The sequence below is a fragment of the Natator depressus genome, chromosome 1 (assembly GCF_965152275.1).
Source record: "Natator depressus isolate rNatDep1 chromosome 1, rNatDep2.hap1, whole genome shotgun sequence".
NCBI classification, from domain to species: Eukaryota; Metazoa; Chordata; order Testudines; family Cheloniidae; genus Natator; species Natator depressus.
Genome location: NC_134234.1, coordinates 38713834 through 38858012, shown reverse-complemented (window position 1 = coordinate 38858012; position 144179 = coordinate 38713834). Strand labels below are relative to the sequence as shown.

Genomic DNA, 144179 nt, shown 5'->3' with positions numbered 1-144179 from the left:
CATTCATTGTAGAGGAATCTTTTATTATAACATCTTGCAGGGCTGTCAAGCTGTGACAGCCTGAATGAGAGAGAGAGGGGAAAAAAAGTTATGGGTGAGATTTTTAAAGGTCCTGTTGAAACACAATACAAAATCCTTCGCCACAAGAGTGAGATACTTTTAAAAGTGACTCAAATAAAAAATGATAGACATCCTCCTGCTGACCATGGCTCCATGACGAAACAGTGACATTTTTCATGTAGTTGAAAAATGTAGTTGAGGGCCTGATCCTCATCAGGTGTAAACCAACCATGGTGCAAGCTATCTTGAAGTCTGTTAGTTCCACTGAAGTCAATGGTACTTTGTTGATTTACCTCAGTTAAGTATGGGGTTTCTTGAATCATATTGTTTATGGGCTAAATAGCACTCTCCATGATTTATTTCTACTAGGGGACAGGAAGTTTCACATGTTCTGAAACGTGGAATTTCCAGTTGATTGTGGGGGAGCTGGTGGGGTTTGCTGTGCTGAGAGGAAGAGGGTTTGACTTCTGACACCCATAGATCTCTGGAGATACCCCAGAGGCCAGGCCCATCTCTTTGGAGACTCTGTGTCTCCAACTAGTTCCTACCTCATTTCTCTCTTGGCAGCTCCCACAGTGTTCCCCACCAGCTGTTGGTTCTCAAAGCCCACTTGTGGTATTGCCTCATTGTAAGGGAATCCAGGTTGACTGATTTGGCATTAACCACCTTGATAATGCCCCACCTCCATTATCTGATTGAATGGTGACAGTGCCATAAAGTACAGCAGTCCTCTGCCTGTGGTCACCTACAAGGCCACTGAACAGGCAAGCGTTGAGTTTGAAGCCAGCATTCTCCCCTCTTCTCATTCCCACTCCCAGATCTGCTGCTTTTCCCCCTCCCTTCTACAAGAAGAGGAAAACATTTAGTGCAGTATGTGTGACCTAAAGAAGCCTGTACACTCAGTTTTTCACTTGTCTAACTGAAATCTTTGTTTTTTGCTAACAAAGAGATCAAGATCCTAAATGTTCTCAATGAATTTACATGATTATTTCTTTATTAGTTTTGCATACCGGCAGGCTAAATAGTATAATATTATGATAGTACAAATATGGTACATGTGCCATCACCTGGCTTCTTTGAATCACGATTGGATTCCTTTCTAAAAGATGCTGTAACTCAACTGCAACTTATAGGACTCGATGCAGGAGTCACTGGGTGAAATCCTCTGGCCTGTGTTATACAGGAGGTCAGACTACATGATCTTAATGGTCCCTTTCAGCCTTAAAGTCTATGAACTGTGAATTAAAATATTTAAAATATATGAATAAAAATAATTTTAAAATTAAAAAGCAAGTGTGCACCTGTATGTCCAGGCTTTACATACTACATAGGCGTGTGTGAGCTTATATAGTATTTTTCAAATATTGTTATAACTTGCCTTTCTGCTACTAGCATAACATTGCAACTATGTGTAATGCATAAGCCAGAAAGAACTATGTTTGGGTATGTGCAGTGATCGGCCTCTGCCAACTTTTTTCTTTACATGTTCAATATAACTAAATTGATATTTTTGTCATGTGAATTCCATAAACATTAGAAGGAGACACAGAGTGAAATTTCCCCACCTGTTTATAGATGTAGGAGGTTTGCCTTTGCCTTCAATACTAAAGACAACACATCAGTTATGGTCAGTGTCAGTTTTGATTTTCTCTACAGTTATGTAAACTTTTTTTGTTTTGGTCTAATTCACATAGACTTGTGCTCCTATCTTCAATTGTCACCTTGTGCAACTGTAATATAATGGCAGTGTGGGTTTTGTCCCTCTCTAATGGCTGGTCAGCTGAGGGATAACAGCCTATTATAGTGACCCGATGGTGGAACTGTTACTTTAGCTCAAGTTGGTGAGGCCTGTGCTTTCAGCTCTAAAGGTCCCAGTTTCAATCCTTGTTGCTCACTCAGGCAAGGGCTTGTTTTACAATTCAGTAGAAACCATCATAGCAAAAACATGCATTATTGCTAATTTGCAAAATCATAAGTTGACCCAGAATTGAAACTGGACACTAAAGGGTTTCAAACATTTTTATGACCCTAATTTTCCACCTTAAACTTACTTTGGCCTATGCAGAACTATTATAATTAAAGTAAAAAGGAATTAGCCTTCGAAAATCTACTTAATAGTCTTCCACTTTTATACAGTCTTTCAGTGGAATTATAGCTATGTATGTATACCACATGAAACTGTGATGCCTTTTATTTACATTACACTGAACATGTTCATTTCTAAATATTCTCCCTGTGTGTAGAGTTCAGCAGCCATTTTGTTCTGAGAATTGCTGTAGCCTGTAACAGGAGAGAGGCACGTACTGCACTCTCTCATGCAGACTTTACTTTTGTTCTTTCTTCATGTTGTTTTCCTTAAAATAAATACAAGTAATTTTAGAGAACCTGTGTTGCACGTTATGTATGGAAATGTAACAAGATTGATAGGTTCAAAATTTAACCTGCCTTTCCCCCACATTTGTTTGTAAAGACTATGTAATCTGTGCATATGTTTTTCCCCAAAAATACTACTTGTGGTTTTTTTATTAACTTAAGGGGGGAAACAAAACAAACAAACAAAAACCCAATCCTGGCACCCTATCATTTACCATGTACAATAACACTCATTATACTCCAGGATGGAGGAAAAACATTTAGCAAGGAAACCGATTTCAGTTTCAAGTTTCCAAACCATCATTATAAACAATGAGGCCAGAAAATATATTTAAAAACGTTAAAACACTTTGACAGCATAATTTTAGGTGAGATTCAAGAGGATATGTGGATAATGCTTGTTTCTTTACACTAACGCTGTCATCCTGCTTCTCTTGAAGTCAGTGGGACTTTAACTATAGATATCAAATAAAGTAGTGTCTGGAGCTCCATGATGATTAGTTTTCTGATTAAATCAAATGAGCAAAGGGTCATTGCTGTTTAAGTAAATACTTTCTGGCAGAAATCTAAACTTGAATTACTCCAAGATTTGAGCTTCATAAAAAGGTTTACTACTGAATCAATGTAAACCCTCTTTAAAAAAAAAAAGGCAGCAAATTATCAGCCCTCGTGGTTTACTTTATTAAAAATTAGTTATATAGCACAAAATGACCAACAAAAAACTAAACTAAATGCATCACCACTTGGAAAAGACTCATTGTGTGGTTTAAATACATTTTATAAAATTCTTTTCTTTCTGTTACATTACTTTTGTTGGCACTACACTTGAATTTTGTGTGCCAGAATAATCTTCCTGCTATAGTCCATATATATCTTGCTACTGAAAAGACTATTTTCACATACATTATTTTATTAGTCAGTTACGTTGCTCTGTTATAAAGAAATAACAATTTACTGAACATATGGAGTTTATTTTTCCTGTCCAAGAAGCAAAACACTTAGCCCTTGATTTAAAAAAACAGTGAAGGTAGCAAAAGCCTTGGGTGTCCAAACACTTAAGGACATGCATAACTTAATGCATTGGAGTAGTCCCACTGAACCCAAAGGGAATAAAGCTATGCAAGTGCTTAGCATTAGCAGGGTTAGGGCCTAAATGACAACTGGGTAGTTTCCTCTTACATCCTTTACAAAACCTAAGCATTTAAAAATAGGAAAAATGAAAAGTTTAGGGCATGTTAAAACTTACATTGCCCACATTATATATAAAATATATTAGGGCTGTCAATTAATCACAGGTAACTCACAACATTAATTCAAAAAAATTAATCACGATTAATTGCAGTTTTAATTGCACTGTTAAACAATAGAATACCGATTGAAATTTATGAAATATTTTTGGATTTTTTCTACATTTTTAAATATATTGATTTCAATTACAACACAGTATACAAAGTAGACACCGCTTACTTTCTATTGTTGTTTTTGATTACAGATATTTGTACTGTAAAAATGGCAAACAAAAGAAATAGTATTTTTCAATTCACCTCATACAGATTGTCATAAATATAAAGGGAAGGGTAGACACCTTTAAATCCCTCCTGTCCAAAGGAAAAACCCTTTCACTTGTAGAGGGTTAAAAAGCTAAGATAACCTTGCTGGCACCTGACCAAAATGACCAATGAGGAGACAAGATACTTTCAAAGCTGGAGTGGGGGGGAACAAAGGGTTCTCTCTGTCTGTGTGGTGCTTTTGCGGGGACCAGAGCAGGAATGCGGGTCAGAACTCTTGTAAAGAGTTTAGTAAGCAATCTAGTTAGATATGCGTTAGATTCTGTTTTGTTTAAATGGCTGATAAAATAAGTTGTGCTGAATGGAATGTCTATTCCTGTTTGTGTCTTTTTGTAACTTAAGGTTTTGCCTGGAGGGATTCTCTGTTTTGAATCTGATTACCCTGTAAGGTATTTACCATTCTGATTTTACAGAGGTGATTCTTTTACTTAATTAAAATTCTCTTTTAAGAACCTGATTACTTTTTTCATTGTTCTTAAGATCCAAGGGTTTGGGTCTGTGTTCACCTAGGCAAATTGGTGAGGATTTTTATCAAGCCTTCCCCAGGAAAGGGGGTATAGTGCTTGGGGGGATATTTTTGGGGGGAGACTTTCCAAGTGGGCACTTCCCCTGTTCTTTGTGTAACACTTTGGTGGTGGCAGCTTTAACCTAAGCTGGTAAGAATAAGCTTAGGGGTCTTTCATGCAGGTCCCCACATCTGTACCCTAGAGTTCAGAGTGGGGAAGGAACCTGGACATGGTGGCAGAGCGGTGGGATTAACTTGAAATCATTTTGAGATCAATTTGAGATTTTTTTTTTTTAACCGGAAGCACAGATTTTAAAAGGACATTTTTTTTTCCTTTGGGCTGCTTGAAAGCAGATTTTAAGCTGAAAGCAGTTAGAGGTTTTTTGTCTCTGCTTGGGGGCCAGAGCAGAGACAAAAGGGATTTGTCTTTTGTGAGCTGGAGTTTTCTCCTACCTAAAGGCAGGATAGTTAACCTCCTGCAGGGAAATTCACAAGTTCTTCACAGACCTGAAGAGAGGGCTTTTTTTTTTTTAAAGCTAAGAGCAACTAGAGGGTTTTTCTGTCTATTTGCCTGGAGACAAAGGTGTTAGTTTGTGGGATTTTTTTTTTTTTTAAAGATTTTTCTGTAGGCTGACGATCACTATCAGAGAACATCAGTATCCGGTTACAGTGCAACCTTTTTTTTTTTTTTTTTTTTTTTTTGACAAGCCAGGTTTTTGTTTTTGTTTTTATTTCTAAGTCTTGGGTGTAAAGTTAATTAAAAACAGAGAGGCAAACATGACAGAGCCCAAGGCGGAAACAGCCAAAGAGGCTGCCCACAGGAGAGAACTGGAGGCAGCGAAAGAGGCAGAAGAAAACCAAGAGGCTGCCCACAGGAGAGCAATGGAGGCAAGGGAAAGAGAAATGGAGAGGAAGGAAAAAGAGAGGAAGCATGAACTGGAGTTGGAGAAGGTAAGGGCTGAGCTGAATCTACTGGATAACCCTAACAATCCTTCCCCAACAATCTACAAATGGGAGCAACTATGTCCACAGTATGATGAATCCAGTGATATTGCTGAATATTTTCTCACCTTTGAGAGACTGTGCACTCTCCATAAAATTCCTGAAGCTCACAAGATGACCACATTGGTCTCAAAATTGACTGGAAGAGCTCTGGACATATTCAATAAAATGCCTATTAATGAGGCTTCTGACTATAATAAGTTCAACGATTTGGTTTTAAAGCAATTTCAAATTACATCTGAAACGCACAGAGTAAAATTTCGAACCCTTAAGAGAGGGCCTGGATGAAGTAATGTGGCTTATCTAAACCAGATGAAGGATCTATTAGATAAATGGGTCCAAGGAAGGGGTGTCACTAGTTTTGATGGAATGTGTGATTTGATAGCTCAGGAGCAATTCCTGAATATGTCCAAGGAGGAAATAACAGTGTTTATGGGATAAGGAAATGGACTCAGCAGAAAGTCTTGCTTCTTATGCTGATCGATATGAGCAGTCCCAGACCGCCAGAGAGGCGGGGCAAGCCGGAACAAAACGGATGGAGGGAGGAGACAGGAACAACCCTGGTCGCAGTTGGAGCGGATACCAGAAGGGACAACCTCAGACCACACCCTACTATCAGGGGCAGCCCAAGGTCCCAACTACACACCAAAGAATACTCCAGACACCTTATCGTCCCGCCACACCATTCTCCAGCAACCCACCTCGCCCCAGTGACCCGTCAGCTGGATGATGTTTTAAATGTAATGAACCAGGGCATGTAAAGGCCAACTGCCCCAAGAACCCCAACAGATTACAGTTCATTGCACCGGAATCACACCAGAGGTCCTCAGGCCCAGATACCCTCGGAGCAGAGGGAACTGTGAGTGTGGGCGGGAAGAAGGTTACCGCGTGGAGGGAACCAGAGCACAAGTGTCGGCTATCCATGCTTCCTTAGTGGACCCCAGTTTAATCAACCCAGAGATCCAAGTGACAATTCAACCCTTCAGGTCCAACTCTTTCAATTTGCCTACAGCCAAGTTGCCGGTCCAGTACAAGGGCTGGTCAGGAACGTGGACGTCTGCAGTCTATGATGATTATTCCATCCCCATGCTGTTGGGGGAAGACTTGGCCAATCATGTGAAGCTAGCCAAGAGGGTGGGAACGGTCACCCGCAGCCAGGCTAAGCAAGCCGTCACACCTAGCTCTGTTCTGGAAACTTCTACCAGGACCCAGTCATAGGTGATGGGAACCGGATCCCATGCCAATATCTGCAACAGCAGTAGTGGATCCAGTCCCAGAGACCCAGACAGAGCCAGTCCCAGAACCAGAACCGGCGGAACAACCAGCACCAGACCCGTTGTCAGCACTGAATCCAGTACTTGCAACCCCAACACCAGAGGGCCCCACCAAACCTGAACTGGCAGCAGTCGATAACCCTACACAAGAGGCTCAGCCGGAGCCTGAACCCCAACATAGTGAACCAGCGGAGAGCGGTTCACAGTCAACGGAAACAGTCCCATCCCCTACATCGCTTCCAGAGGGACCAAGCGTAGGTCCACAATCCAGTGAGGAACTGATGTCTCCAGCATCAAGGGAACAGTTCCAGACTGAACAGGAAGCAGATGAAAGCCTCCAGAGAGCTTGGACAGCGGCACGGAGCAACCCACCGCCTCTCAGCTCTTCTAATCAATCCAGGTTTGTTGTAGAAAGAGGACTTTTATACAAGGAAACTCTTTCTTTCTGATGGACACCAAGAAGACTGGCAACCTCAGAGACAGTTGGTAGTTCCAACTAAGTACTGGGTCAAGCTCTTGAGCTTAGCCCACGACCATCCTAGTGGCCATGCTGGGGTGAACAGGACCAAAGACCGTTTGGGGAGGTCATTCCACTGGAGGGAATGGGCAAGGATGTTTCTACCTATGTCCGGTCTTGTGAGGTATGCCAAAGAGTGGGAAAACCCCAAGACCAGGTCAAAGCTCCTCTCCAGCCACTCCCCATTACTGAGGTTCCATTTCAGCGAGTAGCTGTGGATATTCTGGGTCCTTTTCTGAAAAAGACACCCAGAGGAAAGCAGTACATACTGACTTTCATGGATTTTGCCACCCAATGGCCGGAAGCAGTAGCTCAAAGCTGATGAGTTGCTCATAAACTTCTCAATGTGTCAATTGCTTCAGGTATTCACTGTTTGTAATGGGTCTGATCCAGCAAGGTGCTAAACACTTCAGGGGGAGGGGGGCAATGATGAGCACCCTCTATTTGCCTCAGGCCAGCCCCAGTTTGTAACGTGTGGTTCATCGCTCAAGACACACAGCACTGTTTCTGCTCCCTGAGTGGAGGATTCTCAAGCCTACAGGCAAGCTTATTTCTGGCATTTCCTCACTTTTGAGTGCTCAACTTTGCAACTTTAATAATGTTGTTCTAATGTAGGTTTTGTGTGCAACTTTCTAGGTTTTTAAAAAAAGCAAACTGAAAAAACATCCCAGTTTCATTCTCCTCACAACCCTGGGTTTAGCAGGCCAATGTTCAAACCACTGAGCTATCCCTCCCCCATCAGTCTTGAATACGGCTGAACCATTAGATCTGAAAAGTTCCAGAAAAATTCAGCCTGATGCAGATAACCATCATGGGAGATTTCAGAACAAACAGTTAAAATCTGGGACGTAATAAGCAACTGAAAATAGGACCTAATAATGGAAAGTTCTGAACAACCTTAATAATAGTCTGTGCTACCAGTCTCCTCTATAATGTACTGTAGACGAGTGCAGCACCAGCTGGCATGTCCCCTTGTGGCTGGGTGCAATGTTTCAGGACTGGCTCATCAGCTGTGCCAACTTTCACAATTTTTTTCACTTGTGACATGATTTTGGCTGGTGCCGGAGCCAGTCTCGCAATGACGGGAGAAGTTCCAACTCGCTAGTGAATTTGAGCTCTCTGGGTGGCTGCCTACCCTATTTGCCCACCCCCTAGGGCTGAGCAACCAATCAGAGCTTCTACAAGAAGTGTGGTCTCCTGGTCCTCCTCCCCTGGGCAAGCTGAAGCTGCTCTCACAGGAGGACGGGGGAAGGAGGGAGCTAAAAAGCCCAGCAACTCAGTGCAGCTCTGCACCCTCTCCTCTTGTGAGCAATGGGAACAGGATGGTGGCACTGCTCCTCCTCCGCATAGCCCCTGGCCTGGGTACGGCAGAGGGGAGCAAAGAGCCCTGGAAGGGGCAGAGGGTACCCTGCTGCAGCTCCCCACCAGGCCTGGGAGAGAGGGGTGAAAAAACCAGTTGGAGCAGAGGTGAGGCAGGGTGGGGGCGAACTGATGTGGGGGTTGAACTAATGAAGGGCTGGGTGATGAAGAGATGGGGGTTGCACTGACAGGTTGGAGGTCGAGGGGGGTGCTGAACAGATGGGGAGGGGGCTGAGTGGGTGCAGGATTAATTGCTGGGCAGATGTGAGAGTGAGAGCTCTTTCAGCAGGGGCCAAAATCACCTTACCCAATCAATCTGGGAACGAGGGCAGCACTATCTGTCATGCACACACTGGGGATGGGTAGGGGGTGTTAAGTAATCAACAGACAGACCAAAAACACATCTTAAAAAACATCATGATTTGGGGGGGTCTAACTCCTGGTTTTTGATCTCTTGAGGTTGGCAGTACTGTGTGGCAAGCAGCCAAGGTCCATCCACTCGGTTCCCTTGCTTCCTCCCTGAACCACTTCCTGCCTGGGCCTGTCTCCAGGCCTTTCCCCACTGTCCCTTCCTGGGATCAGTATATGTTCTGTTTTTAACTGCAGACGTGTAACCAGAAAACTAAACCCGATTTATGCCTTGTAATTGAAAGGCTCTATTCTGAAGCAATTGAGCGACTCTTATGAGGTCCTCTGAGAGTCCTGTCCTCTCACTGACTTCCGCAGCAAGGGTTGGATCCTAACTCCTCAGAAGTTTCTTGAAGAGGATCCTAAATGCCCCTGAAATGAGCTCAAATTAGAGTCACTGAGTTAGACGACTGATCGGTGGCTGTCTGCTGTTGGATGACAATTCAGCCTAATCAAGTACAAGTTTAAACTTAAAATGTGCATATTCTGGAAATACTTGAATACTTGGTGGTATGTTTCCTAAAAGATGGCCTCCCATTTTACAGGGGCACCTGCATTTTGTGCCCATAATTGAATTGTAGACACTGTTCTAAGCTCTTGGATTGCTAGCCACTTGGTTGTGAGCATAAATCGGGTAGATGAAGAAACAAGTACTCAGATTTACCCTAGACATTATACCCATAAATTGGGAAAACTAGACCTAAGCTTATCTGAAACGTTACCCTTTAAAGTCTAATACTTGGCTCATTTGCCAGTTCTTAACTTTAAAACTGTAATTTTTAATTTGTAGCTGAAAGTGTAGTTTTAATCTGTAAAGTGACTGTACAAAAATGGCACCTTGTCCCTACACAGATTTTCTCCATGTGTGTCTGAAAAGTCCTAGCTGCTTACTTTAGTGACACAAACGATGTTTTACTACTTTTAATGCTGCCAGACCAACAGAGCCAGTACATTTCTGGGAGAGGGAGCTGTAGGCTGCCCTTGTGCATCAGCAGCAGAATTGGGTCACACTTTATATTAGCAGTACATTTATAAAGAGTCAATAAATGATTAACAGCTGCTATAAGTTAAGATGAATATGAGCACTGCACTAGAAAATGTTATAGATGGTTTTAAGCCTTGTTTATTGGACTTTATAACAGATTAACTGTTTGTTAAGACATCCATTAATTTTTTATTAACCCTTTTTATAAACTACTTACAAATCTGTCCTTACTAGAGTGGGTCAGGGGGAAAAATATTTCACTGCAAATTTTGATTTTTTTCAAAAAACCAATATTTATTTGACAAAACATTTTTCTTTCACTCAAATGTCCACAGAAAGCAGACATTTTCCAAGAAAAATTTCATTTTGTCAAAAGTCCAATTTTCTATCAAGCAGTTTTGATTAAATGTTTTCAACTAGCCTAGCCCATACTATATAAAGTGTGACTGACAAGGGTTTAGTGAATTCCATATTAGTTACATTGTGCAAACCCATTAAAGCATGGTGTGAAGATAGGGTTGCCAACTTTCTAATGCCACATCCGAACACCCTAGCCCCGCCATGCCCCTTCCTTACCCCTTCCCCAAGGCCCTGCCCCCCGCTCATTACATTCCCCCTCCCTCGGTGGCTCACTCTTCCCCACCCTCACTCACTTTCAGTGGGCTGGGGCAGGGGATTGGGGTGTGGGAGGGGATGAGGTCTCCATCTGGGAGCACAGACTCTGGGATGGGGCCAGGGATGAGGGGGTTTGGGGTGGGCTCAGGGCTGGGGCAGAGGGTTTGGGCTCGGGGTTGGAGTGCGGGCTTTCCTCTAGTGGCTCCTGGTCAGTGGTGCAGCAAGGGGGCTAAGGAAGGCTTCCTGCCTTTCCTGGCACCACGAACCAAGCTGCGCCCCTGAAGTGGCCAGCAGGTCTGGCTCCTAGGCGGAGGCATGGCAGGCAGCTCTGAGCACTGCTCTTGCCCGCAAGCAGTGCCCCCACAGCTCCCATTGGCCATGGTTCCCAACCAATTGGAGTGCGGAGCTGCTGCTTGGGGCGGGGGCAGCGTGCAGAGCCCCGTGGCCCTCCTGCCTAGGAGCCAGTCCTCCTTGCCGCTTCCAGGTGCCTCGTGGAGCCAGGACAGGTAGGGACTAGCCTGCCTTAGCTCCACAGCCCCGCCGACCAGACTTTTAATGGCCTGGTCAGCACCTGCCAGGGTCCTTTTTCGACTGGGTGTTCTGGTTTAAAACTGGACACCTGGTCACCCTATGTGAAGAGGTATAATTGAAGACATAATTTGGTTAAGGGAGGCTTATTGCTGGTCATGATGCATGAGAAGGAAAGAACACAGCTTGATTTTTGGACCCCAACTTGAGTTTACAGGGTTGCCATTTAGAAAAAAAAAAAATCTGAGACAATTTGATCTGGAAATCATTGAAATACAAACAGGGAAACCCACAATGACATTTGCATACAGTCACTTTTCATAGTGGAACTGCACTTTAAAGTGTCACAGTTGAGAAGGCCCCAGTGGTTGTGATGCCTCAACTGCTCAGAGTGGTGCGTGTACCGTCTCTTGGGGCTGAATTCTGTCCTTAGATACATGCATACAACTCCCATTGACTTCATGCGTATAGTAGAGTACAGTTTGGCCAAGATAATGAAATATGGTAAGTCTGAATAGGCTGCTGTGTTGTTTTGTGCGCAAATGACTTTGTGAAGCTATTTAAATTGCTTTATTCTTGGGATATCAATAATTGACTTAAGCTGCTACCAGTAGCCTCCATTACTCTGTGTGTTAATTCACCCACTGTATCATGTAAATTGTTCAAGGCCACATTAAAAAGGCTCTCCACATTGATTTCTGTGATGCAGTGGATGTGATTCAGTGTTAGGAAATCTATACATGCAATGGAAATCTATACTTTTTATGCAATTGTTTTTACTTGGAGTTTAGATGTACTTAGTTATAATCAATGCAGGCTGCTTTTAGCATACAGTACAAACCAAAGAACAACGCGAGATTGTGTGTGATCTCTACATTTGAACTAACTAAAAATAAGAGTAAAAACAGGAAGCTTTTGGGAATCCATCTCTTCATCAGGCCCTGGGAAAGCAAAGCCATGGGTAGAAGTGTATATTTCCCATGGATTGATGAGAAAAGAGTGTGCTTCTTGAAAGCATTTTTTTATGTTTATTTTCCAGTTAGCTAAATAGAAGGGATCACCTATGTAATGATGTATGTCTGACAAAGACAATCATATCTCAGTACAAACCACAGAAACCTCCTGAAATCATCAAACCACAGCAGGCCAACAATAATCATTCTTAATCCTTTTATTATGAGCAATAGTAATAATGTATAAGAATTAGTAGCAAAGTGTAAATTTTCATATAGTCTGCGTATGCGTTGATACTGGGCCAAATCCTGAGGACATTACTCAGGCCTGGTCTATATACAACAATTGTTTTAACTACATTGATTTAGAAACCAATTTTAGTTGACATGGTGCAACTTTTGTGTGTCAACAATGTCCTTATGCAGGCAAACTTCACTTTGTATATATTTCACTTAATTTCCCACAGCATCACAAATCTATGTGTTCATTACAGGAGTCATTCTCATTGAGGGCCAGATTGGGCCAGCCTATCTATGGGTGTGCAAAATCTGAATCAGAAACCCCAGCCTAAATTTAATTGAGGTCCAAGCACTCTCCACAGCGCATGGCTCAAATGGAAAAAACATAACTGTAAAATGGAGTTAAGTGCCTGACACTTCCCGGTGCTCTCACGTTCCCATTTGATACTATGAAGTTGTTAATCAGATAGCACAAAATGATAAGATTGCCTTGGTTCGAAATGTTGTTTGGAAGAACCCCACATTCATCTCAGCTGAACAAAATTAACTGCTCCACATTTAAACATGTTCGAATATTTTGGGGATTTTTAATCAGAGGTTTGCAGATTGCTATGGGGTGGACAAGGCCCTGAGGCCCCCTGCTGGAGGCCTTGTGGCTCTGCCACACCCTGCTCCAGAAAGGGCAGTAGAGAGGTCCTCCAAGCTGCCTAGAGTGGCTGTGTGGGAAGCTGTCAATCAGCGCCCAGCAGGCTAGTATAAGAAGAGCTGCTAGAGCTGGAGAAGAGTGGATGATGCTTTGGACTAGCTGGTAGACTCCATCAGGACAAGGCCCTGAGGTAAGGTTGAAGAATGTGCTGAAGCCACGGGGATATGGCCTAGGGAATTTTTGCAGCAACACAGTGTATTTAAAGGGACATGGTGGATGGCTGCTATCTATGGGGTCCCTGGGCTGGGACCCAGAGTAGAGGTGGGGCCTGGGTCCTCCCCACTGGTCACTGGGAAAGTGGCTGGACTTTGATGCACCCTAGGGTTGCCAGGCATCCATCACTGCCCCCACCGTGAGCACCGGCTCTGCAGCTCCCATTGGCCGTGAACCGTGGCCAGTTGGAGCTGTGGGGGCGGCACCTGCAGGCAGGGGCAGCGTGAGGAGCCCCTAACCATCCTCGGCCTAGGAGCCAGAGGGACATGCTGCCACTTCCTGGGAGTCACCTGAGGTCAGTGCCCCCTGGAGCCCACACCCCGACCCCCCTCCTGCACCCCTACCCCAGCCCTGTGCTGCCTCCTGCTCTCTGAAGCCCTTGGCCCCAGCCTGAAGCCCCCTTCTGCACCCCAAACCTCTCATCCCCAGCCCCACCTAGAGCCCGCACCCCCAACCGGAACCCTCACCCCCTGCCACACCCCAACCCCCTGCCCCAGCCAGGTGAAAGTGAGCAAGGGTAGGGGAGAGCGAGCAACGGAGGGAGGGGGGATGGAATGAGCGAGGGGCGGGGCCTTGGAGAAAGGGTGGAGCAGGGCAGGGCAGGGGGCGGGCAAGGGTGGTTGATTTTCTGCAATTACAAAGTTGTCAACCCTAAACACCACAGAAGGGGAACTGAACTCTTTTAGTGGCCCAGCTGAAGAGCGGAAAGGCCAAGAGGGGCAAAGAGCCTCCAGGGAGGGAGCCCTGAGGGATGTGGCCCCACACCAGGGCTGGGGAGTGCTGTAAGAACAGGGATAATTTGAGGGAAACCAGAAGGGGCTGAGAAACAGTTTAGGCCAGGGTACTGTGATACGCCCTGCTGGACTGATTGAAGAGTGAGCCCTAGGATAAGGCTGCAGATCAAAAGACCTAACAGAGGGTGCTGAAATAGGCCCACTGTTGGACTTATATCTTGGAAGGGGTTTGCTTTGCTTTTATTACACAGACAGACTGTGTGTGACTCGGCTGGAGGGCTGAGTCACTGAAGACCCACCACAAACAGAGAGAGTGTGTAGGCTAATGCACTGAGACGGGGTGCTCGCGGGAGGTGAGTGCATTCCATTACACAGATAGTTTGTACAGTAGCTAAGCATTAATTAAACTTTCCAAGAGGGGTGCTCTTCTGTGTACTTAGGGTCCACTCTATGAGGCAGAACAAATGAAATTTACAAAGAATTGGTCCCTTTAGAAAAAGAATCCAGGAGTGCAGCTATCAAAAGATATCTAGGGAGAGGGTTGCATGGAGCAAGGTGGGACAAGGATTCCAAATAAAGGCCCTGATCCTGCAAACTCTTAAACATGTGCTTAACTTTACACAGTTACTCCTGGGGGGGTGCGGATCACTGTTCATGTAGTGCTCCCCGTCAGTACTCGGCCCAGGCCAGGGAAGCTAATGATCAAACCAGCTGACCAAATTCAGTGATGAATCCTGGTCATGTGCTACCTGATCTCAGATTCGTTAGATTTGTTACTTACATCGCAATATCATCTAAGAAGTTCTGGACAGGGTACAAAGATATAGGAAACACAGTCCTTGCCTCCAAAGAATATACAATGTAAATAGATGAAAAAAAGATTGGATACAATACACAAGCAAATATATCACGGTGATTACTTACATGCATGTTTTTAAAACTCCCGTGAGTTTTAAACCTGAGGTACGTTGCGCATACACTAAAGTTACTCATGTGATTAAAGTGTTTGTGAGCTCAGGGCCAAAGTTATACTAAGATTCATTAGAGAGGGGAGTGTTTCAGAGGAAGCAGTCAGAGAAGGTTAATAGAAGCTAGTGGAGGATGCCAGCAGGTTCTTGAGGTGGGCATAGCCTATAGGTAGGCTTGGAAGCATTTGATTTTTGTCAGTAAATGGCAGTTTCACCACACACAAACCAATGAAAAATATTTCCATCAATAATCATTGGAATATACGGATAAGTAAAGTAAGAAAATGCTGCTTGAGAACGTATTAGAGTTTGATTTTTAAGGCTTTTTTACTTTCTGTATTTTGACATGATATTGACAATTTGTATTTTACCTGTTATAAGGCTGTTATAACTTTTTGTATCTCAACATCTACTGTCATTGAATAATTATTGCCTGACCTCCCCATAAGTTCCTGCAACCGTGAAAATTTAAATAGATTAAAAAAAATGCTTAACCCATAATTTCAGGCAAACAGTGAAAATTAAAATTGATAAAAATGAAAAAGCTTAAAAATAAACAGCAATGATATCTGTTGAAATTTAAAAAAAAAAAATTCTGCCAAGCCTACCTCTAGGGAAAAGGAGTAGGTGGTATCAGAAAGAGAGCTAAGGGTGGGTGAAATGGACACCTGGGCCAATAGAAAAGGAGCTGGGAGAGGTATGTCTGGGGGTGGAGGAGAGCTTTCGAGCAAGAAGAGAGAGGAGTGGAAGGGGAAATGAGGGGCGGGAAACCTGGAGCTGGAGGTCAGAAAGCTGTAATGGCTGTGGTAACACAGAATCCTGGAGCAGGGTGCATTCTTGAGGTCTAATGGAGCAGTCTGACAAACCTTCCAGGCTCACTAGCAACTGTGTGCTGGGAAGGACATTTCATAATCTGTTGTGTGTGGCAGCTAGGGAACTGTAGGTGTGCCATGGCTACCCTGAGTTAATGATTATGAAGTGCTCAGTGCCCCATGTCAGTTTGAGTCATTGCAATGGGACTGGTGCTGTTTCCTGGCTCCTACTGCCTGTGTGTTGTTGGGAGAATGAGTTTGACCTTCCTGCAGACCTGCTAAAGGTAGAGGAAAGTAGTGATTCTTTCTGATGGCCTCTGAAAAGCATTACCGGGGGAGTGGGTCACAGATCATGGCAAACACCCTTTCCTGGGAAACCAACAGGACGGCTGTGAGTGGAATCCAAGACCATGTACTCTGGATCCCCAGAGGGTTTCAAGCCCCTGGAGCCTGAACAAAGTCCAGCCACTACTCTGCTCTTGGGGTCCAGAGGAGCATTTTCAGGGCACAGACCTTCTGTCTGGCACTGCCCTCTGAGTGTTGAAACCCACTGTCCAGACGCCTAGCCCTTCTGGGCACAACACTGACCCTTCAGACTCCCCAGTACTTGAACCTATCCCTCTCCCAGAGCTCTACCGGAAAGTGTGAAGCTGCTGGTTTACACTAAACTCGCTAAAGAACATGCAGCAGTTGTGAAGCAGTCAACACAGACATTGCCCAATCTAATATCTTTATACAATCATAGAACCATTGGGTTAGAAGGGACCGTAAGAGTCATCTAGTCTAACCCCCTGCCAAGATGCAGGATTTGTTGTGTCTAAACCATGCAAGACCGATGGCAATCCAGCCTCCTTTTGAAAACCTCCAGTGAAGGAGCTTCCCCAACATTGCTAGGCAGTCTGTTCCATTGCCCTACTGTTCTTACCGTTAAGGAAGATTTTCCTGAGATTTAATCTAAATCTGCTATGATTTAGTTTGAACCCACGGCCTCATGTCCTACCCTCTGTGGTAAGAAACAGCAATTTTTCTCCATCTTTTTTTATGGCAGCCTTTCAAGTATTTGAAGACCGTTATCATGTCCCCCCACCTTAATCTCCTCTTTCCCAAACAAAACATACCTAGTTCCTTCAGCCTTTGTTCTCAGGTTCTCCAGCTACTCTTCAATTCCCAAGATATGAAAGGGTTTTGTTCCTTCAATAGGAAAACCAGGGATCTGTTTGTCAGAGTTTTAGTTTTGGCTGCCTCTGAAGAATTATGATGGTAATTATGAAGGAAAATAACAGGAAATGGACTGATAGAGGCTGAAGAATAAATAAAAGAGCATAAAGTTTACTTATGTAAAGCACAGAAGAGTACTGATTATACAAACCAATCAAACATCCTACATGTCCCTCACTACCTCACCCTTCTTTTCGGAGTTCTTGGGATGTCATCAGTGTTCACACAGGCAAGCAGGGTCCTCTGCCCCCTTCCTTACCCTGCCCCTGCAGTAGCCTCATTCCTCTTACTCTGGTGCAAAATGGTTCTCTTCCCCAGAAGCACCAACTTAGTGATTTGCCAGGGGATGCTCAACCCCTGCTTCCCCCAAGTCCTCACCCCTGCCCTGCCTCTTCCAGCCCCTGCTCCACTCGCCTTTTCCTGCACTGTTCTGCCCCCTCCCCTGAGCACGCCCTACCCCCGTTCCTGCCCCCCAGTGCCTCCTGCACACCGCTGAACAGCTGATCACTGTTGGGCAGGAGGCCTGGGGGGGAAGGGGATGTGCTGATCAGCGGGGCTGCGGGTGCTGAGCACTCACTTTTTTTTTTTTCTGTGGGTGGTCCAGCCCCAGAGCACCCACAGAGTCACGCCTATGCTCTCTCTAGCTCCACCCTGTGAGTCCCTTAATAGACTCCTGCTAACATCACTTGCTTCTTTTGTTCTCCTCCTGGTAACTTTCCATTACTTCCAAGCCCCACTCCTTTCAGACAAGAGGAAGAAGTGTCATCTTCTAGCTAGAGCATACCCATTATCCCATGGTGTTTTACTTTGGATAGAGTGCTGCTCACTCACCCGTTGTCTCTGGCCTGGCAGAGGCATGGTACAACCCTGTGGCTTATTCACAGTGGAGCCACATACTCCACTTTCCACATACAGGCTTTCCAGAACGCAGTAATTTCATGGTACAATTTCAGCATTGCCAACCCTAAATGTTCAAAAATCGTGAGTCAGGCTCACCAAAAATCATGAGATTATGTAAAAAAAATAATAGATTTGGTGTTCCTTTTTATTTGTCTTCTGTTTTTTGAGCCTTTAGCGTGCCCTGGGGTCCCTAGTTGAAGCTTTCTCCACAACCAGGAAGGCTAGAAACTTACTTTTTCTTTGGGAATGAAGGCTGAAATCATTGCATAGCCATTTGACCCCAGGAGCTGGGGCTTTTAGGAAAACAATAATTATCATAACTCATGACAAAATCATGAGAGTTGGCAACAATGCAATTTCATAAAATCTACAATCCAGAAGTGTTACAGACAAGGGGGTGAGTAATGCTCAGCACCCCTGGAAGATGCAGGGGCTGATACAGCACGTGCATCCAGCACACATACAAGCTATAAGTCAATCCTTTGCTTTTGACGAAAGAGAAATGGCCTGGGGTAGAGGGAGTGTTGTTTATCATAAATGCTCATGTTCGCTATGAACCTGAGCCTTCATGCAAACAAGCCAGTGCAACCCCTCTAGACTGAACCAGTAGAGTTCATGGATCCCCACCAGCAATGGTTTACATAGCAAACCATTTATAACTGCCAGCTACCATAAAAACTAAAGAATAAGAACTGGGCCTAGCAACGAGGTGTCTCCCACACATATCACAGTCTAGACTCAGCTCTATGATGCTCACTTCATTCTGGCCTGCTGGCACAAAGCAGCAGTAAACTCTGTGGAACTGAACAGTGGCAGATTCCCTTTGTGCTTCTGGTGGTGAACAGCTGCTGTTGTATCTCCCATCTCACTCCCTCTCAGATCCCAGCAAAAAGGGAAATGTCTAGGAGACAGGGACATGTCCAAGTCAGCCCTTGCCCTAGTGATCACCCCAGCAACCAGAAATGCTCATTAGAGAAGCCTCAGGGGTTGCCGCTCAATTTATGTGGGGGACCAGGCTAGCAGCCAGACAGGTCCAGGATCAGGGGAGGGCATGAAGATGTCATAAAGACACTGTTGCCAGCAACCCCTGCAAACTTCAGCTGTGCCAGGTGTGGTTCAGTTCTGCCTGGGATCTGGTCCTAAATTTAGCCACTTAGAATGTCTGAACGGTATTAGATTGTTAGGAAGTGAAGGCTGATGCACCAGATCTACTTGTAAATACGATTGCCTCTAGGTTTTCAAGTTCTTATATTCGACCCACACTATGACTTCATTGACATGAAGTTTTTGTGACCTTTGTTAAGTTAGTATGCAGGAAAACGTATTTTGGTGTAGATTTAGAAGAATCATGTATATTGAGTTTATTCTTGTAAATAAATACAACTTCCTAACTTCCAAACTGTAATTTATTTATATTGGATGCACTCTTTTCCTTGGAAAGGAACCTCCACTAGTGCTAAAATGGATGGAAAGCTTGTTTAAAAAAAAAAATTTGTATTTAGTTCACCATGGGTTTCACTGACATGGCAGATTTACAGGGGTCATATTTCCATGTAGATGGATTTGCTCATGAGCTAATTCTCCTGTGTTTTATTCACAAACATGATTTTTTCCCTTCAATATCCATGCTTTTCTGGCCCCCAAACAACAAAGTCATTGTCGCCAAACCAACAAAAATTCTCCTCTCTGTTAATATTTCTGTTGTCTTGTGAGCCTGTTACATTTTTGTAGGGCAGGGCTGGAGTATGTTCTTAGTATATATTTGTGATATTTTGCATAGTTGAATAGTTGAAGGAAAGTTTGAAACAATGATACACACAAAACAGGAATCCCCAAGCTGATATTTGAAATCGACATGCAAAAACACCATTTGTCAAATACAGCCCAGACCCTGATTATGTAATTTGGATGGTTTTAGTGCTGAGCCCCTGGCTTCCTTCCAGGTTCCTTAAAGAATCCAAATTGAAAAAAACATGCACAGCCTTAAAAAAATTGACTGTAAAGCCCTGAAGTCTCCATTGGGAAAATCTATTTTTCCTGTTTTCCATTTTTAGCCATTCTCGGTCAGTTGGTTGGTTGGTTTATATGCTTTGAGATTAAGAGCTCTAAGGTGTGGAACCTTCTAGCTGCCAATTCTAATGCAGAAGGTCTTTTTAGAGGCACTGCACCTCAGGATGGCTGTACATTGTGGCTGTGTACTGTATGTTCACTATGTGTCCATTCCATCATTTGGCTACAGTACTATTTGTGCTGTAGTTTAAGAGAAGCATGGTTTAAAAACTGTTGTTTCCTCTGAGTCACTTACAGCTATATATCTTCAGCACAAAACATTCTGTTTGCTTTTCTGGCAACGCAGGAAAATAATCCAAGGTTAACAAAAGGTGTATGAAAGTCTGCATAAGGGAAGTAGCAGAACTGAAACAGAATTTTTTACATTCACAGCATCCACAGAGCACTTCTCTGATTTTCAGACATATCATGCAGCAGGTTTTTTTAATCTATTTATTTTAGTTACTATGTGAAAAGGTCAATAAACATTCAGTAAATATTGCAGGAAATGTGGCTACAGTACTACAGAAAGGAACACAGCTAAGCATGTGTGGGCATTTAGGAAAGCTTGGTAACATTTCCTTTGCAAAATAAATAAGCCTAATTTCCAAAACATCACCAAGAATATCATCATTTGCAAACGTTTCTTGGGAATAGCCTGCCAAAATTACTAAAAATATTCTAGATTTTGAGCAGACATTTTATACAGCTCCCTAATCCAGTATTTTTGTTCCCTCCTTTTTAGTATTTATATTACAATTGTGCCTAGAGACCCCACTCAAGGATCAGAATTCCATTGTACTAGGGTTACCATATTTGAACATTCAAAAAAGAGGACACTCCACGGGGTGGGGGGGAGTATTTGCTCGTGCCCCCCCGGCCCCGCCCCCATCCCACCCCTTCCCCAAAGTCTCCGCCCCCTCCCTGCCCACTTGGATCCCTTCCCCAAATCCCCGCCCCGGCCCCGCCTCCTCCCCTGAGCATGCCGTGTTCCCCCTCCTCCTCCTCCCTCCAAGCCGTGCGAAACAGCTGTTTCGCAGCACAGGCGCTGGGAGCTAGGGGGAAAATGTGGGCACTCTCTCGAGTGATCAACATTCACTTTCTTTCTCGAATTATCAACATTCACTCTCTTTCTTGAATGATCAACTCCTCTTTGGGGAAAAACAACAATGGCAAAATCCCAGACATTTTTAGATATTTAAAAATTCCTCCTGGATGGCGATTGAAGAACTAAAAAGCCGGACATGTCCAGGAAAATACGGACGTATGGTAACCTTAATTGTACTGGGTACTGTAGCTCTTAAGGAGATGGTTCTTGCCCCAAAGAGCTTACAGTCTTGGGCCCAAAGCCTAAAAAGACGTACAGGTGTGCTTACTTTTAACCCATGTGCTTAAAGATAAACATGTCTGGAAGCAGAGGCAGATTAAGCTTTTGTGGGGCCCTGGGCCAGAGCAAGTGAGGGGGCCCCTCCCTACCCCTTCTGCCTGCAGTCCTCCCTCCTCTCCCCATGCTCCTGCTGGGGAAATGGGGTTGGGGTGTGGAGGCTTGCTCTGCTCTGCCTGCGCAGCGCTCCTGCCAGGGAGCTGGGTTGGGGCACAAGAGAGCCAGGCAGGCGGAGCAGGGCAAGCCCCTGCGCCCAGACCCCGCTCCCTGGCAGGAGCACCAGGCGGAGGGGTAGGAGTATGGGGGTGCCCATTTTTCCAGGCCGTGGCCCTTGGCACGGACCCCATTGGCCCAGTGGCTAATCCACCACTGTCTGGAAGTTTTTACAGGACTGGGGTCTTGGTTATGACAAGATGCAACAGGCAGATGAAATAAACAGATGTGAGCAGAGAGGGAGCAGGGAGTGGGTGAGGAAACAGTGAAATAAGCAACTTTTGCATTGCAAGCAGCAGTCACAGCTTGCCACCTGTTTTGGTACATAGTTGGTTCATACTCAGCTTATTTTTTGTGACGCAGGATTTTATTTTTATCAAACTTAAAAAATTTAAATTGTGTACTGGCTTGAGTTTTTGAATATGGCCATCTGTTTGCAAATTAGTGCTGATACCAAGAATGCATCACTTCAGCTCCTCTATAAGAATTCAATGAATAGGAAACATCTTAACTCATGAGATTTTAATGTATACAAAACTCTGCAGTAAACGTATGTACAATTCTTTCCCCAGGGCTGGTGGAGGCAGTGATGGGTCTTGCAGGGACTGGGAAGGTATGCACCACATCATCCAAAAGCAACCCCTTCAGTCACCTCATGAGTATTGTTAGATGGCATCAAAGTTAGCCCTGTCCAGTTGTCCATGACCTGAAAGACTTGTTGATGACTTAGGGCAGGAAGAAAGGGTTAATAGCAGAAAATATGCAAATACAGCATCTCTGTGAGAATGAGGAAGAAGCATTTATACCATATCCTGCCCATTAATAAATTAATCACTCTTACACCAGTTTTATACTTGTGTGATTCCACTGACTTGCAGAAATGAGGAGTCAGGTGGGAGAAGTCCTGAGCGCACACAGGCAACACATAAATTATGCTACTCCAGGAAGTAGTGTAGTTGTTTAGATTTTCAGAGCAGTTTAGGAACCTTAGCTACTCATCCTCCATTTGAAATTAATGGGAAACTGACTTTCTGAATAGTAGTAATGGACACATTGAGTTCTGGAGTAAAATTCTTGTGATGTTGCAAGAGTTTTCAGCTACAAATGTGTACAAAAGGCAGAGGCTACTCTTTATGTGCATTTTTGTGCCACCATTCAGCTAGGGCTCAAGATTAATCTCTGAAAAGTACCTGTACTCTTACCCTTCTACTTCAATTCCTCAGCTCCCTGCTTCATGACCTTTTCAATGTCAGCACTGGGTGTCCTAGAAATACCATATATAGATAGCAGGGGTCCCATTGGATGAGAGACATTATTCCACAGCAAATGATCCCAAACAATGTATCAATTGTCACGTGTCAAAACTAGGCCAAAATGATTTATTACTATTCTTTAAGATGAGTGTGGTAGTGCCTAGAGACGTTAACCAGGTTGAAGCTTCTTTGTGCACACGGTGGTACAAACATAGTAAATGACAGCCCCTAGCTCAAATAATTTTACATATAACTCTTCTCCTAGATTCAAAGTTAATGTACAGCTAGTGTCCAGTGAGAGGGTAAGTTATAAAAAAAAGCAGTATGGGGTTTGAGCACTTTGAATCATGTAGCATATAGTGAAATAGATGCAGTAGCTGACATGTCAGAAGTAGTTAAAAACATGGTGGAAGCAACTGATTCCAAAGTAGTGTTACACATTTACACTAATTGTTACACATTCACACAATCAAAACACCACTAAATAGCCACTTCTGGTTGCCAAAGAACTTAGGCTTCTCTTCACTGTAGTATGTGAAGGAGTGCAAAAACAAGATAATTGCGTCTAAATAGGGCTGGAATGTGGGAATACAGACCATGGAAAAGTGGCTATGGGGTGTGCCTACTTCACCCCACTATCTAGCCATCAAGAGCCCTTCTGTGTCAACAGCATATTGCATAAGCTCCACAAGGGACAGGTTCCTGTCCTCCCCCTGGAAGGAAGCGTTGGGGAACAAACATGCTCTGTCCAATGTTCCCTTCTCTAATTGTAATTTATGCTGCTTCCCTTTTTACGAAATGTGATCGCCCAGGTTGGACGGGGAGACAGGAGCGCCGCTGGGAGCTACAGATGGGAGTGAGCCAGTATTGCGGGCAGCAGAACCAACTGGCGTGTGGCTAGACAGAGGCAGCGTGCACCTGACACCCAAGCCAGGGATTCTGGCCCTGATTTTCCTAACTGGCCCCCAAGTCTGCAGATCGTTCGGGTTATGTCCTCTCGGGGGGGTGGGGGGTAGACGGACAGGGGAGATTGTGGCCTCTGCAATGTATTTAAAAGCAGCAGCCTTTGCTTTATAAACCAGCCTGTGTTCCAGCTGGGCAAGTTGTGCAGTCCAGTGGCTCGAGCACATCCCTGGGCTATTTATAAACAGACCGCAACATCTCGGTATTCAACCGGACCCGGGGGGGCGGGGAATCCTTCGAAAATACGTAACAGCTGAATGGGGCCCGCGTAAAATCTGACCCCTTGTGCAGGGGCTGCTCGACCGAGTGTGGCACGGCCCTGGACTGTAGATGCCGTGTGTGCCCGCGGGGAGGCTGCGAATTAACAGGTACTAACGGCCTCACTCCGATTCGTGACAGCGTCAGATTCGGCCTCCCCTGCGCACGGAGTGGCGCCCGCTCACGCAAGCAGGGGCCGCATCCCCTGCCCAGGCTCGGCCCCCCGGGAACGCGCAGGGCACGGCGCGCCCGGGCAGCGCGAGCCCCGCGGCGGGGACACCTGCCGCTGCAGCGCCACCGCCCCCCGGCGGCCGGCAACTGCGCTGGCGGCGCGCTGAGCATGCGCAGTGGCTACAGCCACGCCGCGGCGCTCCGCGTGGGAGGACAGGGAAAGCGCTCCCGAGCAGTGTGCGGGCGGAGCCATCTGGCCGAGTGGGCGGGGCAGCGGTGCTGGTCTGCCGGGGGCGGGGCCAGCGGAGCGGGTGTCCGACGCGCTCTGGTCCCGCGCGCTCGCTCGCAGCCTCACTGTCCATGGTGCAGCCGCCGCGCGGGGTCCTCAGCGCCCGCCGCCGCCGGAGGGATGAGCCAGTGACCCCAGCGGGAGTTCGGGGAAAGGAGCTTGATGGAAGCGATGTCCCCGCAACAGGATCACGTCGGGCAGGGGCGCTCGTCCTCTGTGAGCGGGGAGTCCAGAGCCTCCGCAGCCTCCGAGAGCAAGAAGGTGAGAGAGAGCGAGCCCCTCACACACATCCCCTCCAATGCACCTGGGTAGCGGAGAGCCCCGAGAGCCCCGAGCCCCTCATCGCTTCCGATGCACCCGGGCAGCGGAGAGCCCCTCCCCCCCATGCACCTAGGTAGTGAAGAGCCTCGAGCCCCTTATTCCCCCCCCCCATGCACCCGGGCAGCGCAGAGCCCCTCCCCCCCAAAAAACCTAGGTAGTGAAGAGCCTCGAGCCCCTTACTCCCTCCCGCCCCCCCCGATGCACCCGGGCAGCGGAGAGCCGCGAGCCGCCCCCGCCCCCCCTATGCACCCGGGCAGCGGAGAGCCGCGAGCCGCCCCCGCCCCCCCGATGCACCCGGGCAGCGGAGAGCTGCGAGGACACCCCCATACTCCCTCCTCCCGGGCGGGCAGGGAGCGAGCGATCCCTCATTCCCTCCCCCCAGTTCCCAGGTATCAGTGCGGAGGAGGAAACCCCACTTCCCCATCCCTTAGCCTGTGCCCCTGTTCCGAGATGATACGCCCCGGGCCCCATAGCGTTAACGCCCCTCCCTCTCCCATGGCACCCCCGTCCCCGGCCCTGTGTTTGCAGGATGTCCCCGGACTCCCCCTCGGGTTGGCGCTGGCCGCGCGGTGCAGCTGGGTGTAAGGTTGTGCTTTGCTGGATCCGCTCTGGGCCCGGCTGAACGAGCCATTCATTTAAAGTCATCGTCAAGAAGACCCGCGAAGTCCAGCCGGCCGCCCGCTGCGTCCCCCCGAGTGTGTGACTTAGGGCAAGAAGAGGACGCTGCTTGTTTGAATCCAGGGGTGTTTGTCACCCTCGGCACGGGTCGGTTTCCTGTGCTGAGTCTGCCTGCGACAGCGATGATTGCCGTTAGCTGTTTTCTCTAGTAATTTGCCATAATGATCCACGCTGTGTCTAAGGGAAAAGCCACGGGGTTTGTTTCAAAGGAGCTGTTGACATGAACATGAATGATAGTGGCACAAACCAGAGATGTCCGTATATGTTCGGTGGTGATTGTTACTGATTAGATCGGCGCCGGATTGACTCAGAATAGCCCCTTGTTCTGTAATTACTTTGCTCCTGGTCTGCGTTGTCCGGCCAGGGCCAGCGGGGGAGGACTCTGGACGTTGCCCCACGCGCTTTTAAATTGAAAGAAACAAGAAAGGGGTTTCCGAGGAAGAAAATGAGCGCTAATAGTGTTCCATCAGTTATAGGAAAATCGGACACAGCTTGATATCCAAAGCCATCTTCAAAATCTCTTTCAAAATCAGTTAGGGTTTGTTTGTTTCCTTGCCTGATTATGTTGGATGCTAAATTTCCATTGTAATATACAGCCAGTTAAATTGTCTCTGTTGTATTCTTACCACAATGTAAAATAGGATCTCCTTTTTCATTTTAGCTCAGCATATTGTGCATTATTTTTCCATTTGAAGCTCACTGAGAGAACCCAGGTTTCAGAGTGGTAGCAGTGTTAGTCTGTATCAGCAAAAACAAGGAGGAGTCCTTGTGGTGCCTTAGAGACTAACAAATTTATTTGGGCATAAGCTTTCGTGGGCTAAAACCCACTTCATCAGATGCATGGAGTTTGGATAGGGATCTCTTCTTGCTTACAGAGTTTGCATTAAAATGTCGTTAAATTCATGCAAACAAATACCTTTTCCTTAGAGAATTACACCGAATACTGCCAGATTGGTTCTTGGGATTATAATGCCTGGCTGGGTTGGGAATGTCCTTCATAAATCTTTCCAGCCCTAATTGTATCAGGTTAGGAGGGGAGTGAAACCTCTTTGCTAAAGGACACGCTTGTATTCAATCTTGTGCTTAGGCATGGAACTTTATTGGCCACAAGAGCAGTGCGGCGCTGTAGGGCAGCTACAAATCTTAGTCTCTCCATAATGCTGCTCCACGTGAAGAAACAATCCTTATGGCCAGAAAGCTTTTATGTACATCTCAATTGCAGGGGCAATAAAAAGTGTTGTATTTTCTATCTGACAATGAATGCAACCAGACTGAAAGTGCATGCTGCAGTACTGCTCTGACCGAGTTCAGTGGCAGCAAGTAAAAATTTATAGATAAAACAAGTATCGGGGTAGCTGTAGATAGATAAAACAAGTATCGGAGGGTGCATCTCTATCCACAAAGCCAACAAGGAGTCCGGTGGCACCTTAAAGACTAACAGATTTATTTGGGCATAAGCTTTCGTGGGTAAAAAACCCACTTCTTCAGATGCATAAAGTGAAAATTACAGATGCAGGCATTATTATACTGACACATGAAGAGAAGGGAGTTACCTCAAAAGTGGAGAACCAGTGTTGATGCCCTGTTCTTAGCACCTTAGAGACTAACCAGTTTATCTGAGCGTGAGCTGTAGCTTACGAAAGCTTATGCTCAAATAAATGGGTTAGTTGCTAAGGTGCCACAAGTACTCCTTTTCATTTTCTGAATGTAATCTCTGTGCATATTGTATCTTGCCACCTGTGAAAGCCGAAATGCCCTCTGAAATGAAGGGGGAACAAGAACAATAGAATGATAGGAAGCTTCAAATGTTGTGAGATTCAAAGTATTTTACTACAGCCTCCTTTGTGTAATTCAGCATTTTGGATGTAAATAATATAAAGTAATAGAGAGCATTGTTGTTAATGGTGATACTGTCCAAACACTCAAGGACAGCCCTTGCTCCAAGGAGGTTACAGGCTAAGGAACTTTACCGCCCAAATTCTGCTCAGCCTCCAGCCAGTGCTGAGAGGGAGCAAGGATGCTGGTTAGCATGACCACTTCCCACAGATCCTGACAGCCGTGTCAGGATTCCATCTAGTGGAGGCACACAAAGTGGGATATGTATGTTTGAAAAGAAGCAGCTTGTGCCTCTGGCTTGTAAATGCTGCAGATGGCATGTAGCATTCTAGGTGAGGGTAAGGTTGGTCACGCTCTCGACTTTGCATATATTGGCCTTTGAGTTGATGATGTGGTGGCTTTTATAGGTTCACGTCCTTAGTGCTCTTTAAGTACTGCACTAGAAACCTGTCCTGCTGCTGCATGAGTGAGGAAGAGGCTTCCTATGAGCTTGCTATACTAGTTCAACAGAGGTCAAGGCCTGGCCCTAGTTTTGCATGGAATGGAATCTCAAATGAGGTATCGTTACTGCTTAGATACTACAGTGATGGATACTCTGTAAGTACCTATATATCATGGTATTTATCTTACAGTGTGTGTATAACAGAAGAATGGATGGAATCCTTGTTGTTACAGTGGGAGATAAACTCCCTTGTGTGCTGGTTACTTATGAAATTCTGTGGGAGAGCAAGTTGGTAATAGATCAATATAGAGACTGGTGACAGTCTCAAAGATCAAAATAGTGCTAATGGAGATACGATATTTAAGATTAAAGATGTTAAAATAGCTTTAACCTCTTGACATGAACCCTCTCAAAATAAAAGAGAGACTATCCGTAGCCACTAAATAACTCATTCTTCTTATCATGACTATATTTTACTCAGTCTGAATTAAGCTTACTTAGCAGAAATAGTTATGCTCTTCTGTGTTCCTCAGAACTCTATTTTATCTTAAGTTATTAGTTTGCATGTAGATGTCAAAGCAAATAGAAGGAGTGTGTGATCTTTGTTGAACCACAGGGCTGGAAGATGGAAGCTGCCTACGTTTTGCTCCCAGCTCTACCATCTACTTGTGTGTGACTTTGTGCAAATAGCAGAACTTCTGCATGCCTCATCTTCTCTAGATGCAAAAATGGATATAAGTAGTTACCTACCTCAGAGACTTTGTGAGGCATCGTCAATCGATGTTTGAGACATGTGAAAGACTTTGCACTTCTACATTTGACATAGAAGTGCAAAGTATTATTGTTATGCTTGTGAAAAATCCAAAGCCAGTTTCTAAGCTGGTGTAAATTGGTACAGTGCCATTGACGTCAGAGGAGCTGTGCCAATTTACACCAGCTGAGGACCTGACTTTTGAGGGCTAGTCTATACATGGTTTTTGTGCTGATTTGAGGATATTTGTTTCTAAACCAATATAGTTAAATTGATGCAATTGCTGTTATCATGGGTATGGCTGTTGCTTACTATGCTAAGGAAGGAAGAATTCAGGTGATGCAGAAACTTGTACTTGGTGGATATAGTTAAAAAACTAGGGAGCAATATTAGAATAAGCAGGGGCAAGCATAACCTCCCCCTTTCACTGCCTCTTCATCCCCCTGTAAAAATAGGCAAATACATTTTGTTGTTTTCTCTCTATACCTGCCAACACCCCGATTACATTGCTTGTATGTTGTATCCCTTTCCTGTGCCCTTATATATTTTTTTTATTTTGGAGTGTAAGCTCTTTGGGGCGCTGTTTATATCTTCCCATAAATTTGTATCATGCCTAGCACAAAGGGGTCAGATTTTGGGTGCTACTATAATAATATTACTGCTAATGATAACTGGAATCTTGGCTGCCTAGGGACACTTCTCACACCACACTTTTATCCTTGTAATGGAAAATTACTGCACAAGTTTAAGGTGATATGAGCAATTTTAAGTCAAGTGAGGACTGAAAATAGCATGTAGTTAAGATTAACTAAATCATTAATCCACTTGCTGTTTAGGAATGAGCCAGTTATATGGCATGTATTGATTTATGATAACGTAGCACTGTACCTCAGTGCCCAGCAATGTTGCTTTAGTCAAGGGTCCAGGATTAATGATTCTTTTTTGAGGGTGGCCATCCATGGGAAAAGTAGAAAGTTTTATGTCTGGAGAATAAAATGATGTCCCAGTTCCTGAGTTTCCTGGCCTTGTTTTTTCACTCCAAGGTAGTAGCAGTCCTCAATAAAAACTGTAGTCCCCAGTACCTAGGAATTGCATATGTCACATCTTGTATGGACTCTGAGTTGCTTGCAGTATCTAGGTACAAGGGGAATGACTTAAGGAAGCAGAGACAGCCTGAACCCAAATTTCTGTTTTTTATATTAGCTTAAGGCTATTAGAATCCTTTGCTTCTCATGCATGAGTCTAGCACATTCCTATGTACAATCTGTACTCACAGGTAAGCTCTCATTTATGCTCTGGTAGTATTTATGACTCCTTTGTCTCCTCTTCTTCACCTGGAGACAGGTTAGCTGCATATTTACATTCTGTAGCCTGACACATGTAACCAAAGGCACAGATACCTTGGAACCTAGCTGTGACCTGCTCCATCTATGTCAGTACATCAGGGAAACGAATGCACTCGGCACAATGAGCAAACGTATCAGACACCCGAGGAAGGTGACATGAGACACATGCTTAGTGGATGCCTATCGTAGCTCCTGAGACCCTTCCGACCTTTCAGAAAATCCTGCCAGAGATTAAATTAAAGCTTGGGTGTGTGAGAGAGTGAGGATCTCCCCATATTCTTTCAAATGATGGGAAGAAACTAGGCTTTAAGATGTATGTAATAGGATGGGATTCACAGCTTTCACGCCCGCCTGCATTTTATTAGTTCCCCAAATGGGATTTCTGCTGCATCAGTACTTCTCCAGTAGCCACTTGACATAGAGAAGAACTATATGAGGTTTGTCAGTTTTAAACTGCCGCTGGGAAAGCCCTGCACTACAGGAGCACGGACACAACTGTACCAAGTGTTAATCCTCCTCTTGCTGTGTGTGTATATGCGCACACTTGCCCGGTAGCAGAATAACTGGACTAAAGTAGAAGAGGAGGATAGCAAGGAAGTGCTGAAACACTGTTGGCAATAGGACTTGCTGATTTAGCATTCCGTTTTCCCTACAACCCCTTTCTCCAGTTTTTTGTTAATATTCCTCCTTCCCACCAGCATTTGAAACGACATAATAGGTGAGATCTGCCTGCCAGATGTAAATTAAAGCATTAAGAGTTTTTGATCTAGGGTCGTAGTATGACTGCTGATAGCATATCTCTTCTTGCTCATAATTTCTCTTACTGATCTTCTGTTTTCCTACCCCAACTTTGCTTTTAGTCTCTGTCTCTTACTGTGCACTCTGCCACCGTTCATCCTCTTGTATTGATGTCTCTCCTCTCATGCCTCTTTAATTGTTTTCTCTTTAGTTAACCCTCTGAAATTGACTTTATTTTTGGGAAAGTCCTTGTAAGTAAATAAGTAAAAGTATGTTGTCAGTGTAAACAGTCACTCACTAGTTTGCTAAATATTCACCTTTATGGTAGATGAGCCTTGAGAAGGACATTTTACATTCTGTAAATTTATGGAACATCCAAACACACTCTCACTACAGGCTAACCTAATAACAGCTGAACTGTCAACTCATGAAGCAATCAGAATCTTTCTGATTAAAAGAGGTCAAGAATGGGGTAGAAAGTTATAAACAGCCCTGTTGTCCTACTGAAGAAATAGTGAACTTCTTGGGGTTTAATTTATTTATATTCAATGCGTACTGTATGACTTTGACAAATATTAGATTAAGGCATGCAGAAAAGAGAAATAAACAACATAAAGGGCTTATTACCTACTAAGTTATAAATGGCCTAGTGGAGCAGTTCTCAAACTGGGTCAGGACTCTGTTTTAATGGGGTCACCAGGGCTGGCTTATACTTGCTAGGGTCTGGGGCCAGAGCCAGAGTCCCAGTGCCCCGGGCCAAAGCTGAAGCCCAAGCCCAACGGCTTCAGCCCTGGACAGCGGGGCTTAGGTTACAGGCCCGCTGCCTGGGGCTGAAGCCCTTGGGTTTTGGCTTTGCCCCATTTCTCCCACCCTCACCTGGGGCAGTTGGGCTTGGGCTTTGGCCCCCCCACCTCAGGCAGAAGGGCTCGGGCAACCTCAGTCCCCCCTCCTGGGGTCGTGTAGTAAATTTTTGTTGTCAGAAAGGGGTCGTGGTGCAATGAAGTTTGCGAAACCCTGGCTTAGTGATACCTTTGCAATCTAGCTGTGAAATATACTCAGAGTGCTGATGCACAAGTAGATCTTGAAAGATAAACTGTTGGACAGTGAGCAATATTTTGGGGCTCTTTTTTAGTAAAACAATTATTTGTAAATCTTGGTACAGGCTTCCTTAAAAGTCTGTAAACATGAATTAAGTATAACATAACTAAACGATAAAGCGTGTATGCTCTGATATTTTTGTTGTTACTTCAAACATCAAGAGGGCAGAGTTTGTACGAATGAAATCATTAACCGTTCTTATTGACTTAAAACTCACTCTATAAAATCTTTGTTTAAAGCGGGTTTCTTTTTATTAAAAGAAAAGCAAAGAGTTGAAGGGTCCAGATTTACCATCCAAAAGAGCAAAATCCTCTGCTTGCAGAACAAGTATAGCAGTGATAGTGTGGGTGAAGGTTGCAGTAGCTAGCCACTGTGCTTCAATCCTGACCCGCTTTTAGGGATGGAGAAGTTAATTCAGTTTCCAGACACGTACAATCCTTTCGATTCTAGTGAGTGAGCCAACAAGGGTGTCTGCCTTTTACAGAGGTGGTGTTTGTGTTGTGGTCACCTATCCACTAGGGATAGATTGAGATCTTCATCCCATTTCACATAGATCACTGAATCATCCTCAGATGGTATTGATTTTTCCTCTGGGTTCAGACCATTGGCTTAGAGGCCAAAGGTTCCATATTTCATTATCAAGCTTGCAAGCCCTTCTGTTCCCATCCTCTCCTTAAAAAGAAAGTGTCTTACAGTTAAAAAAAATCTGACATTCTTGCATTGTATGTTGCTGGGATACATCAGCAATATTCATTCTGTGAACACATACATTCTGTAAACTTGATTCTGCTCTAATTTTGTCATTGATTTAAATGGGAGCTGGACCAGATCTTTGATTTCTTTAGGACACAACAAGGTTCATGTATTAATCTAAATATGGTATTGAGTGAGCTTAGATTATTTGAGCGTGAAAAAAAACATTATGCTAGGATGATCACAAAAGAAGTAAATCAAAACTTAGTTGTACATTGAGGGCTAGGGGTCTGTGTGTAGAATAAGCTGAGGATCAGGGCCTTAAATAGTTTAATAGTATCAGTATTATGTGAGACTGGAGGGTAATATGTAAAAATACTACATAAATCAGAATGGTAGAGCTATCAAATAGCTGAAAAAGGATGTGTGTTCATTTCACTAACCTGGAAAAGAGTGATCAGACACCTATTTTGCTTCTCGAGATGCTCATAAAAATTATAAACACTGTACCACTTACATCTGGTATCTTAATTATTTTTCCCCACAAAAGAAATTATATGTGCAATGAATTCTTTTGTGTGTTGTCTACTTAACAAATGCCCGGCTGATCTCTTTCCAGGCCTAATATAATGAAATACTATGCAGAAATCATAAGAAAGTGCTGTATTTTCAGTTAGGTTTGTTTAAAAAAAAAAAAAATGCCCCACTCAAGAACTGTCGTACATTAGCTTTTTCACAGAATGGAGATTAATACCATAATTGAGCAACACAATATAAAGTGACTGTCCACTTAAACTATTAGCCAAAATTAGTTTAATGCTTGAATTTAGGAATAGACTTCCCTGGAGCAGATGACTAGGTTGATACTCGGAGTAAAGGCTGGCAGTTTTACTGCTCATCCTTCCATCAATAAGATTACAAGATCTAATTTTTTAAATGATTTGGGCCAGAACCTGTAAATTAGCATAACTCAGTTGAACTCTATGGAGCTATGCTAGTTTATATCAGGTGAGGATCTGGCATTGTACGTACAGTTTCTTTGCAGTGATAACACTTTAATATGGTATTATAACCCCAACAGAAAACTTTAAGGTGAAATTAAGATTACAGGTTCATTTCTGTGATTTGAGTTCTAAAAAAAAATAGAAACTCAAGAAACATAGCGATAAGGTAAAATTTAGAAGAAATCCACACCTATGAAAGTATGTAAATGTAAGTGAAGTACAGTACCTTAACTCTGCCCCTTACAGATGCCAGCCTACCATCTTTGCCATGCAGAGTACTAAAAATGTGCATCAAATAGGGCTCCGTGTCTGTCACGGAGGTCACAAAAGTCACGGATTCCGTGACTTTTCGTGACCTCTGTGACTTCTGTAGCAGCCAGTGTGGCTGACCTCAGGGCCGCCCAAGCAGCTGGCTCTGGGGCCAACTGCTCATGTGGCCCCAGGGACAGCCGCTCTGGCCGCTGCTTAGGAGGCTCCGGGCAGCTGGCCCCATCTCCTGAGCAGCTGCTGCTTGGTGGTCCCTGCCAGTGGTCCCAGGGTGGCCAGAGCAGCTGCTGTCAGTAGCCCCCAGCAGCGATCCTGGGGCAGCCAGAGCAGCTGCGGTTGGCTTGGCAGCCCCCAGCGGCTGGTGCCACTGCCCACCTGCCCAGCAGCTACCCTCTCTTCCCCTTCCCCTCCCCCCAAGATTTAGTATGGGGTATTTATAGTACAACTCATGGACAGGTCACAGGCCATGAATTTTTGTTTATTGCCCGTGACCTGTCCATGAGTTTTACTAAAAATACCCATGACTAAATCGTAGCCTTATTCATAGGATATTGATTTTATAATGTTCCATATCTGCATGCCTCTGCCAGTGAGGATTTGTTACCATACTACTTTCCTTTATTTATATAAATGTTAGAATTTCATGATCTGGACGTATGGGATTTGTATATGGAGAAATGCTGGCTCTGTGTCTGTTGTCGCGCCTCCCCCTAATCCCTTGCCCTCTGCTTGCTCTTCATGCCGTACAGATCCTCTCAGGTCTCCTAAGTGCTGCCAGCAGGAGACCTCAGGGTGTGTATGTGCATATACAAACACAGGTGGGGAAGCTAGAGATAACAAACGTCTTGGGTGCAGTTCGCTAGAGCAGGAAGCTGTCTCATTCCCCAACAGAATAAATTAAGTAAATTAACTTAATTTTGATTGTTTCCCACTCTCAATTCTTTAAACTAGGAATCCGTCTAAATAAATAAAAATTAGAAGAACTTTATAGCTGTGTTGAGCAGTACTTTTGAAATGTTTTCATTTACAAAGAGCTGGCCTGACTAACTTCACTCTTGGTTGGGAAATTCTCCTTTTTCCTATGACAAGCCTCTTTAGCGATCTATTTATGTTTTGAGGCCTCTCTGCAAGGCTAGAGACTTGAAAGCTTATGTCTACAGCAGTGATTTGAGTCCTATTCTGAACTTGCTGGAGTCTGATACTCATTTATTATTATTCTACCATGGAGTATTGCATAGTTTTTCCTCTCAGTGAAGAATGTAATATGAACCTGCCCTAACAAGTTTTATGCTATATTAAGAATACAAATTGTCAGAAGAATCAATAGTCCTCTAAAATGTTTAATAGTATTTAGTGGTTATTGTTAGCATAAAGGAAGAAAATCCTGGATCGTGATTGACTGAAAAGTCATGGGATGAATCTTAAGAGTTTTATTTTTGTTTGTTCTCCGTGGTCACCAATCCTGAGATCTGGAACAATGTTAAAGGAAAATTCTAGTGTTTTTATATCAAAGCTTGTAAGGACAGACACATGTCTTAGAAGCTATAGACTAGGGGCATATCTCTCAACCTTCAGTGCATGACACAGTCAATCCAAATGTGTGACAAATGACCAAAATGTGGAATACCTGGGTTTTGCTGCACAATGTGCCACGTTAGACAAGTTATAGTGATTTAGTGTAAGCTATAGAATCTGTATTTAAGAACACATCTTCACTAGGTGAATTAAATACACCAGTTTTTTTTAAAAGAAACTGGAAAAAACAAAGTCTACCATGACTACCAGGGTTGGGGTGGATCCTGGTTGCACATCAATAGAGTTGGAACCCTCCAGCCGTTTGGATCACCAGCACAGACCTCTATTAGTTGAGCTAAAATAGTAACTTATCTTTTCTGAGGGCCAGCCATTAGAGGGGGATGTCACACATGCTTTGCCAACTAATTACTAGACATCAGAAGAATGTTGGAGAGGTCAGGAAATCTAGGGTTTTTTCCTGACTGTTTGAGGGGAGTGGTAGTGGTTAGAACAGTGGTCTGTTTGAAAGTCAATGTAATGTGTACTCGTAAATCCTTTGGGTGCTTTTGAAAATCTCCTTGGGGAAGAATAATCTTATTTGTTTTTCACTTTATTGTAATACTCAGCTTCACGCAATAGAAAAATATGCTGCTCTCTAGAACTACTTCTATTTTTACTCTTTTCCCCCCTCTTTCTTCACCATCCTTTGTCTTTCTCTATATCTTCCTTAAAAAGCCTTTTCTTTTTGCGGATACAGACTAACACGGCTGCTACTCTGAAATATATCTTCCTTGTTTGTCTTCCCTCGTTTATTCCTTCCCTGTAGTAATCCCCAATTTCTTCCCTGCCTTCTGTGAGTTTCACTGTCATTTGCTTTCCCATTCTATCCAATAATCAGCAATTAAATAGTTAATACTGACACTTAGTGTTATCAGTCTTTAGAGATAGCACTCCAGTTAGATTAATGGAGACAGGAGCTAAATGTCTGTATACATTCAGTTAGTGTTTAAAATCTCACCTCTGATTCCTTTTGTTTCTCTTTCCAATCAGAAGATGAAGAGCCTGGCTCAAAGACGTCAGTCTGCACCATCTCTGGTCCTCAGCAAAGCACTTAACAAGTCCAGAACTATCACCAGGTGAGTTGATGTATTTTGCGTTGATGTATTTTGCTGGTTGTGCTTTTTCCAGTTTCTGAGCCCAAATCCTGAGATGTTTTTGACAAGCAATTATCCATACCAGGCTAAATTATGTCTTCAGGCACAGCCATATTGAGGAGTAGTAGGAGGTGCCTTCACTGCTAACTACATTGGCATAATATCTACTGGAAGGCATCATGCATCCAGAGGTGCTGCGTGGAATGCATGGAGAGGTGGCTCTTGCTACAACTTTTAAAAGGCATTTTCAGTGCTGCTCTCTAGCACAGCTATCCTAATGCTGGCTGATATGCCAAGGAGGCAAGCATAGCTGCTCTCCAGCCACACCCAGGCCTGCCTTATTTGAGCTCCTCAGCCCATCAGCCAGCATTCGTCAACCCCATTCCTTTTGCACTGGAAACCAAATCATGGCTGCCTGCTCTGGTGATGGAATGAGCGGGAAGGAGGGGGAATGGTTCCCTCTTTCATTCTCTCCCCCCCTTGCCCCTGTGCAGCACAAAGTATAATTCAGTATCCATTGCTGTATGAGCTAAGTTTCTGTGATACATTACTGTATATAACTCTCCTCTTATGCTATGTTGGCATCTTATTAACAATTCAGTAGACTTTAAACCTGCAAAGTACCAATGTTTATGAAATAGTGAACAGTCAAGTAGAATGTTATGTCAGACTAAATGGAGAATCTTACTGAGAAGCATAACTGAGGAAAGTTAAAGCACAACTACGCAAAGAATCACTTTCTCCCACACTGTGGTATGGAATTGAGGGAATTAATGTGTGGGCCTTGGAAAATTTGCTGTTTGATCTACTTAATACCTGGATCCATGTTTATCATCCAGTGGAATTCCAGAGCATTTGAAAAATCTGAAAAGAATAATGAGAAAATATCAAAGTTGCAAAAGAACAAAGGAAAGTAAATTGAAAGTACTAGATGCTGCTACAGGTCTTTTTTTTGTCTTTGAATCAAAAGGAGAAACATAGAAAAAAACCTCTAAATGGTGTTTACACTACTTTGTGCAGTCTACATGGGATTGGAAGCCTGGAACTCATGGGTTCTGGCCCTGGCTCTGACACTTCCTCTGTAACCGTGAGCCAGTCACTTAACTGCTCTGTTTTAGTTTCTAGGTTACTTACCTTCCTCATTAAGGGGTTAGTTATGACTGAGAGTCTATGGTAACTCATATTTATGATCTGTTATTTACCATTTCCTCACCATCTTTGCAACTACCTTAACATTTGTGATTTCACAGAACACTTTTTCATGCAGAATTGAATTTCTCAAAGCAGAGAGGGGTGTGCATCTTCCTATATACTGTGTGTGGTGACAGCCTGAGGGTGTGATTAGACACACAGAGACAGGCTCCCACAATACTTAGTCTTCAGAGTTTTCCTCAGCTTGTTGGCATCTAGCTCAACATCTGTCCATCCCTTTAATGGTCCCGTGTCTAGAGCCAGCTGTATCTGCAGTAGCTCAGTATCCTCTCCTTGGAAGGGATAAGCAAGGGCTCAGCTTAATTAATGTCTGGTGCTTTCAATATGTACAGAACTGTATAAAAGAACTAAGTGTTATATCCCACTGTCCTCAGATAATGGACTTTTCCAATAGTATGGGTCTCATTTATAATGATCCCCCCAAAAGTCAATCATTAGGAGCCATTTCTACCAACAGAGAGTCCTCAAATTTTAGGACCTGCTCTGTTGAGTTCAGTGACAGAACTTTCCTTCACTATAATAGAAGCAGGCTTGTGCCCTTAGAAAGGAATACAAGGTAACCCTTTGGATCGTCCGGTATTTTCATTTTTCACTAGGATTGTAATTTCTGTATTACCCTATTCAGCTTTCCTCTTCTGTTGCACAAAATGCATTCCTCTTCTTCAATAAATGGGATGAGTTTGAACTTCCTGCTCTGCTTGTTGTGTAAATGTTTAACTTGTGAAGTGTTCTCTCATTTTAAAAGAGAGCTAAAGAACAAAAAAACAACTGTTTTCTAATCTCCAAATATTTTCTCTCTCAGCTATTTTAGCACTTAGTTCCCTTTTGTTGTAAGCAAAATCCATTATTCTCCTTCTGGCAGTGATCCCCAATGCCAGTACTCCAATACTCTGATTTGTTAATGGTTGATTAATCACTTGTAGATAATAAGATCCCATGCAAAGTTAGCATACATCTGTGAGGTATTTTATATTAATCGTCTCACCTCAACAGCTGGTTCGCCTCAATATTTGTTGAAATTAATGAGCAAGTGCAAAGATTTTTATAAGGGCAGGAAATACTTCGAAACATGTGTCGGTTCATATTTCAATAGCAGTTTATATATCTCAGGTGTCCTCAGACTACATACGACACAACTTAATAAAAATGCAAGTGCAGGGCAAACTTGCCTTCAGGCAATGTAAAGATTATTCACAGTACTCCCCCCCCCCCCCTTAAAGAAACCGTTCTGATGTCTGGAGGTAGCTGTTTTAGCATTCAGTGAATTACTTATGGCAATTGGCAGAAATTTGGAGTATAGAAGAGTCTGAATGTTTTATAAGATGGTTGCAATAGTGCTGTGATCTAGGGCTATGTGGCTGTTACTCTAGATTTACACTGGTGTAATCCCATTAATACCAATGGAATTACTCTGGATTTTCACCAGAATAACAGTAGAATATGGCCTATTGTCTCCAAAGGATGAAAATATTCGGAATGTTCTTTCACTCCTGTTTTTGGTTTTCGTCTTCTCCATACAACCCAGCCTGTCTGTCTTCACAAAGTAACACTGGATGATCATGCTAGCACTTTTTTCAGGTAATTTAGATGGCTGCATTTGAAGTACTTTGAGCAGGTTTTACACTAGAAATATAATGAAAAGACTGCCCCAGTGTATCGTGACCTTGATATGGAGCAGCTTAAGTGTTCCCAGGGTCCTGAGAGCAGTGCCGTTGGGAGTCTTGCACTCCTGGCAGGTTCACCCAAAGTGGAAAAGTAAGCTTCCAGATGAACACCGAAAAATAACCAAACAGAGTGAGGAGCAGCAATCGTGGCCAGAGAACTCGGGAGACATGACCTCAACAATGATGCACTGAGTGAGACCTGACATGTAGAAGGACAGCTCAAGGAACAACGTGGTAGTTACACTTTGTTCTGGAAAGGAACAGGTGACGATGAGGGACGAATCCAGGGCGTTGGTTCTGCCATAAAAAAAAATAGTCAACCAACTCTCGGAATTATCACTTAGCATAAATGAATGACTCATGACCCTCTGCCTTAAACTTGCCAAGAACCAGCATGCAACACTCATCAGTGCATATACTCCAACCCTTGATGCTGATGAGGAAACCACAGAAGGATTCTACACCAACCTTGACCAAATTTTCTCCATCATCCCCAAAGAGGACACACTCCTACTCCCTTGAAGATTTTAATGCAAGAGTTGGACGTGACTCTGAGCTCTGGAATGGCATGATCGGAAAGGAAGGAGTGGTGAGACCAATTCTAACGGAAATCTTCTCCTGACAAAATGCACAGAACACAACCTAATTATCACGAACACTAGGTTCCACCAAAAGAACAAGTACAAGACATCATGAGAACACCCGGGGTCTAAGTATTGGCATCTGATCAACTATGTCATTGTCCGTGATTGTGAAGACGTTTACGTCACCAAAGTGATGACAGGTGCTGAAAATTGTTGGATGGACAGTCACTGCATCTGCTCCATTACTTCTATCAAACTTGCATCAAAACAACAAATGTGGAAGAAATCAACCAGATGGAAGATCAGTGTTGAGAGTCTCAAGGACCCAACTAAATGTGACCTTTTCTGACAGTGCCTCCCTGAGAAACTGATGAATACCAAAACTGAGATGTAGAGCCCCGAAGATCACTGGAAAGCACTCAGATCAGCTGTGTATGCTGCATGTGAGAGAACACTGGGCTTCTCAGCCAGGAAACACCAACATTGGTTTGATGAGAAGGATCAGGAAATCCAAGATCTGATCAACTGTAAGCACAAGGCCTTCTGTGCTTGACAGAATGACATCAATTCCAAGCAGAAGCCATATGTCCACCATCAACTCAAAGCTGAGGTTCAAAGGAAAATACATGAAATGAAGAACAAGTGGTGGGAGAACAAAGCAAAGGAGATCCCAACAACTCGCAAACACCCATGATGTGCACAGATTCTTCAACGCCACTAAAGCCCTCTATGGACCCAGCACCCAAGAGCTAACCCCCCTTAGATCCAGGGATGGATCCAACCTCCTCAGGGACAATAAATTGACCAATGAATGATGGAAAGAATACTTTGAAGACTTCCTTAATCACAACTCCATTGTTGACAAAAGCATCTTTGATGGGATGTTGAGGGGTTAAGTCAAGGATGACCTTAGAACCCCACCAACTCTCATTAAGGTAAAATAAGCCATCAAGCAGATGAAGAACAATAAGGCATCTGGACCTGATGGAATCCCCACCAAAATCTTCAAAGAAGGAGGAGGAGAACTGTATCACCAGCTTCATGCCCTAATGTTCAAGATTTGGGATTCAGAAGAAATCCCAGACGATCTTAGGGATGCCATGATCATGACCATCTGCAAGAAAGAAGACAGATCGGATTGTGGAAACTATTGAGGAATTGCCCTGTTGTCCACTTCCAGAAAGATTCTTGCCAGAATTCTCCTCAACTGGCTGCTTCCTCTTACCGAGGAAATCCTCCCAGAATTGCAATGCAGATTCAGATTATCTCAAGGTACCACCGACATGATCTTCACCACCCACCAACTTCAAGAAAAATGCTGCAAACAACATCAACCTCTGTATATGATCTTCACTGACCTCACAAAAACATTAGACTCTTATCAGTTGTGAGAATCTGTGGAGAGTTCTCCTTAAATTTGGATGCCCACCAAAAATTGTTGATGTCTTCTGACTCCTCCATGACAACATGTCCGTGATGGTGGTCAGCAACGGCTCCAAAATGGACCCCTTCCTAGTCAAGACAGGAGTCAAGCAAGGCTGTGTCTTGCTTCAGCCCTTTTTTTCCATCTTCCTTGCTGTCATCTTCCTTCTCATTGTGGACTTGACATTCAAAACAAAAGGGACAGCAAGCTCTTCAACCTCAGTCGCCTCTGATCCAAGACCAAGATTATCACTAAATCAGTCATTGAACTCCCATTTGCAGACAACTATGCCCTGTGTGCCCACTTGGAAGAAGATCTTCAAAAAAATAGTCGACATTTTCTCTGAGGCCTACAACCAACTCAGCCTCACACTCAACATCAGAAAACTGAAGTACTCCGCAACAGCCTCCGAATCACTGCGATCCTGCTCCTATAATTCAGATCAATAGACACTCTGGAGAAAGTTGATCACTTCCTTTACCTCAGCACCCATCTGTCATAGAATGCTGACATCGATCAGGAAATTCAACACTGTTGCCAATGTGCCAGTGCAGTTTTCACACGTTTGAGAAAATGTCTTCAAAGATTGTGACATCAGTAATCAAACCAAGCTTTTCATGTACCAGCCCATTGTTATCCCTGCATTCTTGTATGGTGCTGAAACCTGGGTCACATACAGTAGACACCTCAATATTCTTGAACAATGCCATCAACAGTGCCTCTGCAAGATCATCTGAATCAAGTGGGATGACCAATGCACCAACATCAGCGTTCTGTCCCAAGTCAAAACCTCCAGCATTGAAGCTATGATCATATACCACCAACTCCATTGGGCTGATCATGTTCTTTGAATGCCAAACAATTGACTTCCAAAGCAGGCCAACGGACAAGGGGCAGACCAAAGGCGCTTCAAAGACACCCTCAAAGCCAACCTGAAGAAGTGCAATATTGACAAACCAAATTCAGATCAATTATATTTGGCCCTGAGAATGGTGTGCAGCTGGAATCATCTCGTTTACTACTAGGTATCACTGTGGTTCAGTTAAGATTGCATGACTTTCTGAATGACCTGTTCTAGAGATCCACCAGAATTTATGGGTTTGAAAAGGGAATTACTGGGTGAAATCTGACGGTCTGTGTTATCTGTGAGGTCATACTAGATGGTTATTGTGATCCCTTTTGGCCTTGAAATCTATGAGTCTCAAAACTCTTTTGAATCTTAGAATCATAAAATATGAGGGTTGGAATGGACCTCAGGAGGTCATCTAGTCCAACCCCCTGCTCAAAGCAGGACCAATCCCCAACTAAATCATCCCAGCCAGGGCTTTGTCAAGCCTGACCTTAAAAACCTCTAAGGAAGGAGATTCCATCACCTTCCTAGGTAACCCATTGCAGTGCTTCACCACCTTCCTAAGTGCAGGACTTTGCACTTGTCCTTGTTGAACCTCCGCAGATTTCTTTTGGCCCAATCCTCTAATTTATCTAGGTCTCTCTGTACCCTATTCCTACCCTCCAGCATATCTTCCGCTCCTCCCAGTTTAGTGTCATCTGCAAACTTGCTGAGGGTGCAGTCCAAGCCATCGTCCAGATCAGGGGTCAGCAACCTATGGCACACATGCCAAAGGCGGCACGCGAGATGATTTTGAGTGGCACTCACACTGCCCGGGTCCTGGCCACTGCTCCTGGGGGCCCTCCTGTCAGCCTGGTGTCCTACCGCTGTCCCCCTGCCACCCAGGGTCCCATCCGCCAGCCCCCGCTCAGTCCGCTGGCAGTCCCGGCCACTGGTCCCGGGTGCTCTGCTGCCATCCTGGGTCCCGGCCGCTGGCCCGGGGCTCTGAAGCCTCCCCTAGCTGTGGCCCACTGGCCCCAGCCTGGGGCAGTGAGGGGTGCAGACAGGGGCAAGAGGGGGTGCAGCTCAGCATCCCCACCTTAAAAATTGTTTCAGGGCCGCTGTACTGGGATATTTTAAAGTCCTGATTTGCTGCTTACATCACTTTCGCATCACATGGAACAGCATATTGCATTTGATGATGTGCGTGCCATCTGTCGTGATTTTTTTCCCACTGTAAGTTGAGGGGTACATTTGACAAAATGTCAGCTCCTAAGAAAGTAAAGTTAGATGTCCGTTCATTTCACTTCACAGCAACGTTTGGTGGCTAAGTCGTGGCAAGGTTTTGGTGCGCTTTGTAAACTGTTTTGATGCAGTCAAGGCCTTTTTGTCAGAAAAAGGATAAAACTACCCCAAACTGGATGATGACAAATGGCTGTGTAAGATCATGTTTCTAACTGACATCACTGCTCACCTAAACGAACTCAACCTCCGTCTCCAGGGTCCAGGGCAAAGGGTTCTGGATCTTTATGAAACCTGGAAGGCATTTGTTGTAAAACTAACAGTTTTTCTTGGGATATTCGATCTTCGACTTTCTGCTACTTCCAACACATAAGAGCTATCGACACATTGCACTGTTAGTATCGACGAGATTGGAATGTACATGCAAGAACTGGAATCAGAATTTTCTGACATATTTCAAGATTTCCAGCAATTTGGCCCAATGGTTTCTTTTCTAATTAAACCTGAAAAGTTCAACGAAAGCGACTTGGATTTGTCTGTATTTCAGTGGATGGGTATTGAAGAGTTCAAAATGCAGCTCATTTAGTAAAAAAGCGCAGAATTTTGGGCATCAAAGTTTGGAGATCTGCGGAGTGCACTTAAAGCTACTGAGAGAGATCATGGGGCCTCTATTCTGACCTGCTGGACGTCCCTGCCAGTGAAATTTAACTGTTTGAAGAAAATTGCATTTGTAATGCTTTCAGCATTTGGATCCACATACCTGCGTGAAATCTGTCCCTCTCGGAGCCGGTTAACAACTGATCACTCAGAAGCCTGTATGCTTAAAATATCCAAATATGTGCCAGACAACTGAAAACTCAGCAAGGAAAAGCAAGGGCAAGGATCACACTAAACTGATAAGATCTGCATTTTAATTTAATTTTAAATGAAGCTTCTTAAACATTTTTGAAAACCTTATTTACTTTACATACAACAACAGTTTAGTTATATATTATAGAGACCTTCTAAAAACCTTAAAATGTATTACTGGCACGCGAAACCTTAAATTAGAGTGAATACATGAAGACTTGGCACACTACTTCTGAAAAGTTGCCGACCCCTGCTCCAGATCATTAATGAAGATATTGAACAAAACTGGCCCATGACTGACCCTTGGGGCACTCCGCTTGATACTGGCTGCCAACTAGACATGGAGCCATTGATCACTACCCGTTGAGCCCAGTGACAAGTCTCAAGCCAACTCATTTTTTCAGACAGGAATATTGTTTGGAGGGATAAGAGACATTAGATGTTAGTATAGCTATCAGGTTTCTGAGCCTTCAGTGAGCTCTTGTGAAGTGACACCTATTCCCACTTTGAGCACATGGTAGGTCTGGAACTTAAGTATGTATTATCATTATTATATATAATTTGTATTAATGTAGCATCTAGATCATGGAGCAGAAACCCATTGTGCTAGGTGCTGTACAAACATGGAACCAAAGACCATCCCCACCCTAGAAGAGCTCACAATCTGAGTAGAAGACAATATCCAGCAGATGGATACTGACAGGGGAGTACAAGGACACAATGAGACAATATTGGTCAGCATGACAGGCAGCGGTCTCGGTGCTCTAGCAGCCTACCCATTATCAAGATATTTTTTTTTTTAACCATCACAGCAGAGGAGAGTTGAAGGAGGGATCTGAAGGAGAATAATGAGGTAGCTTTGCAGATATTTTAGGGGACTCCTCTCAAGAGTGAGGTACAGGATAGGAGAAAGCATGAAGGTGCTGGTTTGAAAATATAACAATGGAGGCTGGCATCATGGGCCACTATTGACATCATTATCTATTTCCTTTTTCTAATTATCAGTTTCAGCAGAACATTGAGGGTCAATTGTGAAACACCCATTGATTTCAACAGGTGCAGAGTTAGGAAACACTTGAGTGCTTTTTGAAAAACACCCCCCTAATTGTTATGCTTCTAAATGAAGCTGACTCCTTCTCCCAAGAGAAGAAGGCAGAACTCTTGCAAGCTGTCACACACTGATATTATTTCAGGAGATTTTAGAAACAGTTTTATTTTTGGATCTACTTGACAATTTGCAAATAGACTCCTGCATGTTCAAGTGAAATGGTTAGAAATGAAACTACCCTGTGCTATTCAGTGTATTTTGATAGACTAAGAGCAAAGATTGTGTTAAATGTTTAAAATAATATTTTTAGAAGGCTTCTGAGTGGACCTCAGAAAGAATTAGATTAGAAAATAATCCTCATTTGGATTTTTAGGTTTATATTTGAAGCTGCATGGGGAAAAAATATAGATTTAAGGAATTTCCTAGGGTATTTTCCCCCCCCTTCCATTAAATAGAATCGAAGTTTCATGTTTTGTGGAAACACTGCTCCTTTTCCTAAATCACAATAAATGATTCTGACACGTTATCTTTGAAGGGTCCTGGCTAAATGCTAAGTATTCCTAGATAACAAAGATATGTGTTATCTAGTAATACATGCCACTCGGCTCTAGGCAAATACATTGTGTTCCCAAAGTCTTGGACAGTCTGTTCCTAAAGTATTAATCAGAAGATAGTGGATGAGCCAATCTGTGTGACTAGAGGAAGACAAAAATAGAGATTTAATAAATGTAAATTGCCAGAAAGCCTTTACTATTCCCTCTTCCCTGGGAAGATCAGTATTCAGTGTTTTATCAAAATCAGGGTGTGAGGAGGAGGGGAATAAAGGCCGATGTTAATTAACGTGTTAAACTTTTATTTCAGTTTGCAACCGTGTGCTGTATTTTCATTTTCTTTTTAGATAAAACACAGCCTGTGCATGTTTGGTGATGGTTAACACCTCACATTACTATTAATGTTAGATTCTGCTCCCATTTGACTTCAGTGATGCAGGCCCATAGTGCATTTCATCCCAAAATATTTTTCAATCACGTTCATGTAGAGGAATTGCTTCACTTGGCGCTGAGACATAGCCAACTCTGGAATGTGGCAGCTATTTACTACAGCAGCATTGCTACCCAACTGCTTAGGACAGGCTGTGAAGAAGAATATTGTAATGAGAAGGGATAGTCTTTTTGTTCTTTTTTCAGAGTAGCAGCCGTGTTAGTCTGTATCCGCAAAAAGAAAAGGAGTACTTGTGGCACCTTAGAGACTAACCAATTTATTTGAGCATAAGCTTTCGTGAGCTATCAGATGAAGTGAGCTGTGCTTATGCTCAAATAAATTGGTTAGTCTCTAAGGTGCCACAAGTACTCCTTTTCTTTTTGTTCTTTGTTTGTACAGCGCTTAGCAGAGTGGGACCCTGGTGCTACAGGGATACCAGTAATAAATATTAATCAGTCAAACTGCAATCCCAGTTACAGTGGGAGTTTTAGGTATGCACAAAATGTGTGTGTGTTACTGCTGTAATCAAATCTTAATCATTGTATTTGTAAAGCAGCCCCTGCCAAGTGCTGGGGTGTGGTGGGGGAGGAAATCTGTGCAAAACTGAAACAGTACACAATATTGTTAACACATCAAATTTAGGGATACTGTTACAGGAAAAGAGGGCAAAAATGAAGATGAGCAAGAAAGGTAATCTTGGGGCTAGGTGAGGTCACACTAAGAAATACCTTTATGGGAAACTGGGAAGATTTAAGGCCTTTAAGCGAGGAAGAATTGTCAGAGATGGATTTTGAGTAAACAAATTCCACATTCCAGAGCCCACCACAAGCGAAGGTATGATCCCTGAAATGCAGAGATAACAATTAGAAGTGGGCTCAGGGAGGAGATTTTTGCTGTACCTGGGTCCTACACGATAAGTGCTTTTGAAACAGCAGTGGCAGGTTAAAGTCAGTCTGTCACTTTACAAGCAACTGGCGTGAATAATTGATGGGTGTTAGTTCATTATGTTTGCTGAAACCAGTGAGCAAATGTGTGTCTGTATTCTGAGCTGCAAGTGATGGAGAAGCCCTGCAGAGAGCCAGTCTGAGAGAATTACACTAATTTAACCTCTTGGGTCATCAGGGCAATGGTGGCTGTCACAGGAGAAATAAGGGTGTGACGCACAACTGAAGAAACACCTCTTTCACTGCCCGTCTGGACATGGAAAGGGCATGGTCAAAAGTGACCCCAAGATTCTTCACCTCCCGAATTTTTCCCATCAGTAAGAGACACAGAAGAGGAGCAAACCCCCTCATATGGATCATCCCTCTCCAACAACAGATTTTGTCTCCTCAGGGTTAAAGGTGATATAGCTGGCAGTATTGTCCAAGCATTCCTCCAAAGCAGAAATGGAATTTGCGGGATTCCAGGGACAGGAAAAACACAATTGCAGACCTATGATTCTGCATTCCTGGGTTTAGAGTGATTTGTCCAAGAGACATCATATGTATTGAACAACATGGGAAAGAAGAGACATTTTGCAGAACAATGAGAAGGGGAGGGAAAAATGTAAACAAAAATTCCCAAACCAAAGGATTAACTGCTGCCAACTCTTGTGATTTTTATCACATATTTCATAGTATTCTTTCTTTCTTAGACCCCTAGATCCTGGAGTCATGTGATAATGAGAATCTCAGCTTTCATTTAAAAAACAAAACTGAACACCCCGCAAAAGTTTCTAGCCTTTATGGTTATGGAAAAAACTTGAAAAACTGAACTCTAAAGACTCAAACCACAAGGCACACAAAAAAACCCACCATTTAAAACTTGATTTTAAAATCCTCCCCCTGCCCCATGATTCATGAACTCTTGGAGTTTGCAGTACTGGATTAAAGACCTGATCCAACTCTTACTAAAGTCAGTGGGTACCTTTCCATTGCTTCAGCGGGAAATGATTCAAGCTTCCAAAAAGAAAAGGACCTGTTATGGGACATACCACTGAATCAGGGCCCTAGATAAGCTCTGATTCAGAAGTGTACTTAAGCATGTTCCTAACTTTTAGCATGTGAATAATCCCATTGACTTTAGTGGGGCAACTTGCAAATTTACAGTAGGCACTTGCTTAGTAGAGACTTCGCTTAAGTTTGTGATAAGCAATGTACTGCTTAAGCTTTAATGCAAATATGCAGAAAGTGAATTACAAAATATATGTAGCCACTTCTATAAAGTGTCATTCTTCTCTCAGGTGAGCTCAAAATGATCACATTCCCACTTTACATATAAAGTTTTGTGATTAAGACACTTCCACAGTACCTCAAAATAATATTAGTATTAGGGTTGATTGGAAAATTTTTGAACTAACCCTATTCCCCTTGGAAATGAGGTTAATACAATTTTTCTGTGGGAAAATGTCTATTTTGGAAGAATTTGCCGTTAGGAAGATCAAAATGAAACATTTCAGGCTAGGTCAACATTAATCTCTGTGTGCCCCTGAGCTGCCATGGAGCCCCATGGGAGTTGTAGTCCCCTGCAGATCAGCGCCCCCTCTATTTCTCTTTTGAATCCTGCTATAGTCTTGACTTTCACAACATCCTCTGGCAAAGAATTCCACAGGTTGATGGTGCATTGTGTGAAGAAATACTTCCTTTTGTTTGTTTTTAAACCTGCTGCCTATTAATTTCATTTGGTGACCCCTAATTCTTGTGTTAAGAGAAGGAATAAATAACACTTCCTTATTTACTTTCTCCACACCAGTCATGATTTTACAGACCTCTATCATATCCCCCCTTAATCATCTCTTTTCCAAGCTGAAAAGTCCTTCAATCCAATTCTCCTTTAGAATTTTGACTGTTTTAAGTCAAAGATGGTGAGTGGTTACATCCCGTAAAAGGAAGGTTCTAAACTCTCATTGTACTGTACCCACATGCTTTTAGATTGCTCTTTGGAGAAGAGACTGGTCACTTGACAAAATGAGTAATTGTTCAGCACCTGTATATCTCTGATTTTTGTTAATAACGTCTCAGTCAAATGACTGTGTTTATGCATAGCAGTTGGTCAGTGACAGACCTGAAGAAATCGGGGACTGATAGTTTCTTGTGACATTTTGTCTTAGGTAAATAAGGGGAAAGCAACTAATGATATGCAGTCATCGGTGTCCACAGCTCTGAAAATTGCCAGGATTAAATATTTGTTGAATTCTGGACTTGTGGTGATGCATCACCTCTCTGGGTCACATTCGGCTGGAACATAAAGTGGTGCTGCCTCTAATGAGTTCTAACTATGCAACAAGTACAATAATCTACTTTTATCTTTCTTTAAAATGGTCTCTTCTCTGAACGCTTCTCGGATTCCTAGGTCTGCATGGTAGGGTTACATGTGGACTTCAAGAATATTTTCTGTTTTTTGTCTCCCTAATGGAGGGGGACAGTAAGGTTTGAGTCATCCCTGAACTAGAGCCTGCATTGGCTCATTCCTGTGCTAGGCTTCAGCCAATCTACAAGCCAGGAGCTGGTCTGGTGACACTCAGGATGGGTATGTCAAGGCTGATTCCCCACTCTGGCACTTTGAGTGCAGAAGGTGGGGGCCCGCAAGGATTCTAAAAATTAATACTGGCCACTCCAGGTATTAAACGCCCAAGGTTACAGATTTTCTGTGACCTTGGATGAGTAGATGCTGCCACTACCCAAGTGCGAAATCCCTTTGAGGACCCAGGAAGGCGTACTTGGGAATTCCTTCCTGTGGGGTACCCTTTAAGCCCTTTCACCCCTCCTCTGGGGAAGAGCTGAGAAAGAAAAACAAAGGAAATCAGCTGTTGCTACCAGCTAATTAAACATGTGCACAAACCTCTTAGGACACACAAATCCAATCCTGTTCTTAAAAAAGGTAAATTTTATTAAAAACAAAAAGAAAGAAAATACATCTGGAAACTCAGGCTATTGCTAGATTTAAAAAAAAAAACACAAGGATTAAGCATCAAGAATAACGTTCTTGAGGTCCAGCTTAAAGGTTATAAGCAAAACAAAAGCATTTGGGGTTAGCACAGCCATAAGGTCCACAAGCCATAAAGAAATAAAGAGAGAAACCTAATCGCATCTTCCTAGACATTTCCTGATCTACTTACATACGTGGGATTTCAAATGAGTAGTTTCTTGGTATGATATTGATGATTTTTCATATCTGGCCCCAAGTTTCTTATAGCATAGTTGCTCTGTCTTTGCTTCTCCCCGAGAACAACAGACAGACAAAAGGGGAATCTTGTTTCAATTTTAAAAAGTTCTAGCCTTCCCATTGGCTCTTTTGGCCAGGTGACCACTCACTTCCTTTTACCTATGCATAGCAGTGAGACTTTTAACCCTTTACAGGTAAAGCAAGTAGAAAACAGCTACTAAGAGGGATTTTATAGCTAACTGGGTCCATAAAAGGGAGTCGTCCCCGTCCCCCTTCCACCCCCCCGCCTTTTATTTATCACAGGGTATATAAGCCTCACAGGAGAAACAGCAACTAAGTCTGCTCAAAGTCACTTCATGGCTTGGGACTCTCTGCTGCCTGATAGTGGTAACAGACTCTACAAGCCTTAGCCTGCTCCAGCCTTGCTTCTGCTCCAGCCATATTCCTAGTCCTGCTCCAGCCTTGCTCTTACTCCAGCCCTGTTCTGGAGTCTTGATTCTGGCTCTGACCACTAGGCTTGACCATCCCCACCACAGTTTCTGACTGCGACACTGCTTAGAATATACATTCCTGGGTGCCTTTCCCCCATTCCCTGCTTTCTCCTGATGCCCTATTAATTAAGCTGTGGTAGAAATCTTTGTCAAAAGGTTGGGTTTTGCATTGTACCCTGAAAGTAGTCAGACTCTGGATTTGTCCCGGCTCCGCTGGGAACTTGTTTTATAACGGATTCCTTTTGACTGACGACAGTTTCTCTAGCTTGCACATGCTTTCTCCTGAGTTCTGTGAACAGTGTTTTCCAAGAGGAGAACATCTGGCGTGGTGGGTGATGTATAAAGTCAAATACCCGTTTTTCACCAGAGTCAATAACCAGACACTGACATAGATCTGGCAAACCAAAAGTGGCAACCAATATAAAAATAGTTGCCATTCAAAAAGTTCTTATCATGCTGCCCCTCAGAGCACACGAGGCCTAATTCTCCACTGCCTTACACATTATCTGCACCCACTCTACACATGTGTGATTGTACAAAGGTGCAAGGCTGTGAAAAATTAGGCCTTCTATGTCTTCTCTCCCCCTACCTATATTAGCATCAGATAGGAATCTTCAAAGAAATAGGTCTAGATCCCTGTAAAAAAGACTAATTTCATATATAGGAATTGTAAGGAAGTCAACAGATGGGCACAGTTGAAACTAATTTGTCTACTGCAGCTCAAAAGGAATCTGGGTCATACACATGCAATAGCTAGCAAAGCCAGAGGTATCAAGTAAATCTCCTCACTGCAAAGGGATCATTCGTATCCCATGGGACTAGCATCAGAATATGGTTTAAAGCCCTTGAAACAAGCCAAAGACAGATTCATTCCCATTAACACTAGGATTAAGTTCAACAAGGTGGCAATTAAATCTTCAATGGGACATTAGTTTGAGTCCCAGCCAGACTGGCATCATGTTGAAATGCACAATAGTTTCTCAAACTAGCTAAAGAGATGAGGCCAGATCTTCAGTTTCAGTTTTCAGTGGAGCTATACTGAATTTACATCATAGAGTCCCACTGCTGTTTGGTACTCACAAACCAGTGATGATTGACAGGTAGCAACAGACTGCAGTGAAAGCAGAAAAAAACTCCCATCTCCTGATGATGGGGATGGGGTCATGTCTTACTAGAGTGGTGGGAGGAGATGCTGATCAATAGCTGACCTTCTGCAGTGTGGGTCAGTTCACCCACCGGATATCCTCCTGCCACTGTCATGCACTAACCTTCTGTCACCCTCTCACTCAGCCAGGACATGGTCTCTTCTGGCCTCTCCAGGTGATGTGAAACCCCAGTTGACTGAGTCTGCATAGGAGAGGAAACTGGTCTCTAAGTACTGGAGCTCAGTGTAATTCTCAATCACCATCATCCTCAGGTGTCTTTTCCCTTTCTCTCCTATATTGCCCAGCTGTGGCTCCCAACTAGAGTGACCAGATGTCCTGATTTTTATAGGAACAGTCCTGATATTTGGGGCTTTCACAACATCCCCTGGCAATGAGTTCCACAGACTGACTATGCGTTGTGTGAAGAAATACTTCCTTTTGTTTGTTTTTAAACCTGCTGCCTATTAATTTCATTGGGTGACCTCTGGTTCTTGTGTTACGAGAAGGAGTAAATAACACTTCCTTATTCACTTTCTCTACACCATTCATGATTGTATAGGCCTCTATCATATCCCCCCTTAGTCGTCTCTTTTCTAAACTGAAAAGTCCCAGTCTTTTTAATCTCTCCTCCTACAGAAGCTGTTCCATATCCTTAATTGTTTTTGTTGCTCTTTTCTGTACCTTTTCCAATTCTAATATATTTTTTGTGATGGAGTGACCAGAACAGCATGCAGTATTCAAGGTGTTTTTTGCAGGTATCTGGGACATGCAAAAGAGGAAGGGACATCAAGAGGTCATGGAACAGGCTCCCACTGATCCTAACAAGCTTGAGGACATCAGTAGGCAGCCATGTGGCACTGCTGTCGCTTCAACCACTCTGAATTGAGCCCTGCTGCAGGAGCCACCTGCACCGGCTGTACGAGGCTCTTTCAGTCCAGTGAGCTTCCCAAAGCATTCTGGAGTAAAGTTGGACCAGCAGCTATTTCATAGACTGTTTGTTGCTTTGCCTGTTTAAAAGGCAGTGGGATGGGTAGTGGGTGAGCCAACAACTATCTCCAGAACAGACACCCTGCTGAGGGTGTCCTCTTGAAAGGGATGGGGGAGGGGGTGCTTCCTCTGTAGCCTTTACGGAGCCTGGTGACCCGTGGTTGGGAGCCCTGAATATCCAAAGACGAACCGTCATCAGAACAGGGTAGTGGGAATTAATCTGTCCTTTCTAAACACAGTGGGCCAAGTTCATCTGCACTGTAATGCCACTGACTTCAGTGGAGTTTCAGCAGTGATTTATCAGTCTGATAAGTGCTGAATCAATGAGCTCTGTCACATCAGCGGGCTGACAACTTAAACAATCCGGAAGAGTTCCAGTCTGGCTACTTAAAATGAACTAAGAGATTGGCTGGGGAAAGAGAGTCAGGTTTGAATGGCCATTTGGACAGACTGGTAAAGCTTAGCAGCCTATGGCAGGACAAAGTGCATGATGGCTTTAGCTCCTCCTCGCTAACTGACACGATGGTACGTGTCCTAAAGGTGGCTGATTCAGGTTTTATAAGATCATATAAAGTATCCAATTAAAGCAGGAAAGGGTTAAATAGTAACAAAAGTGAACATAATATAGAATCCTGTTAATCCTGAGAGAAGGAAATTAAAGGAAACAGGTAAAAAGAGTGAACAGAACCAGCATTAATATTAGAATATGTAAGGTAGGGATTTATCTCTTAGCAATCCTGTTGTAGGCTTTTTATATTTTATTACTTTGATACTTTATAAATCAGTACGTTTAGTCATCCAAGACTCCTGAAAAAGGGGAATCTGCCAAAAGGCCTGAAAATTAACAGCTGCTGAAATCTACTTTAATTTCACCTGTCCAGACTCATGTCTTTTACTGCTTTGGACCTTGACCAAGTGATTGTTTTTTGTTTTTTTTTTAAATACAGTGGCCTAACTGGAGACCGTTTCCACGTGGTGCAGCTTGGGGAGGAGAGAGATTTAGGAGAGCAGCTGGAGAATGGAATATTCAGCAGCTGAAAGGGAATGAAAGGCTCATTGGTATGGGACTCTGCTAGGGGCTGAGCAGCCTGCCTAGCATTAACATACACCGGTTTATTATCTGGTAACCCTGCTAGGCGATTAGTCTGTGGTAAGAAGCTTAGCAGTAATCTAGAACTATTCTGGATATTTTCTCTACTACTTAAATAAAAGTAATTTATGTAGCTGTCCAAGTCCTGCCTTACCAGGTGCTTGTTTCCTGGTAGATGTGGGCAGTGGGATATGCTAATCCTTACCACAAACAGTCCCACTGCACCTTGTAAACATTTGGTGGCTGATTTGTAGTATGAAATGGGTGTTTTGGTGAGCATGTGAATTCTGCCCCTCAGGGCTGCTGTATACTGTGTTAGCTGCACTGACTCTTGAGTGGCCTTCCATGTAGCTGGGATCACCAAAGTGTGGTTATCCCTTTACCCTGTCATGGGATGGATGGATGGGGGTGGTGTAGAATTGGTGTAGCTGGTTCTACACCACCTACGATTCTCCTACGCTAGGGGAATCTCCTATGGGAAATTATGGGCTAAGTCATGATGGGGGCCAGGATCCAGCCCTCTATATTTTTTGTTTGTTTGTTTTGGTCCTTTCTATTTTTACTTTGTGCAAAAATCACTTTTTTTTTTGTGACAAGGGGAGTAGAAGGAACAAAGAAATCTTTGCCTGTTTAAATAACTCCTGGAACGGCATCTCCCTGATGTCACTGCTATGGGAATGCCGTTCAAGGTGGTGCTGCTGCTACGTCACTAAATAAAAATTTAAATGGCAGTTGTGAACAGAGGATCTATTTTTCTGAAGGCTAAAAAGACATCATTGCCTTCTACATGCAACAATGTCCTTGCTTAAACTTTCCCTCCATCGTAAGCCCTCTGACTTTGTAGTTGATCAGTATTGAAACTCTGTAGCAAAGTTTGCAGATCATCCACATAGCAGGTATTTGAAGTCTCAAGTGTTCGTTAGTGCTTTGAATAACTTGAGCTAAATTCTTTTCTGGTGTAAATTGTCAGAACTCCATTGGAATGTACCATGCTAACTTGCACCAACAGAGAATTTGGCTCTTTGTGTTAAACTTGCAGAGTAAACACCTTGCAGCTGTTTGTTAAAGCTTTGTAAAAAAAAAACAACAAAAAACCTGGAAGTAAACCAAGCCACATGTGTATTTTCCTGACTCTAGGCACCACACTACAGTGCATTCCTGTTGCACAGAGAATGTTGTCATTTCAGCTGTGTAAAAATGACTTCAGTGAAGTTTGCTTTCATTTAAGCTGCCAGACATCAATGGCAAAAGGTGTGGAGATATATTTTTAAATAACATATTTCACACTAATAGCTATGTGAGTATTCTATTGGATTTCTGGTTCCTTCACTGCCTTTCAGGGAGAGTACAAAAGAAACATACTTTACACAGTTTGACTTCATAACCCTTGCCAGTAATTCAGTGTAATAATATTTTGGCATAATGCAAAGATGAGACTTTAAGTACTTGTACAATTAGTTTTTTTCAATATGTGGTTGAATTAAAACCAGAAAACCAGTACTGGTCCAGTGAATGAATGAAATATAAGTGATATTTAAAATAGAACTGCGTTCAAACATTACATCCTGTTCAGGAAGAAATAGAAATACTAATACTCCAAGAATAAGGGTGCGTTGGTTGGTTGGTTTTCAGTTTTTAATACAGGACAAATCTCTCAAGCTTAATTGTATGGAAGCTACTGTAAGCTGGGTCTGAATGAGCTCTCCCCTGACATCTAGTGTTGAGCTGGGAAAGAGGACTTCAGGAGCTGACCTTCTTTGCATGGGCACACTTACCTTGGCTAGGCGCTCAGCATGATGGGACTGCTCTGCCCAAATGATCACTTTTGGCTGGTGTTGGATCACAGGTTACTTTTTGTTATCAGGAGCAGGGGTACTAAAGGCTTGTTATCCTTGTGAGAATCAAGGGCAGCAGAACTGTGTTTGGCATACCCTGGTTGAGAGACTCATCCTCATCAAAACTGCACTCGCTAGGCAGGGGACATGGGTGCTAAAGCCCAGTGAGTGGAGAGAGGGTGGGGATAGGTACTTTTATCTGGTGGTGTGGGTGCAAGGGTCCTAGACACTATTTGACCCTTTCCCTCTCCAGTGTGTAATAACACAGCTGATTAAGATTCAACTGAGAGTCTTGTTGCACACCAACAGAGCTGAAATCACTGATAACCAGGTCTTCGCATTCGGCTTGCTTTGGGACAGTGTCTCTGCCCAGTCTCCACTAGCAGTGAGGCTCCCCCACTAACAGCTGAAATCACCGAGAGCTGTGTTGAGTGGTGGGACCTCAAGACATCCCAGAGGGTGCAGAGTGGAGCAGCGAGCGGCCAGCAAGGTGGCTGACACCAGAGCAAGCACCTGGATGGCAGAGCAAGCACAGTGCTCCCCCCACCAGGGTGGGAGGTGAGCTCACGCAGATGTACCTCTAAACAGCGGGTCTTCACTGACCAAGGACAACAGCTGTGTGGAGTGAGGTGCAGTGGAGGGAGAAGGGAGAGGCACGTTAAAGGAGCTTTCGGTTGCTGGACTTCAGAACCTGAGGCAAAAGGACACAGTCCAACATATTCTGGGGTGGGTCTTTTGCTCATGGTTCTATGTTTATGAATCCTTCATGCAGCATTTTCCCAAATTAATGCTGGGTTACTTCCCTCCTTTTATTAAGAGTTTATTTTCTACCCTCAAACTTTGTATTTGTAAGAAGAGAAGTATTGCCTCTTAGAGGCACCCAGGTGGTGGTATGTAGTTGTCCCAGGTTACTGGGAGGGTGGGGCTCGAGCCAGTTTGGTGTTGTATTGTTGAAAAGGAACCCGTAGATATTGAATCTGGCCCTTGTTGCTGCCAACTCTGACTGGCAGAAGGGTTACACTACTGTATATGACTATATATAGTGGTTAAGGAAATATGCAGTGTGTGCTGCACAAAATAAATTAATTAGCTTTTTAGAATTCAGCACTGGTTTCACAATGAGCTACTTGAGCTATGTCAGATTTATTGCTGACTAACTCTCAGAAATGGATTGGTTGCCCTTACGATGAAAATGTTTGTGCTTGTGTATCCAAGTCTCCTGTATTACTAGTCAGTTTAATATTACAGCAGCATTGTAGTTTTCCACAATCACCTCTTCCACTTATCTCTTTCAGAGAAAAAAAATACCCTTGTGGGCAGATCTGTGCTTATTCTTGGCTGCATGGTGTGATATATGTATTATAATATAAAATGCGGTTCAAGCTTTATATATAAACCCCTAACTCAATGGAGAGTTGCAATGGGAAAAGGCACCACCTCATTCTCTGCATGCTTGTCAAAGATAAATGTGCCTGTAGAGAACCCAATCTAACTGGACCAACCAACAAAACCAATCTTGACTTAGTCAGTGGGAGCAGTGAATGCTCAGCACCTTTTAGGCCCCAGTCCTACAAATTGTTCTATGTGGACAGATCCCTGTGTGGAGTCCCACTGAAGGCAATGGGACCTCTGAGTCCTCAGCACTCGAAGCGAGTGGAGCTCTGTGTGGGCACAGGCTCTGCAGAACAAATACCAGGAACAGGCCTATCTTTAGGCTCCCACCTTTCAAAATCTTATCCTGTGTGCAGAAGACCTGTGGGGAACAAGGTAGCAGGAGCATAGCGAAGACCTATCTAGTTGGATATCATTAGTATTTCGAAGCCATAAAACATTTGCCGGTTTTTTGCCTTTTCCTCCTAATTGGTATCTCCGGCTGGCTTGAGGAAATGAGAAGCTGCGTAAACTGGGCTTTGATAGTTATACAGCTGTTCTCTGAAGATTGGATTACCTGCTGGAAAGTCTCAGGAATAGTCCTGCTCTGTGTAAAACAGTCTTCTGTTTCTCTCTCTAATTCTTTTTGACACGGCAAGTGAGCCTCTTCAGGCTGTGTGCTCTAACGACTTATCCACATGGTAGGGGCCAAATTTACCACTGGTGTTCACATGCCTGATTCCTTTATCTCACATCTTCTTATGCCCATGGTGAATTTGATCCCATCACAGAAGAAACTCTCATTACATTTTTACACATATTGCATGATGGTCTGCTACCATGATATTGTCAAGACGGTCATAATACATGAGCAAGACATTAGCCAAACTATCATTTTACTGTTACGATGAAACAGGATAAGTGTTGAGGTCTTGAAATGTTAACATTTGTTTTGAGTGCAATATAAACAGTGTATGGATGGGTACTTTCTGCTGTGTTATGGGTTTGGAGGTTTTTCCCCCTCATCTGAGGGCTGCAATCTAAACTAGAGCTCTGCCTTTTGGTTTGTTCAAGTACAGTTGTTAGATAGTGACCCTGAATGCAAAAACTCTAGCCAGGAAATATGGGTAGAATTTCTGTGCATTAAAAAGTATTTCTAACAGGGAGCCAACATGGTTCCTAAGCTCCAGTTAGCAGTGCATGCCTGCCTCATATTTCTTCTAACAAGTCTTGGATTAAGCTTATGTTGAAGGCTTTTTCTCAAAGGAAGTCTTGTGCGATTGAGGACATGAAAATGAGACAATAACAGCGCAAAGGTGGTTACCTGCAGTGGCAGAGCCAGGTTTTGCAACTGGATGGTCAGTATGTCATTGGTGGTGGGCTGGAGAGCGAGCCTGCCTTGCACTCATCCAACAGCATCAGCTCTTGTCCCGAGGGGTGGGGCAGGGCTCACCACTCTAGGCTTTGTGACCTAGTGCAAGGGGTTACAGTGACATGGGACCCTGTATGACATGTCACAAAGCCTAGAGTGGTGAGCTGGCCCCACCCCATATGACAGGAGCTGCTGCTGCCGAATGAGTGAGGGGCAGTCTCACTCTCCTGTTCCGTATGAAAATTTATGTTGTACTCCTCCTCTTGTGTATTGCATAATATGCCTGGGAAAAGTGCCACACATCCATCTAAAGGCCTCTCCTGCTCCCTTATTAACTCCACCACTGATCACTTGATCTGCTTACAAAATAAGCTCTGTTTACAAAAAAAAAAAAAAAAAAAAGTCTTGGACCCAACTTCATCTCCTCTGGCCAAGGGCTTGAGAATTAGAACAGTGTGTGCTGGTGCAGACCCAGCGTGTGCGGCAAACCCTGTTGCATTGGCTAAAACGGTTGGTTAATGAGAAAAATGACATTGCTAGCCGAGCAAGTGCAGGGCCCCATGAGGTTTGGATTGCATGAGAGTGGGCTGGGGTGCTGTCTCAGCACTATTTAAGTGGCTCTCTCAATGTAAGGAAAATGTGTATGTTAAAATATTTATAACATTGAAATAAAAAAATTGTTGTGTTTTTTTTCATTTTCCCCCTCCTGTTGCCCTCCAGTGGGGAAAGGTAGGAGAGGAAATGTTTCTTCCTCTTTCTGTCTTACCTCCTCCTCTTTCACACATTTCTCTCCCCCGCCCCCCATTTAAAAAGCCACCAGGCTTCTGAGCAGGGCTGAGCAGAGTTGGGCAACAGTGTGGTAAAAACATTGCTGCCTGCCTGATGGCCTCTTTACACCAGTGGACTGGTGGTGGTAATAGGTGGGAAATTCTTGGTAGCAGAGTCTAACAGCTAATGTCGTTCAAGGAAGTGGCATGCCTACACTGGCAGAGCTCCTGCTGTCGGTGTACAACGTGTCTACACTAGGGGGCTATGCCAACATAGGAACTGCAATGGAAACATAGCTATTAGTCTCCAGATACTTACTGTTTTTACCTATCTCTAAGGCCTGGTCTACAACTTAAATTCACACCCCTGAGACACATGATTAAGCTGACCGAAGCCCCAGTACAGACACTGCTAGGTCGAGAGAGAATTTTTCCCGTGACGTAGCTACTGCTTCTCAAGGGGGTGGATTTACTACAGCAACAAAAAAAGAAACCCTTCTGTTGACATAGCAAGTAGCTACACTACAGTGCTACAGCGGTGCCCTAAAAGGTCTGAATTGCTTCCCTTCCTCTCAGTGGATTGCTAAACATAGAGCCTAATGATGACAAAGTAAATACCAACATGATTGACTTTTTCAGGGCTGATCACATTAGCAGAAACCTCTAGTTACTCTGGGACTGTGCAAGGAGCTCGTATGACAGAGAGAACCTGGAAAATGGAAACTCAATTGCTAGGATTAAAAGTTTGCCAACTTTGGTTTTCCTAAAGGCAAATAAATGGCTCCCCACAGACACCCAGTGATTGGCTTTTGAGATGTGAAAGAAATCCTTTACATTTGTGGGGGGGGGGGGGCAGGAGCGGGGAGAAGGAACCTACAGATTAGTTTGTAACTCTAAAGGGAATTGATTTATGTGCTAGGGCTGCTACAAGCTCCCTTCTAGCCAGCTGCCAACACACTAAGGGGCAGCTCATAGCATAAGAATCTTCAAAGTCTACATAACTAAGCATAGAACTGCAAGGATCTCAGAGGTTCTGTGATAAATAAAGTGGTGGGGTAGCTCCCTTTGATGGACACCCAGCCAGCCAGTTAGCTGTAAAATTCCTCTTAGTAGCTGTTCTCTGCTTGCTTTACCTGTAAAGGGTTAACAAGCCTACAGGTAAAAGAAAAGGAAGTGGGCACCTGACCAAAAGAGCCAATGGGAAGGTAGAACTTTTTAAAATTGGGGGGGGAAAAAACTTTCCTTTGTCTGTTGTTCTCCGGAGAAAGAGACACGGAACAGCAATGCTGTGTAAGGCTTGAATCAGGTATGAAAATTCATCAGATCATACCCAAAATTACTTAATTGAAACCCCCCAAATATGTAAGTAAATTAGGAATGTTTAGCTAGACGCGATCAGGTTTATTTTCTTTATTTTGGCTTGTGGATCTCCTCTGTGCTACCCCAGATGCTTTTGTTTGCTTGTAACCTTTAAGCTGAACCCCTAAGAAAGCTATTTTGGGTGCTTAATTTTTGTAATTGTTTTAAGATGTATTTTTTTTCCTTTTTGTTTTTAATAAAATTTACCCTTTTTAAGAACAGGATTGGATTTTTGGTGTTCTAAGAGGTCTGTGCATGTTGTTTGATTAGCTGGTAGCCACAGCTAATTTCCTTTGTTTTCTTTCTCAGCTCTTTCCTGGAGGGGGGCGTGAAAGGGCTTGAGGGTACCCCAGAGGGAGGAATTCCCAAGTGCACCTTCCTGGGTTCAAAGGGGTTTTTTTTGTGTTTGGGGGGCGGCAGCGTTTACCAAGCCAAGGTCAGAAAAAAAGCTGTAACCTCGGAAATGTAATACAAGCCTGGAGTGTCAAGTATTAATTTTTAGAATCCTTGCAGGCCCCCACCTTCTGCACTCGGAGTGACAGAGCGGGGGTTCAGCCTTGACAGGTTCTAATCTTGACTCTGACACTGACTCAGTGCCCTTAGTCAAGCCACTTAATCCTTCTGCCTTAGCATTCTCATCTGTGAAGTGTACATAATATCCACAGGATGGGATGGTGGTGGTAAACAAATATTCATTGCGGTGACTGATTTAGTTAATTTTTGTTTTAAAAAGCACTATATGTGTATTAAAGTTCAGTAGAAAGCACTCACCACCCATCCAGTGGCTGGGGTTAGTAGATCCCAGACTTCCAATTATTTTGACAATTGTCTTTAAGAAAACTACTTTTTTAATATTGGAAACAATGCAGAAATTGTAACATCAGCAGCTGGGTACCAGTTCTCCTGAATTCGTTGGTGGCTAAAAGATTCCCTTTTTACATACAGTGTAAAAGGTTAGACCAACCCTTGGCACAATGATATGACCAGGTGGACAGGAGTCAGTTACATGGGAGGGGAAAATCCTCCCAAAATGGTTAACACTGGCTCCATCCCTATTTCGGTACATCCTGACAGTAACTGTAACATATTTAGCAGATCTGTAAGATGGAATAACTTCAGTAGTTGTTCTCCTAGCAGTACTGTAAAGGAGAGTGGAGGGATTTTGTGTTTGTTGTTCCTGAAACTTATTCACAAAATTTAAAAATCATCTGAAGATGCATCAGGATTTAGGATAGAAGACTGGGAGTCAGGAAATGTGACCTCTATTCTTGACTTTACTCTTTGTCTTTGGGCAAGACACCTAACCATGCTGTGCCTTAGATTCATTTATAGGTTAAATAGGAATAATTCTTACCTCCTTTTGTAAAGGGCTTCAGTTATATAAGAGCAAAATGTTGTTTTATTTCATTAGATACCAATTATGCAAATTCATGGTGTCTACACTCTTAGGGAAAACTGACACACATAACTGCAAAGTTCTTAATCTGGAGAGGAGGCTAGAAGAGAAGATAGACTCTCTGAGATTAACCTAAAGCTCAGATCCAAAGTCCATTGAAGTCAATGTAAAGCCTCCTTTGATGTCAGTGGGGTTAGGATCAGGGCCTTATTACTTAACAGATGCAATGTTAAGTGTCTGTGTAGAGTACAATACTAATATTTTGCTCTGTTTCCCCTGTGAATAAACATTAAAAACTGCATCTCTGCACTCTGAATGAAAATAAACATCTCAGTACTTACATCGTAAAGATATGGTTAGCTCGGAAACCCTCATGACAGCCATGGGGGTGAGAAACATTGGTTGGCTGTGTTTTTGTGCTTCCTAGTAAAGAAGCTGTCCTAATGAAGTGGGCATTGAGATGTTTGTTTTCATACTGAGTGCAATGTCATTGTATCTTTCAACAGTTAGCTGATTCTTCATGCTGACTGAGTAGCCCCTACACCTCAGATTGTAAAGCTCTTTAAAATGATGCTGAACAGGTGCATATTTTGATTCATTTAAAAATAGCAAGTGAAATCCAGGTTGTCCTGAAGCCAATGGAAAAATGTCCATTAACTTCAGTGGGGCCAGGATTTCACCCCATCATTTGAATTCATCCTTGAATAATTCAAAGAACAGCTTTGTGGACTTTCTTCAAACTTTGCAGCAAAGTTCACCTCTTGACTAAGAACATGCTTTGGAAATTTCTGCTGCAAGGATAATATGTTTTGAAAGTAATAAGATTCAGATGGCATTTCCATTCTAACTCTCTATTGTCAGTTGCTTAACAATAGCATTACAGAAGCAATGCTACACAAAGAGAAACAAGTTTAGATGTTCTCTTTGAAGGATATCTTTCTAGGAAAAATGGAATTGGATATTGCAGTAAACAGAATTTGTCTGCCAAACAGATTACTAGAAAGTTGACTATTATTCTATTATTTTTTAAAAAACTGTAGTAATAAAAGTAACCGGTCATAAAATAATTTGTAAAAACAGGGGAAAAGTCTTTTTAAAATAATTCTCAGCCATTGATCTATCAAGAAAGCAATAATGCCCTCATTGAAAAGTGATCAGTGATTTTTGAGTATGTCTATTAAAAGTGGCCTAATTTTCAGAGATGAGCGTTCCAAGGTGTACCAAGCTGATCAACCAAAAACTGAGGGTCCAAAATAACCACTCATTTAAGAAAATTTAGGCCTACAAGTATAGTTAAACTGTGTATTTTAATGATTTTCTGACATGAAAGAATGCCAGTACAGTGGAACTTTGGTTTCATTCATCTCCTGTAACAGGAACAGTTCAACTATATGGATCAAAAATTACTTTCCAAAAGATATTTGTATCAGTGCTGGAGAGTTTTCCGTTCCCTCGCTATCGTTGGTCAATGGGGCTTTTGGTTATAAGGGGCCAATTGAAAGTAATGTCTTTGATTTTTCTTTGTTTTCAAAGAATGTCACCTTTGTTCAGTGCCACTGGTAAGCAGTGTTGCAGCATGTGGGAGCGCTGATTGGGTGAAAAAGAGCCATGATAGTCAAGGTGCAGGTCCCATTTGGATAAATGGCTTAGGTTTTTGCATGTCTTCAAACTAGAAACAAATATAATCTGCCTGACCTCCAACAGCATTGACATGCCTAATAGAACTTTCTCTGTTTACCTGCATGATGAAGTTTTTTGCTACTATGCCATATTGTGATTTGGGAAGTTCTCTGGTTTCTGAATCTGAGGTGGTGGTCATTCCACTACAATGATCAGAATGCATCTTGCCCATATTGAGTCATACAAGCCTGATCCTGAAGGGTGCCTTAGATTCATTTATAGGTTAAATAGGAATAATTCTTACCTACCTTTGTAAAGGGCTTCAGTTATATATGATTTTCATGGACTAGAGGTGGGCAAGTTGCCCGAGGTGCAGTTCCGGTCCCTGGTTTTCCGATACTCAGTCTTGAGCCACTTAATCTGGTCCCTACATTGGTCACCGGACCAGTTAATTTATAACCCAGCCAGCTTCTGAGAGGTATAGAGAGGACAAAGGAAGTTGACCCCATAGGACTGTGGGATACTTTTGGTAGACTCCCAGGACCTGCGTTGGAGGGGGCTGCATTTACAGTGTAAAGTAATAGGGCTTGAATATTGGATATTGACTGGCTTGACTCTGGCTCAAATCCTCCACCCCCACAGGGTCCTAGGACCCTGGGTCTGAGCCAGAGTCAGAGATTTGTATGTGGATGGAATAGGAATTTGGGCTCAAGTCTGAGTCTGAGCCCAGGTTTGCATTTCAGTTTCTGCATACCCCTAAGGGTATGTCTACACTGCAATTAAATGCCCACAGCTAGGCCTGTCAGCTGACTCAGGCTACGGGGCTGTTAAGTGCAGTGTAGATATTCGGGCTCAGGCTGGAGCCCGTGCTCTGGAACCCTCTGCCCTCATGGGGTTCTAGAGCCTGGCTGAAGCCTGAGCCTGAACATCTGTAGCCTGAGACCTGCGAGACTGAGTCAGCTGACATGAGCCACTTGCAGGTGGTTAGTTGCAGTGTAGACATACCCTCACAGGCTTATGTTTGGTTTGGTTATAATAACATAACAGCATGTTTTTATTCTAACAATTGTCATTACTCACTTCAAAGATAAGTGGGCGTTGCGTCTGCATCGCGTCCACCCTGATGGAGGAACTCCGCCAACCCAAAGCATTAATTATTTCTGCTTCATTTTCTGGACTGAACACTAGATGAGTGAGTTTATATAATGGAGTCCCTGTTAACATAGCCACAAGTGTTTTAATATGCTGAATAACCAAAGTCCGAGGACTTCAAAGGACAGGAGTCAATGAAATGGTTCTCGAGTGTTTCCACAGTTGCCCTCCCCTGAAGTAGTGAAACTCCCGTTTTGAAGTGCTTAACCCAATGTTCAGATCTGACCTGACTGAAAATCCTGGAATATCACAATTCTTGGTGTGTGGTTGTTTAGGTGACAACTTGAGGATAATCCCTGTGTCTGAGGTAATAACGTCTTCTGGTTCTAAATACATTCCAGTACTGAGCCCTCAGTACTGTGTTAGGATAGAGTTTCTCAGCATAAGGGTCACAAACAGGGGTCACAGCCACCCAAGGGTGCTGGAACAATTTGTATATTGGGGATGCTGAAAGCCATTCAACCAAACTGTAAATCCTGTATATGATGGAAACCACTTCAAACCAGGGGGTGCGACAGCAGCCCCAACACCTGTAGTTCCAGCACCTATGCAGCCACCTTGCTCTCCCCCTATTACCAGATGGAGTTGGGATGTGTGTGTGTGTGTGTGTGTGTGTGTGTGTTTGGGGGAGGAGAAATGGGAGAGGAGTACTGGATAAGGGTTGGGAACCGCTGTGCTAAGTGTTTGACGTGTAAGGAGATTGGTCCCTTACTGGGTGCTCTTGACACCCTTCAGTATTACTGGAGGGGGTGTGCTGTGCTGCAGCTCTGACCCTGAGAAGGAATTCTGGCTTAGCTACCATTACTTCAGGGGGCTCCTGAGCAGCCCACACTGGCACAGCCCTTGGAGCGGGTTCAGCATTCTCTCCTGCACCCCTTGCCTGCCCAGCTAGCTGGCTAGTTCAGGGTGAATAGGGCCATGCCATTTTGGGGCAATTAATGCCTATAGGGGCACTAGGAAGGAGCAGGGTTGGCAGCACTCCCAAGCCATGCTGTGGCTGGCCCCTGTCTGGGGAGAAAGTGGGGCTGAAGAGTGGCTCATTGCACCCTCCCTCACCTTGCCCACTCACATAGTGACCTTTCTACGGTTGCATTATACTAATGTGAGCTCTTTCTTCTCTCACCCCCACATCTTTTGACACCCCTACGGCATAGGAAGGATTAGGCCCCACTCCCACAGCAAGTAACTTTTTAAAAATTTTTTGCATTGTTCATTTTTAAAGCTCCTGCTCCTCCCTCTCTCCCCCTTGCCTAGAGGGGAGTTGAAAGTGGAGGGAAACTCCCCAAAAAATGAAGGAATGATTTTTAAAAATGCAGGTCTTCAGCCACGACTAGGCTAAATATGGACATTCCCTGGCAGCTCCTCACCGCCTCCTTGCAGATCAGTGAAAGTGAGTCACGCTCACGTAGGCTGATCAAAGTGCTTGTCCTTTCAGCACCAGCTGTCGGATTTCCTAAATCAGCATTACTGCTGAAGCCCTCCAAGTAATCCAAGTGCAGGCAAGGAGTTACAAACACAGGGAAGCAGCCAGATTGTGGAAGAGATTTGGGAAGGCCTGTGACCTTATTTGAGAACACTTTCTCTGCTTGCAGTCGTCTTCTTCCCGGTCTTTCCTGTGGCTATCCTCTTACAAGGTCCATCCTTCTGCCACTGATGTCAGTAGGAGTTCGCCATCACTTTCGATAGGAGCAGGAACAGGCTTAGTCGGAAAACTCTTTACTTCTGCTTCGCTCTGCCCCGTTTATTCGTAGCAAAATAAAAGGCCACACACCCTGGCATGCCTTTTTCAAAAGTGCTGAGCACCCTCAATTCCAGTTGAAGTAACTGGGAGCTGCAGGTGCTCAGCATTGCTGAGAATCAGGCCCTATCTGCATCACATGTATTTCATGTTCTCTGCAGTGGCAACAGGATTGTGTAGCAGATATAGAATTATATCTTGCAAGAGGCTGAGCACCTTCTGAATGGTACTGAATATCTTTAACCACTGCTGGCTTCACTGGGAACTAAGGCTGCTCAGCGCCTCCTGGAGAAACTCATCATCTTGTAGGAATGGAAACTTGGCTTTATTAATATATAGGGAGTTACACTTGTAAAGAGCCAGTGCAAAATGACCTTTTCTGAATCAGTTTGAAAACTCTGCCATGAATTTACAACAAGGATCTGACCATAAACTATTGATATGAGTGATAAATGCAATGGGAAAATATTTTAGATTTGGTTAATAAAACAGTATTAAAGGCAAGCTGCCAAATTCTGTGTAGTTTAGGTCTTACATTATACATACTTTGAAAGTTGCATGGTCTGTCACTAGTACATCCTGACCTGATTGATTCATGTTTATTTTTTCAGTATTGGTCACTGTGACTCTGAATAACTTTCTAAAATTGCAAACTCATACTGAAAGTCCCACACACAAAGGTGTGCTCAGATGTTCCCTGCTCCAAGGAACATTCATTTATGGGGAACCTACAATAGGTGCAGTATTTTGTTAATAGTCTGATACAGAGTTGCAGGGGTTGTGTTTTAAATTATTTGCTAAATTGCTAACAATGTGCTTGGTGCTGTACAAGATGCATGGGTGACAGTGCTGCTAAGCTATGCAAAGCAAAAGTCCGTGTCCCTGTAATATTTTAGTTCATCTGTGAATTAATTAAATGTTCTGTCTTTTCAGCAATTGGTGTGGGAAATCTCTGCCATTCTTTGTTATCTATGGTATGCTGATTTTCTTTCCTTTGTTCCTGCTGCAGGGAAAGCTGTTTCTCCCCAATCAGTCCGGAAGCATGTCCCCTCGTGCAGTCCTTTATCTGCCCCAGCAGAGCCTTTGTACTTGATGGTCATGTGCAGTTGAAGACGGGCCTTCAGACCCAGGAACGGCACCTTTTCCTCTTCACAGACATCCTTGTTGTTGCCAAGTCCAAGTAAGTATCATTCCTAAGGGAATACTCTTGCAGAGCAGCATCCCTCCTCAGTGCAGCGTCCCGTGAATTTCCCTAATTGCTATCTTCAGTAGTGAATCTTCCCTGGATTTCATGAGCGCTTCTTAGTCTGCCAATGGGAGTTGAGCTCCTAACTCCCTTAAGTTCTTTTGTACACTCACAAATCAGTCAATCAATCCAGACCAGAGTATGGTAAAGGAATCATAAACATGTATGTTAATTCAATGTGGGTGGGTATTTTGGAAGTGGTGTCTTAAGCTGAGCGTGGAAATGTTGTGTAGTCGATAGAGTGGGCGTTAAGCATCTTGAGTTCCATTCCCAGCTCTGTCTGTAGCCGGCTGTCCAAATGCTGACAAGTCATTTAAGCGTCTTGGATCTCAGTTAATTCATTTGAGAAATGTGTATAATACCACTACCTATATCACATGGTGTTAAAGATTTAATACATGTCTGGGAAGTCATTTGATATCCTCAGATGATTAACATTTCTATGGAAAATTTAATATTATGGTATTACAGTGAGCATTTCTGTCCTCTTTGAATTATCTTCCATATACTGTTTCTGGTGCAGCAAAGTAGAAGGTGGTAGTATTGAGGAGTCTGGGTAGCTGTTCATGTGTAATCAGGCTTGTTGTTGAGCTCAGATTATTCACTCTACCATTCACAATTAAATCAAATTTACAAGATGGATCTAGCATGCTAGCCTCTTGCAGCAGTTGTGGTTTAAGGCAAATCTTGAGTGTGCTTTTACTTGTTTGTGCATTAAGGAAAAATAGGGTCCCACTGTGCTGGGTTCTGCATAAGCAATGTACTAACTCATGTATGGAGTAACTTACTCCATGTGTATTTATTATTTGTAGTAGATTTGTATTACCATAGTGCCTACATGGCCTCTAGGAAATGGTAGCTGAATACACAGCACTTAATTTAACATGGAGGAGAGTCTAAAATTTCTGAAGGAGTTGGAAAAATGTGTGTTTTTCCATGTGTGAATTTGATACAAGTTAAACCAGCTCAAAGTAATTTAGGGTTTAAAGAGGAATAAACGGAGCGGGACTCTGGTAATAAGAAAATGATCCTCCTTTTCTACTGGTTGTTAAAGATAGTAATAAGAATAGTATTTTGAATATTACTTGGTGTGTCTTGACGTACCAATTGGGATATGATCCCTCAAGCTGTTCTATCAGCAATTAATATTTGAATCCTATATCGCAAATGGGCACTATTTAAACAGTCAGCAGCTGCCAAAAGTTATCATGCAGTATTATCTGAGATACTGTAGTTATTTCCTATTCTAAGTAGTATATAGGGGAAACCTGGGGTGTATCATGTACCAACATATGGTGATAAATGTTGACTTCTTAACGTCTGATGTGAACTTAAGACTGTGGTGCACCAAAGTAAAATCTGAACTGAAATGAGGATCCTGTTGAATTTGACTCAGCTACAAAATTATTTCCCAAAAATGGCTAATCTGTAATATTCTTCTGTGTTAAGTACTTGACTAGTTTTGGGGGCTGCATGTGTCTAAGACAGCAAACTACGGCCCGTGGGCCACATCCGGCCCGTGGGACCGTCCTGCCCGGCCCCTGAGCTCTCGGCCGGGGAGGCTACTCCGCCCCCTCCCTTGCTATCCTCCCTCCTCCACAGCTATGCTGCCGCACGGACAACTCTGGCTCGCCGCTGCTGTTGGGCAGAGTGGCTGGCTCCGGCATGGTAAGGGGGCGGGGAGCAGGGGATTGGATAAGGGGCAGGGGGTCCCCAGGGGCAGACAGGGGACAGGGAGCAGGGGGCGGTTGGATGGGGCAGAGATTCTGGGGGGGGCGATCAGGGGATGGGGAGTAGGTGGGGTGGTTAGGGGCAGGGGTCCTGGGAGGGGGCGGTCAAGGGTCAAGGAGCAGGGGGGGTTGGATGGGTCGGGGGTTCTGAGGGGTGTGTAAAGTGGGAAGGGATGGATGGGGGCGGGGGCCAGGCTGTTTGGGGAGGCACAGCCTTCCCTACCCGGCCCTCCATACAGTTGCGCAATGCCGATGTGGCCCTCAGGCCAAAAAGTTTGCCTACCCCTGGTCTAAGAGAAGGCTTTGTCTTTCTTTGGACAAGTGTTCATACACCCCATCATGCTCCCCTTCATATTTATGTTGAGTAGAACCTTCCTTGCATTTTGCATAATACGTCCCGCTCAAAGTGACTAAGAATGGCAGAATTAAGAACTTTAAGGTTATTTGTTGGTTTGTGTCCACTTTTATGCAAAGCATTGATTTAAGCAACTTGTTTCCTACTTTTTACTCATTTCCCCCTTCTCCCGCCCCTTTGTCCCCCAAGCCTCCGATTCTATAGAATCTGAGCACAGGATTTTGTATATAAAGGAGGGAGAGATTTAAGGAACAGAAGATACTGCTTCGCTTCACTACGTGATATGTGGTACTCTTTGAATCTAGGCACATACTTTCTCTATGGAGCTAGTCTGGAAGTAGAAGGGTCCCTGTGTCACAAAGACAAATCACTATCTTATTCTGTTTCCTATCACTCATGCAGAACTAGCTCTCTCACTCGTATGACTCCAGCTTGGTTTTCGCATGTCCCAGAGCACTTGCATAACAGACCTTGCATTCAAGGTGTGTGTGAGAGGGAAGGAGTTGAGGAGAGAAAGCATTGGTGAGAGACCTGGGAAAGGTGAAAGAAAGAGACGGGAACATCCAGATAAGGAGGCTGTGTGTTTCCTGTGCCTGTAATAAAGGATTAGGAGCCTGTAATAAAGGATTAGGAGCCAGGAATACCCTAGTTTCTAACAGAGCCACTGATTTATTTTTATCACCTTGGATGAGGTAATTTGAGCTCTTTGTGTCTCATTTAACCCACATATAAGATTGGGTACAATGCAAAATTTGATTCTGTGAATAAACTGTCCTGGCTTTTACGTGAGGAAAAAATCCAAGCTTTATAGTGAGTTTTTTTTTTTAAACCCAGACAATCAAGTTATATTTACCGCCTCTCAAGAAAATTGAGATAATTTTGAGGCAATTTTCTTCTGCTGAGCACCAAGTTGCTCAATCTGGACTGGAGGTAAAGAGACTAGTTGATGCCCAGTATGTAATGGATGCCCCGCTCAGCAGGGAAAAGCAATTGAATGGCTTGTTGGCATTGTGGATAAAACTCAGTTTTTTAGAATGTGTACATATGAAGATGGAAAGCATTTGTTGTGTTTATGTAACACAATGCCACCAAAACCCCATGCACACTCTGAATACAGAAGGCATCCTGTTTAGCAACCATCAGACAACATCCTGTATTTCAACCAAAGGTTGGAATTTCACTGACTGTGATCCCACCAGCAGTCACTCTTCCTGCTGAAGGCTTTTGATGCCACACAGAAGAATCAGATCCCTCTTTAGGCTGACCCAGTTTTATGCAAGAGCTGCAGTCTCAGATAGTAATCCACTTATCAAGTGAGGCAAACTCCACAGCAACAATATCCAGGCAATACTTTACAGAGCTACAAAGTCAGCTTGTTAAAAGCAAAATAACTCTGAGAGGGCCACACAAGGGTCCCTTTCAGCTACTTTCACTATCGCCAAAGTGGAATATCAAAGCCTTAAACTTAGTCCATAATTGTGCTATATCTAGGGTGACCAGATGTCCTGATTTTATAGGGACAATCCCGATATTTGGGGCTTTGGCTTATATAAGCACCTATTACCCCTGACCCCCGTCCCGATTTTTCACTCTTGCTGTCTGGTCACCCTAGCTATATCTTTGGGCCCACACAAATGCTCCTGTTCTGCTGCAGCCACATGAGGATTTAAGCCATGTTTACTCACTGTTGGTCAGCTGTAGCTCCACAGCTGATAGTTTACAGGTGTTCCTCCTCTGCCAGCCTTGTGAAAGGAGAACGTATGAGAATCCAGATATATTGAGACGAGGCGGGAAAGAGAATACGCTAGTTAGCTGATTGAAAGATCCGTGATCTCCAAACCAACGTTTCTAGGTGCATTGTGTTGGTAGCGAGTTCCTTACCTTACACATTTGTTGCCATGTGCCAACAGCTACAGATATTTTAATGCAGTTTGTGTCTTTCTGTTTTTAACAAAGATTTCTAATGATTGCTCACAGGTGTGTTGGATGGGAATGTAGAGATAGAAGATTCTCCCTCAACGCACACATTTGCTTACTGTTCTGAAGTCTGGCTGCTTTGGGGGAAATTAGTAGGAGGGTAAATAAATGGAATGATGGTAGCAATTTCCCAATGGATCCATTAACATTTTTGTCGGAAGCGCCTATTAAGGAGATTAACTAACCTAGTGAGAAGTTAATCTTCCATCTGTTAATAGCAGCAAGGTACTGAATTGCCATTTACTGAAAGCAAAAGGAACTAGACTTGCCGCGCTGGTATGAGATGGTGTACCTGCGCATTCATGTAGGGCCCAGTTGTGCACCATCTAAAGTCAGCAGTTTTGCTTCACTGGGAGCAGGATGGTGTCCTATATCTGCAATGTAAAAACAAGCATATTTTGGAATGGTGTCAGTTTATGTTCTTGAAAAGAAAATCAATCTCTCCTTATGCCAGTCAGTCTCTTCCCTCCCCATTGGTTAATATTAAATTTTGATGGTAGTTGATTCTGAACTGACCAGAAAACTCTGATATTTGGCAAGAGTCTCAAAACTGGGTGCCTAAAGTTAGGCTCTAATGACAGTATTTAAGCACTTAAATAAGTGGCGTAATGTTCAAAAGTGCTCACCTCCCTCTGACTGCAGAAAGGACCTGGCAGATGGGGATGAAAATGTGGGGGAGGGCTGCCTGCGAATGAGGGGACAAAGGGATAGGAGGGGGAGAGAGGAGAATTACTGAGACTCAGTGGGTGGGGAGCCAGCTCCAGTCTGGGAAGGAGGGTCCGGGGGATTCCTACCTGCTCTACAGTCCAATCCTGGGGGCTGCAATGGTGGGCCCCACTCTTGTGTCCGATTTTACACAGGGGTGGAGCCCGCACAGTATTTCCATTGCAAAGGCACCAGAGCTCCCTGGTTCCACTGGCCCATGGATGACGTAACACTTCTCTGGCTCTGTTGGCTTTAATGGGAGCGACTTAGTGCTCAGCATGTCTGAAAACCAGGCCACTTACTCAGGTACCTAAATATGGATAATAGTTGACAACTCTGGCTAACCCAGGCAGATGGTGGGGAATTTACACCAATCGACTCCACTCCACCAATTCTGGTCAGTAAAGCATCTCTGTGTTTGTGTGGGCCCCTGCCAACATTCACTCTTGGTTTTGTGGGGATCCAGCATTGTGTGTTGTAAATGTTGAGAAAGTAACGTACTAGGCAAAGTTTGCACTTTACCAGAAAATGGAAAAGGAAAGACTGGACCAAAAAATGAATTCCTGATGTAGCGCTGCAGGTGTCACTGGAGTTACACCAGAGAGAACTTTATTTTATTAGATCTTATGCTTAGTCCATTAGACTTCACTCCTATACTTGTATTTGTAAATTTTTAAACAGTTCATTCCAAGGTCACACTATGCACAATTACTCAATATTTTTGACAGTAGCTCTTACTTGCTCTGTAAAAAAAAAAAAAAATCCAATCATTTTATGAGCAAATGTAATCAAGTATTACAGATTTAAGAAAGGTCAGATGCACAGTGGGTTACGAATCTTTATGGCAGAATAAAAATAAAGATATGATTTTAATATGTAACTTCAAAATATTCTACGGACATTCTACTTCTTTATGCTAGTGGCTGTAGAGATATGCATGCAGGATCCTTTTTACATTCATCTGTGGATATTCACATTAATGCCGGGTCATCTGTGGTGCAGTATCCAGCTGTCGTGGTTTTCAGAATTTAAACTGAAAACGTCAGAAATCAGAGCAGTGTGAATTGAGCACAATCCTTGTAAACCCATGAGGTTCAAGTCCTGTTCCATTTCAGACTTAAATAGTTCAATCTGACCTAAATTAAATACCTTGTAAATGAGACTAACCCTGAAGAAGGTATTCCAGATCCTCCTCAGATCTAAAACTGTTTATTTAGTGTATGTATTTATAGAGTACTAATCACCATAGTATCTATGCACCATCCCCATTCACCTTCACGATGGTGAGCTGAGATCATGTACTCTTGTTTGCCGTGCTTGGCTTAAAACATCCTGGTGGCAGGCAGGGCAAATTCTGGGAAGGGCCCTCATCTCTTGAAATCTCTTTCCCTGCTTGTCCAGAAGAGGTGGCGTTGGACTTTGTAAACCCATCTGTTAACTCGGCCTTTTGCCTGTGGGGTGGTGGTGATTACAGTGCTTGCTTGTAGTGACTGTGGGTTGCATCTATAGAGTTGAGTTTGCTGATATCAGCTAATTTTTTATGCTTTTAATAATTTCGATATAGTGCAGGGCTAGGACAGCCAAGAGACATCTGCTTGTGGAATGGAAAGTAAATTGTATTTATCTTAAGCAGAGAAGCCCAATAAAAGATTGTATTTCTCTAACTGAAGAAGTATAGTCTCTCCATTAGCTCTGATGGAAGTTACACGTCAGCAACACCGTATTTAATAAGTTGGGTTTCTCTGTTTTCGTGTGTCTCATAGCTGGCATTTCTGCCAACAGGTCACCATCTCATTTCAAACTAAAGAGCCAAGTGCGTCTCTGTGAGATGTGGACGGCATCCTGCATGGAAGAGGTCTATGAGGGCAGCACTAACCCGGAAAGGTCCTTCGTTATAGGCTGGCCCACCACCAACTGTGTTGCTAATTTTAGGTAGGAATTGAAATGTGTATTTCCTGCTTTATTAAATTTAGGTAGGTTAGTAATGTAATAAAAATATTACAACTGACGTATTGTCTATGCACAGGCCTGGAAGTCAGGATCTCCATAGCTCCGACATAGATTCCCTCTGTTGCCTTGAGACAAGTCAGCTAACCTCTTTGCCTCAGTTTCCAGATCTCAAAAAGAGTGGCAGTGGTACTTACCTAGCTCTTATGGGTGCGGAGAAAATTGAAGATTTGGCAAAGTGCTGTATGATTTGTGTTGTGTACGTGCTTGGTGTTAACTGTCTGTCTTGGTTTTTAAAATACATTTCTGTAAATACCTTGACTACTTAGTAATTATGGAACAGGCACAGCCAGGCTGTGTCAGCCCTTTCCAGGGGTCAAAGAGTCTATCATATGCACCTGCGAAGGGGCGGAGTTTGCATTGAGTGCAAGCAAGAATCATTCAGTAATATGTTGACCCAGTTCCCTTTTTTTAAACTCTGCCAGAGAAAATAAGTTCAAAATTCCTCCTAAAACAGAAACTCTGAATATTAACAGGCATGAGCATTTAAATCTGCTTCTGCACAGTCTTCGTTGTGAGGGCACACTAGGGCCATTAAGGCAGTTCTGGCCATTAGGCCAATTTTAGTCTCTGCAGAAAGGCCAAGGGAGGGGATCTTTGCCCAATAAATTTGTGTTGCCCAGCTAAGATAATTGGGCTGAATACCGGAAACTGGATTTTTCCCCTTAATGGAGAGCAAGAGATGAGACCTGTAGTTCTGTTTTTCTATCACATTGTCTGTAACCCAAGAGAGTGTTCTGCATAAACTGTTCTCTGTAGTACTGACTTTTTTTTAACAGAATAGGGCTGAAACAAAGCTGAAATTTCGATTTAATTAAACTCTTGCCAATAAAAATGAGCTTTGATTTAGAGACAGTAGCTTATCCTTTAAAGCTAGAAGGAAATAGTCTGGTGTGACAGTGACAGCCTAGTCAAAAGGGAATCCTAGATTGTATGTAAGTGGAGTGATTTCATGTCCAGAGGTAAATAGGAGATCTGAAGAGTTTTATACAAGTCGCTAAGTAGAGATAAGTTACAAGAGAATCTGCCACGCAATGAAACCAAAACCAAAGTTCAAATATTTATCAAGTGTTTGTTCCTGAAGGAGGAAAATTGACCAGGGGTTATAGTTCCCTAAATAGCAACCTCAAAAATTTGGAGAACTGATTTTCAAAAGCAGCAGTGGGAAAAATCTTTTCTTCATCGAGGGCAGGATTTAGATCAAGAAAGTTTGAAGTAAAATTAGGTTAGGCTCCTTATTACTGTAATTATCCTAATAAAAGAACAATCATACATATAACTGGATAGCTTAGTACGCTTCAAAGTGTATGGGTGAGATAAAAGTTAAAAAATCTTGTATAAAATGGGTCCTCAGTCCTCACTGGGGCCTTTTTAAGTACTAACCTACTGTAAACAATTAATAAGACAAAGCAACAGAACGGGAGGAGCTTCACCAATCTTTATACCAGCAATACCCTTAAACTCAGGAATCAAACACCTATGTGTAAAGTTATCCTGTTTTTTGTTTGCATTTTAGCAGCCTGTAGCTTAGCAGCCTAACTTTGTTTCCATTGACTTCATTGGCAAACTTTAACTTCTGTGGTGAAAAATTGAACGCTAGGACTTTACCCCAATACAGATCATATTTTTTCAGTTTGCAAGGAAGCAGGTTTTCACTGAAAGTTGCAAATCATGTCAGAAGTTGTCAAGGACTCCCCTTAGACAGTTGCCCCGTGGTGTAGGTTCGCTTCAGGTTTACAGAAAACAAATTAACACTGAACTCAAAATAGCCACCTGGGCATTAAAGACTATTATTTGTTGTGGACTTTCACAGAGATCCAGAGCAAATGCTGTCAAGGTTAGACCCCTGACTGGTTACTTGGGTTAGGGCAGAGAGAGAGTGAGCCTTTCCTGTCTTGGCTTCACCCAGAACTGGTCCCTAGTAGAAGTAACCAGTCCTTTTAATCTGGTCTGCTTGGCCCTGATTGGCTTCTACCTTCTCCTGGCTCTTCTAGGCACCAGAGGGCCAACTCTGTCTGGTTCTCTCTTGGCAACCTCTGGAGCTCTGAACTCACTGCTCTCCCCTTCTAACAGGACAACTCCTTAGGACAGGGGCCAGCTCTAGGGGTCAGTAAGAGCCTGGTCACTCTGTCACAACAGTTCTTTAACAGTTGCTTGTTGTTCGTGGATATGCCAGTGAATCTCTATGCTCGTCCATCTTGGTTCTTATCGGTTTTACTTTGGCACTTGCATGCTGGCTGACTTCTATATTTGTCACTGTTTTGTAATCCTTGCAGTTCCCCAGAGCAGAAGGAAAAGTGGCTCTCTTCCTTGCAAAGGTACTTTTATTTTCCTACTTTTATAATAATCATAGAAGAGATGGAAAAGACTCATTCACTCATCAAAACTATCTGTTGCTAATGCAGGATTGTTCCCTATAGTGGACTTTTCAGTAAGAATGGGCAAAATCCATGCTAGTTTTGGTTTTTCCAAACCTAATCAGTCAAGGGGGATTTTGGGGAAGGCTTGAGTACATGGATCTGGTTCTGTCCCATTTCAAATAGAGATGAGCAGAAACTTCATTGGCTGGGATTTTGTATTCCAAGTCAAAGTTCTAGGAGTTCAGATCTGTGTCTGTTTGTCTGGCTCCCCAGAGTTCATGGGTTGGGGGTGGATCAATCATTCTTACTTGGAATTATTTAGACTTCCCACTTGTTTTGTCCAGTTGTTTTAAATGTTCTAAGCAATGGGGCTTCAACCAGCTCCCTTAGGAGACTATTTTACAGCCTAATGCATCTTGGTGATGGGAAGTTTCTTCTGGTATTTGGCATAAATTTACCCATTCTTAATTTCATCCCATTCCCCTTAGTGATGTCACCCTGTATCATCCTCAAATACAGCTCCTCTCCTTCCTTGCTATTTACACCATATTTATCCTTTGGCAGTTGTCAGTGGTCCCAGGTAGACACTGGATTATCCCATAATGATGACGATTTAATGTACCAGTCACTGGGTTTATCCTCACTTGTTAGGGTAGTTTCGTCCTTTGAGCTGGATCTCTCCCTCCAACAGCAAAACCCATGAGAGAAAGAAAGCTGCACAAAGGAGTCCCCTGTGAGGATTGTCCTGACCGGTTGGAAATAGACCACAGGTCCCACCAGTGCCATTGGAGTGGAGGTCATGTACCACTATATGGCTGGCTCTGTGCCACCAGCTGCTCTGGCCCTGGTCCCTGGCAGTGAGACTCCAGTGGGGGCTGTGTTACCAGGACCTCTTCTACCCACAGATGATCCCCAGGACCCTCCTAGGGGGGATCCCGGCCATTGAGGGGGCTTTGCGGAAAAGGTAGTGCAGCCCTGGGATGCGTATTTTTCTATTGGGGAATCTCCATCAGGTGGAGGAGTGGTATTCCCAGATCTATGGGGCACCCTCCAAATAATCTGGGGCAAGGAGAGGACAGTGGTGTGGAAATGACCGAGACCCCACTTCTGTCCAGAAGAGAGGGAGACCGATGTGTGGACGGATTTCCTTCGTATGCGAATCTGAGGGAAATGATTGGGTCCTTTACTACCAGAAGGATGCTTTTTATTTTGGTGGGCTGCCCAAAAAGAAAACCATTGTGAAAGCAGCATTTAAGTTTCAGAGGGGCTTTAAACCTTGCTTGTCTATTGCTTATACTGGTTTCCACCACCTATCAGCTTTATTCATGCAAAAGTGTAATATTTTATTGGAAACCCTGGTCAGCATCCAAATGGAATATTATTCTAACAACATAGATGCATCATTTCCCCCTAAGAGCTTTGTGCATATGATAACCTTGCAATCAGCTCTCTTCTTTATACGGTATTATTTGGGTTACTAAATCAAAATATTACCAATTTTGTTAATAACAATGAAAATGGTGTGGTCTTTGCTTGTTTTGTTAGTCGAATCAAAGAAGAAAAAGAAAAAGACTATCCCAAGAGCATTCCGCTGAAGATCATTGCGAAGGATGTTGGCAATTGTGCATATGTAAGTGTTCCTGTGCTGAAAAAGGGGACTAAGACTTAATTGGAAAAGACCTGAGTGGTGCTGAGCACCCATAATTCCAAGAGACGTCAGTGGGAGTTTAGGGCCCCAGCCCCGCTCAGGATCCAGCCCACTATAACAAATAGGGCCATGGTGAATAATGAGCTGAACATGAGCTCCCTCTGTGATGCTGTGGCCAAAAGGAGTAATGTGATCTTTGGATGAATAAACAGGAGAATCATTTTACCTTTATATGTGGCATGGATGCATCCGTGTCTAGAATTCTGTCCCCAGTTCTGGTGCCCACAATTCAAAAAGGATGTTGATAAATTGGAGAGGGTGCAGAGAACAGAACAGCCACAAGAATGATTAAAGGATTGGAACGTAAGAATGGCCATACTGGGTCATATCAATGGTCCATCTAGCCCAGTATCCTGGCTAGATCCCAGTATCAGTGGCCAATGCCAGGTGCTTCACAGGGAATGAACAGAACAGGTAATCATTGAGAGATCAATCCCCTGTCATTCGCTCCCAGCTTCTGGCAAACAGAAGCTAGGAACACTGAGAGCATGGGATTGCGTCCCTGACCATCCTGGCTAATGGCCATTGATGGACCTATCCTCCATGAACTTATCTAATTCTTTTTTGAACCCTGTTATAGTTTTGGCCTTCACAACATCCCTTGGCAACAAGTTCCACAGGTTGACTGTGTGTTGTTTTGTTTTAAAGCTGTTGCCTATTAATTTCATTGGTGACCCCTAGTTCTTGTGTTATGTAAAGAAGTAAACAGCACTTCCTTATTCACTTTCTCCACACCAGTTAAGATTTTATAGACTTCTATCATATCCCCCTTAGTCGTGTCTTTTCCAAGCTGAAAAGTCTGTCTTTTAATCTCTCTTTATATGGAAGCTGTTCCAACCCCCTAATCATTTTTGTTGCCCTTCTCCTGTACCATTTCCAATTCTAATACATTTTTTTTAATGGGGTGACTAGATCAGCACATAGTATTCAAGATGTGGACATATCATGGATTTAAATAGAGGCATTATGATATTTTCTGTCTTATTATCTGTCCCTTTCCTAATGGTTCCCAACATTCTGTTACCTTTTCTGACTGCTGCTGCGCATTGAGTGGAAGTTTTCAGAGAACTATCCACCGTGACTCTAAGATCTCTCTTGAGTGGTAACAGCTAATTTAGATCCCATCATTTTGTACGTATAGTTGGGATTGTTTTCCAGTGTGCATTACTTTGCATTTATTATGGTTTTAAGGAAAACATGCCTTATAACAGGGTTTCTCAAACTTCATTGCACCATGCCCCCTTCCTGACAACAAAAAATAGTACATGACCCTGGGAAGGGGGACTGAAGCCTGAGCCCCACCGCTCAGGGTAGGCAGGCCAAAGCCCAAGCCCCGCCTCTCTGGGGGGCACCAAAGCTTGAGGGCTTCAGCCCTGGGTGGTGGGGCTTGGACCTTGACTTCAGTCCCAACCCCCAGCAAGTCTAATGCTAGCCCTTGTGACCCTATTGGGGTCCCAACCCACAGTTTGAGAACAATTGCCTTATAGCGATAGACTCAAGGAGGTCAGTCTATTTAGCTTAAAAAAGAGAAGGTTACAGGATGACGTGGGGAACAGATATTTAACGGGGTCTTCAGTCTAGCAGAGAAAGGTATAATGTGATCCAATGGCTGGAAGGTGAAGCTAGAGAAATTCAGACGGGAAATAAGGTGTACATTTTTAACAGTGAGGACAATTAACCATTGGAACAGTTTACCAAGAGTCATGGTGAATTTCCTCCATCAGTGACAAATCTTTAATCAAGATTGAATATTTTTCTGAAAGATGTGCTCTAGAAATTATTTTGGGGAAGTCCTATGGCCTGTGCTATACAGGAGGTGAGACTAGATGATCACAGGGGTCCTTTCTAGCCCTGGAATCTATGAATCTGTGAAACATTTCCTCTCTATTCAAGACATGCAGTCATGTCTTAAAAATACTGTTCTGGAACAGAAACACTTTCATGGATCAAGTGCACATCTCAATAAGTAGAAAGCAAAGCTGGAGAGTCTACAGTTCAGAGCAATCCTTCTGAAGTAGTTTAGACGTTAGCCCCTTCAGAGACGCTTTGGTTTTACCCTCAGGCCTGATTTAGACACAAAGTTGTACTGATTCATCTGAAAGGGTGATTTTTGTACTGATTTAGTTAAACTGATATGACTTGATGCTTGGACACTGTTAAATCAATTTAAATCTGGCTTCCATCAGCTTACCCATGGATCACTGTTCATATCGCACTCCCCGCCAGTATCCGGCCCAAGCCGGGAAAGCTAATGATTCAACCAGCGGGCCAAATTCGGTGGTGAATCCTGGTCATGTGCCACCTGAGGCACATAGCTCATATGCTAAGACCTGTATCAATACATTTTCAGGAAAAAACTAAACTGATACAACAAATTTTAAATCAATATAAGAATGCATCGGGGGTTGCAATTTACGTTTTTACCCAATTTAAGTTGAACAAGTTCACCTTCTGTATGTAGACAAGCCTTCCAAGAAACACTAGCATCCATAGATCCGTCCATCCATCCTGTCTGTTTTTATCCTCTCCCCTCTAAATGCTGCTTTAAAAATCTGTGTTTTATGTTCAAGAGCCTAAAAGGCAGTTGCTGAGGCCATTTGTTTTTGTAGAAGTAAGTCCCTTAAGGAGACTTTTCTACCACAAGAGGCAATCTGCAGTTGTTAGAATACTATACTGAATAAGTCCAGACATAAAGTATTCTCCCGTCCATGGGAAATCATTGAGAGCACAACAGCTAGAATTACTGGATCCCTAAACCCAATGTTAATAGTGATGCAAACAGTGGCAGTTTGGGTTGAAGGAAGTAAATCAAGCTGTGCTCAGATATTTCTGAAAAGGGGTCTATAAATCTTCTATGTGTGTTCAGAGTGGGGCAATAGCTCAGAACCTTTCTGGCTAAAATTAGTTCATGAGCCAGAGTTGGGTGCCCGATCCTGATAGTCCTGGAAATGAAATACAGCAGTCTAGATATTATCAGTGATGAAGTAAAGGCATAGCAGATGGAAACTTCATAATCTAAATACGTCTTATGATGCTACGGTCTCTTGTGTACTAAAGGAGCTGGGGGTCCCAGGGAATTGTTTCATTTTGGGTGAGGAGGGACATGTAGCACAAAAACATTTTATTATATTCTAGCCCAAAGCAAAACGTATGCAAATGTGTTGAACTACTCCTAAGTGCCAGATGCCATTGCTTTGGGGAAATGTTAAATTTTTTATGGTATGAGCATTCAGATACATCCTGAAGCAAATATACAGTATTCTCACTACTTTCCTTTGATTGCCATGGCAGCTTGTTACTATCAGGGGCTTAGACAGAAGGACATTCCAGATCTTTTATTTAAGGCAAAACGTCATGGGTTTGTTTTATCTGGAAATGTTGTGTCCAATTTAAAACTGATGTGCTGTATGTGTCAGCAGGGTCTAGCAAACTGATTCTGGGCAAGGAGTCCAGAGTTCAAATCCCAGGTTTGACACCTACTCTCGCTGTGACACTGGACCTCTGTGACTCTTTTCCCCCCATCTGTAAAATGGGGTCAGTAACACTTATCTACCTCTCAGTGGTATTGAGAATTAATTAGGTCATGCTTGTACAGTGTGTGTGTGAAATGTAGTGCTCTCGGTAAGGCTACATCTACTCTAGAAGTGCTAAAGAGGCACAGGTGCACTGATGCAGCTGTGCCACTGTAGCACTTCTGATAAAGACTCTCTAAGGTGACGGGAGAGAGCTCTCCTGTCAGCTTAATTACTCCATCCCCCATGAGAAGCGGTAGCTATGTTGGTGGAGAAGCTCTCCTGCTGACATAGCACTGTCTACACCGGCCTGAGTGATGTAAGTTATACCGAAGTAAGTTCTAGTGCAGACAAGGTCTAAGTATTTTTTGCTTGGAGCTGGGTAAGAGGCAAGGGCATGATGATTGATTGCAATGGGCTGGAGGGAGGACTTGAAGATAAGATTAGAAACCATGTGTCAGGGTACCATAAAATATAAGACACGTCATGGAGGATGTTCCCCTCAAAAGGCAGGAATAATATTGATGTCCAGCAGTCAGTGATACTGGTGTTGCAATATCATTCAAGGAAGAACAGCTTCCAGGAAGCAGGACATCCAGGAATGATTAAAATCAAAGCACAGCAGTGCATACAGAAGAGGGACTTCAAGGTGGTCAGAGTGCTCAGCTCATCCCCTGTGTCAAACCAATGTCCTCTTTCTATTCATTGTACACATCACTTCCTGAATAGGGATAGTATGTTTCATATTGTTTATCAGTAAGTTTGAAGTACGTTATGGAGGTAAAAATATGACTGGATTAGAGATTCCTGAGAGGAAGCATTTCTGCTATCAAACAGAATTTGGCTTTGATGCATATACATGGGAAGTGGGTGATGGATAGAGATGTCACTACTACTATCCTCTCTGGCTAGATCTGCAGTAGAAAAGTGAGTTATTAAATGTTAATACACTGAGCATTTGTTCCATTGAACGCACTCACTTTATCCATTCTGAAGTGTTCCGTTCTTTCCTTCTTATATCTATATGTCCCTGCATTAATGCACCTTTTATTTGTCTTGTGTAGAGGGAAAGTGCAGTTCTTAGCGGCTGATTCAGCTGTGTGTTTTAATGCAGGAGTCTCAACCATGAAATCATAACCAACCTGCCCTTCCCATATCGGTGTTTGGAAAGTGGGGCTGGGTCCAGGTATGGACAGGTCTGAGAGCTTGTTCTTATGCACAAAAAGTACATATTTATTAGCGAACATCTTAACCGAGTATCTTGCACGGAGTGTTTTTTCAGCACTGTAATTTACCACTATTCTCGTGTGAAGTCATTGGGAGGCTGTTCTTGGCAAACACTGTCGTCTAGAATGCCAATTTTCTTTTCCCTTTTTTTTCTCTCCACAGTCGAAAACGCTCACTGTAACCAATGCTGATACAGTGAATGATGTGATTCTCACAGCCCTGCAGCAGCTGGGGATTAACGTAAGTCCTTACAATCAGATCTGATGACTTTATTTATTTATTTATTATCAAATCTTTACTTTTTACCCAAATTGAAGACATTGACACCAATTACATCGGTTACCATAAGAGACCAGTGATTCTTAACTGCCTTGGAGGCACATATTAGTATAGTGCTTTTCATCTACAGATCACCAAATGCATTACAGGTATTGAGAGAGCCTCCCAACACCCCAATGAGATACATCCCGCATTTGTGGTGGTTATTAAATTTATTTTGCAGATGGGTGAAGTGAGGTGATCACAAGTTAAGAGCTCCATACAACTCCTGTTGAAGACTGAAATTCACCTTGGGAGTTGGCTCTGGCCTTATTGGCCTGATTTGTTTTCAAAGTTGGACGTGCACCATTACATTTGCAAATATGCGTGTACAGCTGTGTGCCTAAATCTCACATCCAAATACTGCTCTTTGATATCTAAACTGGGTAGTTGTCTGCATGTCCTCTTTGGTGTGGAATTGCATGTGTAACACCGACAGGTCCCGGTGGTTGGTGGGTGGGATTGAACCTGGAGCTAAATGCATGAGCCTCTACTGCATGAGCTAAAAGCCAACTGGCTGTTAGCTAAGGTGGTAGAGCAGACTCATTAATCTCTCTCTAAGTGGTCTCGGTGCCACTAGATGGGACACAACACCACACCCAGTAGGTGTGTGGGTTACATGCTTCCCTTAGCTGAGGAAGCGCGTCCCAAGCTTCAGAGACTTCCCAGTTGAAATCCAGGACGATCCCCCACTTGTAACGGCGACAGAGCCCGGTCGTTGGTGGGCGAGATCGAACCTGGGACCGCTGAAGCTTAGTGCATGAGCCTCTACTGGATGAGCTAAAAGCCACATGGCCCTTAGCTAAGGCTGTATAACAGACTCATTAATCTCTAAGTGGTCTCAATGCCATTAGATCGAATAGAGCACCACACCCAGGAGGTGTGTGGGTTACACATGCACCTGCATCGGAAGTTTTTCCTTAATGACTTGTCCAAGACCACACAGTGAGCGTCAGGGTCAGGAATAGATGTCAGGAGTTCTGACTTCCCTATCCCTCATCTCTCACTATTTTTCAAAGTGTCTCTGACCTGTACTGGCAGTAGTGGAAGTCTGTGGATGAGCGTTCACTGACTGGGTGGTTAATTTCCTTCTTTCAAGTGGAACAAAAATAGAAATAATGTTAAGTGAAACATTACAGCTCTTCAGATATAAGCCTTTTAAAAATGGTTTGGTCGTGTGTGTGTGTCCGTGTGTGTGTCCGTGTCCTGAAACTTGGGTCCGGCCAAGGTGCTCTCAGCAAAGGTTCAATTATGGAAAGTTAAGTATGGCTGAATGCCACCTTCATGTTCCCTTGGGTTTGCAAAGGGTCCCGACACGATTTAGAGCAACTTTAGGGCCGCTGTAATTTACACCAGCTGTTGGGACTTCCAAGGGACTATTCTGATGGCCAGGGATTTCTTGAGCACAATACTCAACCATACCTTCCAGCATGTCTCAAACACCCCTGTTACACCAAATCAGAAGCTCTACACCACGTGAGGATTTCCCCTTCTGCCTAATTAGGGTAGCTCTGGGATCCTTTTGAGCCACTACACCGCAAAGAGGTTGTAGCGCAAGTTGAAATCTGGCGCACGTTCTCTCCCAACCCACAGTGCAACATAAGGGAGCTGATGCAGCATGACAGTTACAAGTCCTCCAATACTTTTTCTTAATGCACTTTATTTTTACCCACTATTACGCTTGCACATGTCTGCAGAGAGATCATCGGGCCATGAAGATACTGACACTGCAAAGGAGTGTTTTGGTTGGTATGAGGGGAGGAGTTGATAACAAACTGCTTCACTGTTAACCTCACATTAGTATTCCATTGTACGTATTGTACCTGAGGTTTTGCCCTGGTTTAATGTATCAATTTGAGCAGGAAAAAATGAAAATCTATCTGGACAATTTAGACTCTTGGTTGCTATACTACTCTTCTAAGTAAAACAGCACAAATTTTCTCTTCGTCTTGGTGGCCTAACAGCTGTTTTATTATGGGCATATCACACACCAGCAATCATCTGAGACCAGCTTAAAAAGAGAAAACACAAGCCCCATCCGATAATTGTTTCTGTTAGATAGGTTGCTTTTCCTTACATAACATGACACACAGGAACAAGCATCTGAAAAGTAGGGGGAGGATTTTTCAATGGCAATTAAAGGAAACACATTTCCCATCTTGTGTGAGTAATGACGCTATTACTGTGCCTGACCTTGCTGCATTTTGTGCAGTGTACTTTTTTCTGGGAAAACTGCTGCTAATTCCTGCAAAGTGTCAATATTTTTTCTTTCTGAGCCGTGCCCCACCCCCCAACATGCTATAAAAACTCCATGGCCAGTCTGTGCTACAACAACTGGTTTTCTGCATATAAAAGCCAGGGCCTCCATTAGGGGGTACCAAGCAGGGTAATTGCCTGGGGCCCCATGCCACTGGGGGCCTCTCAAAGCTACATTGCTCAAGCTTCAGCTTTAGCACAAGGTGGTGGGCCTCAGGGCCCTGGACTTCAGCCCCATGTGCAGGGCCTTCGGCTTTCTGCCCTGGTCCCCAGCGAGTCTAATACTGGCCCTACTTGAGGCCCCCCTGAAACCTGCTCATGGCCCCTTAGGAGGCCCCGGACCCGTGGTTGAGAACCACTGGTCTAAACTATCAAGCTAGTTAGGAAAGGGGGTTTGGGGGTTGGAAGGTTCCTTCAAATTTTGAGTTCCTAGTGTTTCAGTAACACCAGGACTGTCACAACTGTGCAAGCAAATGGCCTTGTATTGCCTACAGGGGCAGCGTTTGTGACTGGGAAGGGCAGTCCCTCAAAACTGAGTTCACCAACCCTTCCCCCTCCCCCCATGTCTACTTCCTATATATTTTACAAAGAAAAAGTAAATATTTTTGTGCTGTTCAGCTTGTACGTATTTGCTCCTGGCTTCTGGCCATGAGGCACCAGGGATGTCTCCAGAGTCTGTCTATTTTCCTTCTTCCACCTGCTAACTAGCTTGGCAGGAGTTCTGATGTGGCCCAGAAAGCTATACTACTGTCAGTCGCAATGAAAGTGGCTATGGCTTTCTGGGGTGGATCCAGATTATTATCGGTGGGCGCAGGAGAAAAATACAAACTGGCTCAAGAGCATTGGGGACACAGGTAGAAGATCCAGATGAAATGAGACTGGAGGTGGTGGTAAATCTATTTGGAAGAAGGGTGGACTCTGTCTTAGATCTAAATAAAGTACCACTGGGTATTTGCCAGATTTCTGCAGCCAGGACGCTCTCTGATTAAGAATGCTGTAGCACAGAGGTTCCCAAATTTTCGCCTGTGTGACCCCATTTTGAGACTTACTGTTTCCTGTGACCCCAGACAGCAATGAAGTAACATAGTGACGAAGGAATCCAAGGAGTTTACACATTTAAGTACATTATTTAATGCTCTCTAATGTGACACATGAGCTTGCGTGTTGCGACACAGCTTCTCAAAGTCTGGCAGCATGGTAGAAGTTGCACATCTAATCTCCGATGTGACATGAATGGTAGATCAATACTGAGACTTGATGGACACGTGTCCTGAATCCAACTTCACACAATTATGTGCTTGCAAAGGGCACCATCAGTTTCAAGGCACATGTTGAGAGTGCAGGATATTCATTCTTGACAGTGAACCAGATCTCTGGGGCAGAAAAATGGGCATACGTTTTTTGCACGCAATCATATTTTGTCACCTCCAAGTCAGGGTAAACTGTCTCCCCTCTGGTCTGGCTACCGTGTAGAGAGAATTGCCAGTCTGTGAACTGCGAGTCTGAAAGAGGCCTCTAGAAATGAAGGACTCCAAGCAGTCATTCATGCTGCTTGGAGCTAGTCCTTAACACCTCATATTGGACTGGATAATAATGCAAATACATCAGAAGTTTGGATGTTCTTATTTGGGAATTACAGGCATAGTCACCCTCTGGAGAGTCCCCTTGCTCATAGTCTCAAGACACAGACTCTCCTATTACGGTAAGAAACCTAATACATCCCTCTCCTAATGGCTGGTCATTTTGATTTTAAAGGGCTCTGAAAAAGACTATCAGCTGTGGGTGAATTCGGGAAAAGAAGATGCTCCTTACCCACTTATTGGTGAGTTTTTGGGACGGATTTGTTTTACTTCATTAACTGTCATATTAAAAGTAAACAAGAAATGTGGTTTCCTATTTTTAATACTTTCCTGTCCTGTGGATTTGCCTATCTTAAGGGTGGCCCAAGACACTGCTGAGTTCTTTGATCCTTTTTTGCAGGAGAGCTCTCTTGTGTTGTACACTGTTAGCAATTGGAAAGTACCATTTCTTTCTCCCTAAGATTTGTTATAAACCTTGATCTAGCCCCTCGAATCACACACCACCTCTCTCTCATAGAACCAACCTGGTTTGTCATGTTTTCTCCTATATTGCCATAGCATATGTACAATATTCTCAGTCTCGAAAAGAAACAGAGAACAACAACAATGTGCAGGTTTTTCCCGTTCTCCTCTCACAAACCTAACTGCAGCTAAATCATAGCATTCCTTCTCAGAGCAGCCTTAACTACAAATGCTTTACTGGCATCAGACAATATTCTTATTTATAAAATGTCTTAACGGGTGCATCTTATAGACAATGTAAACTGTTTTGTCTTTGAAAAGTACCAGACTGTCATTCAGCATATTGTATGTAGTTTAGTTCAGACATAACTGCTGATGTGGCTTTATCTATAGTATCATAGAATGTAGAAAAGGAAAAGACCGTTCAGTTCATTGAATCTCTCCTTCTGCATGTGCAGAATATAATCCTTTCAACAGGGCCAGCTCTAGGATTTTTGTCGTCCCAAGCAAAAAAAATTTTTGGCCGCCCCCTTTTTTTTTGTGCCCCTCTGCCCCCAGCTCCGCCCCTTCCCAACCCCTTCCCCAAATCCCTGGCCCTGCCTCGTCCCCCGGGCGTGCCGCATTTTCCCCCCCCCTGCTTCCTGCTCGCGCCCTCCCCCCCCCCCCCCGCAACTCCCCACCCTAACTCACCTCCGCTCCGTCTGCTCCCCTGAAAACGCAGACGCTTTGCTTCCCCCCCCCCCTCAGGCAAGGGAGAGGCAGTGCGTTCAGGGGAGCAGGCAGAGCGGAGGTGAGCGCAGGAAGTAACGGGGGGTAGAGAAACCGCTCCCCGCCCCAGCTTGCCTCTTCTCCACCACCACCGCTTCCCCCGAGCGTGCTGCCACTCGGCTTCTCCCTCCCTCCCTTGCAGGCTTGCCACGCGAAACCATTCGCACGCAGCAAGCCGGGGGGGGGAGGCGGAGAAGCGGAGCGGCGGCAGCGTGCTCAGGGGAGCAGGCGGAGGCGGAGCAGAGGCAAGCTGGGGCGCCGGGGGCATATTTCTGGGGGCAGCATGGCCGGCGCCGGGATGCTGCCCCTAGAAATGTGCCGCCCCAAGCACCTGCTTGTTTTGCTGGTGCCTAGAGCTGGCCCTGCCTTTCAATAGAAGACATATTGGATGTTAAACTGATAACAGATTTAAAAATTTTACTAAGATGATGTTTAAAAAAAGTGAACGGTACAGAGTTTAAGCATAGAGGTCTCTGGATATCAGGGAATAACATACAGATTATCAAGGGCTGCAAAGTTTGGTTTAAGATCAGGTGGCATAAGGAATACATAATCTGCAATATTCCCGACTGGGGGTAAAAGGTTAACTGGTCAAAGTACAGACATTGAGATATGAGGATATGTTGCTCATGTAATGGCTATGTTAAACTGATACTACGCTTGATATTAACCCAAAGGTTTGCTTGGAGAAGTTAAGGGCCCAGTTTTTATCTCATTCTGCCTGCTGATGTGTATCTAACTGCAAGAGGCAGAACAAAGCTGAAACAATCATCCTTAGTCAAGATTGCATCCACAAACAGATTTCAGGTTACGCCTGGTCTACATACAGTTACACCAATTTAATTAATTCACTTTAACATCACACCTTCAGTTCAACTTCTGTGTGTAGACAAGCCCTGAAGTAGTTCTTCTATTGAAGTGTTTGTATGATTACACCGAAATGAATAGTCCCTGAAGACTCCAATTGACCATGGACAACTAGTTTCAGTTAATTGCGTGATTAACATTTCCTTTCTATTTCAACATCCTACAGGAACTGGAACTGTGTCCCCTTTGCCTGCACTGATGGGTGTCCCAGTTACCAAGGCCAGGGAGGGGAGGTCACTTTCATATTGAATCTAACACTTTGTGTGTTCAGCAAATAATGGTTACCAAAGCAGATAATGGCTAGCAGGACTTTCATTTCTTGCCAGCTCCATGTGGAAAACCTGTACCTAGATTTTCAGCCAAGAAAATAAAGCAGTAAAAAGAATAAACGCTGGATTCCAAAATTGTCAGTTGTAATTTTCTGCTGGGCGTTTGAACAATTTGACTAACAAAATTGGCCCGAATTTTCTTGTATCCACTGTAACATTGGCTACAGTGGAGTCAAAGATGACTTATGCCAGCAGAAATGAGAGGAGAATCAGAGTAGCTTTATCCCGAGGTTACCATCAGACAGTTGCAAGCCAGTGTATAAAAATCTGTTTTTCTCTAAAGTAGATTGAATTTTGCTGGTCCCCAGTCAGGCCAAAATAGATTATTCTGATTTCTCTTTGAGCAGGACACGAATATCCCTTTGGAATTAAAATGAGCCACATTCGAGATGCTGTGCCCCAGACACAGGAATCGAAAGACTGTGCCTACCCTCTCAACCTTCATGGGTCCTTCTTAATGGAACAGCTGCCCCGAGAGCTGCAGTGCCAGTTTATACTGAAGCCAAGTCGTCTGGCTTTGTGCGAGCAACTGAATGGTGAGTTGCTCCCCTTACAGAGGCGTCCTTCATTGAGAGAGTCTTCAGGTTCTCTCTCTGTTATAGAAAGCAGTCATGTGATGGGGGCACGAGATGTGGGGAAGAAGGTCCAGATATACGTTTCAGCTATATGAGAGATTTTACACTAGAATTCTCTCTTCTTTGAGTTCACTGTATTTTTTACACTTTTTTTTTTTGAGCCAGGTTAAGTTTTTATGAAAATGCCTATCAAATGGTTGTTCCAAAACCAACAAAGCAATGGCCAAATCTCCTCCAGGCAGCCTGCTCGCTTATTTTAAGTTTATTTGCTGATCAGAAAAATCATGTCTCCACAGGCTTTGCTTTTCTGTAATGGGGCTGGACAGTTTTGTGGTTAAGACTCTGGAGTGGGACTCAGGAAATTTGGATTCAATTCTTGGCTATGCCTCACAGTTTCTGCGTCACCTCAGACAAGCCCCTTAGTCCTTGATGCAGCAAGGTGCTAACTTTAAGCACCTATTTCAATGGGACGATTCACACTTTTTTTTAATTCGCTTATGATTAATTTAAAAAATATATATATATATACATACACACACACACACACACACACACACACACACACACACAGAAAAAACAAGCATAACATACTATACAGAAACTTCTCATAATACAAAAATGTTTCATATTAACCATTTGCTGCCTAACCTTAGCTATACTTGAAACATTTAATTATATCTATAATACGAATGATTAAAATATAAAGCAGCTATTTGTATTCCATGATTTACAAACAAAATTGGTTTATAAAAATCCAACTAGTCAAAGAAAAATTATGAAGTTCAGATAAAGAAGAGAAGCCAAGTTCTTAGGAGGGGGATAGAGATGGGAGGGAAGGAAGCGGGCTGAGTGGAGGGGGAAGCGAGGGGCACCCATGCATTTCTAGCATGTGATTGTGTACACTGGGGCTGGCCTGACTTGTCTCAAAAAGGGTCCAACGCCTCATTAAAATCTCCTGCTATGATGATTGATTCTAGTGGGATATTAATTAGTTGGGGGGGGGGGTAAAAAAAAAATCTTGGATCACCTATATTGGTCCATATATATTAATCAGAGTGTATATAGAGCAGTGGTTTTCAAACTTTTTTTCTGGTGACCCAGTTGAAGAAAACTGTTAATGCTCATGACCCAGTGGAACTGGGAATGAGGGGTTTGGGGTGTGGGAGGGGGTCAGGGCTCTGGGCTGAGGTGCAGGCTCTGGGGTGGGGCCGGGGTGAGGGGTTTGGAGTGCAGGAGGGGGCTCCGGGTTTCGGGGGGGCTCAGGGCTGGGGCAGGGGGTTGGGGAGCAGGAGGGGGGTCAAGACTCTGGGCTGGGGTGCAGGCTCTGGGCTGGGGCTGGGGATGAGGGGTTTGGAGTGCAGGAAGGGGCTCCGGCTTTCGGGGGGGGGGGCCTCAGGGCTGGGGCAGGGGATTGGGGCACAGGCTTACCTCAGGCGGTTCCTGGTGAGTGGCGGAGCGGGGGTGCTAAGGCAGGCTTCCTACCTGTACTGGCACCTCGGACCGCGCTGCGCCCTGGAAGCAGCTAGCAGCAGGTCCAGCTCCTAGGCGGAGGTGCACAAACAGCTCCGCGTGGCTCTCACTTGCAGGCACCAACCCCCACCCCTCCAGCTCCGATAGACTGGTTCCCAGCCAATGGGAGTACAGAGCTGGTGCTCAGGGCAGGGGCAGCACTCCGATTGGCCAGGAACCAGTCTATGGGGCACAGCGCAGTGTCAGAACAGGTATGAGCTAGCCTGCCTTAGCCAGGCAACACACTGACGAGACTTTTAAAGACCCAGTCGGCTGTGCTGACCAGAGCCGCCCTGACTGAGTGCCTTACATTATGCGACCCAGTACTGGGTCACAACCCGCAGTTTGAAAACCACTGATAGTCAGAAATCTTAGCCTTCTCCAGCAAAAATCTACCACCTTCATCTTTATTTACATTTAGAATTTGTAAATTGAGTCTTTTGTGAAACAATATTACTACACCTTTGGCTGCAGAGGAGAAATTGTTAAACATCCTTCCCCCCCGCCCCATCTAATCCCTCCACAATTTCTCTGCCTCCAAGTCATTAAGGTAGGTTTCCTATAGGAAGATAATATCTGCTTTCAGCGTTTTTAGGTGGGTGACCATTCTTTTTCTTTTTATCAAATGATTAACTCCTTTTATAGTCCAGGAAACACTATTTATAATATTAGCCATAAGAAGTGTTTAGGTCAAATATCTCTTTATCAGGCACCTGAATAGTGTCATTGCTTGGGTCATTGTTACTTCCAGATCTTAGGAATGGTAAGTCTGGGTTTCCCTTCACTGCCGTGGGGGCATGAGGGAAAGGGGAAAGGGGAGAAGGTAAGGCAGACCTGGAAAGTTAAAAGATAGGTATAATGTGGGAAACAAATAGGAAAAACTGAACAAAAAGAAATGAAGTGGTCAAAACTGACCAAGGATCACTTAAAAATACATAACTCTTATCCAAATGGAACTAGTACCTCAGTCCAGGAGGTTTACAAGGGGGTGACCTTGTCACTCGCTCCCCCTACCTCTCGAAAACACCCATGTGGGGGATAGCTGATTTCCCTCTAACTTTATAAAGAAGAAATAGTCTCATATTAAGGGAGGGAATGCTTTCTGCACTATTCACAACAACAAAAGGGGAAGAAGGCTAGTGTCTAAAGAACAAGTCTATAGTAGATACATAAGAAAGGTATACAAATAGTTTAACCTTATTCTAACATAACGGGATCATTTGCAGATAAGTGTTCATTGGCAGAACAGTTCTGCCTAAACTTTACCCCCTAGTTTTTTTGTCCACACTATAGTATTGTGTGAACTCCATTGCCCAATAGCTACATCAGCAATGTAAATCAGCTTAACATTTATTTCAACTCATTTAACGAAAATAACTAAAAAAAACCCACCTGAACTAATATTATTAGAAAACACAACTGACCGTCGCATACTAACACAGTCTCAGTAATTTGGTGAATCATAACCAGCAATAATAATTATTCTTGGGTAGGTTTTTAGGAGATCAGATTTATTCACCCTGGAGAATTGAAAAGATTCATCATTAAACTGGTTTCAGAGTAGCAGCCGTGTTAGTCTGTATCCGCAAAAAGAAAAGGAGTACTGGTAGCACCTTAGAGACTCAAATTTATTTGAGCATAAGCTTTTGTGAGCTACAGCTCACTTCATCTGAAATCTTTATTCCATTGTTTAGATCTGGTATCTTTTATAAATGTACATTTAGGGCAAATGGGTTGAATATTTCCAGATTTACTATAAACCCTGAATTTCTGAATTAGATGGGGATGAAACCAAGTAAAATCATCAGGCAGGAAGATTTTTTTTTTTTAAAAGTGGGTGGGGGAGGTGGTAAGGGGTTGGAAAACAGACCAGGAGGGAGAGTGCTCTGTTGAGCCTTGCCGATCCATAGGTGTAAGGGGCCCCCGGTCCGGTGCAACGATTTGCTTGGAGTCAGGACCTCAAGGTAGATGGTGCTCCCTGTGCACTGGAATCATGAGTATCTTGCCTTCCTCTTTAACTTTGAAAGTAGCAGGGAAGGAAATGAAGTAGTCCAAACCCAATCCTTTGGCTAGGGCTCTTGATCTATTGAATTTAGCCCTTTTTTCCAGCATGTCCTTGGTGTAATCCAGGGAATTCATCAGCCTGTGTCCTTTCCATGTTAGATTTTTCAGTTCATGGGCTTTTTTAAGAATGAGTTCCTTAATATTGTATTTTTAAAATCTTACAGTTATGGCCCGGGGCTTTGCATTTGGAGGGGGTTTGGCGCAAGAGAGCGGTGAGCACTCTAAATTTCTAAGTTTGATTGGGGCCGGAGACAAAAGTGCTGGCAGTATGGTGGATAAAAATTCAACAGGCCTCCCTTTTTCCAGTCCCTCTGGGAGACCCATGAGTCTCAGATTCTTCCCTCAAGATCCTTAACCTTCTCCTGTGGTGCTTTAATAGTTCTTTCCTGTTGCTCTGCAGTTATATGCATACTACTCACTGTGTCGTCTTGTGAGGAGATTTTGTTCTCAGCGTCCTCTAGTCTTGATGCCAAGCCTCGCAAATTAGCGTGGAGCGTACTGGTAATATGTTTGATCACCGTTGTATCATCATATCTTTTTCGGAAGATCATCTGTTGACTTGAGTTTTGTTGTAGCCAGTCCATATTTGCATCTGGTTTCAGAGAGGCAGCCTCTCCCTGGTCAGCCATCCTGGCTGCAAGGGGGCTGTGAAACAGCTTCTGCTTTTTGGTATTTTGTAGAAAGTCTGGAAATGGAGCAGCATCCATAACGGTATTACATCGAAAGAAAAGAGTTGTAGAATAATATCCGATGAAAATTATATGGCAGGAGGGGAAGTGATGGCTGTGGATTTTTGGCGGTGAGGAAGGAAGCTGTTAAGCGAGGCATCTACTGTCCTTCAAGTTTCAGAGTAACAGCCGTGTTAGTCTATATTCGCAAAAAGAAAAGGAGTACTTGTGGCACCTTAGAGACTAACCAATTTATTTGAGCATAAGCTTTCGTGAGCTACAGCTCACTTCATCGGATGTATACTGTGGAAAATACAGAAGATGTTCTTATACATACAAACCATGAAAAAATGGGTGCTTACCACTACAAAAGGTTTTCTCTCCCCCCACTCCACTCTCCTGCTGGTAATAGCTTATCTAAAGTGATCACTCTCCTTACAATGTGTATGATAATCAAGGTGGGCTATTTTCAGCACAAATCCAGGGTTTAAAAAGAACATCTGAGGAAGGGGGGGGGGATAGGAAAAAAACAAGGGCCTCGGCAGCTCTCCAACACCACTTTCTACAAGCCATTACCCTCTGATCCCACTGAGAGTTACCAAAAGAAACTACAGCATTTGCTCAAGAAACTCCCTGAAAAAGCACAAGATCAAATCCGCACAGGCACACCCCTGGAATCTCGACCTGGGATATTCTATCTACTACCCAAGATCCATAAACCTGGAAATCCTATGTGCCCCATCATCTCAGGCATTGGCACCCTGACAGCAGAATTGTCTGGCTATGTAGACTCCCTCCTCAGGCCCTACGCTACCAGCATTCCCAGCTACCTTCGAGACACCAATGACTTCCTGAGGAAACTACAATCCATCGGTCATCTTCCTGATAACACCATCCTGGCCACTATGGACGTAGAAGCCCTCTACACCAACATTCCATACAAAGATGGACTAGAAGCCGTCAAGAACACTATCCCCGATAATGTCACGGCTAACCTGGTGGCTGAACTTTGTGACTTTGTCCTTACTCATAACTATTTTACATTTGGGGACAATGTATACCTTCAAATCAGCGGCACTGCTATGGGTACCCGCATGGCCCCACAGAATGCCAACATTTTTATAGCTGACTTAGAACAACGCTTCCTCAGCTCTCGTCCCCTAACGCCCCTACTCTACTTGTGCTATATTGATGACATCTTCATCATCTGGACCCATGGAAAAGAAGCCCTTGAGGAATTCCTCCATGATTTCAACAATTTCCATCCCACCATCAACCTCAGCCTGGTCCAGTCCACACAAGAGATCCACTTCCTGGACACTACAGTGCTAATAAACGATGGTCACATAAACACCACCCTATACCGGAAACCTACTGACCGCTATTCCTACCTACATGCCTCCAGCTTTCACCCTGACCATACCACACAATCCATGGTCTACAGCCAAGCTCTGCGATACCACCGCATTTGCTCCAACCCCTCAGACAGAGACAAACACCTACAAGATCTCTATCAAGCATTCTTACAACTACAATACCCACCTGCGGAAGTGAAGAAACAGATTGACAGAGCCAGAAGAGTTCCCAGAAGTCACCTACTACAGGACAGGCCTAACAAAGAAAATAACAGAACGCCACTAGCCGTCACCTTCAGCCCCCAACTAAAACCCCTCCAACGCATTATTAAGGATCTACAACCTATCCTGAAGGATGACCCAACACTCTCACAAATCTTGGGAGACAGGCCAGTCCTTGCCTACAGACAGCCCTGCAACCTGAAGCGAATACTCACCAGCAACCACATACCACACAACAGAACCACTAACCCAGGAACCTATCCTTGCAACAAAGCCCATTGCCAACTGTGCCCACATATCTATTCAGGGGACACCATCACAGGGCCTAATAACATCAGCCACACTATCAGAGGCTTGTTCACCTGCACATCTACCAATGTGATATATGCCATCATGTGCCAATAATGCCCCTTTGCCATGTACATTGGTCAAACTGGACAGTCTCTACATAAAAGAATAAATGCACACCAATCAGATTCAAGAATTATAACATTCATAAACCAGTCAGAGAACACTTCAATCTCTCTGGTCACACGATTACAGACATGAAAGTTGCGATATTACAACAGAAAAACTTCAAAACCAGACTCCAGCGAGAGACTGTTGAATTGGAATTCATTTGCAAATTGGATACAATTAACTTAGGCTTGAATAGAGACTGGGAGTGGCTAAGTCATTATGCAAGGTAACCTATTTCCCCTTGTTTTTTCCTACCCCTCCCTCCCCCCCCCCCCCCCAGACGTTCTTGTTAAACCCTGGATTTGTGCTGGAAATGGCCCACCTTGATTATCATACATATTGTAAGGAGAGTGATCACTTTAGATAAGCTATTACCAACAGGAGAGTGGGTTTGGGGGAGGGGGGGAATCTGGATTTGTGCTGGAAATGGCCCACCTTGATTATCATACACATTTTAAGGAGAGTGATCACTTTAGATAAGCTATTACCAGCAGGAGAGTGGGGTGGGGGGAGAGAAAACCTTTTGTAGTGGTAAACACCCATTTTTTCATGGTTTGTATGTATAAGAACATCTTCTGTATTTTCCACAGTATGCATCCGATGACGTGAGCTGTAGCTCACGAAAGCTTATGCTCAAATTGGTTAGTCTCTAAGGTGCCACAAGTACTCCTTTTCTTTTTGTCCTCCAAGTGGCTCCCAGAAGTGGACTACTCACATTCTTAAGGTTAAGCATGTACTTAAGTACATCTCTGCTTCCATTAATGGGGATAATAATACTCTTGTCTGTATAGGGCCCAACCCTGCATACTCTTGCACACACTGAGTGACCTCAGTGAGACAGACTACTCAGAGTGCCTAAAATTAAGCACACGAGTAAGATTTTGCAGGGCTGGGGCCTTAGCCTGTAGGCTCATTGGGGCAGGGACTCCCTTAATATGTTTTTTTTACTGCAGTTAGCATCCTGGGACCCTGATCTCAGTTGTCACTTCTTTGTGCTACTGTAGTATTAATAATCGTATAAAATCATATATATGTAGAATTTTTGCACGTGCCTCACCAATTATTTTTATTTCCTGGATATCATTTCTCAGAGTGTATGCCTAGAACACCATTTTTAATGTATCTAGAAATTAAATATACGAGGGTTTGGTATGTGTATGTATTGCACATTACACAGGAAATTTAACTGCATTTTATATATCGTAAAATAATTTCCTTTCTCCCCCTCAATGTTATGCAGCATCTATTACTTCATGGTGTATTTTAGGAATGAGGCAATTAGTAAACCAGTTGTGATTAGGTTTATAGGCCCAGCTTGGCAGCTGACATTGACTGGCAAGAGAAAATAGAAATGCAAATCAACTCTCTCAAATTCTGATGTAGATCCATTATCAATAGTGCTGTGTAAACTATTGGAGAAAGCAAGACTGCCACTGGATCTGAGGCTTGGGGCAGCCCATGGATGATGCACAAGCATTGTGCAAAGTGGCAGTAAAAGAGGCTATTTATTTATTTTTCCACTCTCCTCCTCAGATGATTGAGCAATACATCATTTTAAATTGCTTTATCTGTTTGCAAACCTGATTAACTTGTATACTGCAGGATCCACTCTCCTTTTCTCTTCTTGGCTCCACTCACAGATTAGTTTAGGAAATGGATAAGGAGAGCAGCACAGAGGCTAGTAGCTGACCTTAGGCTGATCTTGAAATCAGAGGGGCCAAAGGCTATGTGGTGGTGGTGGTTGTTACGTAACCGCTAGGCACAATTCTATCTACGTCCCAGAAGAGTTCACAACAAAGGGCGAGATTTGTCTGTGCTGTATGTAAGGTAACAGGTGGTCTGGTTCATAATGCTGCACCTCACTATTGTAGGATTAATCTCAATTTATTCTCTTTTCCATGAAATAGGATAAAATAGTTGACTTGGAAACTGAGTTTATACAGTGTCCCCTAAAACTTACAACTGAATTTGTAGCCAGTTAGGGATACAATTGGCTCTAAACATGGTGGTTGTCCACACACAACATGGTTAACATACAATTAGCAAGCACAGAAGCATAAGTGTTTCAATCATGTATCACTCTAGGTCACTGGCAGAGGTGAAATACTTTCACATTGCATAGATTATATCCCCTAATAGCGCCATTCTGTACAAGTTGGCCTCTCCGCATCCTCCTCCATCACTATGCATTAGGACATATTTGAGTCCACTGAGCCATGTGGTACTGGTGCCACAATCCCCCTACTGAGGCAGTATGGAAATCATTGCCTGGATTTTCCCATAATGCCCAGGTACACACAGAGGCAGCCTGGTAGGTGGTGACATGTGAACACAGTTAACAAACGATTGTAATGTGAAAAAAAGTTGCTGTGTGGACAGAATTCAACTCTGTGTGTTGTAACTGAGTCAGGTGGCTGTGCCACGACCTGGTTACGAAAGCATAGTCTACGTACAGCGTGGAAAGGACCTACACGTGTGTGTTCCTTCTTTAGGGGCCTTATAGCACGTCACATTGCTAGCTAAGTTGATTGCAACAACGATTAAAAATGCTTGTAAGCTCTTGTCTATCAAATGAATATCATAAACATATATTTGCTTAACATTTAACTTCAAATATTTGAACAGTGTGAACTGTTTGTCTGGCATCCAAATTGTTCTGTAATCATCTGGTAAAAAGGAGACCAGAGTACAGTAGATTGGTCACATCACAAAAATAGTCTCATAAACTGGGGAAGCATTCAGTAGTTAAAGATTTGGTCCAAAAAGACCCCAGATGGTTCAATAAGTTCCAGAGGTTTTTTTAGTATTCAGACTGTTTCTTAGTAGTTCATGAAATGGGGGAAATCCAGTCACCTTGTGTAGCACCATGTTTATTAGAACACTGCATGTGAATAGGACTCCCTGCCCCTAACGTAAAATGTGGACAACATGTCCTGAACATGTCAGTATCGCCAGATTCACTAACACCGAACTTATTTGCAACCAAGGTGCTATAATGTGTTCCCCATTTTGGTCCAGAAGAACCTAGTGGCACCAGATTGTTCTCAAAATGGCATCGTCCACATACAATGTGACCTCCACTGCAGCTCCATGGAGGATGCCATTTTAAAGAGCAAAACAGTGACCTCCGTGCAGTGTGACCTCTCGCACAGTGCGTGCATGGCCATGCTGGCAGGGACTGAACTTAAAATATCCGGACTGCACCACTGCCTAGAGGAGGAGACCCTAGGAGTACAAAGTTTGTGTTCCAAAGTATGAAAGTACTGCCTTCAGCACAATGAATACGCTGCCTGTCTTTCAGCCATGTCGGTGCTTCTCTCTGTATCTTAACTTAGCACATGTTTAAGCAAAGAAAGACCTTACATGTCCCTCCGTCCCCCAACTCTTTTCCTTGATATCTCCCATTTCCCTTTGAGCTGTAAATGAACTAATATTGCGGTAGCTTTACTGTCCTTAAAATCTCTTTGTGGCCACAGGATGTTTCTTCCTGATGCTCAGACATTGTCAATTTTTGACACAATGCTGGTGCTTCATTGTTTTAGGTAACTTATTGGTTTCTGTCCCAATGTTTTCAAGAACGTTGAATTGGTCCTCTTCAGATAGGAAGAAATCTTCCCCTGGCTTGACGTTGAGATTTAAATGCTAACAAGCCAGTGGCCAAGTGGAACAGCTGTTTCTCCAAGGCTTTGTTCTCTGGTGGTGGCTCTACAGGAATGTGTTTTTGACAGGGATATACCACCATCCGAAGTAGACCTCATAACACTGGGCTTAGGACTCCTGCTTAGTTTGACCAGTGAGTTATTGCCTTGTGGAGCTGGAGATAAAGAAAAGTTTGCATTGAGATTGTGGGAGCAGAGTAGCTGAGCCAAAGGAAAGGCTGAAATTTTGTTAGTTGCAACATTGTTCATTTACTTAAATACGTTTCTGAAATTTCATAAGTTTTTCACCAGAGTGGGGGTGACCTGTCTAAATTCCAGATTGGGTAATAATTCTGCTTACCTAAATTCCCCTTATAGTTTTACCTCTGTTCTACTTGCTGATCTAGATAATTAACAATAATAATAATTGTTGGAGTGCACTGTTAAACACATGCTGTTTCTCTCCCAAATGGTGGCTGCATTTCCTTGAAATGATCTTTTTTCATTTGCATAATTTTTTAAAATTCTTTGGCCTATTGGAATTGAAGGAAATAACAAGAAGCTAGTAATTGTTCCTAATTTTTAAGATAAATTCCCTTAAGTTTTAATATATTATTCCTTACTCTCCAAAATAGAAACTCTCCTTAATTGTTCCTTTCAATGGGCTCAATATATTTATTGCAAGAACAGAGCATAAGTATATACTCGCTATTGTAAGAACAGAACTCCCAGTGTAGTAAACCTTAGATATGCCTATATCTTGTTCAACCATAACAAAAATTGAGATTTTAGGCATTAGAGGTTAGTTCCTTTCTTCCAAAGCGTGACATGTGAAAGCACAATCTTAAACTTTGTCAGGCTTTTCTTTCATGAAGCTTTGGTTCGTTTTAAATTTATATCCTCATTTTTTTTTTATGGAAAGTATTTTTCATCAGCTTGTAGTGTTAAAACGTTCAAGTTTTGAGTTACTCTAACTTTCCTGTCAAATTGTAATGAAATGAATTCCCCCACTCCCAATGGGAACGTAATCTCCTACAATGGAATGATGTATAACAGAAGTCACTAGTGATGCTAAAAGCATGTGTGATAAAGTACATGATATAGAAGTCTATATTGTACTGAAATCCATGGTTATAGAAGTACCACACCTGGATTCTAGCAATGTAGAACCCTTCCGTGGGATGAAAGAGCCAACATGTGGAAAGGTTCATAGAGGTTTAAGGATCCTGTAAACCTGAATCAGATGACTTTGGAGACAAAAGAAAAGGGAAAGTGTGTGTCTGTTTTTCTAGCTCATATTTCCACCTTAAAATTGCCAACACAGCCCTCCAAAATACCCTTTGCTGTTAAGCCAGAATTTATATAGAATGACATAGATAAACATGAGGGAATCCCTTTTCTATTTAAGATTCCCTTGCTTTCCTTCTCTTTGCTGCAAAGAAGAGCTTCCATCAGTAGTGCAGTTTGGAGTTTTCACTGTTACCATACCTCATGAAAACCATCAAAATGAATGAAGAATAACCAAGCCCATTGGTGTGTTGGCATCGTGATGAAGTGCCAGCTGGAAGATATTGATTACAGAGCAGGCACTGGTTCTTGAGCATTGGTCAGCAAATGCTTGGAACAAGTACACAGATATGCTCACTCTGGGAAAAAGAGTTGGAAAAGCAACTGGGTTTTTCTACTGGCTTTTAATACTCCTTCCCCCATCAGCTTACTCACTGATGTTAGTTGTGCAGAGGCTGCTCCAGCCCATTGCCAGTGGGAACTGGAATGCCAAGATACAGCAGCCAGCACAAGAAGAATCTCTTCTTTAAAAAAGAGGCTCTGTGGTTTTTGTGTAGGTGGATGGGAACAATCAAGATGCATGTAAACTCAGCGGGCTGATTTTCTTAATTCTACATTTAGAGGTAAGAGTTCCGGCTGCAGCTTAGTAATGCAGTGCAGATCTGTGTGATCCTTTTTGAGTGCTTGGATGATAAGGCATGTTCTCTGTGTGTGCATGTACCGGGATGCACACTAATGGAATAGGCTGAGCCAGACCAAGGAATTAGTTGTGTTCATGAAACTTTTTGCATCTAAAACCATAGTAACTACTACAAAACAAATATTGGAAACAGAACTGAAATACATTTCTTCTAATAAACACCTTACTTTTTCCCCAGAACTAAGCCAAAAGCCATTTAAAAGGAAAAGATCGATCATAAACTGGGCCTTTTGGCGTGGTCCAGGCACTCAGCTGGACAATATACCACTGTCTCCAACGTCTCCTGTTCCAGGGAAACTCTTTGGTCTGTCGCTGCCAGCCATCTGTGAGAATGACAATCTGCCCAAACCTGTCTTGGTAAGTCACGGATTCTGGGCTGGCTATTAAATATTTGGGATTTCTTTGCATAGTAAACAAGAAGGTTGGGGTTTAGGTAGCGAGGACACTGAAATGATCCTCAGTAGAGAAACCAGGAGGAAACATTCTCTCCAGTTTTGAGACAGAACTTTGGCTGTCAACACAAATTGCAGCAAATGTTTGTAAAATGTGGTCAGACCTGGTTAATACAAATCAGTCTGCAAATTGTATGTAATCAGGCTGAAGCTTTTTAAAAACTAATCTATCTTTTCTGTATCGGCCTGGTTCTGTAACTCTTACTCATGCAAGTAGTCCCATTGAGTACTCCTCGGTAGGAGTATGTGCTACTCAACAGAAGTGTTGTGGAATCAGGCTCCTAAGTCTGAGGGCCAGATCTTCAGCTGATATAAATCAGGGGAGATCCTGTGAAGTCAGTGAAGCTACATCAGTTTACACCAGTGGAGGATCTGGCTCTTATGCTTGTCCTTGGTATGCTCTCCCCACATCACCCAGGGATGTTCATACCAGGACTCTTCAGTACATTCCAGAGCATTTTTTGTTTTCTAGCTGCAGTCTTTACGAATTTTGATAATTTTAGGGTATCCAATTTAACCCTCTAGAGATGAGTTGCAGTTTATCTTAGGAATCTATTCTAGAACTATTGGGTCCTTCAAGCCCAGTGCAGCCACTGATGTGTTCTGAGAATCTCTCTCAAACTTGAATCCTTTTGGAACTGTTGTTTGGGAAAAGTAAAGTTACTAGGTGCACGGACACCACTTAGTACAATTAGTAGTTTGAGTCTGAAAAACTTGTTTAAATCCCAAAAAGTAACATTCACGCAGCATCCTTGGAGAATGAAACATGGCATCTGGGATGCTGTATGGAGAAGGCAAATCTGAGGGTGTTAAAGCCCCACGCAGGTTGAGAGTCTCTGCATTAAAGCATTATAACCTGCATTCTAAATTCAAAGGGTTGTTTTAGTTTTTACCCTACAGAAAGCAAGTCAAACTATTAACTCGTCACCCTAAAACATTGACCAGTTTTGTTTGACCAAACCTTTGTTCTCAAGTTGAGAACTTGCCTTGCAGGATTGAGCTCTTTTTTAACAAATGAGCTTTAAATCTTTGCAAAGAAAAGAGAAATACTGCTGTGAGTATTGCTGGCGTGAATGGTGCCCCTCTAAAGGTATTTGCACGTAGATGGACAGTTGGCTCCCAACTTACAAAAGAGGAGGAATGTTAAAGCAGTAGACTATAAAAATAGTTTCCATTTGGCATATTTGCATTGCTGCACTTCAGGAAGACCTCCTCAGCAGCCCAGACTGCGAAATTAGCCAAAACCTACTTCTCAGCCATTACAGTTATTATAACTCAATTTAATGATATGTTCTCCACCAGCCACCATTCCCCTGCTGTTGGCTCAGAGATCCTTCCTTAAAACAAACAGTACTTGGCTGCTTTGTGACCTACTTATTTTCCTTGTTTTGAATAGTTTGGTTTTCAGACAAGTGTGTGTGTGTGTGTGTGTGTGTGTGTGTGTGTATAGATATAGATATAGATATATATCTATATATTATATATATCACTATTTTAAAAAATTCCTAAACAAAACACTCCATGGATTAAAGTACAGGTCACACAGAGTAAGGGTGGCAGAGTAAGGGCTGACTCTTAATTAGGATTTAGAAGTGCAGATTAATATGAAATGAGAAGCCTACTAGCTATGATAAAATTATGTTAGGCTGTTCAGGCTACAAATTGATCATCAGCTGAGTCAGAAACCTTAGCACATAGTTTGCAGCATTGCTGCAACAAACAGGTGAATGGACGTTTGACACCTCCCTGTGAAGCATCTGGCTGTAGCCAGTGTCAGACAGGATACTACACTAGATAGACTGTTGCTCTCTTCCTGTACAGCAGTATAAACTAGCTAATGTTTGCACAGTGCTTTGAAGAGGTAATGTGCTAGATAATATTATATTGGGTGAGGATATTTGCACAGCTTGTTTGAAGAACTCAGTGCCCCAGACCATAGCTTTAATGAGGGTTGGGTGGCAAAGCCCCTGGAGTAGAGAATATACCCTGATGTGTTTTTGACTTGTGAATCTTTGTAGGACATCCTTGCACAAGTGGAAAAGGATAAAACCACATCTTAATAGTTAACAGATAAAGAATCTGTATGTAAGGAAGGCTATCTGGCTTTTTGATTTTGCACAGGACATGCTTTCCTTCCTTTACAAAGAGGGGCCTTTTACCAGGGGTATTTTCAGACGCTCAGCAAATGCGAAATCCTGCCGAGAGCTTAAGGAGAAGCTTAATTTGGGAGCTGAAGTGCACCTAGCTTGTGAATCCATATTTGTGACAGCCTCCGTGTTTAAGGTATGCAAAGAGCTTTACTCCTCTCTCCCTGAGTGCGTGGGGTAGGAGAAGGGATATGACAACTAGTCAATTTGTTTTCTGCAATAGGAGTTTATTTAAAAAAAAAAAACAAAAAAAAACTTGCCTCCGATCTCATTTAGAACCTGATCCTCCAAGTCTTCTAGCTCTCCTTAAAGGCAGTGGGAGTTCTTTGCAGGGTTGGGCTCTTATTCTGTAAAGATGCTATAAACCTACAAGACTCTTGAGGGTATTGTGCTTCCCAAAATATTCAGGTTCATTTCTCTGTGGGTTATCTTTGCATAAGGACTAGTATGTTAGTAACGGTATTGTTTCATGCAGAGAACATCCATAATTCATAACTAGCCTATTTGGGAGGTTTGGGAGAGTTTAGTCTGATTGTGTATTTGTATATAAATCTCAAATATGGACTGGCATATTTGCCCTGTTTTTTTATGACCCTTCACATGTTTACGTACAACGGGAGCTTGTAATCTCCATTGCTATATGTTCAAGTAGTGTCTCTAGTAGGATTTTTTTAACAGAGAATGCTATTCCTCTTGCCGCCATTTCTGATGCCTGTGAGTTGTTGCCTCTCATCTTGTTGCAATGGTCCGCCCTCTAGTGGTTGGAGGCCTTAAAATGTGCTGCTGTTACTACCGGCAGTAAATGGAAATTCTCCATTAGCTCAAGAGATCTTGAACAATTCAAGCAATGAAGTTAGATCCTTGCCTTGGGGTTTGCATGGAATCAGATTCCTCCTCATGCTGTGCTGTTGCTGGTAATGTTCACTGGAAAAGAGAGACGTTTTTCTGCACAATTTGACACGAGTTTCTTTTTCTTCAGCTAGAACGTTTGAAATTTGTATTCTCAATATCAAAGACATTGAATGAATTTGACTCATGCTTGCACCTTTGCATGCCACTTTAGACCCTCAAAATACTGCCTAAATGGAGTCAAAATGGTACTGATCCTCTGCCCTGGCATACATTTCACCTCACTTTACCCATTTTTCACATCACAATAGGGTTTGTTTTGTTTGTGGGAAAGTGGCCTGTTTAAGGTTTAAAACAAACGTATGAAACAGGGCAAAATTTTGGGGGTGAAATGAGCCCACGTATTTTGTTTGTAGCAAAAGGGGGGAGAAAAAGCATTGTAGTACTTTTTTCCATTTCATTGCAAATATTTTGCACATCTAGTGCTCAATCCTGCAAAGTGCTGAGCAGCGTGGCCCTCACCCAGCAAAACACTTCAACATGCGCTTAACTTTAAGCATCTGAGTTATCCTATTGGCTCCAATGGGACTATTCGTGTGCCTCAAGTTAAGCAACTGCTGAAGTGCTTTGATGGATCAGGACCCTGTTTGTTACCGCAAATTTTAAGTGGAAATCATAATTTTCACTGCAGTCGTCCCAAAAATAGTTGTGGGAAAAGGGGGTGTACATGTCTGATGTCAAAGAAAAGCCTGGTTGTGTAATATGCATCGTAGACGTGGTTCAAAAGTTCATGTGGCAAAGTCAGAGAGATCGGCTGAGTAAGTGCTAGTTGTACATTTAAGCTGCGAGGAGAGCGAATTTTCCTGCCACTTGAAAACTTGACAGAGAACTGAATTAATGTACCATGCTCCGGGCGGACTAGTCCCCTGATTCACTTTGCTTTAATGTTCTTTGGGAGTGTCCATCTCAGACCTTGTATCTAAAGAGTTTCCCTAAGGTGTGGGTCAAACATCAGTGAAGACTATTTCCTGCCACTTGAATGAGGGAGCCATGCAATATGCAGCTACTCTGGTTCATTATTTATAGGAACATTGGAGACCAGGATTGAGCTTTGTGTCTGTAGTTCAGGGAAGTACAAGTCTTACTTTGAAGAGAATGTGCAGGCAGAACTAACTAACTTTAATTTTTATAATCAAAATCAATCTGTTCTTCAGCAGTACTGTGACAGTCACAAACTGAACACAAAATAATTAGTGCATAAGCGCATGGTAATATGGGCCCAATTCATCACCACTGAAGCCAATGGAATTTTTACCAATGATTTCAATGGCTCAGGATCAGGCCCTATAGGAAAATTATTGTAAAACGTATCGCTTGTCTACACTAGACATTTGTACCACTTTAACTGTACTGGTACAGTTAAGGTGGCACTGCCAACTTGTGACTACAGCTATATCGGTATAAAGGTGCTTTATACGAGTGTAGCTACTCCCATACAGGACGGGGAATAACTACCAGTATAAGTTGCCCTTATACTGGTATAACTACATCCACACTAGGACTTTTACCGGTATAACTACTTTGGTTAAAAATTACTACCCCCAAACCGGTGTCATTTTACCAGTAAATCGTCTAAGCATAGACCAGGTCTTGCTGTGACACGTGTAGGAAAGCAGCTGTGCTTTTGTAGTCTTCTCTTCATTCTTGGAGTGCAGCAAGGGTGTGCTCCTTGCTTAGCCAGATCCACGACAAGCACTGGGAACATTTTGCTGGGATAAATGGGGATTGAAGATAATCAGGTGATGAGCAAACTGCAGGCGTCTCCCAGTATCCAAATAACTGGCCCCTGAGCTAATTCTCTGGTGCAGTGAAAACAGATAAAACATCAGAAACGCATCCCGGTGGACAGAAACGGTTCAGGAGAGGGCATGAAAATATTCATCCTCAACATAATTCAAATTTTTCTTAATGTGAAGAGATTTACTGCTTGGCTCAGCGGCTCCGTGCACCCCGGCCCGTGCTGTCCCAGCAGCGCCGCGCGTTCTCTCCGCCCCGCGCCGCTTCTCTTTTTCCCCTCCCCCGCCCGGCGGGCTCACGCGGTTTTGTTGTTCCTCTCTTGGAATCAGGATTTTCTTCGGAACATCCCAGGCAGTATTTTTTCGTCCCAGCTCTGTGATAAGTGGGTCTCTGTGATGGACCAAGGGAACCATGAAGAGAAGATAAACAGCGTCCAAAGGTAGAGTTATTTATACTGTCTCTCTGCAGAGTCCACAGAAGCGGAACCCTGCAAATGGGATTTTTGACAGGCCCCAGTTAAGGAAAGCATTTAAATATGTGCTTTAGTTACCGCCCCCCCCCCCCAGTTCAGGAGAGCACATAAGCACGTGCTCAAGTCCCATTGACCTAAATGGGACTTAAGTCCGTGCGACAAGTTAAGCACAAGCTGAAGTGCTTTCCTGTATAGGGGCGCTTTCCTAAATCCTGTCCTCAATACCTGTGTGCCTGCTGTGGGAGTACATGCCGGTAAGCGGATTTCAATCATTTCCTTTCACCAAGACCACAGGAGGAGAGTGTTTATAAATATGCTCTCGAAGACCAGGACTTCTGCCTGCTGCCAAAATGGGCTGAGTTTGATTTGGGTGGTGCAGGAGCTTTGGCAAAAGGGGCACAGCAACAATTCAGTTCCGCTCCTCTTTATTTTATTTTATTCTTTTTGCATCCGTTTCAAACTTCAGTGGCTGTTCTGAAGCCAAGATTGAGTCCTAGTGAAATAATGGAGTCTGGCAATGGCAGAGGACCCGTTGCCGAGGACGTTAAAATTAGACTGGGCAAAGCACTAGTCCATTTGTCCCAGGGATGAGCATGCGGCATGCAGGCAGGAGGGTGGACTAGGCGACCTATTAAGTGGAGCCCTGCCAATTTACGTTAACAACTGGGTATCCAAAGCAAATGACTGAATTTTGAAACGGAGTAAACCAGTGAGTTGGCAACTAATTGAACAAAAAAACCAAATAAAGGTCACAAATTGTACACGTGCATTTATGTGACAGTGCAGTGTTAATTTTTTCTTAGACTAGTTCACAGTGTATCAGCCACTATTCTGAATTACACCATATTAGAGGAACGCACTGAAGTTTGAGTAATGAGAGATCACTGTGGTACCTGCTGGGTCTTTTCTGAGAAGCTTTTGAACTAGTAACCATTTCCCGCTCTAATCACGAGTCCACATTCGCTCCCTCCGATTTCTGTGGTTTCATCAGATGCTAACTCTCTAGTGAGTGTGGGGGGAAGTGCTTTCTTAAACTGCTTTTTATGGGGTTTTTTTTTCCAGGCTAATAGAGCAACTCCCCAGAGCCAATGTGGTTCTTTTACGTTACCTCTTTGGAGTACTACACAGTATAGAAAAGCAATCTGAAGATAACCAGATGACTGCATTTAATCTAGCTGTGTGCATCGCACCCAGCATGCTGTGGCCTCCTGCTCCCTCTAGCCCTGAAACAGAAAGCGAATTCACCAAAAAGGTGAGTGAAACCACAGTTTTGCTAAGGAATCTCTATGTTCAGAAAGGTGGTGGTGATTAGCACCAATACAGATCAGTGCTTGCCCTCTTCAGAGCCCTCTGCAAACATTAAATAATTCATCCCCACTCTGTCCCTGAAACAGAGGGAGTGAGATTATAAATATCCAGTGCATTTGTAACGATCACTTCCTCCTAGAGGTGCTGTTTAATTAAGCTGGTCTTAGAACAGTTTTCTCTGTATAATCGTAGGAATGGAGGGTGAAAAGTGACCTTGAAAAATTATCATGTCCAGCCCTCTGTGCTGAAGCAGGACCAAATAAACCTGTAAGGAGGTCAGGGTGGAAAAGATGCAGAGGAAGGAGCCAGCAGTCAGTCAGTTGGCTTGGGGCTTCGGGGAGCATTGGCCCAAAGGAGAAGATTGTAAATGGCAGTAGGGAAGGAGCCAAGTGGGATCCAAGCACAATCAATCTATCCAATTACCTCCTTGGCAAGATGGTGTTGCTGAAGAGGGTGGGATCTGGCACCATTTGGAAGCTGTTCATAAAGGCAACAATATGGATGAGCCGAATAAGAAGGATGCAAAAGCAGAAACTTTTAAATACTAGTTTGAAAATCCATCCATTGTAGGTTCATTTCCAGCTTTGGGGGAAGAAGGGTGTAGATGCAGAGGCCCTGTTATGGCAAAATTGGAGGCAGTTGCCTAAAGGTCAAAGAAATTGCATCTGCTGGAAGCCCGTTTATCCTTAGGAAACTAACCTAGTTCTAGAAGTGTGTGTTGCTGGGGGACTGGCTATTTTCATAGGGCTTGGATGTGGTGATCTGCTAGGGGTTACTGTGCCATAAAGGTGGGGGAGTTCCTGGCTACTGGGAGGTAAGGGCAGGTCAGGATGCGTGGATGGAGCAAGTACCACTCCATTCCCCTCCACACGTGCCCTGTCCTTCCAATGTGATCACCTACCATCATCTGCCAGTTTCCTACCCTTCCTCTGGTCTGTGCTCCAGCCTGGGAGAAGCTGCTGACCTTGGAAGGCCATGCTATGGGTGGGAAGAACTGGTGCAGAAATGACTGCATGCCAGAGCCAGCGGGTGAGAGGAGGTAGACAGGGAGCATGAGGCCTGCAGGGATGGTGTGGGAAGTGATCTGGTGCTTAGTGAAGGGGGCTAGAGTTAGCAGAGGCTCAGTCTGTGCAGAGGGAGAGCAGGAACTATGGTGAGGGAGGCTACAATGGTAGTGAGAGGGGAAAACACCGGGGGCAGTGCTAGAGTGCTCGTCTTCTGTCTCTTATAGTGCAGAGCCCTTTATTACTCTTAGTGTTAATATGAGCACAGGGAGAGCAAGGACTGGTTTCATAATGAGAGGTACCTACATAGGGCCATTCAGATATTCCAGGGAGTCTTGAATGATCTTATAGATTTGGCTGTTCCTTTATCAATCTCCTAACAGTTGTGTTGAGACCAATGGCTGGAAGTTGAAGGGAGACAAATTCAGACTGGAAATAAAGTGGACATTTTTAACAGTGAGGGTAATCAACCATTGGAACAACTTACCAAGGGCTGGTGGATTCTACATCACTGGCACTTTTTACATCACAGTTGGATGTTTTTCTAAAAGGTGTGCTTTAGCTCAGACAGGGAGTATTTGGGGGAAGTTCTATGGCCTGTGTTACACAGGAGGTCAGACTAGATGATCACAGTGGTCCGTCTGGCCTGAGAAACTCTGAAACATGTCCAGAGGAGAAACCCATCTAGACCTGCTTTGGAACAAATCACTACCTGCAAAATTTAGCACGTGCTGGGTAAATCCAAGGCTGGAGCACCATATAGAGTATCGGCAGAGAGCCTGTAACATGATATTTGGGAGCAACCTTTTCATTCAAAGGAAAAGCACATAGGATTGGTTTTGTTACTCCTCTCAGCTCAATAGTTCAAGATCTGTATAGAGATCTCATTGCCATTGCTTTGTTGCAGGTTTCTATTCTGGTACAGTTTCTAATTGAAAATTGCTGCAGGATTTTTGGAGAGGAAATTTCCACCCTCTTTGGGGACATACTGATACGATGTGACAACAGAGAGGATGGCTCAGGTAACATATGTTTCATTCATATTAGCTAAACCCAGCCAGTCAGAAGATTCCGTACATTCTTAGGAAGGCTGTTATTTTCCATTCATATAATGTGTCCATCCAAAATATTCAGATGTACACAAATGTGTACACAAACATGCACTCTCCCTTCGTCAGTGATGGTGATAGTTATGTGATTTTTATCATGCACCTTATACTATCTCAGTCGCTCTTTTCACTCCGTTTGGCATGATGTACATAACTCACTTTGCCACTCCTGAGTAATATGGTTGTCCCAAACTTCTCATGTAGTCTCTCTAGTGTAATGTGGCTAAATTCTCCCTTGGTTACACCACTTAAAATCTATGGGCTTGTGTCTAGTTGCTATGCCGTAACTGAAACTAGAATCTCTCTTAATATATTGGATATAAACTGTTTACGTTCTGGAGCACAATAAAATTACACCCTGGTTTCTTCACATATCAGAGCAATTGAATTGAATGTTCATAACATTACTGATTTAATAGCCTGTAATTGATGTATTATCCATAGGTTGATTACTAGGGAGTATCCATAAATCCATCCCTATTCAGCACGGCACTTAAGCATGTATTTAAGTCCCAATGCTGCACTGGGGAATAATAACATTAATTTCTATTCCATCTTAAAATGATCATTTTGGAAGAATTCTAAACTTCTCCCATTTGGCCATGTGTCAGTTTTTGGGACTTTCCAAGGACAAACAATTACCTAAGGGAAAGAATACTTTTGAAACAAAATGTAACTCTGTCGTTTGATCATGGACATGCTAATGCTGCTTTCATCCTCTTGCAGATTTCTCTTCCTTTCATCTGAATGATTCTTCTTATGACAGTTTGGAAAATGAGCTGAATGATGATGTTGACTCTTCATTTAGTGACTTGATCAAAAAACGAGGTCAAGATAACAGGAGCCGGGACTCAGTTTTGACTCTGAGTGATTGTGACTTGGACCAGCCTGAGGTGGAAGAAATTAAAATTCAACTGCCACCCAAATCAAAACCAGTGCGAATTTCTACTGGATCACACCATGAATCTGCATTACAGGATCACTCTGAGAATGAGTCTCTCTGCTCCAGTACCTCTGGCTGCTCATCAGTAATGGTCCCAGATGCTCCCAAAAGCTTGAGAAGACAGAGACGCTGCTCAGAGCCAACGATTGGCCTTCTTGCCTCTAAGTTCAGCCACCTCAGTGGGGTTCATGAGAATGCCGTACGTAAAGCCAGCTGTGATGCAGTGCTGTCGCACATAGATGAAGACTGTCTCAAGCAGCTTCGTTCATTACAGGTGGAAGGGCAAAAGCTTATTAATCAGAGTTTGGTTATGGGTATCGATGTAGGTCAGAGTGGCACCGTGGGCCAAAATGGTGAAAAGAAAGACTTGTCCAATTGCCTCCTGCCCCCACCCCTGCTGAGATTAAATATTTGCTCAAGAACTAGCTGTTCTAGTTTATCATCTCCCGGAACGTCCCCATCTGGGTCCTCAATGAGTTCCTTGGACAGTGCTTTCTCTCAGTTTTCAGACAATTCAGTATTTACTCCAACTGAGACCTCCTCTCCTTTGGATTGTGCTTTTCAGCCTCAAAAGAAACATGGAGAGCTTTCTCCTGAATTTAACCCTTTCTCTGGAGTACACCTGGGTGCTGGCCTCAGTTCTTTTCCTAACCAAGCCAGCAGCAGCAGCTCCGTTTGTGTTAGAAAAGAGAGCCAAAAAAGCCCTGTAACTCTTCATCCCAGCACATGGCTAAAGAACGGAGCCTCCACGATGAAAAATTGGACTCTCCGAAAAAAGGAAAGAGTGTCCAAGCAAGAGGAGAAAAAGAAGAGTGTTGTTAAAATAACTTTGGAACCACAAACGGATTCTTCAGATGCATCAGAAGATAACTTATGTCAAGAACAACGACAAGTTTTAAAAACACTTATGTCAACAGGAGGAATTAATAGTGCGGAAACAGTGCAGGAGGGCAACTTTTCTTCTTCCCGGGGGGGTGGGCAGCTATGCAGCTCTCCACTTTGTTCAGGGGAAGCCAAAGACAAGAGACTAAAGGCGTTGGGGCTTTTGGCTGAGCAAAGCAAGGAGGAGGAAGAGGAGGAGGCAAACTCTCTATTTGTTCAATCACATAAAAGACAGCTGTCCAACACTTTCACTCAGTGCACAAATCCAAGGGCTGAGCATGCTCCTGAGCCAGAGGATGTCAGTGCTGGACGTGAACTTTTCATCAAGGACAGCTTAAGTAAGACTGTGATTTCCACAGACTTAGGAGGCCAGCAAGTGACAAACTCCAAGAACAACAAATCTTTGCCAAGCACTGAATCAAAAAATATTGATGATGAGTCTAAAAGGGGCTTCTCTCGGTCTCCAAAAACCACAAAGGCAGTTGATGACTGTTTGTTTAAACCTGATTTTAATAAATGTCTTCAAAAATCAGAGGAAGGGACGAAGACCATGGTCCAAAATAAAAAGGAACGGCCAAACAAGCATTGCAGCGATCCCCAGTTTGAAGAGCTTGACCAAAGGTTTTTTGCCGAGGAATCTTACGTTTAAAATCACCACCTTTGGGACTAATGTCGGATCTGCTTAGGGTTTGATATCCCAAGAGACGAATTTTCACTGTGGGGGGGCTACAGAACTCATCCTGTCATTATGGGAATTATCAAATTAACTTCCCCACATACTAATATTGTGATTAACTATCTTCCTAGAATCTGGGAAGGTCCCAGGAAATTAAGAGAAGCACTCAGATCCAAGACACTAGCGAGTGCAGTAGTGTGTTTGATATAGAGTCCTCCTCTTGACCACTCATGTTAAGCCTTGTAGATGTAAGTCGGTGTCCTTTGTGGTTTTGATGCAGTATACATGGTCAACATAGATTCCATAACTGTGGTATTCTACTACTGGTTTGAAACTATGATGGTTTTTACTTTCATTGCCCTCCAAGGAAGAAGTGTTGTGCTTTGTCTGTTAACAAGGTAACTGTTCAGTAGTTCCAGTCCCCTCCATCTTGCAGCAAAAGAAGAAAAACAATGTAAGCTTGAAAAAGAAATGACATTAAATGCTGAAGCTTGTAACTAACAACTCCCAACTCTGTGTGTGTCGTTTATTGTGCTCCATTGGGTGTTCTTTTTATGTTTAAGTTGTGAATAGTTTATTAATATTGCTGTAAAATGGCATGTATCATTGCAAGCAGAACACATGTAATTTTATTATGCGCCATCTAAATCATCTTATAATATATTAAAAGTAATGCATTACCTAAAATGCTTTGAGTTTGTATAATATATCTTGATAAATTTTGCTATTATATATGGTCTGAAATAAATGTGTATTTTTGTACTTGCAGAAACTGCTGCTAACTTTACAAATTCCGTTTCTGTTGTTACGGCACTGGTATTGGTGTATGCATTCAATGCTGTACATTAAATAAAATCCATTCTGTCATAAAGTCAACCAAAACAATTTTCCAAATAACCCTTCAGTTCTTTGGCTTTAAAGTCACATTTATTTACCAGTGGATTGTGATGTTAATGATGATGCTTAAAAACCTACTTTGTTTTCCTGTTTTTTTTAATCTCTAGATTTTTACATTTGCTTCTGTAGTAAATGCTTTTGTTTTGTTTACTAGAAAGAGATGGTATATTTCAGTTTTGGCAAAGAGAACAAGCTGCAATGTGAATACAATGCAATGGAACTTCGGAGGTCAGTGCTACGGGTTCTTTCTTGCCTAGTGATATCAATGGGAATTTTGCATGGGAAAGGATTGCAGGATTTAGCCATTACTTTCTGTACAGCACCATGCATATAAAGTGTATCTCAAACATATTGCAGAACTCAACAACCTGATAATATAGTTAAAGAATAATTCCTCTTCCCCTTCTGCTATTCCCTAAGAGGCATATTCAAGAGGCATCCGATGAAGTGAGCTGTAGCTTATGCTTATGCTCAAATAAATTCGTTAGTCTCTAAGGTGCCACAAGTCCTCCTTTTCTTTTTGTGAATACAGAGTAACACGGCTGCTACTCTGCAACCTGTCATATTCAAGGGAGAATCGGGCGTTTTCAGCTGAGCTCTAAAATGAGATGAAGAGTCAAGGATAGGGAGAAGCAAAAGGGCCTTTTCAGATAACGTTGTTTGCAGTGTTGTAGCCAAATTGGTCCCAGGCTATTTCAGATAATGGACGTTTGGCTGGGTAATGGATCCTGTATGAATATTGGCCCAATTTTACAGAAGGCTAGAGGGAAGGCCAGTGCTTCTGGAATAGTATTGATTCAGTTAGTAACATTCCCTGTTTAAAAATGGCTTTCGCCCACTTCAGATAGTATTGATCAGTATAATAATTTCAACACTGTGTTGTATTCGGTCACACTGGGGCAAGATTCCAAAAGCACCAATGGGACTTAGGCGCCTAAGACTCTGAGGTGTTTTTGAAAATGTTACCCACTGTCTAATGCTACAAGCAGCTGCAAAGAGCAGTCTGTGGAAGCTCTGCATCATTTCACCAGGCAGAGCAAGCAATCTGTCTGCATATCTGTCAGCTGGAACGACTAAATATGTTTAGGAATGTCTCTTGTATTGAAAATATCTATTCCAAGGCTTACCATTTTGAGACCTGATCTTGCAAATAGTTTATACCCACGATTGTAGCTACATCTACGGAGACCCACTGAAGACACCAAGACTTCAGGCAAGTAAAACTATACTTGCAGATATAACTGTTTGTGGGATCAGGCTCGTAACCACCATCTGTTCTCCCTCATAGTCTCATATATAGCTACAGTTACTTGATTAGAAGTGTAATACACAAAATCTGACCTTAAAACCTTCTCGTTCACAAGGATAAATTCATGTGTGTGTGTTCTGGGTCCTCGTATTTAACAGCACTACAACTCATCTCCCTTTTTAAAAGAAAAGAGAAAGCCCTGATGCTAGTTTTAAATGACAGAAGGAGCCACTCTGCATTCCTTTTAAAACTGGTCAAAATTGCATTGCCAGGCAATTTTCAATCAAGTAGCAAACATTGGTTCATTGCACCAATAATAAGTGTTAATAAAAACAGTCTTTGCAACATAAGCATTTTGTGACACCATGACACCAGTCATATCTTACCACAGTGATTTTTCCCTCCTAGTCTAAAGTAAAAGTACATTCAGTGCTGCCTGGATGTGAAACAGATCGAGAGTTTGCTCTTGAGCTATGTGTCCCGCATAGTGCTTTCAATATTACGAATACAGTGAACAAGCTGGATGTTGGATCAGTACAGTTTAAAATGTAGAGTGGACTGTAAAAGTCATATACTCTGACACTGCCACCTCCAACATAACCACTGAGAAACTAGATTGGATCCACAAGCTGGACAGCTTTAGGATAAAGAGGGAGTGCATAGTGGGATAAGCTCTGCCTCCCTCTGAGTGCTCCGCTGACCATTGGCCAGCTAGAGAGATGTGAGCTGATTGTTTCTTGCTTCCCACAATCATTTCTTTAAATCCTGGCCTGGGTTTTATCAGCCTCTTGTCCCATTTTAAGTTGAACCCAGCCTCCATCCTCAGGGTTATATGGTACAGGGTGCAGTGGGTCTGACTGATCACCAGTGTAAGAGGCTAGGAAGGATTTTTTTCTCAGGGGCCAATTGGGCTGTGGCCTAGTGGGTTTTTTTGCCTTCCTCAAACCCTCATGGAGACACCGCGAGGTGAAAGGGTGTCAGAGTTGAATGTGCGGAATCATGTGAATGTTAGTTCATCACAACTTATGTCCAGTGCAGATTAAAAAGCCAAACAGCCAGTGACCAGGCAGTAAGAAACATGGGATTTTGTTGGTGGACGCCAGATCTATGGAAAAAGGAAGACTGAAGTCCTTGCGGACAGGGATCCTTTCCTAGTACCTTCTGCCCCCTTTGCAGGGGGACATTGAGAGGATTCAGCAGAACAAGCTGAATCCTTGGAGTAGGCAGTGAAGAGTCCATGGTTGATGCCCTGAGTTATGGCTCTGTGGCAGGTGCCTTGTAATCATGCATTAGATTCCCCTAAATGTGTAGCATGGGGAGATGGGGCAGACAGTGCCTCTCTCCCATATTAAATTCTAATAAAGTTATAGCCTGCCATTTAAAATCTATCCCTTTGTCTGTCCTCACTCACAGACATTGTCCTGATCAGTTGCAAAGGCCCTGATTTAGAGAAGCACTTACACAAATGCTTAAGTCCATCCCTGTTCTGGAATGCACTTAAGCATGTGCTTTCCTGAGTTGGTGCTAAAAATAATAATGCTTAGGACTTTATATAGCACTTTACATCTTCAAAGTGCTGTTCGAGCAATAACTAACCCCTGAGAGGTGAGCAACTAATTATCCCCATGCAGAGCTTACAGGAGAGCTCTGCTTTTAAAAGTGGCTCCAAAAATGGCATTGTGGGGTTTCATGTTTGTGGCTCACTGATTCTATATCAGATTTGCTCAGTGTACAATTACAAAAAAAAATTTCTAACTCAGCTCTGCAAACTCAACATGGGATCTGAGAATCAAGCTGGGTTCTTCCCTTTTTACACATCATCACAAGGGTCTGTATGGCAAGTTGTACCATCTGTTCTCCTGGGCCAGTCCAGCTGCCCCAATCCCAGGCTGAGTCTGCAGGGTGGGCTGTAGTTAACAACAACAACAACAACAAAAAACCACCGTAGTTCTACTTGTAAAAAAAAGACAGTCTTGTCTGGAGGTCACTGATGCACAACACGGAATTCCATTATGCCATTTTTACAGTCACATCGAAGAGCACGTTCAGGGCCCACATGTGAGTGACCCTTGTGCGTAAAGAAGGTACAAAAAAAGTTGTAGCTTCACAAATGTCTCCCGTAATTGCAGTCTCCAGCATGGAGAGCTTGCTTGCTTCTGTTTGCCCCCTGAGACGTAAACTGAAAAGTGGGTGGAGTCGTAATGGGTAGAGCAGATTGTGCACCTGATGGGGGTAGCAGGAAGCACAAAGCATCAAGAGAAACTATACCTGCTTGAGGCACATTCCCTTTGATGCTCTTCCGAGAGGAGTCCCTTCTATACAGGGCTCTGGCATAAATACGACACACTCTGCCCTGGGTAAGTGACTGGTTCCAAGGGTCAGGCTAATTCTCCTAGATGTGCTGTCTTTGCAGGGGGAAAAAATCAGGTAACATAAGACAACAGCTGACTATACTTAGGTCAACTGAGTGCATCAAGCAATGACTTAGATCAACTGCGTGAACCACGCAATGGACTCAACGTTTATATTACAAAACTATCAAATTTGTTTTTGTGACATTTAATGTATGGAAACAAATTGCAACGTGAAGATTTTTGGCCTACCTCTATCATATGCATGAGCTAGAGCGGAGTTGCTCATGGACTTCAAGCCCATTGCAGTCCGATTACATTTGCTCAGGATTCCTTTTCTATAAACAGCCTTTTACTGAATGAGTTATGTGGTGCTAGGGAGCAAAGTGAATGATACTGTATCTGAGAGTGTCAGATGCAACCCTAGAGAACTTTATAGAATAGTCATAGTATTTACTTCTGTGCTACAACATGGTTGGAGGCTAATAGTGTACAAGAGCTCCCTACCCCACTACAAGTCAAGGGAAAATCCAGGTTATCTGCCAACTTACTTTCGCCTCCATTCTTTACAGAACTAATATGGCTACAAGTAGCATCTCATCTTAGGCTAGGTATAAACTTAAAAAACCACAACCCTGACCAACCGAGCTATACTGACTAAATTCCCAGCATGTCCACAGCTGTGGTGGTGGAAGAGGGCTTCTGTGGACATAGCTAATGTCCTCTGGGGCAGATGCTGTTCCTACACAAACAGAAGAACTCCGCCTGTCTGTGTAGGCTGCATCCACACTAGGGGCTATGCTGCCATAGCTGGACAGCTATAGGATCCGTAGCGTAGTCATGCCATAGTGAGGAATCCTTACTCTTTTTGGCTAACAATAAAAAGGAAAAGAACTTTTAAAGTATGTAAGATGGGAAGGGACATAAAGATCTGAGGGCACGAAGAAAAATAGACATGGGGGAAACATAAAAAGAGAGAAGAGAAGACAGCTCATGCTGGAGAAACTCCTAAGAACATTTTCCAGGCGGGAAGAACTATTTTCCAGGCCTATGAGGTGAGAGAGGAGTATATTTCCTAACATTCATGACTTCTAAAACCTGTTTTACACTTGGGTACTTGAAAGCTACAGCATCTTCTTTTGCCAGAAGCTGGGAATGGGTGATAGGGCTTGGATCACTCAATGATTACCTGTTCTGTTCATTCCCTCTGGGGCACCTGGCACTGGCCACTGTCGGAAGACAGGATACTGGGCTAGATGGGCCATTGGTCTGACCCAGTATGACCATTCTTATGTTCTTATGACTTTACTTTTCTTCACTGAACTGCTCAGCTGTCCAGTGAAAAGATTTATCCTTACATTTCCCAATGGTTGTATGCAGGTACTTAGCCTCACAACTCCTGTGGAATCTCCTGGGAGTTGAGTGGCTAAAATCTACAGAACACCTTGAAACTGTAGGTGACAGCAGATGCCATCACTCATTTCTTTATCATTTGTATAACAGTAGTGTGACGGGTTTGGTCACAGAGACCCCCTTGCGACTGTCACCTGATGTGCTGAGATTATCTCTGAGCCCGTTTTCCCTGTCAGCTTGGGACTCCAGAACCCTGCCTTGTTGAGCCAGACACACTACTCCGCTGCAACACAGACCCAGGGTCTGAACCACGACTCCAAAGCTGCAGACTTTAACCAAAACTGCTCAGCAGGTTTCCTATCTCCAGCACCCAGACACCCAGCTCCCAATAGGATCCAAATCCCAAATAAATCAGTTTTACTCTGTATAAAGCTTGTACAGGGTAAACTCATAAATTGTCTGCCCTCTATAACACTGAGAGAGATGCACAGCTGTTTGCTCTCCCAGGTATTAATCACTTACTCTGGGTTTAATAATATACAAAAGTGGTTTTATTAAGAATAAATAGTAGGATTTAAGTGGTTTCAAGTAATAACAGATAGAACAAAGTAAGTTACCAAGTAAAATAAAACAAAACATGTATGTCTAAGCCTCCTACATTAAGAAACTGAATACAGGTAAATCTCACCCTCAGAGATGTTCCAATAAGCTTCTTTCGCAGACTAGACTCCTTCCTAATCTGGGCCCAATCCTTTCCCCTGGTACAGCCCTCGTCAGTTCCGGCTCAGGTGGTAACTCAGGGATTTCTCATGACTGGCGGCCCCCTTTGTTCTGTTCCACCCCCTTTTATATCTTTGGCACAAGGCAGGAATCCTTTGTCTCTCTGGGTTCCCACCTCTCCTTCTAAATGGAAAAGTACCAGGTTAAAGATGGATTCCAGTTCAGGTGTTATGTTCAGATGTCCTGTGAGACTTCATTACTCAGTGGCTGGTACCCATGTATACAGGAAGGTTTACAAGTAAACAGAGCCCTTTACAACCAGTTGTGCTAGTTAATGGAAGCCATCAAGATTCCAAGCCACCATTAATGGCCCACACTTTCCATAATTACAATAGGACATCAGAGTAATACTTCATATTTCTAGTTTTAGATACAAGAATGGTACATTCATACAAATAGGATGAACACACTCCACACTTCTAAGTCCAGGGAGGTGGCAGCAAGGAGTCAGGTGAAGTGAACCTTGCTTGGGTCCCTGGACTGGAACCCTGGGGTGAGAATGGCCCTGGGTTCCCCTGGTAAGGTGGCATGAAGCCCCTGAGAAGGAGGTATACATCCCTGCTCCAGGCTTACCGTAGCTCACAGACCACTTGGCCTAGAATCCAGGATGTCAGACTGGACAGAAGGAATGGAGATCATGGGGGGGCGGGGCAGGGATAGGGGCAGGTTTGCTAGACCAGAAGGGGTGGGGAGTAAAGCATGACCTGGTTGCAATGTTGAGGCACAAGCAAGGGCAGACCACCATGGGACCACAGCAACTGTCAGCAGGGGTGCTACACAAGAAAGAACAGCTATGCCATGTTCAGCCAGAAGGGGGTGCTTGTCAGTGAGTCCACTCTACACTGCCCATTTGACACGCTGGTCAGCCTACAACTGGAGTGGAAGGGAAGGATGCAGCTGAGGCCTATGACACAATGGCAAAGCGGTAGGGGCTGGCAAATGGAATAACAGAAGATGTGGAAGGCCAGTACTGAGGTGCGTTGGCTGAGATAAGAGTGTTATCTGACTCAAGTGTTAAGTTGCTTGCTACTGTGGTCTATAAATTCACTTGTTTGAGTGAACAAAATTTTTAAATGATTTTAATAACCACCAAAGGACACGGCTGACTTAAACATCTTGAGGCCGACTTAGATTTCATCTTTTTCCTGTTGCTGTGTGAAAGGCCCCTAAAATAAAGGACGTCACAGGAGAAACAGTGAAAGTAATTACACAAAAACTGGTGTCAAATGCACAAAGTAACCAAAAGGGGAGGGGTACAGATATTTTCCCTCCAATCTCTGCTACAGCAGTTTTACACACCACTTGCAACAAGAGATAAGATTCAAACTAAAGTGATTCTTTAATTGATGGCATCCCTTTATCTGGTCTCAAAATTACACAGCCTTTCTTAATTAATAGTTACTGTTCTTGGTCTGTTCACAGCTGAGGGAGGCAATGTGCCCGAACCGCCAGGGGATTGGACTGGAACTCCAGTGACTAGGTACTACAGAACAAGGAGCAATGGTCTCAAATTGCAGTGGGGGAGGTCTGGGTTGGATATTAGGAAAAAATATTTCACTAGGAGGGTGGTGAAGCACTGGAATGGGTTACCTAGAGAGGTGGTGGCATAGAATCATAGAATCATAGAATATCAGGGTTGGAAGGGACCCCAGAAGGTCATCTAGTCTAACCCCCTGCTCGAAGCAGGACCAATTCCCAGTTAAATCATCCCAGCCAGGGCTTTGTCAAGCCTGACCTTAAAAACCTCTAAGGAAGGAGATTCTACCACCTCCCTAGGTAACGCATTCCAGTGTTTCACCACCCTCTTAGTGAAAAAGTTTTTCCTAATATCCAATCTAAACCTCCCCCATTGCAACTTGAGACCATTACTCCTCGTTCTGTCATCTGCTACCATTGAGAACAGTCTAGAGCCATCCTCTTTGGAACCCCCTTTCAGGTAGTTGAAAGCAGCTATCAAATCCCCCCTCATTCTTCTCTTCTGCAGACTAAACAATCCCAGCTCCCTCAGCCTCTCCTCATAAGTCATGTGCTCTAGACCCCTAATCATTTTTGTTGCCCTTCGCTGGACTCTCTCCAATTTATCCACATCCTTCTTGTAGTGTGGGGCCCAAAACTGGACACAGTACTCCAGATGAGGCCTCACCAGTGTCGAATAGAGGGGAACGATCACATCCCTCGATCTGCTGGCTATGCCCCAACTTATACATCCCAAAATGCCATTGGCCGCCTTGGCAACAAGGGCACACTGTTGACTCATATCCAGCTTCTCGTCCACTGTCACCCCTAGGTCCTTTTCCGCAGAACTGCTGCCTAGCCATTCGGTCCCTAGTCTGTAGCGGTGCATTGGATTCTTCCATCCTAAGTGCAGGACCCTGCACTTATCCTTATTGAACCTCATCAGATTTCTTTTGGCCCAATCCTCCAATTTGTCTAGGTCCTTCTGTATCCTATCCCTCCCCTCCAGCGTATCTACCACTCCTCCCAGTTTAGTATCATCTGCAAATTTGCTGAGAGTGCAATCCACACCATCCTCCAGATCATTTATGAAGATATTGAACAAAACCGGCCCCAGGACCGACCCCTGGGGCACTCCACTTGACACCGGCTGCCAACTAGACATGGAGCCATTTATCACTACCCGTTGAGCCCGACAATCTAGCCAGCTTTCTACCCACCTTATAGTGCATTCATCCAGCCCATACTTCTTTAACTTGCTGACAAGAATACTGTGGGAGACCGTGTCAAAAGCTTTGCTAAAGTCAAGAAACAATACATCCACTGCTTTCCCTTCATCCACAGAACCAGTAATCTCATCATAAAAGGCGATTAGATTAGTCAGGCATGACCTTCCCTTGGTGAATCCATGCTGACTGTTCCTGATCACTTTCCTCTCATGTAAGTGCTTCAGGATTGATTCTTTGAGGACCTGCTCCATGATTTTTCCAGGGACTGAGGAATCCCTAAGCATCTCCATCCTTAGAGGTTTTTAAGGCCCGACTTCACAAAGCCCTGGCTAGGATGATTTAGTTGGGGTTGGTCCTGCTTTTAGGAGGGGGTTGGACTAGACGACCTTCTGAGATCTCTTCCAACCCTAATCTTCTATGATTCTACTCCCAATTTTGCCATAGACCTGCTGCCTGTTGCAGAGAATAAACTCTTTGGGACAAGAACTGTCTTAATACGTCTGTAGAGCTCCAAGAACGAGGGGCCTCTAGGTGCTACTGGTCTACAAATAATAGAACAATTATAAGCTATTAACCCCTTCTGTGCTATTAAAAATGTAATGACCTTTCTGTATTCTAACCAATTAGCTAGTGAAATTGTTGTTACATAGCATTCTACCATGTCATCCCTTTATACCTGGAGCAATAAGGGGAATAAAGTTTGGTGGCCCAGTAGATGATTTTCTCAGACTCTTAACTGTAACAATTCACAATTGTATGGTTGCCCCTTTTTGAAGGGAGCAGTCAAAGTTCAGGGCCCTGGATTGCTCCAGTTTGGAGGAGAAATTGGTCATAAGTATTTCTTTGATGCATTTACAGTCCTTCTGTGTTCAGAGAGACAAATCAAATAGCAGGAAATGCATCCTCCCATTCCTACCTACTTCCGCTGACCCAAAAAACTTCTCCCCAGGTTTGGTCCACAGTCAGACCCCAGGCTATCAGATGTTCCTTCAAGCTGTCTGTGTTTCTCTCTGGACCTATGTGTTTTACACACACCTCACCCCATACAACAAGAACTAGTTTGAAAGAAATATGACTGCACTGATATTTTGTCCTTTGATAGGTTCCTGAGTAGATTACTGATGCCATCTTATTCAAGATTAATATGGCAAGTAAGATTTAAATTATTTACTGTTCTCAACAAACCCCATGCTTATGGTAATTGTGTATAAATTAATCTTCATCTGTCAAACATGATTAAAGCTGGGAGCGTGCTGGTGCCACATAGCTCCCACCACAGTGTTTCTGAAGGTAGCAGTGTTGCTTGCACAGAATAGGAAGCCCAGGGTGCAGCTTGTTCAGGTGCAAGGCCCAGGTCTGGAGTGAAGGTTTGGCTAGTTGCAGAGAGAACATTTTAAACTCAGAAACAGTTCATCTCCCTGTCATGGGACCAGAGGTGGAACAACAAGAACAAATAGTTACCTGGAGGCTCAGGTCTGAATGCAAAAACCATTTTCTTGTAGGTTTTAGAGCTGGGGGTTGAGGCTAACCAAATTGATACCAATTTAGCAGAAGGCTCCAGCTGCATTTCCTTCCATGTAGCTTTACAAACAGTAAAATATGAACCATATTACAAGAGAGCAGCTGTGCTTCCCCAGAGCTCCCTGACATCTGATTTGGTTCTAGCTTCATTGGCCATAACTGCCTTCTTTTTAAATACACTTGACTGCACTTAATTAGCTCCCACCTGGGAGCATGTCCCTGAGCTGCCTCTGACAGTGGCTGTGACTTAACACCTGAACCACCCAGGTTGCCCAGGCTCCCAACTGAATCTTTTCCTCTTTAAGTGTGAGGCTTATGAAGAGCTGAAACTAGCTGTTACGTTTTGGGTCAGAAGATGCAAACTGCCACTGTTGTGGCTGGAAATACCATCATTTATTAAAAGGGAGTAGACTCTTTTAAGAAACCTCTTCCTTCCCCAGAAACCAGCCTATGGACATAGAGATCTAGCTGTTATTGGCTCCTACTGCCCAGTGCTGCTCTAGCAAGTGTGAATCTGAGCTCAGTTTCAAAGAAGTAGGTGGAAGTCCTGTGGTTTTTACTTCTCAGGCCAGAAGTGGGCAACAGCAGCTCTGTTGCTCCCAGTTCAGCAGATACTTTGGCAATGGCATCCACTATGAGTCAGTTTGTTTTATTTCGGGATGTTGTCTGGTTTCAAAGCTAGCACTAGGAAGGACAGCCTGTCTCTTAGTGCTGAGGGAGGTTGGCAGAGAAAGGGGACATCCATGGGCAGTGATTGCCAGGTACTGGACCAACTGGCCGTCTCTCCAGTAGTAACCTGTGCTTGGCCCTGGAGGTGATTTTTTTAAGGCCTTTAACACTCACATTTCTTCCTGCAGAAATGCTTTCAAAGAGGCAATGGGATTGGGGTGAGGCAATCTGCACTGAGAGCCAAAAACCAGTTGCTTTAAGGGCATGTATGTGAGAGAGAGCGGGTCAGATTAGTAGGAGCTTTAGCTACTCACTCTGCTAAAAGATGGCTCAGGTCATATTTTGTTCCCATGTCAAACATCCTTTTCCAGAGTGAGCTGGAGACACAGCCCCTTGGTGGAAGTATAAAGGTTAGAGGGCAATGGGATGGGGGATCTTTTCACCCCTTTGGGAGAATGAGAGACATATGGGCAGCAAGAGAGAGGTGCTTTGAGTGCCGATTGCAGTGTGAGAGGGGCTGGTGGTATCTGAGCCTCTGGGAGAAATGTAATAACCCTAGTCTTCACCAGCTCAATCTGCCTTCCAAGAGCAGCCCCCAAGAACCAATGCACTCTGTGGGCTTGATTCTCTGGGGCACTAAGGCCGCTCTGTGCTGCTCTAGCATAAAGAAGTAGAGGTGGAAATCATAGAATCATAGAATATCAGGTTTGGAAGGGACCTCAGGAGGTCAACTAGTCCAAACCCCTGCTCAAAGTAGGACCGATCCCCAATTAAATCATCCCAGCCAGGGCTTTGTCAAGCCTGACCTTAAAAACTTCTAAGAAAGGAGATTCCACCACCTCCGTAGGTAACACATTCCAATGTTTCACCACCCTCCTAGTGAAAAAGTTTTTCCTAATATCCAACCTAAATCTCCCCAACTGCAACTTGAGACCATTACTCCTTGTTCTGTCATCTTCTATGGCCCCCCTGTAAACATTCCCTCTGCAGGGGCCTTCCCTTATCTGTGGAGACCTAATCTAATGGCTCTGTGTAGGCCCTGCTCCCAGTTTTGGACACCTGTTAGGGACTGGGAGTGTCCAGAACAAACTGCTTTGCTATGGCTATTCTCTGCTTCAGGGAGGCCAAGTTGCCGCCTATTCCTCTCTGGGACAGAAGTGCAGTTGCCTCTGCTAGTGCCACGCCATATGTTGGAGGGTGGAGCAGAGACATGAGAAATCCCCGTCAAGGTGCACCTCTGACTTTAGATTTCCTTCATCCAGCCTTGTCTGTCACCATAACATATGAACACACCTCCCACGTGTTTAAAAATATTGTAGAACTAACTCTCTCTCTCTCTCTCTCTACCATCTCAACATGCAGGAGAAATGACTTAATTAGTATAGTGTCTACCTTGTGTGGTGTTAATCCATGAAGAATTTAGTAAGGGAAAGCTTTAAGGGTGAGTTTTGCATTTTTTTCTAAACATGCTGAGCTTAGAGCTCATTCTTATCTCCCCTGGTTACAAAGCACCAGTGTCATTCTCACAGCACTCTGTGTTGCTAAGAACATGAGTGTCTGCCTCTCATAGAGGCATGGGGATTAAGTGAATTGACCAAGGTCACTCCAGAAACTTGTGGCAGAGCCCGCAATAGACTCCAGATCAACCAAGTCCTAATCCAAAGCCTTAACTACAAGATTATCCTTCCTCTCCTCCCTTAGATTGTAGAATCCTTTTCCCAGGGTAATCCAATCACTTGATACATCTTAAATTTAACTGGATGAAGCACTCTAAGCTGTACTGTAGGAAATATAAGGGTCTAAATGAACTGAATGAATTCTCCCCTGGCAGCTAGCTGGGAGGGGGAGACACTTCTGGAGCAAACTATTTATATGAACACACCTACTCTGCTTAGATATCCAGCAGATAGAGTGGTGTTGCTCAAAATAATCAATGTTGGCTGGTGTTAGGTTACAAATCACTTTAGTATTGAATGCAGGGGTAGTGAAATGCTGTTACCAATGTTTTTGTCACTATTGTATGAATACAGGGAAGTAGGACTCTGCTTAACCTGTCCCAAATGAGGGGGTCACCCTCAGCTGAAAGGACCTCATTAAGCCAGGGGCTTGAGTGCCAGAGTCCCATGAAAGAGGGGTGGGGACTCTCCTTAGGGGTCCCTGGACTGGCTTAACCTGTTCCTCCCCACTGTTCAAAGACAGAGCTAAATAGGCGTCATCAGGAGCCTCTTTGTTATAATAAATGCTCGATCAGAGGTCAAATCAGTTGTGAAGGGACTGTGTTTCTGCCCAGCCTGCAAAGAGCTGAAAATTACTAAGAGACTCATGTGCGGAGGTCACAGCAGAGAGGCAGGTGGCAGCAGAAGGTGGTTGAAAGTCAGCTGGCGAACAAGTAGCTGGTGAGGTGGTGAGCAGAACGAGCTGCTAGTGAGGAATTGCGGCTGGCAGGGTGGCCAGGTGGCAAGGAGCAGCGGCTGGCGCGGTGGCCAGGTGGTAAGGAGCAGCGGCTGGAGGGGCGGCCAACAGAGAGGAGCAGCGGCTGGCGGGGAGGCCAGGTGGCGAGGAGCAGTGACTGCTGGGGCGGCCAGCCAAAGCAAGTGCTCAGATGGCAGAGCAAGCAAGGTGCCTTCTTTCCTGGGGTAGAGGTGAACTCACACAGATGTGCCTTTGAACCTTGGGTCCTCTCTGACCAAGGACAACCACTGAGAATGGGGTATGATGAGTGAGGAGAGAGGGGCACAGTAAAGGAATTTTTGATTGTAGGACTCAAGAACATGAGACAGAAGACTCTGCCCCACGCACTCTGGGGTGGGCATCCTGCTCACAGCATTATGATTATGAATCCTACTTGGGGAATTTTCCCTAATTAATGTCAGGTGACTTCCCTCCTTTCATTAAAAGTTTTTCTACACTCAGGCTTTGTACTTGCAAGTGGGGAAGTATTGCCTCTCAGAGGCACCCAGGGGTGGTGCGTAATTTTCCCAGCTTACTGGGTGGGGGCTCAAGCCGGTGCTGTGTTGTATTGTTGAAAAGGAACCCCTAGATATTGAACCTGGCCCTGGTTGCTGCTGGCTTCACCTGGCAGGAGGGTTACAGAAATAGTCCTGTAGTAGCAGGGTGAGATGGATTAAATGGTCTTTGTAACTGTAATTTCTGAGATCTGGGGTGATGCAGTAATAATCTCAGTGGATCTTGTAAGTGATGTGCATCACGCATGGGAGAATCACAGGTAGGGAACAATTATTTAATATTTGGCAGATGTCATGTTTAAACTGAATTATATTGTGTGCATGTCCCTTTTACTATTTTTTTTAACTTCCATGTCATGTTTGTTCAGTTTACTAATGAAAACAAATGTGTCCACACTCAGCCCTGCAGGGTCAACTTGCAAGAGCTAATAAGGAATCAACTTGTCAGCCTTCTGCCTGATGCAGAAACATGCTCATAACCCAGAGCTCTCACTGCTGATGACTGATGCATGAAACCAAAGAGGATGCAAAATTGTCAAAAGCCATAGCCCTGAGGGCCACAAGCTGCTTCAGCTAATAAATAGAGCAAATATGACATAAAAACATCGTCATGGAAATGTGTATCTGATCTGGGTAGATCAGAAAAGTGGCAGATCTGAAATATCCACTCCTTTTTGGGAACAAAGAAAATACAGATCTGTATGTAGTACCAATCATCACCTGGGAAACTCTTATGAATAATTCCTGAACCAGGTGTTGGAACCTTTCCGATCTTTCCTCAACAGCTTATTGTAAAAAAAACCCTAAGATCTCTAGCCATGTGTTGGAGAAAGACATTTTCTTCATTTTAAAATTTTTCCAAGAATGTTTCCTTGTTTCGACTCTGCTAGGCCATGACAGGGACACTGAGTCATATGTAATTACCCAGCAGAATGTTCTCAGTGCAATGTGATGTTGTACGTCACATCATGCATGCAAAAGATTTCTTAGACTACAAGGGATTGCCCAACTGTTTGTTGTAACATTTGAGTCACATGGAGCAGAAGGCAGTAAACCTTTGATTGATGGGCCCCACTGACTGTGTTCTTTTAGCTGGGAAAGCCCCTTCTCTTAGGAAAAACTTTTTCACTAGGAGCGTGGTGAAACACTGGAATGCGTTACCTAGGGAGGTGCTGGAATCTCCTTCCTTAGAAGTTTTTAAGGTCAGGCTTGACAAAGCCCTGGCTGGGATGATTTAGTTGGGGATTGGTTCTGCTTTGAGCAGGGGGTTGGACTAGATGACCTCCTGAGGTCCCTTCCAACCCTGATATTCTATGATTCTCTGTACAGCAGAGCAGCAGAGGTTAGGGTGGAAGTATCTGAAGCTCCTTGACCCAGATAGATCTTGCTGGATTGAAATAGCAAATACTTTCTTGTAGCCATTGTGTTATGTTTACAGTTTCACCCGCATACCCACAGTGAAGTGTCACAGCTCATCTGTTACACATGGAGCCTTGACTAAACCAAGGTCATTTTGAGAAAACCACTTAGACCCACATTACATCTGGTTTCCAGCTGTGCAAATTAATAAACCTGAAGAAAGCATTGGGAGGAGGGGGAACATTGGGACATGATGCGTGAAGGGCAAGCCACAAGTTTAGAGGCGTTTCTCTGCTCAGTTGGTGGATGGTTAGAGTGGGGGCATATGGCAGAATGAGTCAGATTCCGCTTAGCTGGGTTATATATTGGGTTTTTTTTTTTTGTCGCTTTCCAAGCCTGTAAATGTGTTTTCCCTCTCTCTGACTCTGCTTTGCTGGGAGTTACTGCTCACTCCACTGGATTATGTTACCTGCAGAGTTTGGTTGATTGGCTGGCTGTGGAGGATTCCAGCTGTTTTACTACCTGCCCATTGCTTCTCTGAGATTTTCCAATCATCATTTGGCTGAGAGGCTGCAACTGGGCCTTTCTGCTTGCTTCCTTTGCTGGATTAAGATGGAAGGTCAGTCCTGTGCCTATTGCTTCGCTTCCTCTATGTGGGCCATGTCCCTTTGTTCATTTTCTTGAGCTGCTGTAGCTAACATGTACCTGCAGGTCTATGTCTGTGGTGTTTGTAGGCAAGAAGACAACCCCAGAATTCATTCCCAGCTAGCAGCACAGAAGGAGTCAGACACCATGAGTCGTGAAATACAGCAAAGGGCATCTGGGGACCAAAATCTGGAATGCCTCCTCTAGAGATGGCAACCTCCCTAAAGTTTGCAATAATCCGGACAGCTCTCAAGAAACCAATGTGGATACTAATCTTTGGCCTCCCTTTATTGGAAAAGTAACTGGAAAAAGAGATGACCATTTCCAGCAACTCTTAACCTCTCCCACCACCTACACTGAATATCCAGCATAGCCCATAGCACTGGGGTGACTTTGGTGACACTGCTGGGTAATCTCCTTGTGGCTGTAGACAGAAGCTTCTGATAATCATCTTGGGAAGAACCCAAGAACCTACTTTCCCCCGTGAGGATCTGAGCATGCTCAGTGCTTCCCCCTCACATCATTGCCAAGCACTGAGTGAGGTGGAGTATCTTTGCCCTTGGCCAAGAGAATTTACATGAGCAGCTGCATAAAGCCTTATATAGGCATTCATGAAGGCCCACTTCCCGCCCTGGAATGGGAAGCTGCCTTCACCACTGCAGTGTGAAAGGGCAAGGACTGTGCAGCAACTGAAGGCTAAATGGAGCCCTAAATAAATATAGAACAACCCTCTTTAATTCAGAGAAGCATGCGCATGATTTCACTTATTCCGCGGAGTAGCTAATACTGTTGCTGTATTGATGCCATGAGGGAAATAGACATTAACTGATCCATAGAAATCTAGAATACTAAATGTGTTCAGGTGCTGAAGATTTCTTCTAGGGTGTGTTTGCCATGTAAGCCCTAAAAGGTTTGGTGCTTCACTTGTATTTATAAATGTGTACTGCACAAGGTACACTGATTCTTTTCTTAATACAAGGACTGCTCTAGGCTTTATTTTGTCCAGGTTCTTCAGCAGCTTGACTGCACATTTCAACCATTCCTAGAGGACAAGTAGTCTAGTAGCACAACTGGCAGTAGCTAAGTAAATTAGTTCAGAATGTAGCCATTCAATGACCGTGTATAAGAGGGGTGTTTTCAATACAGAAATTGTTGCTCTTCACTTGATCCTGCTGTCACATATGATTTCAATCAAAGTCTGTGTTGTAAAGTCACTCTTTCAAATGTGGCTCTAGTGCTCTCATGTAAGTGGAGGGCTATCGTCACTCTAAATCACCTCTTTTTTGTGGGAAATCTCAACATCTTTCTGTTCAGAGGGCAAGAGAACTTACCAGGGAGAGGTCTGAGAGTAGGGCTAGGAGAAAGGAACTAATCCCACCTCTTTCAATGAATCTGTGGCAATGGGCAAGTTACTTAACCTCTTTGCTGCTGTTTCCTCACTGTAACAGGAATGCTTGCCCCATGGACGGGAGAGCCTGGGCTCAGCTAACCCTGATCATAGGATGGGCGTCACCTGAGAAGAATCAAGTGATTCCTGTGTAGAAGGAGCCAGTTTTAAGTAGTAATAAAGCCCAGCCGGGGAAAGAGCTGGAGGGAGGTTCCTGTGAAGGCAGGAAGAAGCCATGAAAGGGGGTGGGGAAGCCCAGGAAACTATCATGATATCTGCACAGACTTCAGAGGGCAAAAAGGCCCCGGAGAGACCAGGGAAAAGCTCTCCAGGCAGGGAGGCCTGGGAGAGACCCTCACTAAAAGCAGGGAAGGGACTGGGTGACATTTTAGGGTGTAGTATAACCAGTGAGAGGTTAGTATCTCCACCTGCCCTGTAATCCTGGGAGCCTTAAATGTTCTGCTGCTGTGACTCATAGCCTGGACCCCCACAGCCAGCAGACAAGCATGCAGTTCCCCAAGTGTCTGTGCTATGCAGCCCTGGTTTAGTGCTCTGACCCCAGCAGTCTGCCTATGACACCACAGCCACACCCTGGTATCCACCAGCCTGGGTTACTACTTGCAGGGTGACCCCAACACCGTCCCAGTCTGGAATTTCCCCAAAACAGTTTGCCAGGAAGTGTCCAGCCCTCTCCTGGACCACTCAGAAGTAAATATGGTTCATTGCTCCTTTAAGAGACAAAAGAACAGCATGTTACTTTAACTGAAGTTAGCAATTACTTCAATTCAAATGCAGCACTAGGTTGGCTTGGATTAAAAGTAAAACAAATTAACAAAAGAAGAGTGATTTTTAAGTGTGTTCAAGCCCAAGAGATAAAGACACAAGTGATTACAAGTACATAAAAGTAAAATCCACTTTCTAGTAGCTAATACTTAAGAAGCTACAGCCTTGGTTCAAGGTAGATTTCTTTCAAATCTTCTTTCCAGCCATGACTGACTTTGTCTCAGTCAGGACTTTCCACAGAAATACAAGGTGCTGGTTTCCCTTGTCTTCCTAGGTGAAAGATGTTTGCCTATGCAAGTTTCTCTCATATATTCAGTTCCCAGAGACTTCACCACCTTTGGTTGAAGGACCCAGCCTTCTTGGCTAACAAGAGCTCTGGCCCCATGTCTGTCCAGTGAGTGATACCTAGATGGCTTCGTCTCTCCTTAACTTTTCCCAGACTCAGGTTGACCTTATGCTGTTCTTCCCTTCATGTGGACTTCGCATCCTCCGGATGATTTAAATGTAAATAGGGCTTCTATTGTTTTTGGTCACATCTTGCTTAATTTCACCAGAGACAGGTAGATAATTGCCTTCCTTCAAGTCTGGGGGAAAAGCTGTTTCTCCCTTTGTTTGGTTACAGACTTTAAAGCATAATATTAATGAGGCTTCATAATTCCTCATATAGTATTAATGCACACATTTTACAATTATATTCATCACCAGTATGTCATTAGCTTTCATTGACCTTACCTGATACACTTTTATAGTACAGCAATATTGTATACAATTTGAGTCAATTACTTATTATTTGAGGTTCAGACCTCCTGTCTTTTTAGTTAAGAGACTATCTTCCCCCACTCACTAGGTTGATGGCTTTGTTTACCTTTCATATAGATGTGCCTTCATTGTTTCTGCCTGATGACCTCATTCATTTGGCAGGGTCAGAATTCTAGTGCATATCCATGGCTGTTTGTATGGCTGAATCCCCACTCTGGAACTTTGAGTGCAGAAGGTGGGGGCCCGCAAGCATTTTAAAAATTAATACTGGCCACTCCAGGCTTGTATTACACTCCCAAGGTTACAGGTTTTCTCTGACCTTGGCTTGGCAAACGATGCCACCATCCAAATGCAAAAATGCCCCCTTAGACCTAGGAAGGTGCACTTGGGAATTGCTCCCTGTGAGGTATCCTCAAGCCCTTTCACTCCCCCTCCGGGGAAGAGCTGAGAAAGAAACAAAGGAAATTAGCTGTTGCCACCAGCTAATTAAGCAACATATGCACAAACCTCTTAGGACACCAAAAATCCAATTCTGTTCTTAAAAAAGGTAAATTTTATTAAAAACTAAAAGGAAGAAAATACATCTGGAACTTAGGCTTTTTGCTAGCTTTTAAAAAAAACAATTACAAAAATTGAGCATCAAGATAGCTCTCGAGGTTCAGCTTAAAGGTTACAAGCAAAGCAAAAGCATCTGGGATTATCACAGAGGAGTCCATTAGCCATAACAAATAAACAGAAATAACCCTAATTGCATCTTTCTAAACATTCCTGATCTACTTACACATTTGGGAGTTCCAGATAAGTAGTTCTAGGTATGATCTGACGATTTATGATCATACCTGGCTTAAGCTGCTTACAACATTGCTGCTCTGTGTCTCTGCTCTCCGGAGAACAACAACAACAGATAAAGGGAAGTTTTTTTTCCCAATTTTAAAAAGTTCTAGCCCTCCCGTTGGCTCTTTTGGTTAGGTGCCCACTCCTTTTCTTTTACCTGTGGGCTTGTTAACCCTTTACAGGTAAAGCAAGTAGAGAACAGCTACAAAGAGCAATTTTACAGCTAACTGGCTGGCTGGGTGTCCATAAAGGGAGCTACTCCCTGCTTCACTTATCACAACACCCAGCATGCAATATTATTACTGATCAGTGTGGTATTAGTTTTCCAATTATCTATTACCAGCCACCTTTGGGGTATATATCATGCCATCAGAGTTTGAGGTGTAGTGAGTATGTCAGGCCTGACAAGAGTTGCTGACACAGAGTAGTGAACCGCCCATAGGCCTCTGTCTCACAAATTGATCAGGGTCTCTCCCAGGCCTCCCTGCTGGAGAGACTTTCAAACAGGAAAGAGGCTGAGGAATAGCCCCAGAGAGGTCAGAAAGATTTTGTTTCAGTTAATGACAATTTGGACTTTTAGTTTGAACAGTTGGGATCCCAGAAAGGATGAACTAAAGAGTGTGTCCTAGCCAGAGGACTGAGTCACTGGATATGTTACCTGACAGAAACCACCACAGCAACTGTCAAGGGAGGGGGGGACACGCTATCCTGTGAGAGAGCTGTGACGCTGCACCTGGCCATGAGGAGGCATGCATAGTGGTGAACAGACTCTGTGACACTCATGTATAAAATGTACCTCAGTAGGATATTGTGGAGATTAGCTAGTTAAAGTTAAAACAGTTTGAAGATGAAAAGAGCTAAGTAAAGCTGGGCAGGTACTTCAGAAGATGTTCTGCAAATATTTGCTTACAAAAACATGTAATTCACTTCAGCTGTGTTTGCACCTCTTTCATGTTTGCTTTCTGTGATTATTTGAAGGGTGTACTACCCCTTTAAGGGACAGGCTCGAGTCTGCAGCCTGGGGATAATCAAGGAAGCCCTGCTTCACCCTGGGACTGAGCTATTTAAATAGGAACGGGAAGTTGAGCCAGGGATGGGGGAGTAGAGGCTATGTAGGCTGCAGCAGTGGTGGTTTCTCTCTGAGGCTCTCGAAGGCCAGCCTAACCTGATTCTAATCTAAAGCATGGTTTTATGGCATTTAGGTTTGGGAGATCTGAACGAGGGTGCTGGTGAGCTGTTCGTTGTAATTACTCCTGTCCCTAAACCTTATTAAAAAGGGACGTGATATGAGTGTGTGTTGCTCTTTCTTTGCTCCAGGATGTTACAGTGAATCTATTGTTGCCCCACTCAGGGGAAATTAAAATGGGACACACCCTTGGCACCCCACCAGGCCATAAGGGATGCATGGGGATGGCCCAGGCCTTTACACGATTCTAGTCAACTAATTTACAGGCAGTGTACTCACAAATGCATTTTAAGCAAACATTTTTCAGTGTTCCCAGCAAGCAAATTTTGAACTTGTGAATGAGTATTTGCATCAGGAACTAGACTCTAAAATGTTGATTCAGCCAATCAGGGAACAGAAATAAAATCATGTGTACCCAATCAAAACTAACCGATGCAGCTGAAATTTTGAATAAGGAATCCCCACCACAAGCCATCTCCAAAGCAAGAATTATTTGTAGAAATTATTTGAGCCATCTCCAAAGCAAGAATTATTTGTAGAAATTATTTGAGCCGTCTCCAAAGCAAGAATTATTTGTAGAAATTAGTCAGCAGATAGTTTTGAATGAGGAATAAATAAGAAAAAATTATAAGATGCTTGTGGTCAATTCATGGCCAAAGAAAAAAGAGTAAAATTTTCAAAAGTACCTAAATCCCATTTCCAGAGTAACTTAGGTTCTTAGGAGCCTAAGTTGAATAGAAAGTAGGGCACCCAAGCACCTAACTCACTTTTGAAAATGAAATGTTGGCTCCTAAAGTCCAGAGTTCTAAACGTATTCAGGCAGCTAAAGCTGCAGATATGTGCTTACTGGGGTTTTCAAAAGCACCTAGGCACTGAACCGCCAAAGAAAGGGAACTAGGCCCTAGGTGGCTAATGAGATTTTCAAAACCACTTATCTGCATATTTAGATACCTGCATATCTTTAAAAATCTGGCCCTAACTTGCTTAGGTGCTCTTGAAAATTTTACCTTACACTTATTCTATACATCATTTGCTATGAATTATTGACTCCAGCGCTAAGTATCGTAGAAGAGGATAAATTGCCACAAGCCTAAGAAATATTCCAATATTTAACAGCTGAACCGTGCATTATACTTTCCTGGTAGAGATGTCATCAGACATCTTGGAAGGGTAAAATATTTTCTGTGTTCTTTAAATGTCCACTGCCATAGTGAAAGCACTTTTTCTCTATTCTGACTAATCAGTTCATAGCATAGACCTGGTCCAGCAAGCACTTGGGCATGTGCTTAGCTCTAATTATATAAGTAGTCTCATTGAAAATCAATGTGCTTAATTGCTTTGCTGCATTGGAGTCCGTGCTCCTGTTTTGTATGTACAATATTAGATTTACTTTGCATACTAGATTTGCTAATAAATTGCTTCATATCAAATGACTTGATTAAATTTTAACTATCTATAGAATAGATATGTTTCATTTGTTTTTTCCAGCGAATGGTGAAAACTAAGCAAATGCAGTCAATGCTTGCGTGTTCTGTATAGGTGAAAAAATGTGGAATTTGCACCATAACATACTTAGAATCATAGAATATCAGGGTTGGAAGGGACCTCAGGAGGTCATCTTGTCCAACCCCCTGCTCAAACCAGGACCAATCCCCAACTAAATCATCCCAGCCAGGGCTTTGTCAAGCATGACCTTAAAAATATCTAAGGAAGGAGATTCCACCACCTCCCTAGGTAACGCATTCCAGTGTTTCACCACCCTCCTAGTGAAAAAGTTTTTCCTAATATCCAACCTAAACCTTCCCTACTGCAACTTGAGACCATTACTCCTTGTTCTGTCATCAGCTACCACTGAGAACAGTCTAAATCCATCCTCTTCGGAAACCCCTTTCAGGTAGTTGAAAGCAGCTATCAAATCCCCCCTCATTCTTCTCTTCCGCAGACTAAACAATCCCAGTTCCCTAAACCTCTCCTTATAAGTCGTGTTCCAGTCCCCTAATCATTTTTGTTGCCCTCCGCTGGACTCTTTCCAATTTTTCCACATCCTTCTTGTAGTGTGGGGCCCAAAACTGGACGCAGTACTCAAAATGAGGCCTCACCAATGTTGAATAGAGGGGAACGATCACGTCCCTCGATCTGCTGGCAATGCCCCTACATATACATCCCAAAATGCCATTGGCCTTCTTGGCAACAAGGGCACACTGTTGACTCATATCCAGCTTCTCATCCACTGTAACCCCTAGGTCCTTTTCTGCAGAACTGCTGCTGAGCCATTCGGTCCCTAGTCTGTAGTGGTGCATGGGATTCTTCCGTCCTAGGTGCAGGACTCTGTACTTGTCCTTGTTGAACCTCATCAGATTTCTTTTGGCCCAATCCTCCAATTTGTCTAGGTCCCTCTGGACCCTATCCCTATCCTCCAGTGTATCTACCTCTCCCCCCAGCTTAGTGTCATTTGCAAACTTGCTGAGGGTGCAATTCATCCCATCATCCAGATCATTAATAAAAATGTTGAATAAAACCAGCCCTAGGACCGACCCCTGGGCCACTCCGCTTGATACCGGCTGCCAACTAGACATTGAGCCGTTGATCACTACCCATTGAGCACGACAATCTAGCCAGCTTTCTATCAACCTTATAGTCCATTCATCCAATCCATACTTCTTTAACTTGCTGGCAAGAATACTGTGGGAGACCATGTCAAAAGCTTTGCTAAAGTCAAGGAACAACATGTCCACCGCTTTCCCCTCATCCACAGAGCCAGTTATCTCATCATAGAAGGCAATTAGATTAGTCAGGCATGACTGGCCCTTGGTGAATCCATGCTGACTGTTCCTCATCACTTTCCTCTCCTCTAAGTGCTTCAGAATTGATTCCTTGAGGACCTGCTCCATGATTTTTCCAGGGACTGAGGTGAGGCTGACTGGCCTGTAGTTCCCAGGATCCTCCTTCTTTCCTTTTAAAAAGATGGGCACTACATTAGCCTTTTTCCAGTCGTCCGGGACTTCCCCCGATCGCCATGAGTTTTCAAAGATAATGGCCAATGGCTCTGCAATCACATCCGCCATCTCCTTTAGCATTCTCGGATGCAGCGCATCCAGCCCCATGGACTTGTGCTCGTCCAGCTTTTCTAAATAGTCCCGAACCACTTCTTTCTCCACAGAGGGCTGGTCACCTCCTCCCCATGCTGTGCTATCCAGTGCAGTAGTCTGGGAGCTGACCTTGTTCGTGAAGACAGAGGCAAAAAAGCATTGAGTACATTAGCTTTTTCCACATCCTCTGTCACTAGGTTGCCTCCCACATTCAGTAAGGGGCCCACACTTTCTTTGACTTTCTTCTTGTCGCTAACATACCTGAAGAAACCCTTCTCATTACTCTTAACATCTCTTGCTAGCTGCAACTCCAGGTGTGATTTGGCCTTCCTGATTTCACTCCTGAATGCCTGAGCAATATTTTTATACTCTTCCCTGGTCATTTGTCCAATCTTCCACTTCTTGTAAGCTTCTGTTTTGTGTTTTAAGATCAGCAAGGATTTCACTGTTAAGCCAAGCTGGTCGCCTGCCATATTTACTATTCTTTCTACACATCGGGATGGTTTGTCCCTGTAACCTCAACAAGGATTCTTTAAAATACAGCCAGCTCTCCTGGACTCCTTTCCCCCTGTTATTCTCCCAGGGGATCCTGCCCATCAGTTCCCTGAGGGAGTCAAAGTCTGCTTTTCTGAAGTCCAGGGTCTGTATTCTGCTGCTCTGCTTTCTTCCCTGTGTCAGGATCCTGAACTCGACCATCTCATGGTCACTGCCTCCCAGGTTCCCATCCACTTTAGCTTCCCTTACTAATTCTTCCCAGTTTGTGAGCAGCAGGTCAAGAAGAGCTCTGCTCCTAGTTGGTTCCTCCAGCACTTGCACCAGGAAATTGTCCCCTACCCTTTCCAAAAACTTCCTGGATTGTCTGTGCACCGCTGTATTGCTCTCCCAGCCGATATCAGGGTGATTGAAGTCTCCCATGAGAACCAGGGCCTGCGATCTAGTAACTTCTGTGAGTGGCCGGAAGAAAGCCTCATCCACCTCATCCCCCTGGTCCGGTGATCTATAGCAGACTCCCACCACGACATCACCCTTGTTGCTCACGCTTCTAAACTTAATCCAGAGACACTCAGGTTTTCCTGCGGTTTCATACTTGAGCTCTGAGCAGTCATACTGATCCCTTACATACAGTGCAACTCCCCCACCTTTTCTGCCCTGCCTGTCCTTCCTGAACAGTTTATATCCATCCATGACAGTACTCCAGTCATGTGAGTTATCCCACCAAGTCTCTATTATTCCAATCATATCATAATTCCTTGACTGTGCCAGGACTTCCAGTTCTCCCTGCTTGTTTCCCAGGCTTCTTGCATTTGTGTATAGGCACTTGAGATAACTCGCTGATTGTCCTTCTTTCTCAGTATGAGGCAGGAGCCCTGCCCTCTCATGCGCTCCTGCTCCTGCTTCCTCCCGGTATCCCACTTCCCCACTTACCTCAGGACTTTGGTCTCCTTCCCCTGGTGCAACTAGTTTAAAGCCCTCCTCACTAGGTTAGCCAGCCTGCTTGCGAAGATGCTCTTCCCTCTCTTCGTTAGGTGGAGCCCGTCTCTGCCTAGCATTCCTCCTTCTTGGAACACCATCCCATGGTCAAAGAATCCAAAGCCTTCTCTCCGACACCACCTGCATAGCCATTCGTTGACTTCCACGATTTGACGGTCTCTACCCAGGCCTTTTCCAGGCCTTGGCAATGTCAAAGTCTGCATTGCTTTCATTCTTTACCTGCAGATATAAGCTTACAGTATACTTCTCTGAGGAGTGTAAATTTAATATGCTGAAAGGCAGTGTCATAATAATTAACTTATTGGACAGAAACTGCAGTTTTCAGCTTTGTACCTCATAAAACTACTTGGCAATCCTCATTTTGTTTTCACTTTTACAGAGCACACAAAGCAGTCAGCCCTGCAAATGGATCTGTGTGGACAAATCCCTGGGCCTACAGTGCGCAAGGTGCAGTATAGTCTCAGTGCAAAAGTGTGTGTGTGTGTGTGTGTGTGTGTGTGTGTGTGTAATATATTGTAATAAAATGTGCCCTGATATTAATGTCAGTGTGTGAACAATCAGAGCTTAGGGTTAAAACATCCCACCTCCAGTCAAAACGTGCCTTATCCATGGCCCAGCTTCTGCCAGTGTTACTCCATGAGTAGTCCCATCGAAATCAATAGGATTGCTCATGAGGTAAAAGTGACTGCTTCCTGAGTGGTGTTAGAATCTGGACCTTTTAGCACAGGTCTGTTATATGTGGGTCCTGTGCTTTTTTGATGGGATGACATATCCAAGAGCAGCAAGTTTTGTGGGGGGAGCCCTCTAGCACCCCGAGTCTGTAGACCGTTCCACCTGTTAATGCTTTGCATTTCTGGAGCAGAAATGAGCCACTATTACTTACAGTAACATAGTGTTATTACCCACCTGATTTTGCAACCCTTGCTCACATTGCAACTACTCACATGAGAAAGTATTGCTCACCATGAGTAATGGTGGCAGAATTGAGCACCAGGTGATTTTAACTTTTCTCTATTCATATGTTACATGCATGGTATTACTTCCCATTGACTACAGATTTTAATATTTGTAATGCTAATTCTCTTAATCTGCTTGATTAGTTTCCTGGATTTATGTAATTTTGCTGCAGCCAGAAATCTCTGTTAATATTACCAGATGAATGGAAATCAAAGCTGCTAAGCTGCTCCATTGCCATTTTATATTATGAATTAATTTTCTTCCAAAAGTACTTGGCCCAGTTCCGTCTGTTTCATCATAGCCTGCAGGTTATAAATATTCCACCTTCCCTTTTAATCTATCACAGTTTCACAGGTTCAATGGTATATTTCACATTTCATCCAAATGATACAGTGGAACTGTAAGTTGTAAGTTATATAGCTATCAATGGACTTCTAAGTCATCTTTTCTTAAATAGAACATATTTTTCATATTTGTAGTAATTTCACATAGCTCTGATAAAGCCTAATACAATACGGGTAAAACAAGTCTGTGATACATTTTCCCCTCATTCTGATAAGGTTCATGTTGAAAAATGTACAGGAAGGACCAGTGTTCTTTGGAAGTTTTTACATTCTTAGGTCTTTTTTATATAGAATGCCACATCCTTCATCTGCATTAGGACAGGCTGCCTTTAGCATCATCCTCCCTTGAACAGTCTGGAGGACCAGATCCTCAAATGGTGTAAAGCAGTGGTCCCCAAACTGTAGGGTATGCCCCCCCCAAGGAGCAACATGCTGCGGGGGGTGGGGGGGATGCAACAGGGCCCAGCTGGGGAGGGCAAGGAAGGAGCACTACCCAGCATCTCTCTTGCCTCACCTGTGGCCCCAGCCTCTGGTCGCAGCTGAGGACCTGGCTCCGCTCCCTGCCCCCGGCCACAGTGGCTCGGCTCCCAGCCCCCACTCTCAGCCCCCGCCTCTGATCCCCACTCTTGGCCCGCAGCCCCCGCTCCACTCCCAGCCCAGCTGCAGGCCCTGGCCAGGGGTGAGGCCAGAGAGGTGCTGGGGTAAAGTATCCTAGTTCCATTGACTTCAGTGAGGCTATGGGGCTTTATACCACCTGAGGTGCTGTCTCCCTTGTCTATTTTGTGTTGTTTTTCTACATATGACTATTCTGGTTTGTCCCATCTGAGATCTATTCCAAGTTCCTCTCTCTGCAGCTCTATTTTAGCAGCGCATATTGACACCTACAACTACATTTTTATCCACACCCGGATTGTTTCTTGAAAATTTTAAATCACATCCCTTAAGTGACCCTATTATACCTGCAAGGGTTTCTAGAGTAGGCCTGGCCTAGATCTTCAACCCTGATTCCCCATCCCGTGAGTCTATTTGCATTAAATTGTTCTGCGTGTGTTGAAATATTTGTCTGTGGAGGATTGGTGGTTCATTTCCCAGAGCTCTAACTCTTTCATCTAGGATCTTTCAAACTGTGTCATGCTGTCTTAAAATAAGAGGTGGGAGATTCCAGCTTAGACCAGAATGTGCAGGACAAATTAATCATGCTTAAGAATGAGGCTGAATAGAGACTGAATTGGCTGAGAAATTTAGCTTCCTTTTACGCCTTTTAATATTGGTCCCTTCCAATCGGAGTTAAGCCTATAGGAGGCAAAGTGGAAAACTAGAACTGATCACAATGGCAGTAGTATAGCACTAGTCATAGGCAGAGAAATAATGATACCCCGCAGAGCTGCTGCTTTACCTTTCTGCAGTGAAACCAGTGAAAAATGTTTCAGCGCTTTGTTGTCTGTTTTTTGATTCCTCAGAGTGTCTCTCTTCGCTGCATTTGAAAGGCTCTAATGTTTTACCTGGATTGGCTTGGGAAATCCACTTCTATTTTAGATCTGCATTTATAGAATATGCCCAAAGTACCATGGCAGTCGGCACTGGCAATGTTTGGCTCCTAGGGATGGGGAGGGGATAGAACAGAAGAGCAGACAGTCACACACATTTATAAATATGCACAGACACACAGACCAGGCCAGGAGGAGACAGAAGTGACCAGGACCATAAGAAATATGGCTCCACAAGAAGCACTCATTGATACATGTCCAGAGTCCTGCATCCCAATAGCTACCAATTCATTTTTAAATGATAAACAATTTTTCTAGAGCTCTTTTATTTCAAAACTTACTTTTAAGAGAAGTTGCCTTGTGGGAGGCAGAGTGGTCTAGTGGCTAGAACAGTGGACTGGGAGTCAGACCTGGGTTCTGTTCACAACACTGGCCTGCTCGATGACCTTGGATGAATCACTTTCCTTCTTTTTTCTGTGCCTCTGTTTCCCCTTCTACCCTCTGTCTTGTCTGTTTAAACTGAACACTCTTTGGGAGAGGCACTGGCTCTTGCCATGCATATGTACAGTGACTAGCACAATGGGGTACCAAGCACAGCTGGTGCTACGCTAACAACAGTAATAACTGCTGTGTAAATCATTAACAACAGCAAATAAGGCGGTCCAGGAAAAAAAGAGATGTTTGCAATATTCTTTTACTTGTAGTGACAGTAACATGGAGGCTCAGATGCTGTCTTCAGATACTTAACAAAAATGCTTCATAGAAAGTATTTGCAAATCTCTCTTTATTAAGTGTCCTGCAATTTGTAGTTTCCATTAATCTTTAATGCATTGACCTTCTACCAAGGTGAATGCTATGGGACTCAAATCCATAAAATGTGTGGAATTTCCAAATTTAGCTATCCCCTCCTCCCCCAAGTTTAGTAGGGAGATACATGGAAAGAAAAAACAGTTAAGTTTGTCATTAATTTCCATGTGTTTGCAAGTCAAGATGAAAACGTCTCACATTGCATGCTGGCATAGTGAAAAAGGACTTGTTGAATAGGTTTAGATTAGAAGATTCACTACTGAATAGTGGAACACTGCCCCGTCCATTTGACGTCCTGATCCGTGATGTCAGTGGGGCTAATGTGCTTCAGTTCTTTGCTGAACTGAGGTCTGTGGAGGCATTCAAGAGCTCGCCTGAGGAATACAAGGTGAAATC

General features: G+C 43.6%; 1 protein-coding gene across 2 annotated transcripts; it reads left to right on the top strand.

Annotated features, from left to right (window-relative positions):
* The first annotated feature begins 24477 nt into the window (after positions 1-24477).
* ARHGAP20 (Rho GTPase activating protein 20) lies at positions 24478-115297 on the top strand. Of its 2 annotated transcripts, XM_074957852.1 has the most exons (16): positions 24759-24779; positions 36258-36343; positions 53910-54021; positions 67672-67842; positions 74458-74607; positions 76959-77000; positions 78588-78672; positions 83652-83729; positions 87819-87885; positions 90417-90605; positions 102725-102903; positions 105120-105281; positions 108121-108230; positions 109326-109515; positions 111483-111597; positions 112411-115297. In XM_074957852.1, the coding sequence occupies exons 5-16, from the start codon at positions 74504-74506 to the stop codon at positions 114156-114158; spliced, it is 3069 nt and encodes a 1022-aa protein (XP_074813953.1). In that variant the 5' UTR covers positions 24759-24779; positions 36258-36343; positions 53910-54021; positions 67672-67842; positions 74458-74503; the 3' UTR covers positions 114159-115297. The 2 variants fall into 2 exon arrangements, with proteins under 2 accessions (XP_074813945.1, XP_074813953.1); XM_074957844.1 differs by lacking the exon at positions 53910-54021 and having other exon boundaries at positions 24478-24779; positions 112411-115296.
* The last annotated feature ends 28882 nt before the right edge of the window (positions 115298-144179 follow it).

Excerpts from the sequence above, each read along its gene's own strand:
- ARHGAP20 (XM_074957844.1), top strand. The coding sequence starts at position 24,681 with ATGGAAGCGATGTCCCCGCAACAGGATCACGTCGGGCAGGGGCGCTCG. Across the intron at positions 87,886-90,416 it reads TGCTCCTTACCCACTTATTG|GACACGAATATCCCTTTGGA; the intron begins GTGAGTTTTTGG and ends CTCTTTGAGCAG. Across the intron at positions 105,282-108,120 it reads TGACAGCCTCCGTGTTTAAG|GATTTTCTTCGGAACATCCC; the intron begins GTATGCAAAGAG and ends TCTTGGAATCAG.